General features: G+C 41.1%; 2 protein-coding genes across 3 annotated transcripts; both read left to right on the forward strand.

Moving 5' to 3' along the window:
• The first annotated feature begins 9,257 nt into the window (after nt 1–9,257).
• On the forward strand, nt 9,258–69,288 carry NCKAP1 (NCK associated protein 1). 2 transcript variants are annotated; one of them, XM_054208479.1, is made up of 31 exons: nt 9,258–9,475; nt 22,446–22,556; nt 32,864–32,956; nt 33,163–33,219; nt 34,233–34,375; nt 34,462–34,552; nt 36,690–36,827; nt 37,591–37,639; nt 38,001–38,157; nt 38,771–38,827; nt 39,387–39,483; nt 39,621–39,727; nt 40,818–40,950; nt 42,441–42,522; nt 42,970–43,028; nt 43,776–43,921; nt 44,414–44,546; nt 46,257–46,376; nt 46,660–46,799; nt 48,019–48,150; nt 49,636–49,854; nt 50,196–50,326; nt 50,729–50,826; nt 54,669–54,762; nt 55,458–55,540; nt 56,015–56,095; nt 59,663–59,756; nt 60,721–60,837; nt 64,682–64,791; nt 67,419–67,508; nt 68,133–69,288. In XM_054208479.1, exons 1-31 carry the CDS (start codon nt 9,368–9,370, stop codon nt 68,247–68,249), a joined length of 3,387 nt encoding a protein of 1,128 aa, XP_054064454.1. In that variant the 5' UTR covers nt 9,258–9,367; the 3' UTR covers nt 68,250–69,288. The 2 variants fall into 2 exon arrangements, with proteins under 2 accessions (XP_054064454.1, XP_054064455.1); XM_054208480.1 differs by having other exon boundaries at nt 32,870–32,956.
• An 11,626-nt stretch (nt 69,289–80,914) lies between these two features.
• FRZB (frizzled related protein) lies at nt 80,915–101,439 on the forward strand. The gene is made up of 6 exons (XM_054209752.1): nt 80,915–81,430; nt 90,811–90,858; nt 95,900–95,965; nt 98,339–98,543; nt 98,780–98,843; nt 100,430–101,439. The coding sequence occupies exons 1-6, from the start codon at nt 80,977–80,979 to the stop codon at nt 100,538–100,540; spliced, it is 948 nt and encodes a 315-aa protein (XP_054065727.1). The 5' UTR covers nt 80,915–80,976; the 3' UTR covers nt 100,541–101,439.
• The last annotated feature ends 36,029 nt before the right edge of the window (nt 101,440–137,468 follow it).

The raw sequence follows: 137,468 nt of genomic DNA on the forward strand, positions 1-137,468 counted from the left end.
CAAGGAAGAAAGAATTTGTAGCAAAGCCTCTTCTGGAACTGAATATAGTGAAGAGTGAAAAGTCTGCAGGGATTCTCAGTTTTGTGTACTGAGATCACTACATCACTGAGGTGAGCCATATAGGCTTAAGAAACTGTAAGTTTGCCAATTATTGTAGTGTGGTTTTTTTTCTTCTAGGATGGCAGGAAAAAAGGGTGAAGGCAGGGGCAGATTGTTAAGTATATGGCATTTTAAAAGTGTTGCTGTAGTACTTGGTCTAAATGGGGAAAGTTATGGGAAGCAGGACCACGCTGAAGGCTGCCTACAGGATGTTATCAAAACAAAAAGTTGACAGGGCATTCCTGGGCGTATTGCTGCAGTTGCACGTACTGTGACCCGGCGGTTAGTGAGCCGGGCTTCAGTATCAGGTGTGTGTTTGTTTGTGGATTTCTGGCTCTGCCAGTTTGTAACACATTAGAAGCACTAGGCCCTGCTGTCTAAACAATGTGCAGTTACTCCTATGCGGGAACGGGGTGAGGCCAGAGGTGGTGGGAGTCGTCTTTGAAGTTTTTGTGTGCTTTGGTTCTACATAATCGTGGCGCTCATTTACTGCTGCAAAGGGTTTCCCATTGTAGGGGCTACTATATATCCTAAGCACACATTTATATAGCCTCTCTTCCTATACGCCTTTAACATACAAATCAAAACATCCGTTAAAGCTACGCTTCTAATGTATGCTACATCATTCTTGACCGGCTTTACCTATGTAGTGTTTCTTCAGGTGAGAGCAGAGGATGCATCTTGGTCAAGCATGGAAATAGAGCCAGTTCCTCAAGTCTTTGAGTCTGTAGCCTGGGAGACGTAGTTGGTGACCTGACTCTGACAACGTGCGTATGAAAGCCCAGTCCACGCTGCAGAAGACTGTGAACAGTCAGAGGCCCAGTCGTTGCTCCTAATAGTATTACTAAGTCTGTGGACCTCCTGCAAACACTACTTTCTATCCCTGGACTGAAGGGTAGACAGCTTCTCTTGATTTTCTTTATTTATTCAAGCAGCTTTTAAGCAGTATTTGCACTGGCATATCTCTTCATATTGCTGCAGGGAAACTTCCCCAGAAGCAAAGCCATGCCCATAACCAAAGGCACAGCCCTACAAACGCTTATCAGGGGATTCCTCTCAGCTCTCACCACACTTTGTGAGCGATCCATGCAAATGAGCAGGCTGATTCACTGATCTAAAGATGTATATTTTCATAGTGTGTCACAGATTATACTGAATAATGAGTGCTGAGGAACAGGGTGGAATGCAAAGCTGAAATGTTTGATAGCCATAGGGAGTATCCCTGGGGACCTGTTAGTCTGAGGAAGATCTGGTAAAACTCATATCTGTATTACCTAAGTAGGATCTGAATTCCACTCCCATTTGTGCTCAGGTTTCTCTTCTCCAAGAGTACTTCAACTTGCTTCAGTGCGGTCATCTGTGAGCAAATATATATATATATATACACGCACATATATATATCTATATATAATGTTCTTGTGTTCAGGAACCTTGGTGTAAAAGCAGGTATGTCAGCTCAGTAGTAGAGACACAGGCAAAGTTAACCAGGGAAAGGAACAGTCTATCAAGAGACTACAAAAGCATGACCCGTTTTAACAAAAATGTACATGTACAAAACACCTTCCATTCCAGCTGCACTGCAAAGGAGTGATGGTTAACTATACAGTTAGCACAGGCCATCAGTCACCAAGGCAATTGTTCTCCACCATTTGTGTGTAATTTCATTTTAAAAATACCTTTTCTTCAGAAAAACTGACTTAAAAGAAGTTAACTTTGGAGTAAATCCTGAAAAGAATCTGTAAGGGTCAAGACCTTCAAAAAGAGAAGAAAAAATCTGCGCTTTTCAAGAGAAATTATTTTAACATAGGTGAGCTTCTGTAATGTTTTGAAGTCCTTTGAAACCCCAAACATGGATTTATTTCTCCATTTTAGGGGGCAGGGGTGAGGCAAAAGGTAAAATTACTATTTTTCAATGGCTGACCATTATGACTACTCATTATTTGTTTTTTATCAAAACACTCAAAAGAGCAATTTTCATTTTGCAGTTCAGCTTCTAGCAGCCTACTTCTGCATAAATGCAATTAATCTGTCTCCCAGCCTTCCTGTTTCTCTACGTCATTCAAAGACATAAGAGCTACTTTAGAACAGAAGCCCCCAAAAGTTGCTCCTGCAGCAAAAAAGGTAAAATCAAAGTTTATTTCAGAGTTCTTGTAGCATCTTATGCTTAGCTTTTGCTTACGTGTAGCTTCCACAGGCATAATAAAATATTAACGTTACAGTTTGTACTGGGATGCATAGCAAGTTTTTCTAGCTTCACAGAGTTCAAGAAGGAAACCATTATAGCTACTAGTCAGGATGATAAACTGGATGGAGTAGGAGAATTATTTTGTAGATTAGCTTAGTCAGACATGGAAGTAGGGCCTGTTCTTATTGTTTACCATGAAGAGAAGCCTTCTATAAGTAGGAGTTAAGGTGAAGTGGAACATGCATAAGCATAGCATCTCACTTCCTGGAAAAAAAATAATTGGAGAATACGGTTCCTCTGCATGCCTTTTTCTTGCCTTAGCATATTGCTAATATTGCATTGTGTTTGCATGCTTGTGTGTGGGACGAAGTTCCCTGCAGGCAGGGAAGGAAAATGAAGCTGTCTGTGCCCTATCTCATTTTCCGTCTACAGCTTGATCCAGCCAGCCCAGAGCTTCTTAATAACTTCCATCCTTCTAACAAGGAGAGATCTAATTTTCCTTTCCTTCTCAAAATACATATATATTCAGGCAGGAGCTGGCCTATGTTACTTCTTCAAATTCCTATATACAAAACACAGTTAAGCTAAGTGAGCCTTTTCTACAGAATCCTAAAAGTTTGCGTGGTTCAGAAGGCGATGGATGCATTCATAGAAGAGAAGCAGATCAACAGGTATTAAATGCAAGACAGTGTCTCCGGCTCACAAAGTCCCTGAGCCACAAACTGTTGGAGCCTGGGAGTATATTCTGCAGAAGCAGTGGTCCGTACTTAGTAAGTTCTTGCATTCTTCCTTAATGCTCCATTCTTTGGCCACGGGATAGAGACAGGGTACTGAGCTGGATGGACTTTTGGTCTGACCTAGTTCTCAAGTTTTTGTTTTCTTTCTGATCAATTAAATTTCTTTCTGGTCAATTAAATAATAAAAATGAGTAAGCTCAGTTATAATAGTTATTATAAAGTTTAAAAATTCCATAAAATCGCTTCATATTTTAATTACACAAAATTCCTGACCTCAGCTGCTGTATCTGAACTGCAAAAGAATACAAATTGCAGATGACAAAGTAAAACCTTAATAGTCAATAGTGTTGATGGGCTGAAATCTACCACCATAACTAAGTTTGTAAGGTGATATTGCATGTGTCAGCAAAGAAAGCGATACTGCTGGGATTTATTTTTGCTGTGAGGACTGAGATAGATGCATCTATCAATATTTGGGGGTAGCTGAAAGCCTTTGAAAACCAGGGCTTCAAAAACAAGAAGAAACCTGATAACTTAAAGGAAAGAAGTTTCTAGAAAAAGAGGTGACATCCTGGAATATACGCATACGCACACACATGCACACACACTCTCTAATCATTTTTGGTATACTGCAGAGTCAAAGAATGACACAGATTGACCTAAACTGGTGTCTTAGTGTTTAATATTTTTTCTTTTATTCTTCAATAAGCAGACAGACTGAAAGGTCAGGGTTTTTTTAACTATGTCTTCTCTTTGAGTATTTCAGTAAAGAGAAAGTACAGAATCATTTTGCTTCAACTCAAAAGTTACTCCTAACTTTTATCTTCTTTAATCATTACTTTTAAAGTAGCCAAATGCTTCCATTCTGATGTCTTATTAAAATAATTTATTAATTTATTTTATTATTTTTATATAGAATTCATTTTGACATGTAGACATGTAGACCATAAATGAAGTTCATGATGATGTAATAATGTTTTCTGATTTAGTTTAGAAAAGAAAAAGGGGGGTTTGGGGTTTTTTTGTTTGTTTGTTTTAAAAGCTGGTGGTGTAATCCCTGCCTAGAAACAACTTAAGGTCTACACCCATACCAGTTCAAGACCTTAATTTAGTCTAGTGACTCATTCTGACATCCCTCCAAACCTTTATTTGATAGCCAGCAAGAAAGCTCTTTAATCCATTTGGTTAATGGTTTCTGCAAGAGTTAACTGTAATCCTAACTCTGAAACTACACAATTGGATCTAACCTACCATCTTGATTCCACCTCTGTTCTAAAACTAATCACTGCTTCAGGCTAAAACAAGCCAAATCTTAGCCCACCACTACTTTCTAAGCTCATTCTGTTCAGCCGTGCTGATAGCTCACACGTAATCAGTTTTCTTCCTGCTGTCACCAACTTCCATAGCCACCAGGCTGATGTTTGATTTGCCAGTTAAGCATTACTGGTTAGTCATGGACCTGGGACACACTGAGAAAGTTGATAACAACCTGCTTCTCAACTGATTAAGACTCGTTTGCATAGTGTAGGACTAGAAGTTCTGAAACAGGCTCATCATACTTGTCCTTCCAGTATGAGCAGAAGTCCTCATGCATTCGCAAACTGGGGGGTTTCTGCAGCGCATAAGAGAATATCTGCTATAGTATTCGTCATCTGTTTCAAACTGGCTTTGCACACCTCTTCCATGTCCTCCCTATCCAATGTTCGTATTCTTTTCTTTAAAGTTCAAAGGCGTAGTATCTCTGAGCAACTGCAGTATGTCGTGTACAACCTCGGCTAGAAGGACTTTGAGACATGCACAAAATTGAACAGGGAGCTGGCACACATGTGAGCTTGTGTTAAGGGGAGAATAGGTTAAAATAATGCCCAAATACCTTTAAAGCATGAGAAATTGCAGACATTTTGGCTTCATGAAAGATTAAATAATGAAAAAACCATTAAATAAATGGTATTCATCAAGAAAATTATAGATTAAAGTATAATGAATCTGTCAGCTTGGTTTAGTGGGGATGATAGGTCTTTTGAACCTGTTGCTCTTTCAGATAGGATTAGAAGTCTGTCTGATAAAGGCAACTCTGTGTGTTCAATGCTATTTATTATTTTTATAGGTGATCTAAACAATGGTATAGCCTTTGCATGGTAAAGTTTTCAGCTTGTGTGCCTTTACATGCAAGCTCAATGATGTAATAAATATTTATGTATTATCAACAAATATTATGGCATGACACAAATAATTGGGATTATGATGATGACCATTTAAAAATTCTAGTCAGTGCAAATAACAATTTGGCTTTGTGTTTTGAATTGTTTCTACCTGAAAAGGGAATATTGAAACAAAGCGAGCCTGTAAAAATTGCTTCTTGGGTTCTGTTGGCCTAATGGGCCGAAGTCATGCAGTGGACCATGCTGGTGGAGAGCGCAGCTCCTGAGGGCTGCGTTTCACTGGAGCTCCTGGTCATAGAGTTTTGAATAGTCCCCAAGTCAGAAAATGTTGAACCAAGGAAAAGAAATGCAAATAGGAAAGGAAATATATGTATATAAAAGTAACTTCTACAGAAATGTAGGTTATAAGTGTAGCAAAGACCTAGGTGGCAATGCAGTCTACTCTGCAGTAGTAAGTTGTCCATTACGTGTTTTAAAGTAGCGATGCTAGAAAAGTATACACACCATTTACGTGCTTCACTGAACACCAGTGGGGTTGATATATATGGAGCTACTTGGTGATTATTCTTTTAAAGCTTCTCAAACGACATTTTCATTACTGTCTAAAAGCTCTGTAGTGAATAGCACAATTAAACCCTGAACTGAACAGAAAGTTGACTTTAAAAGGACCAGAGCTGAGCGCAAGCCAAATCCAAAGTACTGTTTGAAACTTGGTCTAAACTCATACTTTTGGAATATAGAAAGCTGTTTAATTGTTAATCATTAATAAAACATCAAGCAAATAGTAGTTGTGTGTTTTAAAAGTAATTGTTAGCCTTATTCTTCCCTTCATTTAACTTTGCCACACCTGTAAGAGCTATGCTATTACTGACAAAGCTTGTATTTCCACTTTATTGTTATGCTTGCTGCTCGACTGGCGAACCCAGACTGTACGATGCAGACATTTTTATAATTTAATATGCAACAAATCTTCCTGCCGAAAGCCTATACATATTCCTGCAGTTTCTACACAAAGTTGCAGCAAAAGCAGTACGACAACATGGGCTTTATCCTGACGCCATTAAAAGCAATGACAAAACTGTTGACTGCTTAAGTATGTGCATTCACATTAACCAAGTTCGATCTCAGTGACGTCTGCTTACTCTTATTGTGTTTTCTGCATTCACACATAGCAAAGGTTTCCAAGTTTTTTTCATGTGGTTTCTATGAAACCTAACTTTTCGGCTATACCGTATCTATCTTCCCTAGATGTGCCCATTTTCTCTTTCTAATAAACAGTGTTTAAAAGCAAGAGGAAAAAAAATGCATGCTTTGTAGTTCCAAGCTTGACACCAGTCCTGACACCCGGATTAGCAAGATGCTGCTAAGTATGTGATCAGCAGCGTCTTGTGTCTGCGTGGGCAGTAACATCTTCTGTCACTGAGTTTTGAACTCGCCTTTCATGTCTTTCTCTGAGTTGAGATACAGTATACCTTTGCTGAAAAAAACCCTCATTTTGCAGAGAGTGGTAAGGGACACTCTGTACTTGAAAACATCTGGTCTACTTTGTCAGGCTCTACTTAAAGAGGAGATTATTTTCTGTTTTAATGTATCTGCTTGCATGTTAGAACAACATTGTTAAAAGTCTGTGACTAACCATGTTGCAGTGATAACTCAGATAATAGTCTATTTAGTGTTAGGTCTGTATGGCTGCACAGTAGTAAAAACCCTTGCATCAGAAATTCTAATTTACTGATATTTAGCTTTCCCTATACCAATATTCAGTACGTTTTCATGAAATGCAGCTAACTCAGCACTGTTTGCCGTAAAAAGAATATTATAGCAACCAGAGGTGCCTCCTTATAATGCTAATAAAACAGGATCTTGCAAACAGCCTCACAAATAGTGTGGGAGTTTAAAAACAGGATGCTGTGCCATTTCTACAAAGGAGAGAGTCGGTCGTTTTTCCCGTCTGGGTCTCACCCTATTACCTGTGCCGCACGGAGAGCGACTGGCGTTGCTTTCACGTTGAAAACTACGTTAGTAGTTACAGAGAGCTTGAAAGTTCTCCAGCAAGCTCTATAAGCGCAAACTTTATTGAAAGCCAATTGACTTTGACTCCATTGTAATCCATAGTTTTTCTACTAATTCCAGAGGAAGAAAGATTGGGATATTAGAGCATAGGTGATTCAGCGTGACACACAAAACACCCCAACGATGTCGATCTCATTCCACTTGCTTGGCTATATATAAATTACAGGTTCTGTGATTGTTAGTGTTTGAAACTTTCAGAACACTCAATATAGCTGAAAAACAGTTGAATATGGAATTAAAAATTGGTTGCTGTGGTTTTAGCTGTAGATGAGAAACAAAACAAAATTGCTCTCAGCAATAGTACAACTACATGGGAAATACCTTTACTGACACTAGAAATATTTGATATTTTTAAAAAATTAGTTAATAGAAGGAATATGCTTTGCGTAAAAATATTACTATAGATATTATCCATTAAATACTTTGAAACTACATAGCATTTTGTGCTTTACAAATTTAAATACCAATTTGAATGTTTCTGATGTTTTCCATAGACTCTAGTAGTGAAAAGTCAGGTCTAACCCGATTAATCATTACAACATTGTTGCTAGGTATTCCCAAGTCTTGGACACAAAGCTGAGGCAGAAAATCATCTGATGAAGGCCAAAGAATGAGTCAATAGCAGACTTAAGGCTGGAACTCTAAGTTCTTGCTTCCCTGTTTCATTCTGAATCATAAATTATCTTCTAACTGCTCAAGTGAAGAAGGAGGTCAGTAACAATTTAATTACATCTAGGCTTTTCACATTCATTTCTATGCTTTCTAAAATCTATTAGTTTAAAACCGCTAAAAGGCTGAGATTGTCTGATTCTGATTTCTAACGCAAAAATGGAAACTGAAAATTAAATGGAAGTATTAATATGCAAAAAAGGCACAGATGGTGGTGCCATTATAAAAAAATGAGATTAGAAGGTTAATTCTTAAGCCTGCCTCCCATAAACTGGTTGCAGGAGCCCTGCATCCCAGCTGGTTGTGCCTGGTTGTGTAGCAGGTTGCAGTAAGGGGTAGCTCTTGTGGAAGCCCCTCGTTGACATTCACAGCACGGAAATATCACTGTTCCTTGAAAATATATGCTTTTAATTCCTGTGGTTTCAAGAGAAAAAAAAAATAGCAGTGATGTGACTCATCTAATTGGCAAAATGGTATTTCTTGGAATTTGCTGTAGAGCAATGGAGCTGTGTGAGTGGAGAGGGTCCCTGGGTTCCTTCTGCTGCCCGGATCCCAATCCAGGTGCTATTCTGTGGTGCTGACAGAAGTCCCCTCAGAAAATTACAGTCACCGTTGATGATAACTGCGTCAATATTCGCTGTGCAGTGCTTCCAGTATCTGAAGGGGGCCTACAAGAAAGATGGAGAGGGACTTTGTACAAGGGCTTGTAGGGATAGGATGAGGGGTAATGGCTCCAAACTGGAAGAGGGGAGATTTAGGTTTGATATCAGTAAGAAATTTTTCACTGTGAGGGTGGTGAGCCCCTGGTCCAGGTTGCCCAGAGAAGCTGTGGCTGCCCCATCCCTGGAGGGGTTCAAGGCCAGGTTGGACGGGGCTTGGAGCAACCTGGGCTGGTGGGAGGTGTCCCTGCCCAGGGCAGGGGGTGGCACTGGGTGGGCTTTAAGATCCTTCCCAACCCAAACCATTCTGTGATTCTATGATTTCAGTTGATTTAGTAAAAACAATTGGGTTTTGTTATAAACCTTGGGGAAAAAATGAATGTTCTTCGTGGTCGTGAGGCACGCCTTGGGATTCCGCCTAACATACAGCCTAGTGGCTCTCATATTAGGAACAACGGCCAAAGAAACCAGCCCGAAGACGACTCACCGCCGTATGTAAGCGCACCTAGCGGTCACGCCCTGGGCTTTTCAGCGAGGCGACCCGCCGGGCCGGGGGGCAAGCGGGGGCCGAGCCGGGGCAACCGGGCCCGCCCGCGCCGCCGCCCGCCCGCAGGGGGCGCGCGAGCGCCGCCCCACGTGACCCGCGCCGCACCGCCGTGGCCACGCCCCGCGGAGGCAGCAGCGAGCGAGGCCGCCGGCGGCGGCGGGGGGAGGCAGCGCCGGGCCGGGCGGCCGCGCCACGGCGGGGCTCTGGGCCGGGGCCGCGGAGCGCAGCGGGGCAGGATGTCGCGGTCGGTGCTGCAGCCGAGCCAGCAGAAGCTGGCGGAGAAGCTCACCATCCTGAACGACCGGGGCGTCGGCATGCTCACCCGGCTCTACAACATCAAGAAGGTGCGGGGGGCCCCGGCGGGGAGGCGGGGGGAGGAACCGCCCCAGCGCGATCCCCGCCGACCCACTGGCCCCCGGCCGGACTGGCGCGCCGCCGCCTTGCTTGCGGCTCACCCGTCCGCGCTGCGGCCTAGCTGCGGGGCCCGAGAGGCAGGGCGGGGAGGCCGCGGGAGCCGCGCCGCCGCCGCGGTCAGGCGCTCTGGCCCGGCCCGCCGCTGCGCCGCCTGTGGGCCCGGCGGCGGGCCGGGGCTTCGCGGGCGGCCGCCGCCTCGTTACCTGGCGGGGGGGAGGAGAGAAGGGAGGCCCTGCGCGGAGCGGCGCCCACAGGCCCGGCACCCGCCGTCGCGGGGCCTAGGCCCGGTGCCGCCTGGAGCCGCTCCCGCCCCGCCGTGCGTGAGTCACGGGAGCCGGGAGTGGGCTGCTGGGCACGGGCCTACCCACGCCGCCTTGCGAAACCCGTCGGTACCGAACAGAAGGGTTTGGGGTAAAATTAGTAAGTTTAATTTTAATAAGTTGGGGGCGCGGCGTTGCTTAGCAGCTCCGGCCTGAGGTGGAGCAGCTGTTTGAAGCTGTGGGAGCTGGGGCTGCTCCCCGCCCGCCCGGAACGCAATAAACCGGTGTTTGCATGGGTGAGGTGGTTCGGCGGCGCAGGAAGCTGCAGGTCTCGGTATTGACGGTAAAGATGGGGTACGCCTCCCTGCGGAGTTGATTCCTCTTCTGGAGGAAATCTTTGTGCTTTCGTCTGTGGAAGAGCCTGATTCATGGCCGTCTAGGTGCCTCGTGTCCTTCCCAGCTTAATCTTCCTGACATGCGATACACCATCTGAATGTGTACAGCGGCTCGGTCCACTTTCAGTATGAATTAGTTAGGATTTTGTTGCTTTGTCTTGAACACAAGTGTTTCTGAGAGGTTTTTATTATTTCAAAGAAAATGTGAGTTATTACATCCAAGCAATGAGCACTGCTTTGCAGATTTAGCGTCCTAAAATTTCTGTGCTGTTCTGTATGCTGGGCTCAGCTGGCTTGCGCTGCAGCAATAGCAGAAGGAGTTTGAGAGTTTTAGGTGCTTCCTTGATCACTCTGACTCTAAACCCAAGTTTAGGGAGTGATCCTGCCTAACGGATCCGAGCTAAAGGATGTGTTTTGTCAAATTGTTTTGCTCTTATGGGGGACTTGTACTTCAGAAGCGGTAAGGGCTACTTGGCTATACCAATTGCAGTGTTGATTTTAATTAAGGTGGTGTTTCCAGGAAAAAAACCAAATGACTGCAGTATTCCAAAGTCAGCGTTGATCCAAAGCAATGTCAGTAGTTGGTGTGCACTTAAGCGTTCCTGCAGGCCTTCACTGACATGAATAAAGCATTCTAACTTATTGCAAATTCTTCTCTTTCCATATATAGAAGTGATGTTCCTTTTGGTTTGCAGTTTTGTTTGTTGGAAAATTGCTTCAACTTAAAAGTGTGATTACATTGTTACAATTATTAACACAAAACAGAAATTCCCTATTTGTGGGGGAAAGCATTAAAATGTTATGCTTTTAGAGAAGTACACCAGGTGAAAAACAGGCTAGGGGAATTTCGTGTGAGCATAGCCATACTTTGTGGGGAGAAGGCAGGAAATGAGTCAGGAAAAATTAAACCTCGTCTTGACAATTGTGAGTGCAGCCTCTGTTTTTGTTACCGGAGTTCTGGTTTGGGGACACTTACTCATGTTAAGCAGTCCACTGCCTACAGACACATTTCCACTGTTACGTTTAGATTGCAGAGTCCTGACTGCTTTTGCCCATATGGTGGTGGTAACTTCTGCCATTGCTCGTCTTAGTGAAGTGAGGCAAGCAGATAGGCTCTCGGTAGGGGAGTATCAGCACAAGAGGTAGCACCAGTTTTTCCTGCAAATGTCATGAACTGAGTCCAAAATTGCGTAGGTCTTGCATACAGAGAGAGGGGAGGCATGTCCAAGTGGCTAGATTGTTGTGTGATGTATAGTTTTGCAAATCTGGAGATGTCCCAGACACAACTCTGGGTATTCATATAGTAATTTGTGATTCAAATAATTGTTTTCTTAAGCTGCAGTGAGTACCGCTTGACAGTGGTAACTAGTGAGCTATGATGATAAGCCCCAGAAATCTCAGGATCGATTATTGTATTTTAGTGTGGATTTTTCTTCAGACCAGCTGCAGCATAGCTGGCTGCTTGCAGCACTTTATTTTTCTTTATTTTGTGCCTTTTTTTTTTTTTTTTTACATTTTCCCTCTCTGAAAACAGTGGGTTCTAAAACTGCTGTTTAAGACTCTTATAGCTTCCTCCATTGAAGACGATACCGAAACTCAAGTTACTAGAGATAACCACACAATATGTGGTATTGCGGTTAAAGGAAATGGTTAAGACTTTTTTTAATAAGAGGAAGTGGGAGGTAAAGTATTTGTAGCTGCCTTACAGATTGCTGTAGATGCTGTCTAGGGAGCAGATTTTAACAGATTAAGAATTTTCCCCGCTGTTAGAAACAAAGCGGGACAATTTTACTTCCCAAGGAATTACAGAAGTTGTTAAAAGCAGTTAGAAACTTGATATTTATACTTCATCTTCCTATCTAAATTTCAATTTTGATGTCATTGTGCTTATAGCTGTTAATTGTTCATCATTTTCTGTCTGCTGACCTTCTGTGCTGCTGTTGTCTTCTGAAGTAGTTCAAAGTTTGTTGTTTTTAAGAGTATCTGAATATATAGGGGTTTGCCTCTGAGAGTGACATGGAAACTACGAAAAGTGGACTTACTAAAGTAATAGTGGATGATGAGATAAAACTTGCATTTGGTCTGTGTGGAGATGGATTTTGTTGCTGCTGGTACTTGAAAGGATGATCCTTTGCCTGCTGCTTTCACTGTCTTTTGTACTGGGACCAGTATTAGTCCTGAGCTAGGAACTCTTCCCATTGCAGTTGCTCTCCTGTTTTGTTCCTTCTGCTTTTTAAGAATTTGTCCTCAATTATCCAAGCTAGCAATTTTATTATTGCTTTTCCTTATAACTCTCTTGTCATTTCTTGCCTGCAACGAAACCTCTGTAAGTCAAAGACAGCAGGGTTTTTTTCATGCCATTCTGGCTCAGGTGAAACTTGAATTTTCTGGTTATCGTTCAGAGCAGACCGAGATTGTTGGTGAGCTTTGTGTGATGCTGCCGGTATTGTCAGTTAAGTGTATTGTTCAAGAGTGATGGTAGAGGAATAATCTTGTTTTCTCTGGGCCTGTCTTTTGTTTGTTTATAAAACCCTTGGATACTGGGGACTATTTGCAGTAAGAGATTTAATCTTAAAATATCTGAGTATCTGATTTAGTCAGAGCAAATCAAGAAAGTGTGATTTTGATGAATGTTGAAGCAGTGCTACTGTAAACAGTTAGGGTTTTGAATTATTTAGAGTATACATTATTCAAATGTGACATGTCTGTTATTTATCATTAATTGCTTTGCTAGCAGTGTTCTGTTGTTCTTCATGGTACAGGTTTTATATTCACATGCAAAATTTTTTCTTAAAATGTCATTACCAAAACTAATTCTTGTGATTTTTACAATTCTGATGATTATGTACTATCTGAAAAATGAGAATCTTAAACCAGTTCTTAGATATGAACTGTATAACCGTACTGAAGTCATAGATAAGGAACAGAATAAATATTTGCAGGTGCTTTAGCTGACTTTATCTTCACTGTTCCAAACCAAAAATGTGGTCCCAGTCCTATTGTGAGCACCACATAGTTTAGTATGAAGCCAGGTTTAAAATCATTTAGCAGGTAATTAATTGCCAGTTAGTTCTTTAAAGATGCAATAGTTGGAATATTGGATTTTTACCTGTATTGAGGACGTTACTTGTTAGCTGTTTTAAAGACTGGCTACTTTTTATTTTCCCTATTTATTTTCTCTTCCGCAGCAGTTAAAGCGCATACTCTTTTCAAAAGAGCAAAAGAAGGCATATACTGTGAGGGAAAGAGGAGGACTGCATCAGGTCTCCTGTGGTAAAACGGTGACAAGTTGGTCAGATCAGCCAAGGCTGAAGAGACCAGCCTTTTACGCTGCTCCTGAGATTGCGGTGAAGAAAAAGATCCCAAAAGCTCCAAAACTGGACTGGAGAGGACCTGACAAAGTCTAAATATTGCAGGGGGACAGTTGTAAAAGCCAGTCAATGAGGTGTTTTATTTTGCTCGGGCACTAGAGCAGTTCTTCAGGAAGAATTAGGAGAGATTTTTGCTGACACTCAGAACACGCAGAAGTTTCCAATCTGCACAGCTCTGAAGTTTGGAAGGGTGTAGGATCAGATCACCCTTTTGACACTGAGCTCTGTGCTGGAGTGTGGAGCTTTGAGCTGAGAGGAAAAACTCACAAATAATACTGTTTTGAATTGAAAGTTTGGTATTGGAAAGAACAGATAATGTCTTCAGGTCATCAGGAAGTGTCTTAGGGTGCGGCAGTGTTGCTTCTAGTGCTCAATAGATGTCAGCAGTTCTTTAAAGGTTAAGTTGCCAGTATATATTGGTCTGTTTGTGATCTTGGAGGAATAGCTCAGAATACTGTCCTGCTGATAAGAGGACAAGGAAACCCCAAACAAACTTACAGTCAGTGCTGGCAATAAACAAAAAATAAATACAAGAATTCCTTTGCTCAGGAAGCAAACAAAGACTGATGATACCGTGTCACACTTTTTTTTTTTTTAATTGAGAAAAGCAGCTAATTTTGTAAAGAAACAATGAGACTTTCTAAAACAGTATGAAAATATACCATGACATCCTCTAAAACATACAGAGAGAAAGCCAGGTGGATTTATCCTTTTGTATCAAGTGTGGATACCCAGAATTATCTTGCATTGTTTCTTTGTTTACAAATACGAATTACCTGCACCCCCAGTTCCTGTTCATTTGCCCTGCCATGGGTTGACACAAAAACTAATCTAGTTTTAGTTGCAAGGGCTTTTTAAGATTGTGGACAGAGAAGATGCAGCTAAAAGGTCTGAAACAGTTGACATTTTAGATTCAGAATAGACAAGACATCCCCATTGCTTTGCTTTCTTTCATTAAGATGTTACTTTGTAAATTACAGTTAGGGAAAGCTTTGTGGCAGTGAAACTTCTCTTCATTTTTTACTTTGCATTTTACCTGCCCCATATTTGATGAGTAGAACCAAGTGCTTGCTTGAACAGGTGCTGCAAACTCAAGAGGGCAATATGAATTTATCAATGTACAGATAGTGGTAAACCAAGTCTATTTCTTTCATGGGCGAGGTGACAGGTCACTCTAGTATGGACAACTTAGTAGATATTTTACACATTAACCTTGGCAAGGCTGCTGACATGACTTCATCTGATTGTTCTCACAAACAATGTGAGGAAGTACAGTCTGGATGAAGTTGTAATGACGAACGCAGCTGGATAACCATGTTAGGGAAGGGAACGAAGATCCCATTGTCAGACCGTGGTTCAGCAGGGTCTCCTTGGGTGTGTTTTACCTCTGGTTCCAGTCACTCTGTGCATTAACAACCTAGATGATGACTGCAGCGTGCCTATTAAATTAGTGGGTGATAGGAAACTGGGAGAAGCTACAGAAATAATGAAGAACCTAATTGGAATTCAGTTTGAGCTTAATGAATTGTAGGTATGGTCTAACAAACTTGGAGGTGGTTGAGCAAGTATGATTGCAAGCTATTTTGTGCTTAGTGAAATTTAAAATACAAAATTAAAAGTAAGGAGATAGCAAGTGTGCAGAAAATAGACAGGAAAGGTTAGGGGCGTCCCAGGGCAAGCATTAGCCAATGAAGTTTTGCTACAAAAAATCAGGGATGACATGAGGTTTTATAAATGTGTGAGCAAGATAGTCTGAAGACAAAGGAAGTAGTTCTTTTGCTCTACATGGCTCGTCTGAAATGTATCTGGTTTGACATGGTTTTCAAGAAAAATGTGGATAAAATGGAGAAAGTCCAGAGCAGAATAATAAGAAAGACCAGTGATGCAGAAAATTTCACCCACTAAGAAAACTGAAGGAGGTTTTTAAAGTAAATTAATAAGTGATATGAGTTTTAAAGTATTTAGGACTGCTGTAGAGAGAGGAGGAATAGTTTGTACAATTCAGTATGGCCACGGAGATCAAGAAGCGATGAATTAAATTGTAGTGAGAAAAGTTCAGTTTACATGTTAGAACTTTCGAATGAAAAATACCATTAAATATTGGAAAAGACTGTGAGAATGTTTTTGAACGTAGCCTGTTGGAGACCTGTAGGTAAAGATTTGGCAGACATCTCCCAGGTGTGATACAGATACAGTTGATCCTGCTTTGGAACAGGAAAGTAGGGTACGCAATTTCTCAAGGTCCTTTCTAGGCTTTTCTTCGGGTTTCACGTGAGTTTACATTTTAATGGGTTGGATCTCTGAGTAGAGATACGCTAGTATTTAAAATAAAGTATATACTTGGGCGTTCAAGACACACCAAATAATGAATAATGATGGGGAAGAAGTCTTGCTTAGCTGTAGGAAACATTGGACTGACTTTTAACACCTTTAATTGTAATTTTGAATTAATATGAAAGTGTGTTATCTTTCAAACTTTTGAACCTTTGTGTGTGAAAAGTGCAATAGCTGTTAAATTTATAATAATTTTGAGCCATATTTTGGATATGTCTGAGGCCTATAGAGACTGACCGAAAATTAGTTAACTGCAGACTTTGTTCTGATTTCCAGATCCTAGTTGGGTCATGGGAACAATACAGTTTTGGCTGAACCTTGTAGCACAGTTTATATATCAAAATACAGGTTTACCTTTTGTACAAGTATCATTTATGTAACTGCAAACATCAGTAAAGTGATTTACTTGGTACAGTGGTACTGGTGTAGGACAGTTAAATTTTAGTCATCACAAGTATTAAACTAGACTCTAATAATTTGTCCATGTGCGACCAACTAATTCTTGCATCTGTTTGCCTAGCTATTGGGAGGGACAAAGCTTCGTTCACAAAGCTCATCTGGGACAAGCCTGTTTATTATTAAACTTAGGCTTCCACAAAACCTAAAGTACAGGAAAGCAAATCATAGAATGGTTTGGATTGGAAGGGACCTTAAAGATCATCCAGTGCCACCCCCTGCCTTGGGCAGGGACACCTCCCACCAGCCCAGGTTGCTCCAAGCCCTGTCCAACCTGGCCTTGAACCCCTCCAGGGATGGGGCAGCCACAGCTTCTCTGGGCAGCCTGGGCCAAGGGCTCGCTGCCCTCACAGCAAAGAATTTCTTCCTCATATCGAATCTAAATCTCCCCTCTTTCAGTATAAAACCATTCCCCCTCATCCTATCGCTACATTTCCTCATAAAGAGTCCCTCCCAGCTTTCTTGTAGGCCCCCTTTAGGTACTGGAAGGCTGCTATAAGGTCTCCCCAGAGCCTTCTCTTCTCCAGGCTGAAGAACCCCAACTCTCTCAGCCTGCCTTCATAGCAGAGGTGCTCCAGCCCTCTGAGCATCTTGGTGGCCCTCCTCTGGACTCACTCCAACAGGTCCACGTCCTTCTGATGTTGGGGGCTCCAGACCTGAATGCAGTACTCCAGGTAGGGTCTCACGAGAATTGCAGTAGGCTTCATCAGAGATGTTAAGGCAAATGGAGTATGAACTCTTTCCTTACGTATTCATCATTCAAAGCCGCTCTCTATTGATTATTCATCTCTCTCTCTCCTTCTCAGTAGCTTTGCTCTTTCAAAGTTAGAGATTTGTCAGTTGGTAATCTCATTATTTTAAACACATACCAGAAACAAAGAATAAATATGTTTTGTCCTACAGAAATACCAAGTTCATGATGAACCTGTCTCTTTTTGAATGCTTTTTTGCCAGGTATTATTTAGTATAATTTATAGGATGCATGGCCGCAAAACAGGCATTGAAACTTATAGCTGCATTTTAGGGTAGCTTTAATGCCAGCACTATTACAAGGGAAGAACAACAGTGTTACTGTGCGTGCCTTTCTTGCCTGCCAAGAGAACGTGCTGTGGTAAACTAAATGGTACGTACAGGCGCTTTTCCCATTTTTTTAATATGAGAGATCTTACTATATTTCCATTTACTATTGAATGTTACTAACTCGGGAGATGGCATGTTTTTTGCTGTCATTGAAACTTAGGGAATTGAGAAATTCAGAGGTTTGTAGTGTAGATTCATTTGTAAATGAAACTTGAAGGTGAGGTGATCTGTTGACTAAGATTATTTCAGTCTGTGTTGTCACAGTCCAGTGGAACTGTGCTCAGCAGTGTTTTATCTCAAGTCTGCAGCAAGTCAAGTAATAAAACCACATTAAATTGCTGCAGAATATGATTTGTTTTATGATCATCTGATGTAAGGGGCTTGGGGGATGAAAATAGGAAATGATTGATTCAAATGGCCCTCTTTCTTTTTTTATTGGGAAACAGCCCCGCTAATCATTTGGAATAGGTGGGGCTTAGCAACAAAAAGAAGTATAAAAAAGGTATTTCTACAGTACAGTAACATATTTAGGCTTTTTTATCATCCTACCCCATGTAACTCAAGTAATACTTCCCAATGTTCTCACTCAAGGACACATGGCAGGTGTATGTAGAAGGCATAAAGTGGAGTTTAAGTGTTCTAAATGCAAGTTTGCACCCTGCATACTGTGCTGTGGCGCTGGCTTTTGACAGTGATTGTACCTGAAAATAAATGTCCCTTTATTCATGTCACATCAGATGGATATATATAGTAATTTTGTTGCTGGAAGGTTTTTTGTTCTCCTCCAACGCCCTCTGTCCTCAAGTAGGAAGGAAAATGTTAGGCTTTGATTTTTCACAGGGATAGCTGTAACTGGGCTGGGGCAAAAGGTCTTTATGCTGTGTATCTTAATGTTGGTGTACTCTGGGCTAAAGGCAGCTGTGCTGGATTTGGTGGTGTTCTTTAAGGGCCGCTTATCGTATGTGTAGACCTTAAGCAGGCTTTTATTGTTGGATATTTTCTTGTTGACCGCTTCTGAATGAGTATAACCTAGAAAGCGAAGGTATGTAGTTTTTTTTATTTTCGAAGTGAAAATAGTATAGAAGAACCTAATAGCATGAAGAATAGAGTCTGAATTTTGTTTAATAATAATAATCTAGTTGTCTAGATTATTAGGGTAGGTAGGAAAACACTGCTTTAATTCAAAACGTATGGCATAGTGAAGCATCTCTAAAGAGTACAAGCAGTCTGATCTGTCTTACCTGAAGTTTGATGGCATGTGCATATGATAGCAGAGATGTATTCTGAATAATGAATCTCTTAGCTATAGAAATCGTGATGCTCTTGTTAGAGTTGGATGCATAGAATCAGATCAGGAGAGTACGTCCACTTATAGCAGGGTACAGTTCTAAAGTGCTGTGGAAAGAAATGTTGTGTAACTTGATAGAAATCCAGTGTCTGAGTCTTTTTTAATTTCTTTTTTTAATTACTTAAATTAGTCTCTATTGGGAGCTTTGCGTCATCTTTTTCAGCATAACTGCTTGACAGCTGTTTAGTAGTGTACAAAGGAATTTAAAGATGACTGCTGGGAGATTCTTTCAGTATAATATTTCGGGGCTGAAGCAGCTGGAATCCCATAGCTTCAGAGCTGTATTCCATGAATGCTGCACTAGTAAGAACACTTTTACTTCATGAATTTCTTTTTAATGCCCCAAAACTGTAGCCATCCTGTTGCTGGTTTTGTTGTGGTGGTTTTTTGGTTTTTTTTTGGTTTTTTTTTTTTTTTTAAATAAGAAATGAAACAAGGTTATTGCAACCCACTTAAGGGGAAAAGTGATATCTGAGGCTGATTGAGAAAGCGCTACAGCGTTTGGCTAATTCTCAAAATTCTATTTGAATGCTGGAGAGCTGTATAGGGCAAAGTGATCTTTGTATGTTGTACCATCATGTTTCTGCCTGTTACAGTACTGACAAGGGATTTTGTATTGACTCATACAACAACTAAAAGCAAAAGCCACCTTTCTTATCTATAGTCTAAGACCGTTGCCCTCAATGTCTTCGTTCTTTCTACTGTGCAAAATTGTGTTTATGTGCCTTATCACACATTCATGCTTGTGCGAAAGTGCTAAAATTGGGGATCGTATTTTCATTCTTGTATACTTTATAGAGTAAACTGTAGTGAGTTTGATCTTCATAGGTGTGTTTGGCCTTTTAGGAGAGGTTTAGCTTACGTAGACAGTTTTACATGTGATGGTGAATGCAGGTAACAGTACGGATGAAAACTGTATTGGTGCAACAACAGTTAGTAATCAAATAATATCAATTCTTAGGAAGGAGCTGAGCTGCTGTGGAATATGGGAGAGGGAAGGAAAAGGCATCAACCCACTCGTTCGATGGTGTCTGTTCTCCTTCTATTCAGTCCACGTAGGTGGGCTTGTACAGCTTTTTAGAAGGTGGAATTTTGAAATGTATGAAGGATATCTTTAACCTTTTGTATCTTGCAGCAATTTTCTTTCTTATCCATGGATCAGTCTTGTGTAGTTTATTAGTAGGAAGAATTAGAGTTGCTTAAAGTGTGATGTTAGCAAACAAACAATGGGAAGGAACAAAGCTCTCTATTGCATATTCAGGTATATCGAGGGGACTGCCAGTTAGACTGAGGATAATATTAATCATCTCTGGGAACTGAGTTCCTGAAGCCATGTGAGCATATGCCTGTTAGTGTTTTCATACATCTGTTTCCATGTGAATGATCTGTATGTGAAGGCCTGTGTAGGACATAATTTTTAGTAAACATTTTGGAGAGCTGATTTATAAGAGGAAAAACATCTGTTGCTAGGAAAAATAAGGAGTATGTGGAAGTAATGTTTCAATTCAGGCTGAAAATTATTAGGAAGTCAATGGTCGCAGTTATGTTGTATATAAGGGCAACCATATTAGATTTTAACAGGCCACAAATATATGTTGTCCATTAAACTGTTTCCTTTAGCTTGTAATCCTTCTTTTAGTAGAGAAAGTTATACAATGTGTGAGAAGGACAGAAAGTTGAAATAATCTGACACAGATTCTGACAAACCCATGGCATCTAGTTAATTAAGACTTCGTGAATTTGAAGCTCAGTGTTTATTTTTTTGATGCCTATTTGCAGTACAATTTTTACTTTTGAAATTGTGTAAAGACTTTAAAGTGTACACAACAGATCTTCTGTGGCATGTGTTGTTTGCTGCTGTGAAAAAATCGAAGCAACTATTTAATATCTAATTGATAATGTGAATGTTGCTGAATTTATTTTCCTTATAAATTCCTCTTGGAGTATTACAGTTGTGACATTTTAATAAAATTTAGTATTTTTGTGGTAAAATTAGCAAATGTAAGAGCTATGGTGTCAGAGTAGCATGTTAGCGTACATCATGATGGTCATGTGCTACTGGTAGGAGTTTTAGAAACTTACAATAATGATTCTTTTGTTTTTTTTCTTGGCTACCGTTTCTTTTTCAGGTATGTAAAACTTCACTGAGTTTCTCTCCTTTTTTCCCCTGTAGTTGCATGTGATATTTGTTAACTCCTTTTTTTTTTTTTCTCTCCCTACCTGAACTTAGTTTGGAAATATTATTAGAAGTTACATGTTTCAGCTTATAAGCAGCACTTTGCACAATAGTAAAATTCTAATAAGTACATGTAAAGTTGTTTGTGAGTATTAGAATAATCACCATCCAGTAGAAAGTATGCTGCCTAGAGTAACAGATTGATCATAATGTTCTCTTGGATGTAGGTAATAGTGTATTAGTTCACTTAAATGTAACATATTTTAGAATTTAAGAGTAATTTGTTTATATGTAATTTTTCTCTCTTTTTGTTACACTGCTTTCCCAGCAAGGACAAGTTTGGAAGGTTTGCAAAGCTTTTCACCTTCCCTTTGCCCGCTTGCCCGCTTTCAGAATCGGTCTCATATTCCATGACTTCTGTCTCTACAGTCCACAACCTGGTCATAGAAATTAATGTGGAAAAGTTTTTAAATGAGCTGTCATTCGAGTTCGCTATGTTGTGTAGAAATGCCTAGCATGTAATTTAGTTCTGCATGAGACACAAAACTCCTTTGCAAATCCCTCTGAGGACTGTAAAACTAAATGAATATTTGAGAGAAAGTACAATTTGAGCACAAACTTTGTCATGTAAGTAATGCTGCTTTTAGTATGTTTCTCCAAACTAAATGGTATAGCATGGCTCGCTAGTCAGAGTAGTTGAGAAGTAGTAGCGTGTCTGACAGCATGCGCTGTAGCTGGCAAAAGTAGGTGCTTTGTCAGTTGTTTGTCCACAGAAGCTGTTCTGGTATGTCTACGTAAGTTATTGAAGAGTCCTAACACTTAGTTGCGACTTCTGTTGAAATCAAAATGTAAGGAAATTTCTTGATTGCTGCTTTTAAAGCACAGCCTATGCTACTGTAGGAGTAAAGAAAATGAGAAAACTTGAGTTCTTAATCTAAGGAAATAGAATACTTCAGGCAAGTACTGGTGGTTTTATTGTAGAATGGAAAACTGTCTTGCAGTTAATAATTTAAAGAAAAATGAAACACAGATCGGTGGTGGGGCTTTTAGTTTTGTTTCACAAAGGATAGTTTAATCATTTAATGTGCCCAGCACTGTCCTCCACAGATGATGACATGATTGAATTTTCTAACAGTTTATTAACTCCAGATGCATACAACACTACCTCAAACAAGGAATAGCATTAAAAGGAAACCATTTTTTTCTCCTTCTTTTAGGATTGAGTTTTTTCCCTCACTGCTGTTCTGCACTAACTGCTTTGATATTTCCATGCATCTTTTTCAGTAGAAGAGCATCTCTGTACTGTTTCCCATTGCATATTTCAGCTGTGACAGTCCCTGCACTTTGCCTTTCATTTTATCACCTGCTCACTAAAAACAAACAAAGAATCTTTCTAGTTTGTCTTCAGATTTGCAACTATCGCTTAGCTTTAGACGGGTGATTGTGTTTTTACTTCATTTTTTATTGTATTTTTTTATAGGCATGCGGTGACCCCAAAGCCAAACCATCCTATCTTATTGACAAAAACCTGGAATCTGCTGTCAAATTCATAGTCAGGAAGTTTCCAGCAGTAGAAACACGCAACAACAATGTAAGTAACCAAATGGTTTTATAAGTATTTTTCTCAGTACCTTTCAGCGCTTGTTGCTCAAATTGGTGAGGTTTTTTGTGTTCTTTTAAAGCATTTGATGGTGACTGTGGCAGTTAAAATATAGTTGTTGATTCAGATCTCTGACAGGATACTTTCAAAAGAACTATTTTCAAAGAAAGAGTATTATACTATAATTCTGGATTGGTTTTGTTAGGGTAGGACACTTTCTAGTTTTCTTCTTGCCTCCTGTCTTCTGTTCCATTTCAAAGAATTGTCAATGGGAAGTAATCCTCGAAAAAATCCTGCTCGATCACAGAAATTCTTGGTGACCAGACTAATTGCAGATGATGGAAGTTGCATAACTTTATTTGTGATAAGACCTGAACAGCAGATCAGTAAAAGCCACCCGACTGCAAAGTGGGAAAACATGATTGTACTTTACAGGTGCCCTTGCTTGTGGGGTCAGTCCCTGGGGCAATAAAGAATGCTTTGGTACATAAGGAGAAACCTCACAAAGTACAAAAATATGGAAATATAGTTGTTTCCTCTTCAGATGTAGTGAGTTCAGTTGCAGTAGGAGATTATTTTTCACCCTTCTGAGTGATCCAGTATTGCTGAATTTGTCTCTGTAGTCTTTTAGAGATAATTAAGATTACTGGATTACAGGTAGGTGTTCTGGGAGGTGATGTACACTTGTTTGTCTTTCACTTTGAAAGTCAAGGGAAAGGTTTTTGTTTTACCTGCTTTATATTTCTTTCCAAAGGTGGAAAGTGGAGGTAGGTGTTGGGTTTGCATGTTCCCTGCATGCAACCACTTGCATGTGTGCTTGAGAGGTTTAGGCTCGCTTTAAACATTCAGGTTTCTGCAGAATGGTAGTGGTAATAGCAGTGGGAATAATTAGTTTCTTTTACAATGCCAGCTAGAATTTCTATGTAATGCTTCCAGTAATACCAATGGGGGGGGGACGGGGGGGAAGAGAGAAAAACTTTCCCTTATGGAGGAAACAAGTTCAATAATAATGTGCTTACTCACTTTAAAACTCGTACACGTTCTGTAGTGTTTAATATTGCTGATCTCTGTATTGCATTTGATAGTAACAGATACCACAAATTCTTCATCAAATCTATATAAAAATAGTAAACCCTTCAAGCCATGTTTGGTAAACACTTCCATATTCTCTGAACTTCAGTGGCAGATCTACTATTAAAAGCAAAAGATTATGTACATGGAATTTGTTTAATGCAGTTGCCTGTATGCTCTCTATATATCTTCCGGTTGTTGACTGTGAATTTGGAGCTTAACTAATGATAGATACCTAAGGATTTGGTACTCTGAAGTTTATGACAAGAGATCAAAGCTAAATTGATATATTGTGACAGTCACAGTTTCTAAAATGGGACACACTCCTTGTGTTCCGTCACTGCCTTGTGTTTATTTACCGTGAGCCAGCCAGGCCTGTGTTTATTAAGCACAGTTATCAAAAGCCTGCCCTCCTTATGTATGAGCACAGTTTAAAGTAGGGGTTTTCAGTTCTAGTAATAGGCAGCTGAGGTTTCCCCGCCTGCAGTCAGAGCTGATGGCAGTTTGCTTGGCTTAGTTGTTTACAGATTTTTCCTGTAGAGTGTTGTATCTCCCCAAAAAAAACCCTTTACCCATAGCAGATACCTAATGAGACAAAAGCAGTGTCATGTGCAGAGAAAGTTCTACTTTGATGTAAGTTAAATTTGTGTTTGTAAACCTTAGCTTCAAAAAGGCATAAGCAACTAGCTCCTGGGCAGGAAGATGTTCTCCTGCTGGCCAACAACCAGCTTGCCATATGTTAGGAGGGCGCACCAGTGAGTTCCTTTAGTAGGGAAATGGGTGATCAGAGATGTAAAAGGGCAAGAAGCTTATTGGAATAAGGACATATCCATTAATGAAATATTATGAAGCATTATTGCAGGGGAAATAGCTGAGAAATCATAAGCTGTGCTTCCTCCTTGCAGTGAAAATTCCAGGAGAGCCTTTCGGGGAGGCGTTTTGGATGTGGTATGCTCAGCTGCAGCGGTTGCCATAGCTTAGCATTGTGCATCTGTGCAGTTAGTAATACCTAGTGACTGCCAGTAGGTGATGGTGCTAAACAAGCTTGCATGCAGTGAGAGGAGCAGTGGTGCCTGCTTTTTGGGTTTTTTGACCTATTCTTTAGCTGGTAGTTTGGTTTTCTCAGGTGCCATTATTCAGAGTGTGTTGTCTGAGGTGAAGAACACATTTTATTGAAGAGTATGAGCAGTGTCTGCTGTAATCGGATAGGTGCCTGATCTTGAAAAGTCTGCATTTTTAGTCTTTTGAAACAAGTGATTCTGTTATGTTTGCTATTGATAGCTTTTACACCTTTATTCACAAAAAATACAGCTCCTGGTTTTGTTCCTCCTTCAGTGTTTGACATGCTGATTCACACTAGAGTGAGGTCTGGCAATCGCTGTTTTTTCAATATTGTAGCAAGAGTGAAAGTTTATGAGCAGTTCAAACAAAAGTGAAATGTCCAATGAATCTTTGAGCTGGCTGAAAAATAAAATGGAGTAGTTAATCTTCCGAAGGATCAATTATAGGTGACTCTGGGCTTCATCAGTTCATCACTCACTCTCTACTGTTGTCCTAGGGCATTCCCTCTGATCTTATACTTGCCCTTTCTCCTCCAATCACCATCATGAGCCATACAACCTTGAAAACGTGCAGTTTGAAGACTGAGCTCTTAAGTCAACTGTTAGTGATATTGACCAGCAGTGTAGTATTGCTTAATAATGTATGAAATACCTGCAAAGGAGGGAGTGTATGTAAACAAAAACTGAAGGATTGACAAAGTGAGAAACAAATGTTTTAGATACTTTTTATTATATAGTTTCTCTCTATCTTCTGTGTTTGGGAAACCTTAGTATTTATATTTATTGTAAATTGACTTAAACTTTGCTTTGAAAATTGGAGAAGCCTTCTAAATCGGAGAAGCCTTCCATCATTCTTGGTCAGACCAGTGATCTGATTGTGCTAGTATTGACTCAGGGTAACATGTATTTTTACTGAATTTCCTTGACTAGCTTCAGAAGAAATTTTCCAAAGTAAGCAGTGCAGAAGCAGACTGACGTTTCTGAAGGTTTTTTTAGACCTCTTCCTCTTATAAGGTGTCCAGGCACGGTTCTCACCACAGAGAAATTGAAAGAGAATGTACTGAACTCCAAAAAAATGTATTAGGACCTAAAATTTGCTCAGTTAATGCTAACGTTTAATGCCATTGTAAAGCCAGAACAAAATATTTCACGATGGGGAACTGGAGATGCAGGGAGAAAAGACAATTTTCTGTGGATTGTGGGTGGTTTGTGAAGAATGTGCTGCCTGGGCAGGTAGAGCTCCGTGTCTTTGTGCGGTGGAGCTGACCGCCTTGCTGCTTTCCTAAACATCACATGTGGGAAGTGGTGAGAAGGTCTGCCTTCTTTCTTGAACGTGTGTTTTTTCTTTTACTCAGACTGTGCCTCAGCAATTTCCTTGTAGAAAAACTTCATGTATTTTTAAATGTCTATTGGAGAAGTTGAGGCTTCGTCACTGCTTAGTGTTAAGTAGACTGGTGAAACACTACTCAGAAGTTTGTAAGTATATGGTTAGTGGGAGAAACGTCCATTTCTTCCACATACCGCTAATCTTAATCTTCTAGTAGCTATCTTCCCAGTATTGCTAATGTCAGTTCCACTGTGTTTTATATTGACTACACATTCAATTTCTTAGGAAACAATGTTTTAGGGGCTTATTTCCCTGATTTAATTGTAATAATTTTCTGCTGTATTATGGCAGCAGGGACTGGAAATAAGATCATATGAGAGTAGAGTACAAGCGGTGCGAGCATTTCCAGCCTTGCCTGGTTAGGATCTGTAGTTCACTTTACATTTTATTTACTTTTTCTTTATGGATGTGCTGGCTTTTTCCTTTTAGGTCCCAGTATGCATGTTTGTTCTGCTTACTGTGTCTTTCACAGTTGCGCTTTATAGTGAGCTGGTTGCAGAGCAAATTGGCTGGATATAGGAGAGGCATTGTGGGCACAGCGTGGCTGGACCTCCTTGGCCAAAGCTTATTAGAAGACACAAATGCATGCTTTTATTAAATGATTTCTTCTATAATAACATTATTGAAATAGGTACTTTATAACCAGTCCTGATTTTTAATATGTGATAGGTGCTTCCAATAATTAGTCTTTTTCAGAGCACTTAACCGAATACAAATAATCATTTGCTTTTGAAGTGGTCCTTTCAGCCCCTCCAAGAGGTACAGTGCCAAAAGGAAAATGGCATTTGTTTGTTTGCTTGTTTCTAATGAAGCTTTTAGTATTGTAATTTGAAATTCTCTTCTGAGGAAGAATTGGGGTCTCAGCTGTGTTGCCTCATGTGCTGGTAATTATTTTTCTCTAAAAAACTTTTGACGAAACAGTAGGGTAATTGACACCTATGGCAGCTGATTTCTTAAGATTAATTTAAGCAAAGTAACTTAAATCCACAAATTCAGTAAATTTAAATATATTTACACAGCTTTCCGGATCTCTTGTCTGGGAGACTTGATTTTTCAGACACCTAATTGCTTAGTTTAGCAATAAAAACCCAACTTCCTATATTCCACCACAAAACTAACTAGATTGCTGGCCATGAGGGCTAAAATCTTTTCCAGGTAAGAGGATGCCGTGCTTTCCTTGCATGGCTGCCTGTTCACCTCTGCTCACTTACTGCTCAGGGGAGTGCAAACGGGTTGGTTTTCCAGAACTCAGTGGGTCAGCAGTTCGTTTACAGGAGATCCCTCTGCACGAGTAAAGCCAGCCGATGAGTAACTAGTCTCTGTTCAGCTTTGTACAAGCAGTGGAGATTTCCTTATGTTTGAGAATAGGATGTACTAAGTTTATTTCAGAAGAAACTGCAAAATATCTGCAACAAATTATCTACGCTTTTACTAAAAAACATTCAGAGTTGAAGTTGCTCTGCTAATGTCGTGCTCTGATACAGCCATACCTACTGTTCTGATTGGGTACGCAGTGGCGTGTCTGACGTCTTCAGTGGTGGCCTGCATAAGACTGACTTTGCAACTTAAAATGACTTATGCTATAACATAATCAGAGTAGTATGTAAAATTTTTCAGCCTAACAGTCATTTGAAAGTGACCGTTTTTTCATAGTGATTCCAAAAGGTGATGTGAAATCTTGAAATCTCTTTAAAATGTTTCACCAAACAGAACTGCCATAATGTAACTTACCTTTTTTCAAAATGGTAAGTGCTAGCAGCAGAGATGTTTATATTTATGGCTTAACCCTTGATTGTGCATGAATTTGAGATGGAGTAGCATCCAAAACCAATTTAATTTTTATCCTTATTTGTACAAGTTATTGTAGTACACTGCTGTAAGTCAAATCAGTCCACAGAAGTCACTTGCCAAGGTAATCCAAACTAGTCACGTTCTCGCTCTTGTTGCTGAACAGTGTATGCAATACCAGCAAAGGAATGAATGTTTGTAATCCTTGCATTCTTCATCCATTAAAACTGAAATCCTCTTTTGATTTGATGATTGACAACTTCAGAGCTTGGCCATTAAAAAACAAAGAAACCAAAAAACCTCATTAATACCTATACAGTATTTTAGTTAAGTAGTGTCACTGAGATGGCATTCCAAAATGAGTTTTCATGCATTTTAAATTAATAGTTCTTTTGTGATTTCATGACATAAATGTAAGTATGCAGGCAGCTAGAGACATATGTCCAAAACAGATGTCAAAATGTACAATATGTCAATATGTACAAAAACTTAATTTTGTAAATAGTTGCCTTGGAGATGTCAAGACCTGTGGCCAAAGCTTGCATGATACAATATGTAATGAGCACAATGTAGGAATTACTGTATGAATTTATGTAAAAGAAAGTGAGAGAATGGGAAACAGTTCCTTACAACTGACAGGTAGATCTGCCATTATTAATAATATGGTCAACCCTGGGGACAGTAATGATTGGGTAGCAATTTTCCTTTTCAAAAGACTTAACTTAGTGCTAGAAACTTGAAAACAAACCAAAAATAGATCTTGCAGTAGAAATGTTAGGTAGTAAACATGTTAAGTATTCTATTACATCTTTTTATATGCAGCGTGTCACTTCAGAGGCTGATTTTTAATTGGAAATAACAAAACCAAGGACACATCCATCATTCTACAGTTAGTTTACAGAATTTAAAACTCATTCTCTTCATTTGATTAGATCCTTCTCTCTTCCCACCATTCTCGTAGACACAGAACTTTGTTCACGAGTTGAATTTTTAAAATCTTCATCTAAAGAGTCTACAGGTGGCAGGCATAGTGAGTATAGTAAGTGACAGTAAGAATGCTGACAGTGATTATTTACCCCTCTCCACAGCATTTTAACAGTCGTAATTTGTAATACTGCATTTTGGGGCTTATATTCCAGCTAGTAAGATGAAGTTGATGGTGTTTTCTCTGGGAACATTGTAATATCTACAGTATCAGTTTGTAGAAAACAAATATAAGTGTTTAGTGATCATATTTGCAGAAAAAATATCACATTGATATAAGGAGGCGAAAATTCCCCTATCTACTGTCTATTTATGGATCAGGAAATAAGACATTTATTCACATACTACTGCCAGCAGTCAAATAAATATGATAAAGTAGTTACAGAACTACAGTTATCTTCTGGTTTTCCACACATAAAACTCTCTGAACAACCTTTACTACTTATCTTGTATTCGTCCTGTGCCTTCATATTACATCTGTATTTATTCACTTTGTTAATATGCCAGCGTCTGTGTCATTACTTTCTTGTCTCTGTTCATATAAGTTTTATGTGAGGCTGTCTTACATCTTCTGATGTGTTTTTCCCTGCTTTTAATGCACTTCTTTTAATGTACTTTCTCTGTGTACATAATCAGTTCTGTAAAAATTTTGGAGGTTTAATGTGAAGAAGGAAAGGCATGAGACAACTTGGTAAAGATCAGTAGATCTCTTGTAGGTAATGTACTTGACAAAGTGTCAGCTTCATTCCCTGGTATTTAAAATCCCGATTTATGAGTAATCAAATATGATTGGAGATGTGGTATTTTGTTAACAGACAAAATAAATTATTTCCCTTTTTTTTGATCCTGTTATGTTAAAATTTCTACAGCTTTTCCTGTGTCTTAAATCTAATTCACCTTCGTCAACAAAAATACTGTTGTCCTTGTTTGTATAATTTGTACTTCAAATTCTTTAAGAATAAACAAAACACTTATATCTAACCCATCAAGAAAGCATGGTTAGCTATAGTGAAAATAATCTTTTGATGCTGGTAATGTTTTAAGAGTTATTTCTTCAGCTTATCCTATTTTAAAACTTTTGTTGAATATTGGAAACAGAAATGTTTGCTGATAAATGGAATTGCAGGCTAAGGAAAAAAGCCTCAAACCAAATACAAAATGATATAGCACCAGCTATTTCTTAACAGCTGTTAGGAAATTAGTAATGGAAAGTTTTGTTGCAGTGGGTGTGGAAGGAGCTACACCCACATTCCTGAGAGATAAAAATGCAAATAAACATCATCCAAGACCCTATATGCTGTAAACTGTGCTTTTAAACATCGCTGATCAGGCAGCGCTGTGTGAACTGGACTGCGTGTGCCGCACTGATGTACCAGTGATTACAGTTGATGCATTGTTTTACTTTGATACTGACATTTTAAATAATAGTTTGTTTACACCCTTAACACTCAGAGTTCGAAGAAAGATCACCTTAACTCTGTACGAAAGTTTTAGCATCCTTTAAGTATAAATATTCCTGGGAATACAGGTAACTAGTTAACAGTGCACGGCAGTGATTCCTTAGTTCTTGGTTGAATGTAATGAATACCTCCCTATATTCTGTTATTTAATATACAACTTCACAGAATTTCTGAAAAAAAGATTACTTATTTTGCAGGCGTAGCTCCCAGCACTGTCTCCCTTTCTGCCTTGTCTCCCCATTTCATGGATTGTGCCCCAAATGTGTCGTGCCCTCCAGAAGTGGGCACTCAGTTGCTATTTGTTACAGCAAACATAGCTGTGGTGTACAGCAACCTATATATGATCTTGATAGTCTCCCTTAGCATTGCACCTCGTTTAGTGTGAGTTAGGATTGCAGTAGGAAGAAGTTGTTAAAGCATATGTGCTGCTATAATATGAGTTTTGGGTTTGCCTTCTTTCTGCATGAGAATTATTCCTATTTCTGAATGATAGCATGTGATCTGTTCCTAAAAAATCATGAAACAGCTCCTCACATTCATCCAATTCATGCTTGTGTTAGTTGCACAGAAACAAACCCTATTTGTTTCTGTTTTAAAACTATATATGTTTGAAAAACAAATCACTTGGAATGAATAGTTTAAGTGACAGGGCCAGGGTAAAGATTAAACCCAAGCTTTTTAGGCAGTGAGTGTTCCTTGTGTAAGAGCTGCTGACTGGCAAAGCAGCCCCCAGAGCACAAAAAGCGCTTTTTCCTCGGGGGAAATCCCGAGTGCAGGTTGGCCCAAAGGTGGCCCGAAGTTTTGCTGGAGCTGTGCACACCCACGGGAGCTTCGGATGCCTCCTTCTCTGAGCACAAAGCAGTTAAAGTTTAAGGTACATGCCGGGAAGGGTAGTAGCAAATTCATACTGAGAATCAAAACACATTTCATAGGACTTACATTTGAAAACAGATTTTGTGCAGCAGCAGCTTAAATGGAGATAACCTATTTCCTAGTGCATGAGATCATCGGGAGAAGTTACACATGTGAAGAAGAATAAACACTTGTACTTGCACCCATGTTTCATTTAAGTCCCAGCTAACGACTACGTGAAAGGAACTTAAATATTATATAGGGCAGGCATTGAAAGTCGGACCTTCAAAGTTAAATCCTATGCTCTCTGGTTTAAGAGTAGCAAGGAGTATTTTATAATGTAGCCATCCCGGCTTGCTCATAACTCTCTATATGCCTGTCTTTCTTGGTTATAATGGAAGTCTTATGACTGAAGGCTTTTAAAAATCATAATCGCCTCTCAGAATACAGAGGAAGGAAGCAAAAATTATCTTACGTATGATGTAGTGGTCCAGGGAGTCTATTTTTTGAATTTAGAGGAATTTCAGTGCTTTACATAAAACTGAGAACACAGAGCACAGCTTTATGAAGCGAGGGAGATGAAGCAGCGTATTCAGTTTTAACTTGTCATATGGAAATAACCAATTGGAAACAATTTATTAATTCACTCTCATAATTGATTGCTTTTGCTGAGAGGAAAATCATATTTAACGCGATCAGTCTTTAATTTAAAATCTTGCAGCTTTTTGGAGGGCACTTTTTCATATTGAGTGTTATGACTGCTTTAACTCATTTCAATTCGTATTTCAGGGAAGAGACTTAATTAGTAGATGGATATTGCAAGTTAAATAATTGGATTCTTCCAGTGCTGTGAGACTGTAATACATAGATAAACAGAATGGCTGTTCAGTAAAACCTGTGGGGTTTTTTGTGTTTTTAATTGTAATTGTTTAAGTGATCTGTCTGGTTCCTCTACAAAATGTTGAAAAACATGAAAATTAAATGATATTTCATTGTCTGTTTAAAAAAAAAAAAAATAAAATCCATGTGAACTATTTTATGCCTTTGTATTCACATTTGCCTCTTCCATTTTATCCACCAGTGTCTAATGCTAGTGTTTTGCTTCTTTTTTGTTTCTTTATTTTGTTGCTTTTGTTTGAATGTATTATTGTGTTTATATGGAACTGGTCAAAGAACCGTTACTGTATTTTATGTTTGTATCTACATTTTATTTTGCATGCTTAACGTGGCTTTGCCTGGATATTCTTTTTGGTAAGTTCAGAATTTAAAAGCATAATGTTTTTCTGTAGTAGACTTTGTAACCTGCCACCTTCTTTTCTCCCACCTCAAGAAACGTCATTGTTTTTTTGTCATACTGATTTGTGCTCCCGTACTGTTCTGCTTTTGCTAATTATACATATAACACTGTTTTCCTAACGACCCATTTTCATCCCTAGCTGAGCTAAACAATATGACTTTGGTACTAATGTGTACTAATTCGACTTTTGTCTTCAAAGTATAGTCAACAGCTGTTAAAATGATCTGTTCTGAGACCTCTGTGTGTGTTTGAGACACACAGAACCTCAGTCTTAGAAAACCATGTTAAGGCTTCTTTGCGTAGCCTGGTGGTTACTCTGCGCTTCAGAGGTAGTATTTTTCAAGCAGTGTTCTCCAGATCTTCTAAGAACAGTGTGCATGTTTATGTTTCTCTTTTAGCAACAGCTTGCTCAGCTCCAGAAAGAAAAATCAGAGATTCTGAAGAACCTGGCATTATACTACTTCACTTTTGTCGATGTTATGGAATTTAAGGTAAGGTATTGCAAATATGTCAGTTGTGCTGTGACGTCAGGTTTCTGTCTTTATTTATGAAGTAACACTATATAATGAAATAGATGAACTTGTAGCCCTGTTCTTTAAAAAAAATAATAAATAAATTAGTCTCCATCACTAAGCAGAGTAAAGTGATTTACTTAGATATTTTTAAACTACACTTACTTCTTTTTTTTTTCCCCAAGGACCATGTTTGTGAGCTGCTGAACACTATTGATGTTTGCCAGGTCTTCTTTGATATCGTAAGTTTCTGGGTTTAAACTTTCAAATACTGCTTAAAAACGTTTCTAGTTGGAGTCCTTTGTAGACAATTAGAAGGACTTGTTTATGTTAGCCCAAGAAACATGACATCTCTAGTTATAAACACAAGAGAAAAATATTTTAATCTTCAGATCTTTAACTTTTATAAATAGCTTGAAATCAGAAGATAGACAATTTTGAACAGGCTACTTATGGACAGTAGTAACAGTGTTGTCTGTTACCAGACATACAAATCATTCTGTAATTTTTGCTGTATTGTATCTGCAAGTTCATTCTTAGAGGTTTACTGTCATCTACATGCTTAAGCCATGTAGGCTTACAAAACAGGAATATTACTGCTGTCCACCTAAGAGATATGTGAGGAGTTCAATTCTGGTGTTGACTAAAGCAAGTGCAAAAGCAGCTAAAAGGGTTCCATTTAAAAAACAAAACCCAACAAACCAAAACCACCAAATACCAAAAAAAAAGGCCAACAAAACCTCAAACACATTTTCTTTTTTGTTTCAGCTTTTTTTTAACGTGCATAATGTCACCTTGCTAAATGTAGTCATTACTCTAAATTTTGGCTGACTTAGTTTCACACAAAGAGGAGCAGGTATATATCCTGTGGAATGATCTCACCAGGCCAGTGGGATATGTGATAGTTTCTTACATTAGAGTCTTATTAAAATACAATTCACAGCCAAGGCACTTGCTGACTGCTTAGTAATATCCAAGAAAAGTTTTCCTATCTGACAGCTAACCTGTGACGCTTGAGCCTGGAAAGATTTATTTGCATGCTTACTTTCATGAACGCACAGTTCTGGGGATTTGAGTGAATCAACTATGATTCAAAGTCTGTATGCAGACAGAACAAAAACTTTGGTCAAGACAGTCCATTTTATCTAAAAAAAAAAAAAAAAGAAAGGCTGAAAATTGGTGGAAAGGTAAGAAAAAAGTTTTGTACTTGTTTCTGAAAGTTTTAGAATGATAATTTACTGTTTTTTATCTCTAGACTGTAAACTTTGATTTAACAAAGAACTACCTAGATTTGATTATAACCTACACAACTCTAATGATTTTGCTGTCTCGAATTGAAGAAAGGAAGGCTATCATTGGATTGTATAACTATGCCCATGAAATGACGCATGGAGCAAGGTAAAAAGTCTGTTGTGTAGGAAATGTGTTTAATAATAATAATAATAATGACTGCATCTGAGCGAATTGTTTGTTGTTGCTTTTAGTGACAGAGAATATCCACGCCTTGGCCAGATGATTGTGGATTATGAAAATCCTTTAAAGAAAATGATGGAGGAATTTGTACCTCACAGTAAAGTATGTAACTACTTTTCACAGGAACATAGTAACCTTAGTTGAGAGGAGCAGAGATAAAAAAGTAAATATGCAAGAGTTTGTTTTGTCAAAAGCCATTAGGTGTAATTTTTACAGGAGATTTTACTTATAATGCATGTCTGGGGCTGGTGATTGATACCATATTAAATAAGAGAACCTATTAGAAATACAGGAATGCTAAGACCCATTGGTAAGGTTCCATTTTATTCACTAAGGATTAGAAAATGATTAAAAGTCAGTTGTGGCTCATCTGAGAATAGCTACATCTGTGTTGTATTTTCGTTTGTAGTTTGAAATTAAGGAGATTCCTAATGTTTATATGAAACCGGTTTTTTGCTGGTTTACCATCCTAGATGAATGTGTGTTTTTCTGTTTGGTAACCTGGGAGATTTTGCTTTGGATTGTCCTTAAACTGGGGGTGCTGAAGATTGCTGCCTCTAATAATATCTCCTATACTCCAAAGCTGACATTGCGTACCCTGCTCGGTTGACTTTGCTAAGTTAAAGGAACCCAGTCCCTTTAGCCTTTTCTGTATAAATGTTTTTAAGATTTTATTCTTACACAGCTGGTTGTGCTGCAGTTCTGATTTTTCTAGGCTGTATTTTTGTATGCAAATACCTTGGAAAAGTGTCAGAAGCCTCACCCAAGTCAATGTATATCCTGTTTATCACTTCCCATTTGTCCACTAGGCTTGCTCCTTGTCAAAGGAAACTAGATTTGTTTGGTCAGTACTGACTGACTGTCCTTTATAAAGGTGTTATTTTCTTCATGCTTGCAAATTGATTGCTTAACAACTTATTTTGGAGTCTTTGGCAGGAGTTTAAGTTAAATACTAAGTTATTGCCTGAAGTTTTTAAGGTTTTGGGGTTGGTTTTTGCCCTGTTTCGAAGTCTAGGTACTAGTTGTGTTTTCCTTTTCTAATTCTCTTGAGATTTTACTTAATTTCCTTAAACTTTTTAAGATAGTGACTAGAAGTTCAGAGTGTTTTTAAGCTACTTCTCGAAGTGCTCTGAAGTGAAATAGTTTTGAATGCATCTCTTTTGTCTGTTTTGTCTTATTTTTGATATACTTTCTTCTGCACAATTCCCATCTTGTTAAGACTTAATTAGCTGAGAATCTCATTTGCAATTAATCTTTTCTTGTACACATTTCAGCAAAGATGCTTCATGTTTCAGTATTATTTTTGTTTATGTTCTCGTATTTAATAACGCACCAGTCCTTTCCCTTGAAATGTCTTGTAAAGCCATTTTTCATTCTGATTTTGGTCTTCAGCTTACTCTGGTAGAGGTATAGATTGGGATCAGGGATCCCTTCAGGCACCACGCTATAGAAACAGATACTTACGTTACACTCTTACGGAACTGCACACTCCTTCCATTATCTCACTGCTTTGCAGTAAACCTGGCAGTTGTTTAGTCCTTTAAATTAGCTTCAGCAGATGACTTTTTTTTTTTTTTGTCTGAGTGACCTCTTTGCTGGCATAGTGCTTAGCCCTGGCTCCCTGCGGACTCATACAAACACCAGTATTGATGCAAAAGACTGGGAAAAGGTGTGGAACAGCACTTACTCAGATAAGCTTAATCTGCTATTAAGATGCTCCTGTAGACAGTATCTGTTCAAAATAATTATAATTTGCTAGTGGAGATAGAAGGACATACTAAATGAAGTGGCAGAGAAGGTAATAACGTAGCAAATGGGATGCTTGAATAAATAAGGAACAACTGTCAGTTGTACATTTGTTGTCCCCTGTTGATTTTTTTTTTTCATGTCCTCTAATTCTGAACTCCCAGTTTTAGAAGTCTAATTAAAAAAATAATTAAAAAAATAAAAACCTCATGCTTCTCTTCATCCCTCTCAGCCTGGAATAGTCTTTGTGTGTGAAATTAACTAGATGCAGTGGATTTTAACCTCAAGTTTAATTTCATAACTAGCTCAGTAAAATGTTTTGATTATTGGTAGTAATACTGCTGAGAAAACAGGGCTACTGACAAAATAGTACTTGTGCTTGGAGTATGACAGTGTCAATACACAGTTCACAACGTGAAGTAAAGAACTTGGATATTTATTCAAGACTCAGCCTTGAGGACATCTTCAAACTAATCATTGCTCTCCTTTTCAGTCCCTTTCAGATGCTCTGATTTCACTCCAGATGGTCTATCCTCGAAGAAATCTCTCAGCTGACCAGTGGAGAAATGCACAACTACTGAGCCTCATCAGTGCCCCCAGTACAATGCTGAATCCTGCACAGTCGGACACAGTATGGCCCTTTAATTTGCATTATATTAAAACTCTATCATTGAATGATTCTGTGATTACATGGTAAAGTTAAGCAAGGTTTTAATTAAAGTAATATAGGAATGTTTTGTTTTCTATTTGATTACCTTTATGTGGCTTTTGATCAGAGAAGTAGATAGGTTAGTTGGGAGAGCTGAATACTTCAGTACGCGGGAAAAGTTTTCTCACGTTAATTAAAACTTCTGTTAGTTAGCTCATGCCTTCTTTTTCGGTATTTGCTAATCAAAAGATGAAAAGAAGCAATGTTAACTTCTGCAGTGTAAAAGGAAGGAATCCTGTGTACTGTCTCAGATGTTTTGGGTCAACAGACTGGAAATAGAACTGATACTTCCTTTAAAATGTTTACTATTTGCATTTGCTCTTAGTTGTAATATGAATGGTCATCTTTGTGAAAAAAATCGTGTTAACACCTGTCAGGCTGTGATTGGCATACATCAAAAGCCTTTAGTTCTTTAATATTCTTAAATACAATGTTTGAAGATAAACATTTGCCAAAACTTGTTCACAGTTTTGTTCAAGGTATTGGATGGTATGGAAGCTCATTTAATGTTCAAACCCTTGGTTTCTAGAGGGATGAAACATGGCCCTGTTAGTAATCGGAATCAGTCTTCCATGATTCATCAGCATTTAAGGCTTTATTCATCCTTTTTTCTAAAAAATGCTTCTTGTGAAATGCATTGTCTTTTATATAATTAGTTGGCTACAAATTGCTGTTTTTTCAACAGATGCCATGTGAATACCTCTCTCTGGATGCAATGGAAAAATGGATCATTTGTGAGTAAAAGATTCTGAAACAGCTTGTGGTTGTATAACTTGATTAATCTTGGTTGTATGCATCCATCAGCATACGATGGAATGGATTTTGTCATCAGTTTATTCCAGACTTTGACTAACAGTGAGGGTTTTAGTAATTCCGATGAAAATAGCTGAGTAGTATCAGCATGAAGTAATTCATGTTACAAAAATATTACAAAAATATCGCCACTAGAATGGGGTGGGCTACTTTTTTATATATAAAACTGTATGCACTAAAAGTTTATCAGTGAACTATTTGAACTATGCATAATAATCTCACTGTTCTCTCACTGTCTTTGTGCATCTGGTTTGTGACATAAATCAATGTGAACTTGTGAAGTTGGATTTATTTTGTGCCATGGAATCCTAAATAGTGACGCTACAGCTTTGAACCTGTGGAAACTTGCACTTCAAAGCAGCTCTTGCTTGGCTCTTTTTCGAGATGAAGTATTCCATATTCACAAAGCTGCAGAAGACTTGTTTGTAAACATAAGAGGGTAAGTTTTTGTTCTCTTTTTCTCCTTTCAGAACCTCTGTTTAAAAAAGTATCGTTTCTTGAGGAAGTGTTTGAAAATGCTCCTTCCATTTCATATAAGTTCTATTTGAAGATAGTCAGTACACAGACATTTTTGCCTAGTATCTCGACTGTTTCTTTAATGCATAACTTCCAGGAGCCTGATTTCATAACAGTCGTGCCTTTTTTTATCTCGGTTCTGAACAACTCCGGTGAATCAGTCTCTAAAATGGCAAAAGTTAAAATTAATGATCTCGCCCACAAATCTTAATCTAGGGAAGAGAAATGATGTCATGAATGCAGAGTTTGCTTGAAAAGTTGCAACTGTCTGCCATTGTTTCTGCAATATATCATATGAAAACTGCAGTAACAAAGTTGAGGTCTTTACCAGCTAATACCAGGACCACTTCAATGAAGAGAATTTTCAGTTTGGGTATCCAGTTTTAGCATTTAGCTCTGAGCAGGGAAATACGTCTTGTGGGAGCTTTTTGCCGTGTCCTACTTGCTATGGTATTGTGGCTCCTCACAAGTCACAGCTCTTTCTAAATTGTACTACCAATACTTATTAACGTATTGGATTATTTTTTTACTTGCAGCTACAACAAGCGTATTAATGACATCAGAGAGTGCAAAGAAGCTGCTGTTTCACATGCGTAAGTGTCTTACAAAGTTTTCTTGACAGATTTTAGTGTTATTTTTCTTAGTGAAGTTATAAAGAATGTATAAACAGGATTTCTTGAATGCTGACTGAATTGCGCATTTTCAATCAGTACATGATCTCATTTGTTCTTTTAAATCTGGATTTACTTAATGGTATGCCATTATCCATTTAAATTCCCAAGTTTTAGATTATTTTTCAAATTTTCAGGACAGAAGCATTTAGTTTATATATTCTCCAGTTTTTGTCTAATTAGTTAACTATGTCTGTGTGTGAACTGTGAATGCAAACTGAATCGAGATGTTTTAGTGGAGTCAAATGCAAATCACAGACCAGGGGCAGAGAACTTGTTTTTTAGATTTAATCATGCTTCAGGAATATACAGCATTGGTGATGGGGATGCCAATTTTGATTGAACCACATCCTTTGAAATTCTGAACTTTTGAAGTTGATATGATATGAGCTGCCTATGCTTGGGCTTAAGCGTTTGGAAAAATCAAGTGTTTTGTGGTTAGCAGAGTGGATGATGTTTCAGTTTAATTCTTTCGATGCAGCGGTTCAATGCACAGAGAGAGGCGCAAGTTCTTACGTTCTGCACTCAAAGAACTGGCTACTGTCCTGTCTGATCAGCCAGGTCTGCTGGGTCCCAAGGTAATTACGGTTCTTATGTTTTGCATTTATGCAGTCTCTCTTTTTGTTTCTCAGTGATAATAGGACATTTTGTTTCTTTTGTGGGGGGAAACACTTTATTCTGAGAGAAAACCTACTCAACAACTTCTCTTTTTCAGGCACTTTTTGTATTTATGGCACTATCCTTTGCTCGTGATGAAATTATTTGGCTTCTTCGTCATGCAGATAATATGCCAAAGAAGAGTGCAGATGACTTCATAGATAAGTATGTTAACAATTTTTAGTGTGATACCTTAAATATTCATGAGAATTTCACAGATGAAGGCAAGGGAATCTTGGAAAAGGATGGCTATATGGAAGAGTTGAGACTGTTCAGAAAATCTTTACCTGGGAATCCCAGAAACTGAAGCACATCATTGGAAGTTGCTTTTCTCTAGAAAATGTGTTTATAAAATAAAAATAGTTTATAAAAGTTTTATACTTTTTTTTCCTTTAAGGAAGCAAAACAAACAAACAAAAATCTTTATTGTGTGTCTTTAGTGTTAATGATTTGCATTGAACAAATCAGTGGTGGGGGGAAAGAAACTGTCAAAAAGCTTGATCTGTTGATTTGTAGAATGTCTCCTGTATTGTAGCAACACCGTCTTTCAAATCAGATGAGATTTATTTATATGATACAGCATTAGTATAATCATAAACAGAAGGTAAAATGAGAAATGGGTTTAAGAGACTTGTGAGTAAGCGGAAGGGCACTAGTTTTCTTTGAGTTGTTCTCAAGATTATTGAACACAAGATTGAACTGAAAAGCTGTGGGCTCAGTGCAGGAGTTTAAACGAGAAGTGACAATCACGAGGCTAGAGCAGAAAAACCTTGGGTTTTCTTCACTGCACTAGGTACTAGGGATGGTGGTCCCACAGCCACTCTGAAACAAGTATTTAACCATCCTCATGGTTTTAAAAACCAAACAGCCAAGCTAAAACAAACCCAACAGAAAAGCAGTTATTACAATTGTATTCTTCAGATTTAACCACTTTTTGAGATTTTATTTTTTTTCCAAATAGAGTGTTATAGAAGGGCTTCTTCAAGAAAATAAGTGGAGAGCTATACAAACCTTTGAGGATTACCATGAAGGCATCCTGCTAATTTATCTCCTGATGAGTGGATTTTACCTTGCAGAGAAAATTACCTATGTAAACTCTTTTTACAATGTGAACAAATATTTTAATACAGAAATTAGTTTTAAAGGCAAGGTGTTAGGAGGAAATCCCCTTGAGAAGCATTCCACTGGTAGAAATTGTCTGTATTATTTTTGGATGTTTTCTTACTTGTAAGCTTTTCCTTGTCTTCTTGCCTAGGCACATAGCCGAGTTGATATTCTACATGGAGGAGCTCAGAGCACATGTGCGAAAATACGGTCCCGTGATGCAGAGATACTATGTACAGTATCTCTCTGGCTTTGATGCAGTGGTCTTAAATGAGCTTGTTCAGGTATGTCAAAACTCTGGTTTTGGGTTCTCAAATGCAAACTTTAAAAAGGGCGTTTTGTCCGAAGTGTCTTTATGAAATGCAACCTGGTTTGAATGTTGCGGAATAAGGCAAATTAGCTTAACTTGCTGTTTAATTCTGGGAGGTAGAGTTGTGCTTTTGGTTGTTATGTGAATGCTTAAATCAGCAGTGTTATGTTTAGAGACAATGAAACAAGTACTGCCACTGAAGGAGCGTTGTAGAAACTTTTTCTTACTTGGCCTGACAAAGAAATGATAGGCTTTCTGAACGGTTTATTTCCTAGTGACCACTAGATGGAGCGCAAATTTTGTGACTAGGTCAGCTGCTCAAACTTGACAAGTTTGTCCTGTAAGCTTTTTTGTTGTGTTCAAATATTAATTTCACACTTCAAGCATTACATCAATTACCAGAAGGTGGAACTTATGTACTCTACTGCTTATTTGAACGAACTATTTAAACAGTTTAAATACCAGTTTGTATCACTGTTTAAATTATTAAATGTAACTGGATTCTTGGGTTTATTTCGAGACCAAAACAATTGCATTTGGGACTCTTTTGCTTATATCTCTATATACTTGTTAACAAGTGGGTCTTTTTTTTTTTTTTTTAGAGTGACAGAATTAAATTTTTTTTACATTTGTCATCGATTCCTGGGAAATCATTTCCTTGATTTGATGAATGCCTTTTAAATGCTGTACAAGTGGCACAAGTGTTGTGTGTTTAGATAGGATAATACGTAGAATCAAACTGAAATGAAGGGACAAAAATTGGCTTGAATTTTAGTTGTGATTAATTTATAACAGGTACCAAGTATGAGACTTTGACAAATGATTGAGTGATAATTTGGATTTTTCAGCCTTTGTATTAAAATGTCAGTCATAGCTGGAATTATGAGAAACGTCTCTATTGTATTATTTAAGGGAAATATGATCTTATCAATTGCTAAAACCGCTTTTTCATGAACTGTTGCATTTTATAAAATTTGCAAACTTGATACCCCATCTTTCAGGTGGTATCAATCATTGGAGTCAATGTTGGTAAAAACCTGTTGAGAGAGGGTTTTATGGGAAGCTGATGTGGGCTCCGTTATATCCTGCCGTGGACAGTTTTTCTTCGCAGACAGATCAGGTGTCTCTAGAGTTTGGAAAAATGTTTGGGGTCTGATGTATAACAGGAAAATGTTTGGTGTCCGTTTTGTAAATGACTACAGCTTGAAAATGAGTGGGCACGTTTACTGGCAGATTTTTCTGTTTAAAGCAGATGTTGGTTTGGAATCAAGCTTTTCTAGGTATCTGTCAGCAACCAATGAATTAAAAAGTGAAAGCTGTTAAATAGCACTACTTGACATATTCCATCGATTAAGTTACCTTATGTAAATTTTTGTATATTTCAGAGTATAGCTGATAAATTGGGCATGGGCATTGTTTCATAAATCATGTTTGAAATAATAATAGCAATAACGTTTATTTCAGAATCTTTCAGTGTGCCCAGAGGATGAATCAATCATCATGTCCTCTTTTGTAAACACAATGACTTCACTAAGCGTGAAACAAGGTACGTTTAAACCAGCTTGGGAAAATTGTAGCAGAACGGAGGATTCCTCTGGAAAGCTTCATCACCTTTTCTTTCATGCAATCGGTAGAAGCACATAACTTGCATAAACTGAATTTGTTCACTTGTTTCTTTTTCATTACGGTATGTGCTGCTTCTTGTGCGTCCCTTTTCCAGGGCAGCTTTATACAGATAGAGCTTTTGAAGAATGCTATTGGGAAGTAACCCTCCCTTGTAATTTAAAAGCACGTTACACATGTTTTCATCTAGATACTTTCATTCCTATTAGTGTGGCTGTGCTGGATTGAAATTCTGAGGTAAAAGCATGAGGTTCAGTACTCAAGTAATTTTTGAGTACTTGGTGGGGTTTTTTGGCGGTCTGATATAGTATATCTGAATTTGTAGTTGTTTTCCTAAAGGGTTTATATTCTGTATTTTTCCCTGCTGCAGTTGAAGATGGAGAGGTGTTTGACTTCAGAGGAATGAGATTAGATTGGTTTAGATTGCAGGTAAGAATTTGTAAATATGCATGACGCTTTACTGACTTAAACCCAAAATGTTTAATAAATTACTGCTTTTCTGTATTACTCTGACACTGTAAGTGGATGACAGGCTATCTAGGGATGACCTGCTCTCTCAAAATCAAACAAATACTGAAGGAGATAATTTGCTACGTTTTGGTGTAACTTTGTCTGCATTGCGTACTTTTTGCAAATCATTCCTTGGGGCGTTTATAACAGTTTGGAAATAGAATATGTTGAGGATGAGCAGTTTGGCAGCTGTGCACTGCGTGGGGTGGGATTCAGCCTGCCCAGACAAGGGAAAGTAGGGAAAATGTTCGGTGAGATCACATCTGTGCATTGCAGTAACAGTATCTGCAACTGACTTAATAAAGGGGGGAGTACTGTTTAGACTGTAAATCAATTGTCTCCATGTTAGAGAGACATGTTATTTTTATATTTTCAAAATATGCACTCTTGTTCTTGCTTCCCAGAACTGGATTGTTAAAGAGGAGGCTCACAAGTGAATGTTTGTGTTTTTTCAGTACCTTTGTTCTACAGTTTGTCTGCGAATTAGTGTCGTATAAAGGCAGTTTGCTTTTCTTAAACTGTAATGGAAAGATAAAATAGTCTGTCCATGATCTTTAAGTATACAGGTGTCCTACGCATAGCATAATCAGTATTTGGGCAATGGCAATGGAATTTGAAAAAAAGCGGCTGTAGATATAACATAAACTTTTTCTTGTGTCTTTCCAGGCCTACACCAGTGTTTCTAAAGCTTCGCTTAGTCTTGCAGACCATAGGGAACTAGGAAAAATGATGAACACGATCATTTTCCACACAAAAATGGTAGATTCTTTGGTGGAGATGTTGGTTGAAACCTCGGATCTTTCTATATTTTGGTATGTTACTAACCTGACTGTAGAAATTTTTTATTATTTATTGTTTGTTTTGTCCATGCAAGTGTAATTTCTAAATAGCAAGCTTTGTAGGAAGATAGACCAATGGGAGAATCAATTAGAATTTCTGGTTTCCATCTGAATTAGTTTGATAAAGGTATTTCTGAAGATCTGTCACAGAGATTATTCAAGTTGTCGTGTAATTGGGGTCATTTGCAGATTTTTCCTTAATATATTCTTGCAAAAGATCCAAGTTTTCGCAGTGCCTATGTGGCAAACATCAGAATAAAAATATGGTAATAATAATAATGGAGAGGTCCAAATAAAACGCATAAGAAGTGAATGCAGAAAACAAACTTTGAAAGCATAATGCAATTTTTGGTGTAAGCTACAACTGCAAATCTGACACTAATAGCATATTTGATTGGTGTGAAGTAGACTTTATTTGCAGCAAAGTTATGCGTGTATTCCACTTAAATGTCTATTTCTGATCAGTTTTTATAGTCGTGCTTTTGAGAAGATGTTTCAGCAGTGTTTGGAGCTTCCCTCTCAATCAAGATACTCAATTGCATTCCCACTGCTTTGTACTCACTTTATGAGCTGCACCCATGAACTATGCCCAGAAGAGGTAATTTTTAAATATATTGTTGTAGTTATTTTCATCTCCCGTTTAAAGTAGAGGGGACTAGAGCTGAACACTGCAAGCAGGTGTTTGTTATGGCCGCCTTGTGTGATTCTTTGTCCATAGATCTCAGAATCCTTTTCTGAAGTGAGTGTTATCTTTGCTTTAGAGAGAGATTAAACCGAGGTACAAAGGTTAGATGACTCTCTTCTGGGATCATTCAGGCTTAGACGCTGATAAATCCAGTATGACTATTAAAATTTACAAGCAACAGTTTTTCTTCCAAATGGATTATAAACTTGTAGTTAGAAAAAGGAAACAGGAAGTTGGGAATTCTGTAAGGCTTGTTATAAATAGTGTTGCTTTAGTAAGATTAAAAAAGAAAAATCCTAAGAGATATACAGTATAATGCAAGCATTCATTTTGGTCAGAACTGGGTAATGCAAGCCCTCTTTGGTTAGAATTAGAAATTAAAAAATGCAGAATGTTGCTTAAAGAAATGGATGCTTTGTTAAAGGAAGTAGTTTGATTCTGAGGAAATTCTTTCTGGTTTTGTTGTAATGAAATAGATCCTCCTTCAGTACATTTCCTGTATGTCCATTGACTTTGGAATTACTCCAGGGGTTAACTTAGCCAATTTTCTGTAGTGCTTATGAAAGTGTGTTTCATTCTTAAGAGTGTTCATCTGAAACAATTAGCTGAATGAGATCTATTGAAATATGCATGATGTGGGGCTTTCTTATTTGAACATTAAATCCTCTTCTGCTAATCTTCATCTCAGTATATGTCTATATCATTATTTTTCCTGTGTACTTTGCTTTAAACAGCTGCAAACTCTATTTATACTAGACAACCACTAAAAAGTTTCCAGGAAAGCTTCCCTTCAGGACAAGAGATGTCTTTCAGAACAATTATAGTAACAGTAAGGAATCGATAGCCAAAGTCCACTGTACACTAGTTAGTGTGAATTCAGCTGCAGCAAGCACATTTTGCCACAGCCAGCAGAACTCTGAATTCAATATCTGAATTGTATGACTTGGTAACTATTACCATTTTGGAAAAATAATCTTTGCTGTACTGCGTACAATGTGTGGTAGTGTGGCTGTTAGAAAGTAAACACTAGTGGTGAAAGAAGGATTTCATTGAGACAGAAGGCTGCGTTTGTGCAGATCCAGTGACAAAGGAACTGAATCCAGAAATTAATGCAGTAGAGCTTCGCTATTGACTTTTTCAGTGGTGTGAATGACACTGTGCTTTCTCTTTGCATGTGCTTTCAGTTGCGTGCTCTTCTTTCTCTTAAACTTAGTACTGATACAAATTAATGAAGAGGAGACTCACAGAACTCTTGAGTACTGGACACTTTAAAGTAGATTCATCCCAAAATTAAACAGGAAAACCTACTTTTTCTTAAAAATTAATTTTGCCTCCTTTTACAGAAAAGATTTTGCAAAATACAGTAAGCAAAATATTTTTAATGATAATTTGCAGTTTTGACTTTGAACATTTCATGGTTCAAGTTACTTAAAAAAATTCTGCAGCTGGGACTATTAAGGACTTTAATTGATGAATGATGAATAGTAAATGAATTTATTATTTCTTGTACCCCAGTTCAATGATTTAGTGAACCTTTAACTGCAGTAGAGTGTGTGTTGTCTAAATGTTGTAGGACTAACAGGAAACTGAAAAAATATGTCCTTTTTTTTTCCTCTTTAACAGCGACATCATATTGGAGATCGTAGTCTTTCCTTGTGTAACATGTTCTTGGATGAAATGGCTAAGCAAGCTCGAAATCTTATCACAGACATTTGCACAGAACAGTGTACACTGAGTGATCAGGTGAGTGTGGCTGTGTGTGGTTTAATTCTCCTCTGAGATTTTCTAGGTTGTTGAACTTTCTGAATTTGTATGGTTATATTTCCTCTTCACGTTTTTTCCCTGTTTTGGGGAAGTTTTCTGTTTATAAAATGGAAGATGGTTTGGGGAAAACTTTTTATACTAGTAGTCAGGAAAGAATGTGTTGTGTGATGAAGTCTCCACCTGGACCATAAGCTTAGTTTGTATCTCATGGCTGCTAAGAAGTTGGATTTTAACTTGGGGGGCTATTTTTTTCATCTACTAGTTGCTGCCAAAGCATTGTGCCAAAACCATCAGTCAAGCAGTGAACAAAAAGTCAAAAAAACAGACTGGAAAGAAAGGAGAACCTGAAAGGGAGAAACCAGGAGTAGAAAGCATGAGGAAAAACAGATTGGTTGTGACAAAGTAAGACTCTTCTGTTCCTTTCACCTAGAATCCCAAGTCAAAACGTGTGTGTTTTACATATTGAATGCTTCTTGCTTAATTTATCTAAGTTTAATTGACTGTAAATACGACGACTTTGTAGCTTTGTGAGCATATGATGCTTCTGTAGCTTTGTATAGAGCCTGAAATCTCTTTCACAGAGCAATAGGAATGTATATCTCTATCTTGTTCTATATCTCTATCTCTATCTCTCTCAACTTATCCCCTTGGCTGTTCCCTTTCCTGAATGGAAAGGATCCCCGTGTTGTAGTTGGGCTTCCTGTGTAGTCATCTGAAGTGTGGCAGTCCAAGGAGTGGATGACATCTTTGATTCTGCCTTGCTTAATGTTTTTAACTAGGTAAAGTACAGGCTGGGCTGGAAGTGCTTGCTGCCAAAAGGCTGTTTGCTGCCCTCAGCTGCTGGGGTGAAGCGAAGCTCCAGGGCTGGTACCAGCTGGGGAAAGTTTCCTTCTTAGTGGCTATAGAGGAGTTGAAAGGGCCAGCAAATAAACAACAAAAATATCTGAAAGAGATAACAAGACAGATTAGTAAATGCAGTTTGGGCTTTAAGAGGTGATAGGGGAGGGAAAGGTAGAAGGTAATTGTTAGGAAAGATCACAGGACGAGATGGTAGTGACAAAAGCATGAGGAGGAAGGAAGCTAAGAAAAGGAAACAATAAGTGTTTAATGTGGCTGAGAGTGGTTGAACACACAGACTGCTGAAAGGGAAGTGGTTTTGCTATAGTTGCAACAACTGAACATCAGAGAACTCTAAAGATTAGATAAGTTGAGGTAAAAGAACATCCTTGTAGCTCAAGATTCCCTCCCCCAATATTTTTAGGTTTTTAGTAGTTTGCTGGTAGCAAACATTACTTATGTTACTTAGTTCAGTTAGGAAAGAACCACCCTAACAGACTGTTCTTTTTTTTGGGGGGGAAGTATATGTATGTATAAAAATATGTATATCTTTCACATCACTGTGTGTGATGCAGATCAGTAGGCAGTTGTAGGATGTGTTCTTACCCTAAAATACCATTTTAAAAATAAGCTAGAAAAGTGTCTCAAAGCAGAAAAAGATAACGAAGGGAAGAGAGAGAGCTGTACCCGCTCTTGAGGCGTCTTCCATCCAGCGTGTGCTTTCCCTGATAATACATACTCATGTTAAGTCTTTTTCTTAATTTCTTGTTGACTGTTCTTAAAGCCTGGACAAACTGCACACTGCACTTTCTGAACTCTGCTTCTCAATCAATTACGTACCGAACATGGTGGTTTGGGAACACACGTTTACCCCAAGAGAATATTTAACGTCTCACCTGGAAATCCGCTTTACCAAGTAAGAAATACTGTAAATATAGATGTAATCACATACAAGATAAGTCTTTGTTGATTTGGCACTGGAAGTATTGTATACTTAGTACAGAAAACTAGGTTTTTAAAAGGATGGATTCTGGAACTTGTAAGTCAAATTATGAATGAAATGACAGTTAAGTTATAAAGTTATATAAGCCTAAAAAGAATACTACAACAAGTATTTGTTTACTAAGAAGACTTCATTTGCTTTAAGGGACCCCCTGATACAGTTTGCTTGAGGGCCTGGTTTCAGTGAGATACTGAATGAAGTCCGTGTCCATTTATGTTAAAAGGGAATATACAGTCCTTTGTGCATTTCTGATCTAGGTTGAAAGCTAGCCTGACGTACAGGACGTCTGTTGTTAGAAGCCTGGTTTTATTTACAGTGAGAATTTGGACAAATCAAAGTATGTCCTGCAATTTCTTCACTTTTCGATTAAAGATACGAATCATTGTGTCAGCTACAGGGAGATTTGTTTTTCATTAATAAGATTCCTATTTATTTACTTAATATTAACAATACCCAAATTTTTAAAACTGTATACAATTATAACTGAAGCTTACCTACCAAGTGATGTAAAAGTATTTCCTTTTATCTACTTACAAGATAAATGCTGAGAGGCATTAGCTGTTGAAAGCAGAGCTTATGATAAATTCCTTGAGAAGTTATTTAAAACAGTGGAAATGTAATTTTTTTAAAAAATATGCTCCAGGAGAGCTATCTGTATTGCAAAAGAAATGAGATCTCAAGATAGCTTTGAGATTTATTTTTTTTAATACTGCGTGAGCTGAGGCAGAAAGAGGAGAGATTAAATGGTCTATGGTCTGTGTCTTGCAGAATGTATGCACTCAAATACAGTCGGCATACTTAATATCACAAGATAATCAGACATGCCTTTAAATACTTGTGCAAAGCAACACAAGATAGAAGTTTTGTTTTGCATATTTTCAGTTAATACTTAATCATAGCTATATGTTTATTTTTTTTTTCAGATACTTCAAACTAAAACTATGACAGCAACTTTGGTCAAAGAATTCTTGCCTTAGTTAATATGCTTTGAATACTTCAATACATCATTGCTCTTGCATTTCCCAGAAGTTTTGCATTTTTAAAGACTTTAACATTGAGTTATTTACCAAAGTAGCTGTAATATAAGTTTTCCACATTGTGGATTGCCCTTATGTATGGGGGAGAAAAAAGCTTTATTTTAAAAATGCTCAGTGAGTATCAGTCTTCTGAAATTTTTGCTGGAACCATGAATACAGTTGTCTTTTGACATCTAGAACTATTTTTAAAAGTCCTGGTGTAGTATATTAACTGATTAGAGTTTGATCTGGAGAAGTATTCAGATAAAATTCAGATAAAAACTTTTTAGTATAAAATAATTTTTATAGGTGCATTTTTGTCTCAGTTTAATTTTACTAACAAATGCAATATATTTGTTTCAAACCTTTTTGTTTCTAAAAGGTCAATTGTTGGAATGACTATGTATAATCAAGCAACACAAGAGATTGCAAAGCCTTCAGAGCTGTTAACCAGTGTAAGAGCCTATATGACAGTCCTCCAGTCAATAGAAAATTATGTACAGATCGACATTACACGAGTATTTAACAATGTTCTGCTTCAGCAAACCCAGCATTTAGATAGTCATGGTGAGCCAACCATTACGAGTCTGTACACAAATTGGTAAGTAATTATATGAACACTTGTTACAAGTTTTCTTATTTTTTATTCAATTAAAAATGTGGGATTGGAGAAATGGAGTGTTTGGAAATTTTGTTAAGTTTCTGACTTCACGAGTTTACTTTCCCCAATACCCGTTAAAAGCACTTCAAAGTTTGCCTGTTGTGTAATTCTTTTTTTATAGGGGGGAGATGTAGAGTAAGATACATGTATCAGTTGAACTATGAAAGTGAAACTTTAGTCTATAGGCTGTGCTGTCCCTTGTCACACAGGTGTACGTCATCTGTATAGAGTAGCTACAAACATGTGTCTCTTCACCTGAAACTTTTTCCCTTTCTGATAAGGTATTTGGAAACTTTGCTACGGCAAGTCAGCAATGGTCACATAGCCTATTTTCCAGCCATGAAGGCGTTTGTGAATTTGCCTACAGAAAATGAATTGACATTTAATGCTGAGGAATACTCTGACATATCAGGTAAACTTTGATGTTTCTACTGAGTATGTTTGTGAGGGATAGTTATTGTACGCTTGAGACACTGCAGTAACAACAGCTCTTAGAGTCTTCTGTTATAGGCAGCATTTGTTAACTTTCAGTAGTATTTTAAGTACTTTTATTTGTGCTGCCTCTATGCCTCGAGAGAGCTTGCTTTTCCTATTTTTGGTCAAAGTAGGGTCGGTGCATTTGAGCTACAGAGATAGGAGTATGATGTGTTGGTGACTGCTGCTTCAGTTTTATTACAGCGCAAGTTCTCATACCTAAAATTCTATTTTGTGGTAAAATATTTTGCAATTAAAACGCTATTGTTAGATGCATGATGGGCATCAAGTAACTTGAAGAAGGACTGTTTGAAGTAGAACAGTTTGTTTTATTTCTCAGAAATGAGAGCCCTCTCTGAACTTCTGGGACCATATGGCATGAAGTTCCTAAGCGAAAGTCTGATGTGGCACATTTCTTCACAGGTTGCTGAGCTTAAGGTAACCTTGGGAAACTGGTGGGTGGGAAGGCGACTTGTTTTCTGTTTAAGCTTACTTTAGGATATTTAACTATACTTCTGCATGACATCTTTTTGGAAGGACTGCATCAAACAAACTGATAAAGCTGTGAATTTTACTCTTGTTTTATAGTACGTTTGCACATGTAGTACGTGTGCATCCCACATTCTTCAACAGCTGAATGGGCAGGACTTTATGGAGGCTCTCTTATTTCTGTGTAGATGCCCTAAGCTAGTAGTCAGCTCTCTTTTTATCATCAATGGGAAGATAAATGTTTTTCAAGAACTCTGGGTGCTTGTGAAGCGCTGATCAAAGTTTGTTGACTCTCAAAACTTAGTGTGAAAATCTCAAGTGTATCTTAGTCATCTACAAGGACTTACTTTCTTTACCATGTGTGTTGGCATCTATTGTTCATTTTACATGGATCAGAGACTTCAGGTCTTTTCTTTGTTTTCCTCATTTTTAGACACACCTTTCCCTCTAGCTGAACAATATCCATTTTATTATAACTGTCTGTATTCTCATAAATAAACCTGATACCTACAGCAACACAAACAATAAAGTTGCTGCCATGAAAAAAACCTGAAAATATGGGCATGTCAGGGAAGCTAGTTGCATGTATATTTGAAACAACGAACAATGACAGGGTAACCACTTGGTGCCTATGTAATTAACTCTTTCTGGAAAGAGGGTTTAATAAACTTAATAACATGTACTACTCTACCAGGATAGTCATAGTATTAAAATGCCACTAATTGTCATATATTTGCTTTTCATATGACTTACTCTTTTACTGTCATTTCCAAAGTTAATTCCAAGTTGTTACTATATCTCGTCTTCAACTTTTTTTAACCACGAATTACAATAAGAATTTTTTTTAATTATTCATGCGTGCTGTGTTTTTAAAAATGCAGATGAATACTTAAGAGATCTAAGGAACTTTCTTTTTCTTTTCTTCAAGAACAATTTATTATTGTTAGCATACCAGGCCCTTAAAAGTGTGTGTTTTTCATACATCCCATATTACGATTTCAGAGACCTTGTTCTCCCTGTAAACATTGCGTGTTTCGGTGCTGCTGAGTTGCTAGGATGTGTGGTGCCCTAAAAGATGTGAAGCCTTTTATTCAATGTCAGAGCTTGAGGAGAGGGGCTGCTCATGCTTGCCCAGCTGCTGCGAGAGCGTGCAGCAGCCCTGACCTGAGCCAGACTGGGGAGTTGATTCCTTACGCCCATTCCAACTTTACAGTTCTAGAATGAGACTTTTCCAGGTGAGAATGCTATGATTTTAAGGTTACGTCTGTCACGTTTCAAGTAAAACACAAAGCCGTTAGGCAGATGTTTGTTGGTTACTGCTGTCTTTGTCCACTTATTGTGGTTGTATTTCCTCAAAATCAACACAATTCATACTGTAGCTCTGTGTATTTTTTTAAAAAGCAACTTTAAATTGTCTCTGAGGTTTGTTGTTTTGTGATACCGCTAAGGTTAAGCAGACCATAATGTAGTTCCACATGCGCATGACCACATATTTGGAGGAAAAAAATAAAGCAATAAAATGTTCATCTCTTTGGCTGAGGTGCAGTTGGCTTAGCAAGAGAGCACTGAGAAACATCTGTGTTTGGGGGAAGGAAGCAACATGAGGATAGAATGGGGAATTTATTAAGAGTAGGGTTCAACGTGCTTGCTTTGCTTCCCGCAGTGGGACCAGGTGTTGGTTTTATATTTGAAGTTTAAGACTGGGGCGAGGAGGGGAAGTTTGCCTCATTTAAGTAACTACTTGAACTGCATTCCAGCCTGTTCCTTTTAAATCTTAAACTAATACGCTGGTTATTTTTTGTAAAGCTGAAGGCTTGACTCGATAACAGTGTGCGTGGGCTATTGCCTTCAATCTTGCATTCTGGAGAGCTTTGAGGGTTTTCAATTAAAATGTCGCACATCTGCCAAGTTCTGATACATCGGTTGGTTTAAAATTGCCCATCTTGATTTCCGTACAAACCGCTCTTGCTTTGGCTTTCAGCGTAGAAGTACATCTTGTGTTTCTATGTGTGAGCACACATTCTTGGAGGTGGTTAGTTTCCTGCATCTTGTATTACCTTATTTCTTTCCTTGCTTCTCACTGAAGATAAGAAGAATGAAAGTGGGAAGACTGGGTGGATTATGGATAGACTCGAGCTTGTGCAAATAGCATGGCCATGAGACAATGTCATGGCAATCTGAGAGGGCAAAGCTGTTGCACAGATCTGCTTTGCACAGGCTGCTTGACTGGGAGGTGGAAGTAAACACAGACCACCATTTATTTCATAGCAGCATTATAGTTTAAGTTGTGCTAGATTTTTCTCCTCCTGTGGTTTTTTTTACTTTGAAACTTAATCTCCATTCTTGCCAGTTGCTATGTTTTGCCTTATTTTCAGTGTGTGTCGAAGCAAAGTAAAATACAACCATTAAAGCAGTTAACAGAACTAGCAAAGGTCAAATGTTCTGAGATCCTTAGCAGTAGGTCCCTGCAGGTATGTCTCCTCTTAGATTTTTATATGATATATCTGAAATTATGGTCCAGGCTTATAATGGCCTACATCTGATGCATAGTAGTTCTTCCTGCTTCCCCTCTCATTGCTCCTTTTGTTTATGCTGCCTAGTAATTAAGGTAGATTGGAATGCATCTACTTGAAAAATAAAAGTATTGCTAGTCACTTTGGAAGACCACCCCCAATCAAGAATATCTTGTTTTCTTACTTCGTCTTTCAGTTCTTTTCTACCTTGATATTATTTAGTATACAAAGCACTAAATTAGGTCTCCTTCGCAAAAAGGGAAATACTTTCTTCAGTTAATGTTCATAAGCACACAAGATATCTAAGTTTTCTCAGCCACTGGTTGCCCTCTACCTGAAGAGAGATAATCATATTTTCCATTTCTGAAATAGGATACTTTGTATTCGAATGGCAAAAATATGTTTTTGTAAGAATAAAGTACCTATATCTTGCTTGAAGAGAGTTTAAAAATACTACTTTGCACAACATAAGTTCCTCAGCTAGCAAGAAACCCTTTTTGGATCTGACATTTTATAGATGCGATTATACAATCTCTGTAATTTAAATTTAAATCTGATACATATTTGGAGAGTGATTGTAGGAAAGTTATTACATTTACCCTAATGCTAAAAGTTGCATGTATGACAGTTGTTACAAATTGGAAACAGACACACATTTTCTTTTCTTTTGGTCAAACTGACATGAAAAATATTGAACTTGAGTTTTACTGCTTCAGGCTAAGGTGTTGAGGCTTAAATTAATGTCTTTGTTTTTATTTTAATTGTAATAGAAGAAAATTTAAAGTAAACTGCACCACGGTTTAACAGTCTGACTCTTAAACTCTTCATTCCATTCTTCAATTTTACCAACATTACATTTCTAATCCTTACAGCGTAACTAGTCAAAGGAGCAACCCAAAGGAATGTATTATTTTGAATATGCATTTTAATTGGTGTCTGTATACTTTTCTTACAAAAAGCTAAATTAGCATGAGGAGCTATTGTTTGGCTTTGCTGAGTTTCATTCCCCTGTTTTAAGAAGTTGTGTACGCTACTGAATATAAAAATCCATGTTCCAATGGGTATCTAATCCTCTGCTTTTTGATTCAGAGCTTGTTTTTGGGTAGAGTAGCGCCTGACGATAATACTGATATTGTAGTCTCACTAAAACCACAATGGGTACATCTGTATTCCATGAGTTTAGTTGCCTCTCTGCCAGACTGAAATATCCTAAACCATGTATTTATCCTGTTAACATACTGAAAACTATAGCTGACCTGAATCCTTGCTTCTTTTTAGAAACTTGTGGTGGAGAATGTTGAAGTTCTAACACAAATGAGGACCAGCTTCGACAAGCCTGACCAGATGGCAGCACTCTTCAAAAGATTATCATGTGGGTAACTAGCAAGGTCCTACTAAAGATACAGTAGTGTTTTTTGTCTTTGTCTTTATAAAGAAAATGGGAAAAACTAATTTATCCATATTAAATATATATAGAAGCAGCAAAATCTATGTGAGCTCATATAAACAGATGCATCTTTTCAAAATTTTCTAGTCGTCTTGTGTACAGACAAAATGAGACTTCAGTGTTAACGGGGGCACCAGCACTACAGTAGTGATGAGCTTTGAGCATTTTTTCTCTTTAGGGATGATAACGTGTAGCTATAACTACCAGGTGTGTACCCATAGAATAGAAAAGGTTTTTTGACACACATTTCTGATTTGATTCCGTCACAGTGTAAATTGCACTCTTTGGAAGTATTTTTACATCTAATTATTTTTAACGAAAATAACTATTATAAAGAGACATTTTTGGCCTCAGGAAAACACAGAACTAATGTTCACATCCAATACTGTGTGTAACAGGGTTCATTCCATGAAGTGGTTAACAGGATACATCTACTGAAAATCTCATTGTCAACTCAGCTATAAAAACTTGCTTAAGCACTGTTTATTTTGGGTCTTTTAAGGAATGCCATTGTTTCAGTACCTTGTGTTTTTTGGTATTTTGTTAAATATTTTCTTTCTCTTTTTTGAAGAAATGAGCTTGTAAATATCAACTTGTTCACTATTGTTCTTTCTCTCCAGCTGTTGACAGTGTTTTGAAGAGAATGACGATTATTGGTGTTATCTTGTCTTTTCGGTCTTTGGCACAAGAAGCACTTAGAGATGTAAGAAATAACTCAATATCTTCTGAATAATTTTCATTGTATTTAATTTAATGGAATGATAAAATATTTGAAGCTTCACTATTTAGAAATGCTACCTCTTAAAAGATTGGCGTGTGGGTAAAACGGCAATAGTCAGTCAAACTCAACTCTGAATTCCCAGCTGAGCAAGGGGAGTCTACTTTTTGAGTGCGGTTCAGTGAAATAATTACATTAAAACATAAGTTTTAGTTTGAGCATGCTTCTCAAGCTCTTCTGTTTAGTACATTGTAAAAGCTTTCTTTTCACTTTACTTGCAAACTGCTCAATTTTGAGTTTATTGGGCTTTAATGTCTCAAATCTGCAAACAAATTCCTATGCAGAAAATAAAAAAACTCATTTTAAAAAAGTTAAGTCTAGTAAAATAATGGTAGTGTCTAATTGACCCTTAACATGGGAAGTATGTTTTCTCATTATTGGTGTGTTTGTGTCTCTTAGGTCTTATCCTACCACATTCCTTTCCTTGTAAGTTCCATTGAGGACTTTAAAGATCACATTCCAAGAGAGACTGACATGAAGGTAATGTTTGGCCCCAAGGGTGATGGAGTCATTTTGGGACCTCATTGAAAATATGTAAGGGGCAAGACTTTCATGCTTAGTGTGAAAAACCCAGAAACAAAGAACACCCCCTTTTTTCTAAAGAGCTAAGTAGTTGTGCATCCGCAGACTCCTGATGTTCTGGGGAAAAAAAAACCCAACCAACTGATGGGATAAGCACAAGAGTCTGTCTGCCTGTGATCACATTTGAGAACTTTCATGGAAAGAATTAAGAACAAAACTTAGCAAGTGTTAAAACATGACTAAGCGATAAAGGGAGGAATACTGAGCTGCTTTGTGGTGTGAGCAGCATAACTGGTAAAAGTAAATGTTTCAAGGACTCTGTGTACGTGATTGGAACTCTATGCATGTAATAGCTACAAGTGTGATTTTCACCTTAAATAGAAAATTCTTGTAAACCCACCATCTGAAATGCTTGAAAAAAAAGTTAGCAGCTTAAATATGGTGGCTTGCTTCTGAATGGTAGTATGTTTCCATCAAGAAACCGTTGTTGGTACATCACGTGCCTTCTGGACAGGTATGCACAATAACCGCGGCCTAGCTGGTTTTTTAATCTCTTATTGCAGCTTGGGGCCTATGAAGGTTTGCAAGCTTCTTAATGGTATTGTGGCAATTTGATTTGCAGAGAACAGGTAGTGGGATATGCATTGTGCAACTCTTGATTCACTTTTACAGAAACAATAAGTCTGCTCTTGAGTAAAGTATGGGTTTTGAGGGCTGGAATATGTTGTTATTGCTGAACTTGAAGGTTATGTTTTGCTGTTTACTCTTGAGGAAAGAAACTTAAGTTCTGTTGTGTATGAAGATTCACTAAATAAATAAAAAAACACCTTCTCCTTTTTAAAAGTACATTACAAGAACAGTTCAGAGTCCATTATGGTGGGCCTCCTGATTTCAGAAGACACAATTTAGCAGTCTGTCTGAAAATGAGTCAGAGGTTGCATGAAGAATATGATATGTTACTGACATTTCACACATATGCCATGTCACTCCAAAATATAGTCACATGCTTTTTGAAACTTGCAATGCTCATAAACCAGCCACGAGTTTCCGATGTCACAGAAAACACCGAAATGCATACCAGAATAGAGGGATTCTGTGGAAGTGCTATGGAAAATTAACCTCAAGGTTACTGGCTCGTGATAAAAATTATATCCAAATGATGCAAGTTACTTTCACACTTCTCAAGAAAAGCCTTTCTAAAATTCTCACCTATAATTACATAGAAAATCACTGATCACCAAAGCATTGTGTTCCACTATTGAACTTGAGGAATCAGCATGCAGAAGAGATGAGAAGGGAAGTTCACTGCTTGCTTTGCTTCACCTTTTCAGAAAGCATCTTACACCCTCTGGTATCAAAGGGGTGCTGAAAAGTATGGTGGGATAAAGGCTGCAACAGTAGTCATTGAAGATAGTATTTTACCATTGATATTTTTAAGCTGATGAACACAGATCATTTTAAACATCTCAGTGGATCTCTAAAGATGTCACTGAACTCATTTGTGTCAGCAGATACAAGAAAGCATAGTACTTGCTGCTTCTTTTCTGGAAGTCACTGGAGTAATTTGCAGTCACTGGAATAACTGGATGGCAAAAAAGACCTACTCACTGCTAAATAAAACCATGCTGAGGACTGTTCTCTTGCTTGTGCCATGTAGCACCACCAAGTTACCTCTGCTTCAGATAATACTTGCCTGTTGGCCTTCTCTGGGCCTGCTGTAGTTCCCCTGTAATATTTAAATATACCTATTTTGTGTGTGTGTTTTTCTAGTTCAAAGTATCTAAAATAAATTTAAGTACCATGGTACAGTCCACCATGCTGGTGTTTGCATGGTACCAACCATAGACACCAGCGTCCTGTGGTGTGGCGTGATGCCATGTAGGCTTGTTTGAGAGTACATCGCTTGCCTGCATAAAGTTGGAGGACTGTGCATGGAGGAGACAAACCTGTGTAGGCTTGTCCATAGTGCCTGCTGGGGGCTCTGACATATGTTACCCTGTAACTCTGCCAGAACTTTGTCTTGGAAACAGCTTGTTGGAAGGGCCAGAACTGTGCTATAAGCCTGCTAATAATTAAGTCCTGTGGACAATCAGCAGCTCATTGTCTGAGATTTCTCCTGGTTTTGTTACATACAGCAGTGCAATTGTAGGCAACAAAGGCTTTTTGGGGGACAGTAAAGTAGACTTTTTTTTCTGAAATGAAGGCACATCAACAGGCAGATCTTCACAGGGCTTTGTACAATGGATTAGGACAACTGCCCAATTGGGCATATTTTAGGAAATAATAACATAGTAATTTCCTATGTACTGAATTTACCAAGCAAAGCACAAACAGCTTTAAAGCTGTTGATGAAATGAATACTTGTTATGAAATGTTTTTATTTTAGTATCCCTGAATCTTATGATTTGGGGCAACTGGCAAAATGGGGATTTGTTCTTCTTTTATTTGGTTATTTTTTATATTAAATCGTTGGGTTGTCTCTACAGGCTTTTAGAAACAGGCTTGCATTTGTTCCACCATTGCTCCTTAACCAGTTTGTTGTGAACCGGCTCTCATCTGGATGCTCTGGAATTCTTTTAATGCAGGACTGTACTCAACGTACATCCTGCTGACAGCATGGCACTGTGCAAACAGCATTGTGTGCTTTTCATGTCAGAACTTGCCCTTAGGTAGCCAGGCTGGAGCACATGAATAAGGATAGTCTGCCCAGCTTCCCCCTATGTGGAGCTGACCAGCTATAGATGAGAATTTACAGGCAAAGTGTAAAACTTCACAAATATTCATGGCAGTAAGACACATTGCTAGCGTTTCCCATAGTCCTTTGTATTTGGTATAAACCTGCTTTTGCAGAGATTCATCTGAACTACAGGTTCAGATAGTTTGTCCAAAATGTAAATTGGGGAAAGAGAGAACTGTGGTGAACACTTGTTAATGGCAATGAAAGATACAGCCTGGAAAATGGAATACATTTCAAGACGCTCTTAGTTCCTCCAAGTGTTAGGGCCGCTGAGAGTCTAATTCTTGGCACTTGGGATCACTAGACACTGAATGTGTATCAAATTTGAATGCTGTAATATTTCTGCCTTACTCTAACACTTCACCAAACTGTGACTTTTGGCTTTTGTCTAAAAATGCTATATTTGCAGATGTTAGCTGATACTTCAGATCTAGTAGAGAAAATCTGCTAGTATCTTTTGAACAGCGAAGAAAAATGTAGAAACAGCTAATTGGAAGTCAGGATGTTTGCTTTGGAGGTAATGTGGAAAAGTATACAAGCTTCGTTTGGCTTGACAAAAAGAAATAATTTAGCACACAAAGTACTGACCCAGCTGTTCAGTGTCGGTTAGAAAGAAACAAAAATCTAGAGTCTCTTTATCTTGTTTTAGCCAAGTCTCTGAAATTCCTTAGTGCCTCAAACCCTAATATGAACATTTTAAACGTGACAGCAAAACCGTGCTTCATCATGTTTACACAAAAAGCAGTCGATGTTGTCTTTTTTTTAATTATCTTTCTTCTGGTCCTCAGGTGGCAATGAATGTATATGAACTGTCATCAGCCGCTGGATTGCCATGTGAGATTGATCCTGCCTTGGTTGTAGCTCTGTCTTCCCAAAAATCAGGTAAGAAGTTACAGCTTTGTAAGTGTAAAAAAACTAAAACAAAACACCAAAAAACAGGAGGAGCAAATAATGCACCAGGCATGGAAGTGTTTAAAATACTAGGAGGAGACTTTTGTATCTTGGGCCCTTTGTATTCCTTCGATGAACTCCGTAAGTGGCATAAGTGAATTATTTGTGCCTGCTGCCTACTGATGCGTTAGCTTGAGAATCTTTTCAACCATACGTGAATTAGCTTGTTTATCTACAAAAGAATGAGTAGACATTGAAGGAGTTTAATAGCTAGTGGTGAAAACTGCTGTAATTTAAAGACAATGACAATAGGACTCTTATTGTGAACAACTACGGACGTGATCAGTTCGGCTGTACAGATCTGTTACAGATCTGTGCCATTAGGAACCGAAATGCCAGCTGAATGCACCTCATGAATTTCAGAACATTGTGTTACTGGTATGTTATACAAGTGTTACCATGGAGCTTACAAGGAGAAACATGGTAAAATAAACATGTTAATGTTCTAACATGTATAGTGCTTCCTCTTACTTGCTTTAAAGCACCACTACTTTTGTTTACTCCGGCAGGTTTGAAGGCATGAAAGCACTTTTAAGGGCTTTTAGAGAGTCTTCAGCTTTTTTCCCTATCTTCCTTACTGAGCACTCTGTTGCCTTTTTTTCCTTTACTGTTCTGCTCAGCATATTAAAGTCTTAGTTACTAACTGATTAGAAGTGATAGGGTGGAAGCGGTTTGCCCTCACTTTTGTAGATAACTGGACATTTTGAAGCTCCACCCTGTCTTTTGGCAAGACTGACGTAATATTCCTCCTTCCACAGTATAGACATTGAGTTCGTTGTTGATGGGTTTAAGTTTCAGTTTGGTCAAACATGTTACGTTCTAAACTACCTGCAGTTGAAAGGAAATACTTTGAGGTGACTTCTTTAATTAAAAAGAACTTTGGTTTTGTTTTTAGAAAACATCAGTCCAGAAGAAGAGTATAAAATTGCTTGCCTTCTCATGGTCTTCGTGGCAGTCTCCTTGCCAACTTTGGCTAGTAATGTGATGTCTCAGTATAGCCCCGCCATTGAAGGTAATGTAGAGTCAGCTAAGTACTTGCTGTGAATGCTTTCTTCATAATAGTTCTGTAGTTTCTTGAATATTTTTGCTTCAGATACTTACTACGTTTTGTAGTAAACAAAATTTGAAAATCAGTGTAGCCCTAATCCAGGAAAGTTCTTCTGGAAGTTACTTTAAAAAGCATTTACTTAACTCTTGTTTGAGATGACTTTCTGTGAAAAATGAGTCTTCTGCTTGAGATTTTAAGAACAGTTCGGATACTGTAGGGGGCAATCTCGTCCTAATATATAGAATTGCTGGAGTATACGTTCTGTGTTACTTAGTGTGAGACTTTTATATAATAGTGTAGATGTTTTAGTAATCTTTACATTGGCTATGGGCCACTCGTACAACGTGTCTTTTCTATATTTAATATGCTGTTCATATTACTAAGCATAAAATTTTTGAAAACAGAATCTGGAAGGTGTAAGCTGTGAACAGAATTATATCCTATGCAGTAGTTCAACTTTTCTTATTTAAAAAAAAGTAAAATCGTTGCCTCAAGGAAATTCTTTGCATGTAATCCACAAAAAAAAGTTCTCTTTCAGACAAAATTAAATTAAAAAAAAGACTGACAAAACTGTTCCAACACATACAAAAGTCACCTTTCAGCTGTTCAAGCTATTTCCTTTGTGATGTGTAGCATGGCTCACATAAAAGACCATGTTTATTCTGCATCCATTTACTGGGTACAGCATGTTTTTTCTATTTTTTTTTTTTCAATAGTTGCATTTTTAATCTGGTCAAAGCTTAACTCACAAAGAATTGTCTAAACTGACTTCTGAAAACTTAAAGTACTAGGAAAAGATCAAAAATCCTGAAAGTCTTATGTATCAATTAGTGTAGTATGCAGATCACATTTTTTGAGAGACTCGAGATTATTGTTTTAAATTGGGTTAATTAACGTTTTCTTCAGTTTTGAGAGATTAGGGATTTGTTAACTCTAGTTTCATTTTAATCAGATAGCGTAGCCTTTTACCAGTTGTGGAAAAAGTTGTATAAATCTCTGATGCAATGATTAGAACTTGAACATTGATTTGAAAAGTTGTGAATTTTAAAATTAACAGCTTTTTTCTGATGGGTAGGGAGAACAATCTGTAACCCACAGAGTTGCTTCATGTTGTCTCTACTCTCATAGTATTTCTGTGGCTTTTTGTGAGCTTTTTCAAAGTTACGATGGCTGAATGAAAATATTGAAATAGAGGCAAGAGCAGGGCATATCACATGTGATTGGGTGAGGGGCACAGGTAGAAACTTGCTTGTTAAAGGACAGTCAGGTTCGTTCTCTTAACTTGGTCCAAATGAATTTACTTATATGTGTTAAGACCATGTCTCTTAAATATTGTTTATTGTTTCGTAAAAGAAACCCTCAGGAAGCACTTTCTGCTACCAGCTTCTCCATCTTACCTACTGTAGCGTCTCAAAACTTTACTGCTTGCTGGGGGACAGTACTAAAAGTTTTTAACAGTGATTGTACTTTCACGTTCACCCCTTTGCAAATTTATTTCAAAGTATGTGAGTCAGGCAAGCTGGAGGTGCTCCAGCAGGTTAGAGCTCAGGCAGGTTTGCCCTCCTCAAACTCCCTTCTCTTCCAAGGACCCTGTTTGTCCTCAGAGTCTCAGCAGGCTGAAACAGATAATTCTGTCTTCTGCCTGTTTTATATCAGGTAGCTTAAACATTCCAGCTTCTGTGATTTCATTTACCTTCAGTAACTCGTAACGTGAAGTCAGACAAAGCCTGTTTCAAAGTGGATTCTTAAAGTAAGTGCACTTAATAAGACCTCATAAAACTGTGGCTGGAGAGGAGTTCCATCTAGAACTCAAATGAGCCCGTATTAGGAGTTGCTACTGATTTTACGAGATGTGGCCCCTGTATTATGTAATTCTTTACTGAGTGGGCTCTTTTTTTATTGAGAGGAAAACAGCCTGGCAAAAGGAATCTATAAAATACGTTCACTCTACAGAAATAACTGAACAAACAGAATAGACCTTGTCAGTTCTGCAGTCCTTGCATAATACTACTTTTTCTCCTGTTCTGCCCTTATTGTAGAACATCTGGCTTGAGATGCTTAATATAGATGCTATTTCCAGAATGAGAACTTAATAAAGGCTGCTTTTTATGAAGCACATTCCCTGGACAAATCCTGAATTTATCCGTCAACAAGTCACAAATTTGAAGGAGTTTCAGCTTTCTAATCTGGCAAGACATAACCTCCCAAATACAGACAGTTCTTGGACAGCTTTAGCAATGTCTGTGTTCTCTCTGCCGACTTCAGGATCAAGCCTGTTTCTTCCACTAGCTCCAGATAAAGGCTCAGACTCTAGCAGGACTTTACTTTTGTTCTCAGTAAGAAATCTGAACTGCTAGTCAATTGTCAGGCTAGAGGACTAATTTGTCATTTAGAGGCTAGAATAGAACACTCGACTGCAAGAGACATAGCCTTTTCTAAATACTTGAAACCTGTCGCAGGTCAGAAGACAACAATTCATCAGCTGAATTCCCTTGCTGATGCTTTTTCTACAGTCTCCGAGACATAAAAATGAAGTAACTTCAAAGAATCAAGCCACTACAAAAACAAATATAAACTTAAATCAGCAGAATTAAGCAGAACAGATGTTCTTGACTGATGTTCAAGGAAAGTGGTGATCTGTTCTTTTTTTTTTTTTGGACTAGCATATTCATGCAGCAATATTTAATTAAAAAATAGGAGATGGAGCAGGGGTATCAGCAGGCCTGCTGGTGGAGATCCATAGGGATCTTTGCTGGGACCTACCAGTCAACATATTCATAGACCACCCAGAAGGAGGGTGAAGAGTGAGGTGAGAAAATTTTTGTATTATGTGAAGTTATTGAGGATATTAGAGGAGTAAAGAGCTTCAGATGGATATTACGACACTGAGTAAATTGTGCAATAAAATGAGAGATAAAATCCATTTTAAGTAAGAACAGTGATATGCATGGGGGGAAAAAATAAATTTTTCTCATGTGGAGTGATGGGTTCTAGCTGACCTTGCTATTTAGGCATGATCTTGGAGTTACAATAAGTGACCGAATGAAAAAAATGAGCTCAGTGCTCAGCAATGGTCAAAACGAATTGGAAAGAATCAGTAGTGTTTGCATGCTTGTATGCTTTGTAACTCCTTGAAAGACCCCCTGCCTTTTGTACGTTAGCACTTTCCCAAGATATTTGCCCAGGTGTCTATTAATTTTGTTTTAAAGTGGTAGATTTTACTTAATTTGCCTAGAAGAGACATCAGGCTGAGGAGCAGTTCTTCTGCTGTCTTTGAAAATTGGTGTCATTTAGTCACATTCCAGGCCTTTGAAGCCTGGGTGAATTTTAGGCAAGATGTATACAGCAGGTAGCAATTCGACAGTTTTGTTCTTGAGTTCCTGTAGATCTCTTGGGTGAAAGCTGTCTGGGCATGACAGCTTGTCCATTTACATAGAGGGGAGAAAAATAGCCAATTAGCTTGAAAAAAATCCTGCTTATACATGTCTTTTTAGCCTAGTCAAGTAGTAACGCTCTCCAGTTTTGTAGAAGCCAAATAAACTTTCAATATATTATTTTTCCTTATTTCTAATAGCCACAGGGATCTTTGTCATGTTGTTGTGACCATTACAGCATTCAGAAGGGATCTGTTCTTCTGGTGCTTTTCCTGATACCAAGTTCAAAGTACAAGTACTTTGCTCCCGTTTGTAAGATGTTAAACATTGATCTTTCATCGTGACAAGTCTGTTTACTCTTTGGTGATATTTTCCAAAGAATACTGTCATTTTCAAACGTGATGCTGAGGTAATTTGTGTGTGGTTTTGTCTAGGGCATTGCAACAACATCCATTGCTTGGCAAAAGCTATCAACCAGATTGCTGCAGCTTTGTTTACGATCCACAAGGGAAGCATTGAAGACCGTCTTAAAGAATTTTTGGCCGTATGTACAACTTCATTTCTAGAGATAGATCCTCTAAAAAGAGAGGAACTCTGACCTTCTAATGCCTCTCAGTCTGTTTTTATACATAGTCTGCTTCCACATTAAATTACCAATGTCTTTGTCATTGCAAGTGTTACCTTTACAGCGGCAATCGGACATGAGTAATCTTAATCACAAGGGCATACTATATAGATTTAGATTAATATGGATTAATATTGATTAACCAACATCTCTTCTAATAGCAATATTGCTTCATAGTGCTTGTTACGTTACTTATTTTCCTGTAGGTACAGACTCCAGAGAAACTAAAGTTATTGTAGAATACAGTGTTGATTAGGAGAAAATCAGATGTAAGTTACTTTTTGAAGTCTAGCAACAGGTTAAAATTTGTATCATAAGAAAAATATCGATTGACTTGAGGAAGTATGTTCAAATTCAGGTGGAAAATGTAATACTAATTTGGGATACATTGCAGTTGATTTCATATAAATCTGGTTTTGTTGCACGAGAGAAGCATATTGTTAATACAAGTCTATATGTAGATTAAATTTAGTAATAGTCCTTTAGCAATAGTCAGCTGTGTGTGATGTTGGAAAGTAACAGTAGCAAATCAGTACAAGTGTTATAATTTGTTTTACTGTAACTTTTAGTATTTTAGCACATAACCATCTCTTACGTTGTGTGGCACATGACTGGAAAAAAAAAAAGTGCAATGCATATAAAATCCAGATTCTGTCTAGCAGACTTTTTTCCCATGATGAATAAACTCTTTAGTTTGTTTTACTTTTTTAAAGAAGGTAACTCCAGAGTGCCTTTTGAGTCCTACCTTTTGACATATCTACCCTTCTTGAACAGTAACTGTCTGATAGTGGTACGCTACAGGGATATTTGGGGAGACACATTTTTATGCTTTGGAGTAGGCTGAAGATCAAAGCTTCTGAAATCCTTAGGAAAAAAAAATAAATCAAAAGCCCTTAGGTGGTGGTGATGCATTTTAAATACACTTTGGTGTGCTGCCCAAGTAGAGATAGAATTTTTAAAGTGGCTCTTAATTAGCCGATACTTGAAGGGAAACTAAAGGCTAAAACGGCAGCTTCACTTTAATTTTTAAAAATTACTACTGATTTTGAGTGATTCTTGATTCTTGCTGTTTAGCCTTGAAATATGAAAAAAATATCTCGCCTCCCCTTGTTTTAGGTGCCTAACACACTTACAGGGGTGGGATAATGGTAACTTTCTGTAACTAGAAGAAACTTTTTTTTTTTTTCCTTAAAAGGATCTTTTATTTCTGGAACTTCATTGCATTTTGTAAAACAGAAAAAAAAAAAACCTCTGGCCGTTGACCTTGTCTACTGCAACTGCTGGCTCTAAAAGATGAAAGAAAAATGGTTGTGTCAAGCTGCATACGTTAGACAAGTGAAGGAAACCAGTATAGTTTAATGTGATAAAAACACTTTTGGTATGAGGTTTGCATTTTTTCAGTGTTTACGAACTGGTTTCAGACCACTGCTTTATTGCACAGACCATGACTTGATGGTTCAGATATTTTGGTAATCTCTCTTTTCTAACACCTTTTATATATCACTTACCCTTAGATGAAAGAAAAACATTTATCTTAAGACGAAAATGTAGTGCTGGGGATGATCTGCTTTCCTGTCAAAGTTCATTAAATACAGAAAGAACTTGGTAGGATACTTAATACTGATGAGTATATGCTAGGATTATTTTTGAAGTATGCACATTCACTTTATATTACAAATTGATTAATGAGAGAATTTGTTCAAGAAGAAGCTTCATTTAGATTTTAAAGTTAACATTCTAGGTTTAAATCCATTTCTGGTAAATGTGTGGCTTTGGCACATGGCCATTGCTTGGTGTGAGAGCATAAATGATGATCGTACATATGAAAGTTGAAAAGAGGTTTTTTCAAATTTCTGAAAGACATGAAAGATGGGTTATCAATGCATCTGCAAACTGAGTATTTCGCTGTATTCTGTCATCCTGAGCTTGTAAATACCTAAGTAGGCGTTACAAATTTCTAGGATCTCTTTTAAAACTAGTGTTGTAAGGTTGCTCATGCGCTGATAAAGTATTATTCATTTACATTTAGGATGGAATTCTTCAAGTAAAAATACAGTTTAGGAAGTAAAACTTAGTTTGTCCTTCTATCGCAAAACGGGTATAACTTCAAACAATAAAACTCCAATCACTTTAAGTCTTACCAAAATGCAGTAAGTTTATATGTGTTTTACACAGGAGAGAAAGGACGGAGAAAGTGACATCTTGATCCCACGGAAGTTCTGTCATTAATTTCAGTAAACTTTATAATGGTCAACCAGTGATAACAACTGAAAGTTCTATGCAAGAAATTAGTTCACTTTTTGTATTAAAATAGCACATATTGCTTATTGAACACTGCTAGAAATAAACAAATGGCTCACTGAAACTAAAGCCCAGTGATGGTTCGTGTGTTCAGGACTATTTACTGTTCTTTGTAGTCACTAGTACACTGCAGTGCCTGGCTAAGATACCAATTTCTTCAGAAAGGTTTTGTGCATGAATAGCAAAATAGAAGTTGATTGATGCATTGTTTTATTTATTGCTTTGAAATACTTGTTTTTATGTAGCTTGCATCGTCCAGTCTACTGAAGATTGGCCAGGAGACAGACAAAACTACTACAAGGAACAGAGAATCTGTTTACCTGCTACTAGACATGGTAAGCTTTTGTCTATTTTATGTGTTACTAATTTAAGGAATAGGCTCCACATTGTGTCATTCAGCAAGGGTATTTTGGGTGTCGCTTTGTGTGTTGTAGGTCATCAACCAGTGGAAATTATTTTTTTTAATGTCATTCTCCCTGGCATTCTAATTGTTGGAAGTTAATTTTTTTTTTCATTCCCCCCCCCCCCCCCCCATTTTTACGATCATCCTTTGTTGTCTAGGACATTGTATCACATCGTTCAGATCATTTTAATCAATCATATAGTATATGCAATATTAAAATGAAATTTCACCTTAAAGAAGGACTGTTCAGAGTGTGTGTGGGGGGAAAATCCTCTCTGCTCAGAGGTGTTCCTTTCAGTATTCTTTATGTTTTGGAAGTGGCAGGAGTGCTATATGACAATATATAAGGGAAGAAGCTAAATGACTGGCTTTGAGAAGTGATGAGTTTATAGCAATGTGTCTTTCACCAACGTTTAAACTTTATTATTTCATTTTGCCGTGAGATATGTGAGTGGTGCTGTGGTGGTGCAGACCAGCAGTATCTCCATGAAATAAACTAGCAGCAGCAGGCAGTAGAAGGCGTTCTGCAAAACCGTGTGTTTCTGGTATTTTTCAGATTGTTCAGGAGTCTCCATTCCTGACGATGGATCTCTTGGAGTCTTGTTTCCCTTACGTCTTGCTGAGAAATGCATACCATGCTGTCTACAAACAAAGTGTCACATCCTCTGCCTAAGTATCTACTTACTGGAGATAAGACATAGCACGCATCTATGTGGCCTCAGTTTTATCTGTAAACTGTGGAGCTATTTTATTTTATGGCCTGATGAACAGTTTTGTGGATTATAAATTTTTTCCATAAAGTTGTACTTCTGATCAGTGGTTTCTTAATATGGTTGTACTACAATATAAGCTTGGTTTATTTTAGGTTGCACATTCATGGAAAATCTTTTTTCTCATTTCTTCCTTTTTTTTATTTTAGAGCATCAGTTATGTTTAAAAAAATACTACTTCTGCTATATGTTTTTTGATATTGATCATGCAAAACAAAAATTGCTTGTTTATTTCCCAAAAGAAAAATGTATTTAGTGATTATTTTAGATAGTGTAGCTTTCATCTGTGTGTAAATTATTTCATATAGGGAGAGTTATAATCTTGTACCTATTGTTCTTATTGAAAACAAATATTGGATGTGCATTTCTGTGAAGTAATTACAGCATTTCTAGTTTTATTTTGAAACACTCACCGATCTATGTACTATGACACTATCTAACATTAAAAACCTATAGGACTGCTTATCCTTCAGACAGCGATCCTCTCCCGATAAACAACAGCAAGTGGTGTTGTTTGTATAAAGCATAGTGGAAATTTTTTTTAAACTAACTTCTGTGGTGCCCTGTTGGCATTAACACTACCATTGTACCCTGCTGTATAATAAACATTCTTACACATTTATCACATGTTGATAAAATGTTAGCCCTTAACCACTTTTTATATGTTTTAAATTTTTGAAATTCAAGTGTACCTTCCATAACATACAATAAACACTAGACTGTATTATCTGTAGGTGAATTATTTTTAATATAAATGTTATCCTAGTATTTTAAGCTTAAACTGTGCTGTTGTGCATTGATTTACATCTCACAGTTCATTAAATATCAATCCTTAGAGCTTTTCTGTGAAGACTTCTTTTAATCCTTCACCTTTTAGCTTCTGCAGTAGTGAATCTTGTAAAAAGTTGGAAGAAGGAATTAAAAACAATGTAAAAAGTGTCAGTTTAGTGCCATTATCCTTTAAATCTCAATTTTACATAATAAAGTGAGAAAAGCATTTATATAGTACGTAGTGATGCCAGTTGTACCCATCGAAATAAACGTATTGTTAAAGTATAAAACTTGAAATAATCATAAAACAGGAGAGTGTTGCTAAAACCGTAACATCAGACATTACTGAGACAGATGTATAATAGGCCCTTTTTTATCAATCGTGCAAATTGGCATGCAGGATAGCATTGGCTCATTTAGCCTGAAAGCGGACCAGATGGTTGTGCTCTTTAATCCACAGCATATAAAAGCGATGTGTTTCTCAACAGGCTCCGGACATTGTATAGAGCCCCTGTTCTTGATGCAACTTACGTGTGTGCTGGTAACTTTTTCTATTATGAAAGAGCTGTTGTGTGCTCAGTTACAATAGCTTCCTCTGTCCAGAGGAAAAAAAGACTGGAATAAAATTGTCCTAAGGAAGTAAGATAGTACTTCTGTATTTTTCCTAATTATGCATTTTATGTTATAACCATGGGACTGTTTTTAAATAGATAATTTAGTGCCATAACAAATAAGTTTGTTCACAAAGAAGTTAGGTCGAATGCGAGACTTCAGAGTTCTGTTCTGTCATATTTATAATCTAATATGTTCAAATGTCTTGATTTTAATTAAGGTTTTGATTGTAATGTAGCCTTTTGTGTAAAAATTATGCCATTTTCAAGACTGACTCTTGAAAAACTCAAGTTTAAGAAATAACCTACTTTGTGTCTTTAATCTTTCTAAGTACAAAGCAATTGTATTTCGTTGTTTACCTTGCATCCCTGTCAGCTCTCTGCTGTCTGAGGTGTTACTGAACTAGGCCTAGAAAATAGGTAGTTTCTGACAAACAGATAAGGAGTGCAGTACCTCTGCAAGAAGGTACTTCTGACGCAGTCGGATCAGATTTAGTTGTGAGCCTTTTAGACTCGGTAGTTTCTGTGGAGCCCTTGACGTCGCTGCGCTGTCTGGCACACGAATGCCTGAGGTGAGGCCTTTTTAACTTAGCCTTTTGCAGGAACTCGGAGCGAGCTCAGAACCAAACCAAAGAACAGAGAAACTGGGGAAGAATTATGTGGACTCATCCGTGTATTGATTGGAGTTTTGAGTGGTTTTGGAGGGTTGTGGGGTGGGAGTGGGAGGGTGTCCTTGCTTTGTTCTTGCTTGCTGTATTTCTATTATTTCTGGTTTCAGCTGAGCTACCCCAAAGCTATTTAGGGTTCAGCCTGCTTGTGGAAGGAGGATGTTGCAGGAGCACATCAAGCACGGTCCTCAAGGCAACCTGTGTCCATACACCACACAAACTGTGATAAGCCTGTCGAAAAGTCTGGGGAACAGGGTAGAGAAGACATTCTTTCTCTGGAGCCGGCAATGCCATGTCCACAACTTAGTAAGTTCAACTGCTGAGATTGTACATTGACTCATCTCAGGTGGCCTTTTCTGCATTTCCAGGAGTGTTTGTAATTCCTGGCGCATGAAGCACAGGCGGCTGAGCTGGTCCCAGTGGAGCCAGTTTGGATCAAATGTCTCATTTGTGGGGGAGGGCTCTGCCTCATGCGAGAAAGCGCATGGAAGAATGTCCTATTGCAGCCCAGAACACTACTTTTATAACTTAAAAAGATGTGTCCATCAGGACAAAAGATACCATTGAAAACAAGGGCTACTGTTAAATGGTTTTTGCTGTAGAAATTTATTTTCTAGATAGGAAAAAGAATTGGTAACCAAACTTGGCACTTGGAGTATACTAGTTTTTATGCGCTGGAGAACGGCATTCTCCCCAGAAAATGTTGAAATGCGGCCGCTGATTTGAGGAAAGATATGAGCCTTCTCCAGCAGGTCATCGTGGGCTTGTATGACTTCAGAGCTTGTTTATTCCAGATTCAGGAATTCTCGACCATACGTAGATGTGCCTTGCCTTTAAACTGTATTTTTACCACAAGTTTCCCTGGCCCTGGGATTCAGCTTTGTGATTCACACTAAAAAATGAAATCTGGGTTACTTACCGAGATCACTTATTATAAATTCTGTAAGTTCGAGTATGTCCAAACTAATGCTGTAACATTTTTTTTGGTGAATCGCTCCGTCAGGCTGAACCAAACTCACAGCCAGGTTTATCTGTGTAGCCAATGATCCTATTGAATCAATAAAAGTGGTTTTTAGACATAGGCTTCAAATTGTGTTTATGTTCAAATTTAAGCATCTTTTAACTCCGTAATACGTTTTGGAGACTACAGAAGTGTTATAGTTGTATTCACTACTGAACTTGGCCGACAAGTTAAGGACTGAATGAATACAGGGAAACTGTGTTCATTTCAATCCTCGTGCAAAGGATGCAAAAGGAAAGTAATTTAAATGACAGCTACACACATTTGATTGGGTCTCATGGATGAGGACCACTGTTTTCAGTGTTGTCAAATAACTAGTTTTCAAAAATACTAAAGTTCTGCTTATTTTTTTCTTTAAGTACAATTTTTTAATCACTTCTATGATAAAGGTAAATCTTCCCCTGAAATGACAAAAGTTTTTTACTTGAATTGACCATTCCTTGTATGTTTTTGCTATTTGTCATGTTATAAAGTCTGTAAATATTTGTACTAACACGTAACAAAATCAAAATGGCCCCCTGATCTGTGTCCAAAACCATATCTAATTTGCTGTTAGTCATGCTGTTCCTAGTACTTCTAGGTCAAATCGACCTGCTCACTGGATATAGCGTCAGTGTCTTACGCAGTTCAGGAATAGAAAATGTTGGTATTAAAACCGGAATAAAAAGCATATGTTGAGCTTAGTGTAAGCAAGGGGGTTTGAACAGTTTCTTGTGTAGGCTTCCCTCCTATCGTCTTGTTCACGAGATCATGAAGGTAAATAATAAAAAAATCATACTGACACCTGTGTGAGTACAGACGCGAGCTGCAAAGCTATTGCAGCCCAATGTTTGAAATGCTGATGCTCGTCAATCCAATTCGTTGTCCGCTAACAACATAATCTTGTATCTTGTCAGCACTCGCTTCAGGCTGCGACTGTAAGATGGGGAAGGCATTATCTGAGGTTGTCTTCAAACTCTTCTGCCCTTGTCGTTAGCCTTAACAGCAAGGACACAATAGCAACAACAATGAAACCATTCCCTGCGTGGGCACACAAGGGAAAGGGAAGTAAGACTAAGAATGCACTGTAAATTAATCTTATGCTAATAATGGTGACGGAAAAGAGGAGTGAAAAGAAAAAGGAGGTAAGAGGGGAGTTGAAAGTGGTGGTCACAGAGTGCTCAGAGAAGTGGGAAGAGACGTGGCTTGGTGACTCTGAGTCCCTTTGGTAGCTCTGAAATCTTATTTGACACTTCATGAATTAAATCTAGATTGTATCTCACAGACTTCAGAACTGCAGTTAAAAACTTCAGCTGAGGTCTCATCTGTTTTCCGCTCTGTACATGAAGCAGACTTGTCCAGCTTTAGGGGCATTTGTCAATAAAGGATGCTTGAAAATGTAAAACTTTGGGGGATCTTGGTATGAGCGTGTGTTTACCCAGACGGAGAGTCAGCAGAACTGGATGGGAACATCTCTCGTGCCTATTGCAGTGAAACATTAAAGATGGTCTGTGCTGTTTGGATTTAGTTCCGCTGATGTCTTCAAAGTGGGAGATGTCAGGATTGGTATTTAGTGTTACAGTGAGATCAGGTAAGTGAAAGCTCATCTCAGCAGTTTATTATTTTGGACAACAAAGCACTTCAAAGGGCTGAAAAGCAGCTGAGAAAATGGGCTCAGCCTGTAGCTAGCTTTAGAGGTAATTTTATTAGAGAAATAATTGCACTGTTATTTTCATAACCATTTTTGTTTGAATGCCAAGGAAGTACGTGAACTTTTATCTAGTAAAAGCTCAGAGGGAAACCATAGCAGCAAGCAATAACGCATTTGAATTTTATCATATAATACTAATTGTTTGCTGGCTAATCCCTGGTGGCACAGGTGCCGGCTGAAAGTGGGCACAATCATTTGCTAAGGGGTGTGTGGAACCAGAGTTCATTTGGGTTTAAATATGTCTCTTCAGCCGGTGGAAATGGGCACCGTCCCGTGGATTTTATTGGCCAAGCTGACGCTTGGCATCGTTGCAATAGGTGTCGGGTGTCTTTCAAGAAGGATCCTGGAGTATTTCAAACCAACATCATCTTGGAGCTTCTCAAAACCCCAGTTACTGGCAGAAGATCCAAGCAGCAAGTAAGAGCGGTTGTGTATCAGTGTTGTAACCTTGCAGGGGGGTGATGGGGACGGAGAACAGCGTGCGAGGATATGGCCTCTGGTGTAACGCTGAGGTGCCTGGAGCTCACCTTCCAGGTCTGGCTGCTGTCAAGCACTCGGTGACCCACGTGCGAAGGGGGAGAGTGAAATTAAAGCCAGCAATGACCACTGAGGACCGTTTTAAAACCACCGTATACCCCGCTTGGACCAAGCGGGACAGGGCTGAGAGCGTGGGGTAGTTTGCAAGAAGCTTTGGAGCCGAGATACAGAGCGGGTGAAGCCCTGGCTGCCTTCTCCCCGGGGAAAGCTACCAATGAAAAAATCTTGGGATACTGGAAAATGTGTTTTTTCTAAACTTGCATTCTAATGATTCCAGCATGGTGATTGACAGCCCTGCCAACAGAGGATGGCCTCGTTGGTATTTAATTAGTCCTTAGTGAGCAGTTAAAATACGCAAGCTTTTCTAAGTCACAAAATGTTGAGTGAGTTTATTCCTGTCCAGTTAAAACTGGCAAATATTTGTGTGCATGCTTGTGAGCTATACTGCTAAAAAAGGACTTGTGTTTCTAATTTTAGTAAGCAAGCCTGTGGCTTTGGGGAGAGGAAAAAAAGTAGCATTGTTACATGAACGGTCTATAAATGTGTTTAAAAAAAAAAAAAAAAAAAACCCAAACCAAAACTCATCAAAAACCCTAGCGTGAGAGGGTTTTTGCTCCCAAAACAAGCTCCCAAAGCTTGTTGGGAGGTTTGTTTTATAGGTCTTGTGAAAGAAATACTAGGCGAGGGACTGCGAAATGGCCACACTTAAAACCTATAAATATTTTCTGGAAAAGTGCCATTAGCTTTTTCCCTTGGTATTGAGCTGTGGAAGTTTGTTGAGTAGATAAGTAAAGCAGCTTTAAAACATTGTTGGTAACTAAACTGTCACCCCATTGTTTAACTTTTTTTTTTTTATTAGTTAAGAAAGCATTGTTGATGTCATCAGGGAACTGGAGAACAATAAACATGTTAATAATTTCGTGGGCACGATTTTTTTATTCTGCTGCAACTAAAGTGTGTGTGGGATTGAGAACTACGACCCAAAAGTCCCAAAGTTCCCAAAATATCCCCCAGATCACTTTTTTGAGGTGGGGATGGGCTTTAGCGTGACCTGGTGCATGCTTCGAAGCAACTGTAAATCACTGGACACACGGAACTCTTGGACTGCTGCAAAGGGCTAAAAGGGCAAGGAAAGGGCTCTGTAGAAAAATAAGATTTTTCAAAGAGACCGGGCGCTTACTTTAGGCCGGGCTGTGGATTATGTTACTGCGTAATGGCTTCACACTTAAATGGCACGGTGGTATTTGACCACCAGCTCTTCCTTAATTTTGTCAATCTTTCTATACCTATTTTCTACTCTTTATTTTACTATCTCTCACAGAAGTGAAAATGAAGTGGCAAAACGTGAATGCCCTTGCAAAGTCACAGCAGCGGCTGCAGCCTTGGCAGCTCTGCCCAAATTTGCGGCTTTTCAGTAAATCAGAAATGGGACAAGACGCTGAGTTGTGAAGTTAGAAATAAGCCATGGAGGAGCTGCTCGTCTGGAAGCGGAGTCGGCTGCGTGTGATTAGGGCTGCAAGGGGTGCCGTCACGGGGGGCACGTCAGGCAACCGGAGATCTTAACCTGGAAGAGTTAAAAACTTCTCTCTTAAAATGAAATTGTTTTTACAGGGTTGGATTTCATAGCTCTTGGTTTTCCAGAGCATCTGCTGTTTGTGTGGCTCGCAGGTATGTTAGTAGAAGGCAAAGTTTCTTTTCCTCAGGTTCCCATACAGAGCCCTTTGTGAACCCACCAGTAATTGCTAAAAACATGAGTAAAATACACACCAACCGTGTTGGCTTCTATTTATAGGTAATACTTGATCCTCAGGCATGTCAAACCCCATCAGCTCCCACTGACATCGGTGGGGAGTCTGAGTTTCAGCACCTGGCGATATTCGGCTGTTACTGTAAAACTTGGCTGTTTGTGCAGGGGCTTATTTTTAAGGGCAGGGGTGTGATTTGGTACTTAATGCTGCCGGGCACTGCTAATAAATCTGGGTAAGCGGGAGCAGAGGCAGACTCAGGCCGTGCAACCGGAGAGGCTGTAAATCTGAAATAGTCGAGTTATGCTTTAACAAAATTAAATTCTGAGTGGTTACGGCCTTTAAGCTTGACATCTCAAATTATTTCTGCAGGGGCCAGACTAGAAATGCTGCGTAATGTATATGGTGTTATAGGGCTTTGCAGGGGTGGGGTTTTTTTGCCTTAAATGCTCCATCTGGAGGTGATTATAACTCAGGGTTCAGTGGATTTTGTTGTGTCTCTAGCAGGGCCCACACTGGGAGGGAAGGATGTATTTTTTCCTTATCTGCATGGTCATCGTAATAGCATATAGTGATTTGCTGCATTAGAATAATGAACTGAATGCATATTTAAATTGAACATCTATACAAAATACTGCCGCGGAGGCTATCTGGCATTCATAAATTCTTAAGCAATTGTTTAAAAAAAATAAAATTGTATGCTGGGAAGCGAAGCGGCTGAGCCATCCTCCCCAGCGTCCCCTCCAGTGCAGCAGCAGGTTCCCGCCACCGGAGCAAGAATTGCCTTCAGGACACTAATTACATTTCAATCAGTTCGGCGAAGTGAGTGAAGATCGTTGTACTTCATCTTTGCACATTAGAGAGAATTGCTGAGGAACAGGGGAATTAAATGAAGACGGAGCTGCTTTGCATCGAAATGCAGGCGAATGCTTTCCCAGTCTTAAGTCCCCGAGCCCGGGTGCTTTGGGGGTCTGATCAGCTCAGCTCCGTTATTGCCGTTTTCTTCATATTTTCCACAAGTTAAATTGATTCTGCAAATATTTAGACAAACCTGGTAGTCTTCCAGCACTCACAACAGGGTTATTGCAAGGGGGGCCTTTGAGGAACTGGGGACAAAGCTTCTGTTCTCAATGCCTCTGAAAAACAGGCTCTTCTCACATTTCTTTATTGTAAGTACCTGGCTGACGCTTTTGCCTTATTTTCCTATACTTTTGGGGATAAACTCACATGACTGTGAAAACATCCAAGTATCTTCCCGTAAATTTTTCAATGGAAACAGAGGGCTGTGTGTATGGTGATCCATCAGAAAAAGTGCTTCTGATTTTCGGTGTTCTGAAATGTGACAACATTGTTCTGAATGTCATCGCAGACTTTAGGCAATTTACTTGCGAGAATTTCAGTAAACATGACATTTAGATGATTTTAAAGATTTGGAACTGGCTGTGCTTTTCTGCAGGAACGCTGATGCAAGTTACAACATCCCGGTGGAAAATCAGCATTGCAGGTAGCAAACTTCAGAGTCGAGAAGCCGTTAAGCCCTGACACGGCCACAAAAAACCTGGGAAAATCCCAAGCAGCAAACAAATTGACCCTGCAAAATGAGACTTCTATGGGAGACGTATATGAGGGTGTGTCTGTGCCAACAGAGTGAAAGCCTACAACAGGCACTATGAAACAGAATTGCTGTTGGCATCGTTTGTCTTTGGAATGCCCGGTAGTTGGCCGCCTTGGTGTTTAAAGTGACATATTTTCCTAGCCATTCTATTAGTTTTACCAGTAACGTAGGATGCGGAGCACTGGGCAAATAGGTTTTTTTGTATTGTGGTGGGACTTCAAGGAGACAAGTAATAGGAACAAATATTAATATGAAAAATTTGATTCTAGGAGGCACGCAGACCCCGAGGGCACAGGACAGTTAATAATGAGCTGGCTAATAAAAACAGCCCCAAAAATCACAAGTCTGAGGGAGACTGCATCAAAAGAACCTTTTCTTCTTCCTTGCTGCTTCCAAGTCATCCATGTAGAGGCTTGAAAGTTTATTAAAAGAAGTTAATAGTCCCTTGTGTTTTGTCTACCTGAGGGAGCTGAAACAAGACCCTGGCTGGAACAGGAAATGTACAATAAATCCCATTTTTATGACTCTGTAAGTCAATGATTATGGTTTTAGCAACAGCCATGTAAGAAGTATTTTAGGGTTTTGGTTTTGTTTGGTTTTGGTTTGAGGTTTTCTGAGTTTTTTTAAGGCAGCGTATATAAGCAAATTAAATTGCATGTAATTCTGAGATCGCTATAGAAGGGTTCAGGAAAGCAAAAACCTGTTCTGAAGAAGTATTTTTATCTCTGCTAGTTTTCTTCTTAGGCACAGCCAGACTAGATATGGTCATGCTTGCACTGCTTTTCAGTTGGAATGGGCAGCAGGAGACCGTAAAACATCGTCCCTGGTTTATGAACAGCAGCCCGTCGCGCACGTGGGCAACCGGAACCAGCAAGGTGATGGGAAGCCCACCAAGCATGGGACGAGCTTGTGTCTTCTCTGAACGCTGTCGCTAGTTGGTGGCTGGCAGGATCTGGCAGAACACACAAAGGGAAAAGGTGACTTATAACAATGTCACCTAGAGCTTACAGCTGAACGCAAGCTGTTCCCTACGGTGCCAGGGGGGTTTATGGTATCTAAAATATAAACGTGCCATGCAATGTCAGGCTACCCCTTCATCGTCAGGGTAGCTGTTAGTTAGACCACGAAAAACGACACGCTTGTTCTGCATTTTTTCCTGATCTTTGCTCTAATTTTCCCTTTCTGAATTTCACCTCTTCCTTGTTTGTTTCAGACACGAACTCATTTCTCAACCGGTCATAACAGACTATGGAGTCATATGCATCCACAGTATCTACTTAATACCATTGCTCTTAAAAATGTAAATACGGATTTGTTGATCTGCTGAACTCTGCCCCAAGCCAGAGTAGATGCCACCTGGTTTGAGGAGGGCTCTCATCCTCCCTGTGCCCCCTCTGGCCTATAAACACCCCCTGCCTTATAGAGGTAAGCTGCTGGGATGTATATATGGGGATGTTTCACGTACCTAAAGGGAGACTATAGCGCTTGAGGACAGAACAGATGCTCACACATGCACTCAGGAGTGCCTTGGCTAACACCTGTTTGTCTTAGCCAAACCCCTATGCATTTCTCGCTGTTGAAAAGAAGGCCTCAAGCTTCGATTTTAGTTTTAATAAGGTAATATTTCTATTTAGTAATGTAGTTCTTCTAGCTTAAACTTAAAATACATACATTTCTATGTTTTAAGTCATGAAGTTTTGCTAATGTACTGCATAGAACTAAAAAAAAGTTCTAACAGCTGAGCTGGGCGTCAGAGCATCTCAGAAAGCCAGATCTTGCTGCTTAAGCCCATTGCTGTTTGTCTAACTCCCATGAGAGAAAAACAAGCAGAAGGGGGGGGAAAACACATTATGTTGCGGGGGGGAACCGACAAAGGAATAAATTAATGCCAGCCGTCTGCAAGCAGTTTCTTACTCAGTTTCCTTCTGGGGAAGGGGGCAAAAACAAAGCCTTCAGTCCCTTTTCATGTTCTCTGCAGCCCTCCTCCTGCTGACACGTTTCTGTACCCCAACAAAGTCACCGGGCTGTCCCCGGAGCTGTGTTATCTGGCCTGAAATCCATCCTCGCAGCACCGCAAGGCCACCGAGTTGGTTTTGTTTTGTTGGGTTTTGTTTGGTTGTTTGTTTTTGGTTTTGTTTTTTTTTTTTTTAATAGAGTTATAAATGAGTAACTGAGGTCATTTTGGCCCTGGGCGGCATTTTTGCATTGTTGTGGGCTCCTGTGATTCTTGAGGGGGGTAATAACAATAATAAACTTTTTCTGTAATTTTATGTATGAGCTACTCCGGGGGCAAATCCTTGCCCTAGGCCCCAGCCCCACGGAGGACTTGTTTATTCTAGGAAATGACTTTGTGTGATACTATGGGCTGTAGTATTACTCCTCAAATTTCTAGGTCTGGAGCAGCTACTCAAAGCCCCCCACAAAACTCGTCGGCAGGCAGCGCTGACCCCAGCCTGCTGCCCGGGCGTGCTTTTATTAAGAAATTCCTGCTCACCATACACAACACTGAGCTGATGTAACGATACTACAGTAATTTGACTAAGCCCTTTTGGAGTCGCGCAAGGCTAAGGAATCTGATTATTGTCACCACCTACCCCTGAAGGTTTAACGTTGCCCTTGTTGCTACATGCTGTGGAAAGAGACTTTGTTTTCTTCCTAAATCTTAAGAACATGGCAGGAGAGAAGGGGATGAAATTCCCAACGGCGGTGCGGTGGCACCCAAAGTAAAAGTGACTTTTCTGACAGACCTTTTTGACTGTATCTGAGCTTTGGGTGAAAAATCCATCACCTAGAAAACGTGCGCCCTCAGGGCCGCCTGGGGCAAGCACCGACAGCCCAGGGAGCGGTGAAGAAATCTCTTCCCCTCTCCCAGCACAGTTCCCCCTCTGCAAAATGGCGGGGGGGGGGGAGACAGTGTGGTCTTGACCTTTCTTATATGGTATTTTGAGACTGGTGGCAAATTCTAAACACTGCAGCACACACTTTGCTCAGCCGACGTATGAACTCCGCGTTCCTCGCTTTAAGTATGTACACGTATTTTAGTTTCAATTAGCAATTCCAGTGTTTTGTGGCAACCGCGTGTGAAGACAGAGGGCAGGTTGTTACTTGGCTCTTTTCCTCCAGCCATTTTATTTTCCCTCCAGCATAACCTCTCCAGTTGCCGGGCAAAGCACTGCGACCACACTTGTATAGCATGAAAACCACAGCTCTCCTCTTCGCTGTTGCTTTTCCTCCTTTACCAGCCTCCGCACCCGTTTAAAAAGGCGTCGAGAGTGGCTGTAGCGTTTCTTTGTAACAGAAAACAGCTCACTAGACACTGAGGTTTAGATATTTGGTAAAAAATAACAATGCTCGGGGTCAGTAACCAGATTGCCTTTGCCAAGTTTCAGCCAGAGGTGAATTTTTGCCACCAGCTATAAACTGATTTATACTGGAAACACCAAGAGCTAATTAACAGCCCTGTTGGGCCAGCAGCCAGGGGCGGGCCCGCAAGCAGGCGCTTCCCAAGTACCGTGCCGATGGATCTCCGGGTGCTTCACGTGAAACCAATGCATTTGTGTCCATGTCCGCAAAATGCGACGTTTATTAATTTCTTCCCGAAGAAAACGTCCGCCTCGCCGTGAGGGCGGAAAGAGTTTCTTTCTGGGTTGTTTTTTTTTTTTTTTTTAACATAAAGAAAAAGAAGAAACATTCCCCTTCCCTCCCCGGGCTGCACCCCGCCGGGGCTCTCCTTTGTTCGGGGGCGGAGCGGGGCGCCCCCGGCCCCGCGGGGGAGAAGGGGGGGGGGAGGCGGGTCCGCCGCAGCCACCCGTCCCTCCCCGTCCCGTCCCGTCCCGTCGCGGGGGCGGAGGGGCCGGTCGGCGGGCGGAGCCCCCGCGGCAGCACCGCGGCCGCCGCCGCCGCCGGAGGAGCCGCCCCCCGCGCCGAGGTCTGGCCGCTCGGCCCCTGGGCAGCGCCGTCGGGGCGGGCGGCATGTGGCGGGGGCTGCCGGTGCTGGCCCTGGCCGGGCTGCTGGTGCTGGGGCGGGCGCCGGCGGGGCGGGCGGCGGCCTGCGAGCCGGTGCGCATCCCGCTGTGCAAGCCGCTGCCCTGGAACATGACCAAGATGCCGAACCACCTGCACCACAGCACGCAGGCCAACGCCGTGCTGGCCATGGAGCAGTTCGAGGGGCTGCTGGGCACCAACTGCAGCCCCGACCTCCTCTTCTTCCTCTGCGCCATGTACGCGCCCATCTGCACCATCGACTTCCAGCACGAGCCCATCAAGCCCTGCAAGTCCGTCTGCGAGCGCGCGCGGGCCGGCTGCGAGCCCGTCCTCATCCGCTACCGCCACGCCTGGCCCGACAGCCTGGCCTGCGACGAGCTGCCGCTCTACGACCGCGGCGTCTGCATCTCCCCCGAGGCCATCGTCACCGCCGAGGGCGCCGGTGAGTCCGCGGGGACGGGGACCGGGACCGGGAGCGGGACCCTCCGCTCCGCTGCGCTGCGCTCCCCGCCGCCCGCCAGGACAATGGGCGCCGGCCCCGCGGAGCCCTCTCTTTCCCCCGCTCTTTCGGACTTTTCTCCGAGTCTCTTTTCTTTCCCTCCGCTTTTTTTTCTTCCTCTTTCTTCTCTTTTTATTCCGCCTTGACCAGCCACGTCACTGCTGGGAGAAGTTTTGCCGTTGGGAAGAGAGGGCGTGTGACAAATGACAGCCCCGCCGTCCCGCTGGGGAGCGCCTCAAAGTGTGGAAGCGACAACTCTCGTTTCACGCAAACGGGAAACGTTTCCCTACCCCGCTTTGCTTTTTCACGGGCAGCCGGTTGCGAAGGCAGAGCTACCCAGGAGACAGGAGCTCCTGCTTGTCCCCAGGCTGCCCCAGCCCCTCCGTGCTCACCCCAGCCGCCTGCTCTCCCCAGAGCGGGCTGCTCCCCTCCTGCCAAGGCCATCACCCACCCCGGGCAGAGGCAGAGGATTTTGGGCCAAGAGCCATCCCCAGAGGTGCCCTGGGCAGCTCCAGTGCGGCTCTGGTGGTACCTGCCCTGTTGGAGCCTCATGGCTCTCTCACCATGTCCCATTTCACCGGCTGTACTCGCTGTGGTCCCACAGGACGGCTGGCGCTGGGTGTCCGACTGCCGTCCGAGGGGAACGGGGAGGCATGAACATCTCCGGGTGGTTGGGTGAAGACTTCTGACCACTCAGGCCACCACGGTGCTGCAAACCTGCTGTTGCTCAGGGATGTGCTCTGTTAGGGGTGTGCTCCGGTCACAGCTACCTTTTGGGTCAGAGGAGGTAGCAGGGCACAGCTCAACGCGGTGAGCTGAGCGCCATAGAAATACTAAATTGAAGGAGTTATCGAATAGGAAATCAAAGTGAGCCAGTGGGTGGGTGTCACGAGTGAGCTTCAACCTTTATGAAATGACCCCAGTTTCTGCATTACTCAAAGAAAGCTGCTGGTGAAACCAAGCAACATTTCCCTGCTGCAGAGTCTCAGCGTCCGTGGGTCTGTGAGACCTCTCCATCGCAGGAGTGGGCGAGCAGAGCTGGGGGGGGGAGCAGACAAGAGGGGTGGGCGGCTGAGGCAGAGCAGCACCCACGTGCCCTGTGGGCTCCTTGTGCTGCCCGCCAGCTCCTACAGTGCCCACAGCTGTAACGCCAGGTTTGGCATCTCCTGATGGGCATCTGCCATCTCTCCATCCTCCCCCAGCAGTGACCTGTGAAAGAAAGGCGGGTGAGTTTTTTTCATGCTATGCTCAGCACAGCGTTTGACTGCGCTTCTGTCCCATTACCAAATGCTTTATGTATCCCACTGCCAGCAATGCCAAACACTGTAACTCCTGTTTTCCTCTCCTAACGAAATCTCGTGCTTCGGTTTCCTGACTGTGCTCCCCAGGTCAGCCTTCCAGGTAAGCTGCTCTCACCACTCCTCCCATTTATTTGTAGGCCAGCCTAACCCCGCTCTTTCTCTCACTCCACGGAATTACCCTCTTCACCTCTTGAAGTCTCAACTCAGTGACCATACCCTGATATCTCCAGTGGTTACTACTGTTTCTCTCTAACGCTTGTAATTGTTCCTTTCCACCCTTCCTCCCCCCTGCAGTTGTCCCCAGCCCATGAACCCAACCATCTCTTTTTGCCCGCAGGTCCCTCGCTGTGGTGGTGGCGGCTCTCTGGGGGCCGCAGACCTGCTGGGATGGTTTGGGGAGCTGCGGTTTTGAACACCAAGCGCCTTTCTCCGCAGTGTTGAGGTGCTTTCAAAACCGCCTTAAAAATGGCTCCAAACTGAGTGAGACTTGGCAGGTCTGCAGCGATCTGAAAGCAATCGCATTCAAATCTGGAGGGAGGAAGTTTGGCTAAAATTGCCCCCGAGTTACCTATTTCTGAGGACCTCAGTAGTACAATAACCTCTTTGAGGGATTCCAGGGCTGGATCCATGAAAACTCTCTTTCAGCGAATGAGAACCTGATGACATTCTCATTTCTGGGCTGAAAATTTTGAACTGATGCATTATGCACCAGACTGAAAGAATCCTTCTTGAGGGAATAAAACTGCTCCTTTAGAAAGCAGAGTGGATTCCTGTTCTAGGAAGAGGTAAGGTGAACACTTCCAAATTCAATTCTTCAAATAAAGGATTGCAGCCAAGTAGAAGACACGAATAACCAAGTGCCTAATGGGGAGCGTGCAGAACACTTGCTCTCATTTTATCTCCTGAGCACTCCCGCCCCTTGTGCTGTCTGTAAACGGCATCTAATAGAGCAGGCAGAAATATAAACCCATTTTCTCTTGTGTTTTTGTTGCAGAAGAGGGTGGGTTTTTTATTCCTCAGAAGTGAAATCTTGATTTTTTCCTTCCTTTTTTGCCTCCTGCAAAGTAACAGGATTCTACAGTTTCCTTTCCTCTCGAGGTCTCTGCATCATTACTCGTGTGTGGGGTTAGTGCATTTGTCTAGTCCCTTCCGTAAGGCAGCAGCCTGAAGGATGACACGGTCAGATGTTTGTCCTTATTAGCCCAGGAACAGGGTTCGGAAAGCCCGATTTCCATTCCTTTTCCAGTATTAGACCATACATCTTTCTCATGAGCACATGGTTCAGCTGGGCACAAGGGCTCTTCTGACCCTCAGGACACACTTTCTGTGGGTTGAGGCACCTGCAAGAGGCTGCAGCGGGTTAATATCGTGCCGGATCAGTTATCCTGTAGACGCTCACGAAAATTCCCTGTCACCATTAAAGTAATGGGTCTTGACTCTCATTTCAGTGATGACAAGTTGAAGATCGTTTGAAGTTCACTCGGTTATTTTTTTTTTTTTTTGGCTGACGTTGCACCACAAGATGAGAAATTCCTCTCCAATCAGTTGTGTTCCCTGTGCCTAAGTAGACTGTGGCTGTTGCAAAACGTGGAGATACCGTGGTCAGTAAAATCTGTGCCAAATCCCAGTAGGAAGTTCACTTTTGGTTATTGAGGCACAGGTTATGAGTCCTCCACAAACATCTTCTAGAACCTCTTTCCACGTGCAGCCCAGGTGGTAAGGACGATCTAGAGGCTTCCTCTTTGCAGGAATGAAGGAGGTGTTTGTGTCATTCTCATGATGTTCTTCAGGGCTGATTACAAGTTGAAGGGATGAAATCGCTGCTGCTGTGTCTGTGATGGAGAAGGCTGATAAGAACAGTAGAACTGCCTTTAGGGCTCTGCGGACCCTATGGGCTTGTGCTGGTCTCCAAAACCTGAGTGTGTACCTGCTGTATACCACACTGCTGGTTTGGAGGTCTCAGGTCCCCCAAGGTACAGGGACAACCTTCAGATAAGCGTCCTGTAGGAAACTTGTCTGTCTTGGTTTTTCATTATCTTTGGGAAACACCTGGGTTCCTTTACACCCATGCAGCAGAAGGATGCTCTGGGCATGGTGTGGGTGTTCTGGAGGCAGGTGTGATGCTGAATATTTTGGCTTTTTGTGAAGGATCTGACAAATCACAGTCCGGGCTGTAAGGTGAAAAAGCCTTCTGGCAATACGTAACATCCCGGATGGGAGATCAGTACCTGGTGATGTCTTCTGTGTCGTATGGCTTTTATCGTGCGTCCCAGTCCTGTGCTCTTTCGGGCTGAAGGTGGTTCTGCTCACAGACATTGGTACAAGCTGTCTTGCATATGCAGGAGGTCCCATTCACGTGCTCCGTACGTTTCCTTCTCTGTGTGCATATGCCGACTTTTCCTCACGTCTGTCAGGTTATCTGCTTCCTTCGTTCAGCGTCTTGTCAGATCTCCTTTAGTCTGTGAAGCAGCAAAAAGTGCAGATAGACAAAAAGCGTCTTGAATCTGAACTATCGATAGCGGGACCTGTCTTTAATTTTAAACACAATATATGACCAGCCTGACCACAGTCATTGCTGGTGTTGGGATTCTGACTCGGAAAAGTACTGAAGCGCCTGTGCTTGGCTGCTACTGTCTGGCAGATTGTTTATGTCTCAAGCGACGTGTTTATTCCTGTTTTGAAGAGGGAACTGGCAGTAAAAGGCGAGCGCTGCGATGGGTACCATGTGTATCAGAGGACAGATCTGTCGGTTGGATTTCTGTCTCATCATATCTTATTTAAATAGAAAAATAACTTGAAGGCATGTTGGGTTAATGAGACGTTGGAGAAAAGGGAAGTGTCATCACAGGGTATCAACCACGTGTAGTTAATGCCTGAACCGTTATGGGTGATTATCATAAGATGGCTGAGGAGAACTCTGAATCTCTTAAAAAAAATTATCACCTCTTAAACATGAAAGAAAATTAGAGATTATTCAAGTGATGGAGATGTGTTTTCTGAAATCGTCTGTGAACCCCTCATTTCTCTGTGTAGGCCAAGTCCTCTGTACCTGCCTGTCTGCCCAGGTGAGCTCAGAGTAGTCCCGTATGGGAATTTGGCATTGTATGCTTAAGAGAAAAGTGAGAGAGCCATTTCCCATGCTTGTTTTTTGTATGTTATTAACTTAATTTTCAAAACAGTGGTTTCCAAACTCCAGATCACCTTTGCTCTGTCTCAGACCTTGCACAGCTCTAGGTATGGTCGCCGAAATGTGCAGCGGCGTTAGGAGTGTCCCAGACTCTGCCACGGATGAGCAGTCGTGCCCCGGTTGTCATTTTAAATTGCTCAAAACTCAGAAGCAGCCTCAAATCTCAGTTAACAGAACAAAATCATTACAAACTTCAAGCCTTAAAGAAGAAAGGAAAAGTAAACAGGAGTATTTAAATCTTATTAATGAAGATACTGTTGATGGTGTTATACTCTCACTTCAGTTTGTCTGTCTTTGTAGGCTGGGTCCCCTAGAATGGCTTTTACGGTCTAAGTATCAAGTCGAGACCTAGGCTGTAAAATGTCATCGAAACCCAGCAGGATTCATCACGTGGAATAATTCATTATGTGGAGCAGCCGTGCTCCATGTTGCAGGCTGCTCTGCGGCCTGGACTTCACGCGATCTGTATCAAATTTTAACGAGGTTCCATTTTCCTATTACTTGGCTTCACTGTGTGTGTTTTTGCAATCAGATTAGCAAAGGTCCTCTCTGCGTTAAGACCTGAGGTAGATTACAAAGTCTGAATTCCTGCATATTTGGAGGATTTTTAATCAATGGGGCTCACAGATGTCTCTGTCTGCAGAGAGTGCCCAAGCAGCAACCGCTCGCTGTGGTTTTGTTCTTTGGAGCTGGGCGTCTGGAATGGCTTCCGTAATAGCTGGGCCATATTCTTTAATTGCAGTGACAATCAGGATCGTGTTACTTTTGGCTGTTTCTCTGCCTTTTTTTTTTTCCTTTTAAATTTAAACTGTGCTATAAGATGTTTGCTCAAAACTAAGTATTACCAAATTGTTTCCTTTTCCCAAACCTCTCATCCAAATCTGTGATCCAGGCGTTGTTATTTTGTACACTTACTAGGCAAGTGGCATCTATTCTGCTCTCCTTGTTAGTGGTTTGGGTTTTTTACATAGTATCTCTCTGAAAAGCGCTTAATTAAAATGGCTTATTGGAAAAATCAGTTTGGATTTTTTTCCCCTGCTCTTAAACAAAATTTAGTAGGAAGCCTTTGGATTGGAGCTCTGGATAATGTTTCCTCTTTGGCAATCCTGCTAATCATCACTGACGGATACTTCTTTCAAAAAGATTGTTTTGCATAGAGAAAACTTGGCAGAGAGGTCGCCTCAGAAGAGAAGTGGAACAATAGGAAGTCAGTTGTTTATTTTTAAAAACAGCAAACGGCTGCTTTTTTTGTTGTTTTTTTTTTTCTATCTGCATTATGGCTGGGGGTCTCAGCAGTGTGCGTCTCCTGATGGAGAGAGGTCTCTGCCCAGTAGACTGCTGGAGTCAGGGGATGGGATTTCGTGGTTCCTCGCGCCCACCTACGATCTTGTGAGTGGCTGGTGGCAGGGCTGGCCCAGACCCTTTTTCCTGTTGCTTCCCCGGTGGATGAGAAGGGACCAGGAGGTATGAGCTTGACCTGGGGCAGCCTCAGGGAGATGTGAAGCCATTCCCGAGATGTGTTGTACAGTGATGGAGGTCTCTGGTCCCCTCCACAAGCCCGCGCTACTCTCCATCAGTAGGAAGTCCTCATCCCTAAAGAAGCATGAGTGCACGGGGAAAGATAAGCATCAATGCAAGGTCAGTACTTGCTGGCCCAAGCCCTCACAAGTAGGGAAATGAGTCACAAAGTGATATATCAGTACCTGTTCACTCCTCCTCTGCTCATTGACAGACACTGCCCTGACCACAGTTGCTGAGCACAGCGCGCCGGGCGCCGCAGCCTTCACCCAGTGCAGAAACGGGAGCCGTTTCCACTGATGGCTGCTCTGCGCACTCCGAATTGCTCGTGTGGCACAGCCGGCTGCTTCGCCAGATAGCCACAACCACTGGTTTGGGGTACAAGGACAAGTGACCTGGCGAATGAATGCAGAGTTGGGAAACGGGTTGAGGTTATGCTGTGTTGTAATTTGGTAAAAAAAAAAATAAGTTGTGTACTTAGGAGTGGAAGGGAGCATCTGGTGGAAAGCAGTTTAGTTCCGTGTTTGTTTGCAGGGCCCAGTTTATATTGGGCATATTGAGTGTTGACCACACATTGAGTGTTTGCATTGGTGTGAATTTGAAGGACAGTTCCTCAGCCCACAGACAACACGCATCCTACCCCCGAGTGTGGTCAGGGAAGGCTGTGAACCCCATACTGGGCTCTGGATTATGTTTAGTTGTAATTCCAGAGTGAATTGGACGCGGTTTGCTCAAACAGCATGAAACTGCTTGGATCAGCCCTTGGTTTAGGAAGGGAGAGTCCACTTCAGGGCTTCTTTTTCTTTCCATGGACTCTCCGTGGACGTGAAGATGGTAAGCATTTAACCTGATACTTCCCTTGCCTCCTGTGCTAATGAAAATTTTTTCTGCCCCTATAACAGTTTCGTTGGTGTAGGGAATGTGCTTTGGAGGTGTGAATGAACCGTCCCTTCATTCATAACTGAAGTACCTGTTTTGCTAGGAGTTGTAGCTTGCTGCGCCACCTGAAGCACTAGAAAGAGTTGCCTTGGCCATGTGCAAAGCCAGCCAGCACGGAAGGCAACCTGAGAAGGTGGCCAAGGCAACGAAGGAGGCGGGCAGTGAACCTGGAGAGCTTTCTCTGCAGCGGTCTTGAACGCCCAGAGAGTGGTGAAACATCTCAGTCCAGTCTTTGGCACACAGAGAAGTAGAGCCACCTCGGAGAAGTAGAGCCACCTCTCCCTGGTTGGTGGCTGGGAGGTTTTGCAGACTTCGGTCTGCAAGGGGAGCAGATGGGGGGAGTACCAGACTATGGACCCAAGGGCTCTCTGTGCTGTGACCACGTCAGAAGGAGCTGCAGGTTTAAAGCCAAGCCCTGGCTAAATGAACAAGACAACAGTGGTTTGGCCCAGGAGAGGAGGAATGAGAAGAAATGTGGTCATCCTCTTACTTAACCATTTTCAAGAGGAAGACCATTTTAATTCCTCTCTTATCTTTCGTATCCTGTGTGTAATCCATGTAAGCACTTGATACAATGTAAAGTGGATTTAAATTTGATTAAGAATTTTTTTATTTTTTTATTTTTACCATATGCTATTGGTAGAGGTCATGATCTCCAATTGCCAGCTGATAACAATGCCTTTTTGAAAATTTGAGAATAGCTCAGGTGAATAATCAAAGTTAAACACGTAAGTAAGAACTGGCGTGCGTAATCTGACTTGTTACAAGGCAGCGTGGAGAAGCCTTACAGCTGCCGTGGAAGTGCATGATAACTGAAGACCAACCAGAAGTGAAGAAAAAACCCGTGAAAATGTTGGGTTTGTGCTATATACTAAGATACTGCGGTAGTTTGAAGCTTTCTTTGGAAGAAAATTAGCGTGATTTTTACTAGCAATATTGGATGTAGAAGGGCGTCTATTCAATCCGTCTGTGCTATTTTCTATACCCTTTGCTCTTTACATTGGTAGGAATCCTTACTCCTGAAGTCTCAATTTTGTGAAGTTTGTTATTATGTTGGTAAGGGAATTAGCTGTTTTTCAGATTTACTCTTGCCCTGACTGTCATTTAGCCACAATCCCCTTTTATGTAAAGGAAGTTTCAAATTGCTATGAGAAGTATAAATATGCATTAAGGTGGAGATATATTTTTTTTTTTTTAAAGGAGGATGGCCAAATTAGAAGATTAACTAAGTAATGTTAGATCTCTTGTAAACAAGTATTTTAAATACATAGTTGTGGAACTTGTGATTAAATAATTAAAAAAATTAAAATTTAGTCCACACATCTAAACCGTTCATCTATACGGAGTATCATCAATGTCCTGGGCTGTGTTACAGCCAGATCCTTACAGCTTCAGCTGCGAGAGAGGAGCTTTTGTGACGTGGTCTTGTATACATTTGTCCTATATTGTAAAAGCAGTGGTGGTGTGTCCATGATAATGTGAGAATGTAAGAGAGGTGATGTTTGTATAATACCAGCTTCCGGAGTTGAAAAAGCTGTGTAAACTTTGGGGCATGCAAACTTAAAGAAGGGCCTTTTATTTGAAACCTCATTTATTTTTCCATTTTATGTGTCATTGTAATAAAGTATACTGCCTCTCTCCCAAATCTTGTTTCTCTTGCATTTATTTTTTTCTGAGCTTGTACAGTGTTATATGAATTAACATACTCGTTTTTCATGATTTAGTATATGTATAAATCCATCAAATTGTGTGATTTAATAAACAGGTTTGAAATGACATGTTTTACTAATGTGGGACACATTCCACTCACGAATGTGTCTAAAAGCAGTTCTTTGGGCATAGTGCCTTTTTCCCTTCTGTTCCTTATCTGTCCTTCAAACTAATCAGTATGTTTTTAAACTGAGGGGAAGGGGAAGGTCTGAAACATTTGTTTTGGCATTTGCTTCAATGATATGATTGTGGTTGGTTGGTTTGATTTCCTCAGTGACCAAAAAAACAAACCAAAAGTAATTTCTCCTTCATCATCTAATTAAATGCAAACAGTACATGTACTTTTTGTAGGTGCTCGTAAATTCGTGCCATAAATTTCCATCCTCGTCCTAAACCTGCCAGTGTGTGCACCGGTAGAAATGGGATATTTAATCTGCTTTGGCATTTAACATGACGTGCTGGATTCAGGTCAAGTTCAGTTAAGAAACTGTGTCAACTTTTAACAGGTTGGCCTGTAGGACATTACGATCTGTTAGTTGATTAAGTTATTAAGTTTTAGTATACTAAATAATAGAGAAAGAGACTAAGCATTGTAATGTTGGTGTATTGAAATAATCTAATATTAAAAATACTAACATTTCTTTACATATTTTACGAATCTGTGACAGATTTCCCTATGGATTCTAATAATGGCAACTGTAGAGGCGCCAGCATTGGTGAGTACGCTTTTATAAAACTGTGTAATAAGCTATAGTCTTTCAAATCCTTTTAATACTTAATAAAGTAAGAGGGGTACTCAGTGATGCATAAATACTCTGTCTTGTCTGGGAATCCTGTAGGTGTCCCGTGAGCAGGTGGGATTTGGGGCTGGTCAGCCTGTTGACCTCTCAGGGTACAACTCAGTTGACCCTTTAGCGTGTCTTTTTAGCACTCATCTCTTTTGCTTTCGTCAGGGCAAAATTTCTATCAGATCCAGAGGGCTGTGCTGATTTCATTAAAAGTTTTGTCTCAAACAGTGAGAATGATCGTTAAGTGGATTTTCGCTGTGCAAAACCAGTGAAGATAATGGTTCATTCTGATTTTAAAGTTTGCACATTGGACTCGGCACTCTTTGTAGATAATGGCAAAGCTCCTGTTAACCTGAGGAGATTGAGGCTGTGACCTTCCGAGCTTGGTTTTATTCCAGCAGGTCCCCTGTTGCTTTTTATTTTTGCTTTGTTTTTGCTGGAGCTGAGTAAACCCCCTTGAGTGTTACCGCAAGTCATAGGCAATGCAAAGAAGCAAAGCCCAGGTTGGGAGCTAATGGATGACAGAAATGTCAATTTGTTGCTCAAGCAAGCCAATGACTACAGGTTTCCTTGAATTCTATTGTGATTCCTTCAGAAGTTTTCCTCTTAGGGGGTTGTCAAGAAGGTGACACTCGGAAACCTAGCGTTGGCCATCATGTCTCTCCTTCTCCAGAGGTGGTGATGAGCTGTAGTGTGCACTGATGCTCAGTTTATTAACGTAAACACCTAAGTATGGTTGTGGAACATAAAATTAGATACCTACATAAAACTGGATAGCTTCAGCATTCATCTCTGTGACTAAATTGTAAAAAGGTATTAATAATGCCCAGCTTATAATACAGTTTTAAAATGCAATCAGTAGGTCCCAACGTGAAGGCAGCTATGTAGGTGCAAAATGTTATTTAAATCGCAGTGTACGTTCTTTAGAAAGCCAGCTACAATTAGAAAAACCCAATAAAAGTAAGCCCCTCAATAAGCTTCACTTTAATTGCCGAGAGTATGGTACCATGTTCTGAAAGACCTTCTAAAGATTTTTATTACTAATGTTAGTATCTTCTTAGTTTTAAGCCATTTTCAATTGTGTGGCATTGAGAAAGTGTGGATTTCGTGCTCTACAGTGACTGTACAGAGCATACAAGCTTCACTTTGAGTATGGAAGTAAAGCTGGATAACTTCAACGTCACCTTATATCAAAAATATCAAACATATCTTTAGCACAGCCTGTCCTTAGGGACGTTGACAGCATGTAATACCAGTAAGTGACCCTGCAGTGGAAGAGAAAAGAGTAAGATTCAATTATACTGTTGCTGTCATGATGCTTTTCAGCTAGTAAAAGCCAAACCAGAGATAAAAAAAAAATACAAAAAATGGGGTGAAGATGCACAGAAAAATTGCTGATGAAAAGGAAGGGTAATATTTTTATCATTGCGTTTTGCTGTACGAACACAATTTCTGGTTCAATGCGCTACACCTGTTTCAACTGACAAACACAGTTTAGCCACCTAAAAAGCTATGTTCAGTAAAGTAAATTTGTAATGTTGCCATTGTAAATAGGTTTTGGGGTGTTTTTTTTGGTTTTGTTTGGGTTTTTTTTTTCAAGTAGCAACCTGATGTGTTTTAAAAAATCCGGGATTAGGCACTGTGGTTTCTAGAGCATATTGCACGTGGATGTGTACAGCTGGAGTGAGCAGCACTCATGGGTCGCCCCTCTTCAAGGCACCTTTTATCCTTGGCAGTGCACACTGAGTCTGCTTAGGGGGGACGTTTTTTACCTCTCTTGGCAGTAAACTGCGTTGTCTGCTTCATCAGGTGCTTTCAGGTCACTTAGAAAATTTTCCAGAGGTTTTTTTTATCCCTAATTTATCAGGGAAGCATTTTCCAGGTTTGAGTGCTTGTACCGATCAATAGTCAGTCAGGTATTAGGTTGTGCACGCACGTGTATTTGAGATGGCACATTTCTTGATAGCAGTCCATGGGGAAAACGCTTTTCCCATGTAGTCCATTGAATTCAGCATTTGCGGGGGCAAGTTTTCAAAGGTATAGATTTTGGGATTTTGTTAGTCCTATATTAACTAGTATTAAAAAAAAATATTTAATGGCAAAGTTAGCTGAAATCTCAGTCGAAACTGGCGCGAGCCTCTACTGCCTGTCTGCGTGCTTGGGATATAACATTGTTGTGGTCCCAGAGCTCTTCTGGTAATTCTGGCAGCTTCAGAGGAGACCGTCACGTAAGATGAGACTCTCCCTCAGCGTCAAGAGATGCAGTACGTTTTTGTGGCCACCTTTTGTGGGTGTTCCCACTCCAACTTTGCAAGAAACATGCATCAATCAAGTGTGTGTTCTCTAACACTCACGTTGTGCTTCCTTTGAAAGTCACTGTAAGAGAAACTGGGAGAAATTAATCAATTTTAGCTCTGCGACTGACTTTCTAGCTAGCCTTGGCAAGTGACTGTGTTAGTTTCTGCATCTCTAAAGAGCAGTTAGAAATAATACAGCATTTTGTAAAGTTCCTTGAAATGTAAATTTGAAAAGCACTGGATGACTAGGAGGTATCCATCATTAAGAACATGGACAGGTCTATAATTTGTTTCAAGAACAAGACTAGTAAAACATATTCCTCAAATTAATAAAATAAAAATCCAATATCATCTTAAAATTGAGGGAAATGTGAGGCTATGTGTTCTTGTCCTGTAATTCAGATTATTTTTGCTATTTGTGCCACAGGCACAGTACCGTAGAACAGGAGAACGTTAAAGGGTAAAGCTTGTTGGACATGAACACTGAGATGCCTGCGTGAGTGTGGGTCATAGGAGCACATCTTTCATGGCCTGTATTGAGGCAGATTATAAAATGGGCCATAATTTGACCTAAAGTATGCAAGAGCTCCCACAGGCAGAAGGGAAGCCAAAAATCACTTCCCTTCTCTGCCTTTATTATTTTAGCACAGTCTTGTACAAAAGCCGAAGTCTGTAGGACTCTATATATAGATTCCTGAGGATGTGTTTGAAATTGAAGGAAACAATATCCTCTTCTTTTGAAATGTTCTCCTCTTTCCTGTACTTTTTTTTCACTACAAAAAAATCTTTCAATAGAAAATAAATAATGATTTGAGAAGTCCATAACCATATGATGCCATCTCTTTTTTTTTTTTGATATGAAGAAATCTTACATAGCAAATAAAAGTTCTTTTTCAGACTCTTCACATTGGATTTAACCAAATCACTAGCTGTATGCATTGTTATTTTAGAACTGTGGTCTATCGAATCGGGCTGCATTAAGTCAACTTCCACTTTAATGCCAAGTCAAATGTCAAAATACATGACCACGTGTACCTATTACTGGGACCTGCTGGTTGCAGTGGGTGCCGTGGTGGGCTTGGAGGGGGAGATACCAGTCAGCTGGGCTTGGCCATGCAACTCCACCAAACTCCACTTGCACACTCGCTTGAAGTCAGTCAATATTTGCATTTGAACAATCAGCCATGAAATATTGGTGGTGAATGCATGAGTCTGGGGCTTCAGCGCCAACACTCCCTGGGCACTAATAACTGTGTTTTTACCCCGTTACTGTTCCCAGCTCTCTGGAAGCTGCACCACTGGAAGTGCTGCTCTGATGGTGCTTATTTGTATTGTCTTTTGAATTATTACCATAAGGGCTAATAATTTCCTTATTTTAATTAAACCTGAGGTTCTGGGTCATAATTTTATACAGAAGACCCAGACAGCAGTGTGGCTCTGTGGCCTACATTTGTTATTATGTGTGTACCAATTCCACCTGTGTGGCACGGGCTTAAATTATACTCGGGTCTGGTGAGCCATGGCATAGATTTATCAGAAGGGCGGTGGCAGCTTTTCCAGGCAGCTCTGCTAACCGTATTTTTGAGATGTCTTTTTTGTTTTGTTTTGTTGCAGAATCGGTAAGATCAAATGCAAACGTGCCAGTGGCTAATATTCTCCAAGTAGTGCTCTAAAATCTCCCATCTAGGTCAGTCCTGTGTAGAGCGTGAAGCCGTTGGGTTGACGCACCAACCAAGTCTCCTAAAGGCCAGTCTCCAGCCAAAAGCCGTTTGCTCAAGGCTGGCTTTATTAATTGAGGGAGAGGCCAGAGCAGGATCAAAGGTGACACTAAACGCTTGCAGTTATCAAGTGAAGCCCTTCAGCCTCTTAATCTTCAACTTAAATTTAAACTCATCTTAAACTTGGTCTCTCTTAAACCTCCTGTCAGACGCCACTGAAGAAACATGGTTGAAGTTTGATTTTTGTCAGGACCATCCCAGCAGAGTTCAGAGCTGGGAGCCACGTGCTGCTTCATCCCACCACCCTCCGACGAGCTTCGTCTGTTGACTGTAGCTCTTAAATGTCTTTGAGTATTAGCCACAAAAATCGCCTTCCTTATGGCAAGCGCACGCTGGCCAGAATATACAAATGTGTTAAACTGAGCTGAGACGTGTAGTCTCCAATCAGATGTGAAACCGTGCCCTGTCATAGTATTTTCTTTCTGTGTCTGTATAACAGTCTATGATTAAAGGTGCAGAAAGGAGGAGTGAGTGTAGTACAAGAGAGAATGGCATTGTGAGGATATGGAATTGCAGCACTTGTGAGCACAGAAGAGACTAAAATCAAAGCTTGAATTGGCTTAAAATGGAAAATTTTGTCACTTCAGACTCCAAGTCCTTTTATCTTTGTTGTTGTGAGGTTGTTTGTTTGTTTGCTGTGCTTTTGTTTTGATTTGTTTTTTTAATTTCAGCATGTCAAGTTCACACATAGAAACCTTTGAGATCTCACAGACAGTTCCACAACAGCTTCCATCAGAGCCGACCAGGAATGCCCCGTGGTTTTAATATTTAACGTGCCTGTAATAAACAAGTCAATTCAGTGAAATTTTCGTTAGGTGTGAGCTTGGGGTTTCAGGAGGATTGTCACTGAACGTGTGCTCTTTTCTTTCTAAATGAAATTTTCTGGTTTTGTAGAGCGCTGCAAATGCAAGCCTATAAAAGCTACCCAGAAGACCTATCTACGCAACAATTATAACTACGGTAAGGACAGCTGTGTGGATGGCTGCTAGTATTTCTAAAGGCTACAGTAAGGGGAAGGTTTTCATTAAAAAAACCTATGGGCCCAATTACTGATGGTTAATCCATTAGTACTTGTTACAGAAGGAAGATGTGGCCTGAAACATTTCCAAATTCAAACCCGGGAGTGCTTGTAGAGGGATGGAGTATGTTAGTACAAGACCGTCTGCGTTGACGCTGAGTGTTATTTCGGTGTCGGCACGGGCATCTGGGGTTCGTGCACTTCTTTGGTGTGACAAGTGATGTGACAAAAAATGACGTCGTGGGCTGCTATGCCTGAGCTGCTTTGATTTCCCGCTCTGAGATGCTCCGCTTTTGCAGGAAATGATGTTTTTACTAACTTTCATGCCTACAAACTCACCATGGGTTCTAACAGGCATACTACATTCTTTCCTTCTCACATATTGAAGCCAGCAACGAGTCTCTTGCCAGCTGTGTTCTGCTGTCAGTAACACCTGTAAAAGTACACGGTGTCCATATATTGTCTTCTCTTGACCAGATTGTCCTGGTCTTCAGGCATATCACAGGTCCAGGCTGCTACTTTTCTTCATGCTGGTTTTTTTTTTAAAGCAAATTAAGCTGATGAAGCCAGTGAATATGTATCACAGGAGTCGAAGAGCTGGGCCTATCCTTTTTCCCATTAATCAAGTGAATAGCCTTAGGCTCACTGAACCTAAAGACTTCATTTAAATGGTAGTAATGGCATAATATTTATTAATAATTATGCATTTATACAACTATTGTCAGATAAATTTCTTTTAACAATAAATCCTATTAAAAGCTCAAAAATTATAATTTTATTCAGCCAAACATTGTTGCGTTTTTTAGGTGGCTGGTCAGTTTTATGTAGTTTTGGTGGACTTGTTTGGGAAACCTTATCAACACTTATAAATACTTAAAGGGTGGGTGTCAGGAGGATGGGGCCAGGCTCTTTTCAGTGGTGCCCGGGGACAGGACAAGAGGCAATGGGCACAAACTTGAACATAGGAAGTTCCACCTAAACATGAGGAGGAACTTCTTTACCCTGAGGGTGGCAGAGCACTGGAACAGGCTGCCCAGAGAGGTGGTGGAGTCTCCAACTCTGGAGACATTCAAAACCCACCTGGACGTGTTCCTGTGTAACCTGCTCTAGGTGACCCTGCTCTGGCAGGGGGGTTGGACTAGATGATCTCCAGAGGTCCCTTCCAACCCTATGATTCTATGATCTTTCCAGAGCGACTGTTCTGTAGTGGGTACCACATCTGTGTGTGGTAGAGAGTCACTGAGTGTGCTACCACCTATCTTTTCAAGCTTTTGAAATTAAAGAGGTTTCAAAATGCATTTGAATGAACGCCAAACTAAAGGAAGATTTTGTTTTGAAATCTTAAAGAGATTTTAAGGAAGTGGATCACGTGGCATAAATTGTGTATGTTAAATGCACAAGTTATTAATTGTTAGCAGCTATATTTAATGTGGCTGCAAAACATGGTGGCTGGTTGTCTTTATGGGCAATGCATGTGAAGGGAGGAGATGGGTAAGTCCCTGGTTTTCTCTCTTCCATACTACCTTTTTTACATAGGCTAGAAGAAATTGGGAATCCGGGAAGGGGACTCTTGTTTGCAAGCTGTGAAAGAGGTGGCATTCTCTAGAGCGTGACCTCTGGATTGGCTTTCCGTTTGCATGTGGTATCAGTTCACTGGTCACCATGAGAGAAACGAAAAGTGTTGCCTTTGAAAGGCTACTCTTCCTCCCATGCAACTTAGAGGGTGAGGGAGGACACAATTAGACGGGTCATCGGGTCAAGATCAGGAGTGTTTGGAGTTCATAAAGAGCAGAGCAGATTGGTGCTGGGTCACTGGAGAGAGAATAAAAAAGGTAAGGGCCTGTCAGGCAGAAGAAGTAGTGATACAAGAAGTTTTAATGCATATTCGCATTTCGTGAAAGGTCGAGAGTGACAAATTAAGTTCGGTCATCTGTACCGCAAGTAGTCAAAGAGGGAGCAGTTACAGCTTGAGCTGTAGAGAGCACACAAGGAATGAATCAAATATATAAAGTGGAAAGGGTGAAGAAGAAGGGATGTTAAAAATTAAGCCCAACTTAAACAGGATGCAAATCAAATTGGTACAGAACTCCTGCTTGTGACCATACTGTTTGGAGATACACTGGGCTACCTGGACCCTCTTGGTGGAGGATGAAGTAATGAAGTGAAGATATGGGGGCAGGGACATTGCTGGAGTTCAGCTGAGCTTTTGATAATGGGCCATGCAACAGACGAATCCCAGAGGTCACCAAGAACGGCTCGGGAGTGACCTGCATTGTCTGCTGCTGCTAACTACACTCTTTCTGATGCTTTCCCAGTCATTCGGGCTAAAGTGAAGGAGGTGAAGACTAAATGTCATGATGTCACTGCGGTAGTGGAAGTAAAGGAGATCCTAAAGTCTTCCCTGGTGAACATCCCAAAGGACACTGTAAACCTTCACACAAACTCTGGCTGCCTGTGCCCACCACTTAGCGCCAATGAAGAGTACATCATTATGGGCTACGAAGATGAGGAGCGCTCCAGGTAGCTCTTTCTGCATTGTCCTTGGGGCATATTTGTTGTTATTTGTTCCCCTGCCTGTAAAGCTGAACTCCAGAGCCACCAGCTGTGGGAAACTTGGGTGATTCTCTGCACATCTCCTTAATGGTTTTTGGGGGGGACAAGGCTCTGTGCAGGCAGAGATCTTAGTCTTTCATGTGTTGGGTTGTGTAGCTTGTGCATGCCTGTTGGTGGAGTAACTGGGTGTCTCTGTTGTGAAGGTTACTCTTGGTGGAAGGCTCCATAGCCGAGAAATGGAAGGATCGTCTTGGTAAAAAAGTAAAGGTAAGAAAACATCTCACCAAAAGTCAAGTGTTGCAGATAGCATGAAACATCTACCTAATACACATGCTGACCCCTGTTAATTAATATCAAGTATCAAAAATTAACTTTGTCTGTTATTTGCTATATTACTTATAAATGCATGCTGAATGAGCTAAAGGGATATGTTGAGCTACCCCAAAGTACACCAGTGTAGCAGCAATCAAAACCTCCGTCTTAAAAAACAAACAGTAGGAGTGTTTTAACTCCGTAGGCAAACTGCACTCTGCAACACACGCCTGCTTAATTTGGATGTGATACTAATTAAAAAAAAAAAAAGAGGGCTTTACAAATGTTTTCCAGAATAAGTCAGAACTATACTTTTCAGATTTAATAGTCTTCGAATACAGTTCTCTTACCAAATTGTGTGGATTAGCAGCTATTTTAAATTGACCTTCCTGGCTTAGATGAGGGAGGTGCATGATAATGAAGTCATGTCACAGCAAATTGGAAGCAATGAGCTCAAATGCGAGCAACATATGAAAATATATTCTAATGTTTTCTAATTTAAATGTGTTCTAATACCTTCCAAGTTGTGGAAGGATTGCGTTGTTATGTTTTGATGCACTGCAAAGCATCAGTTATTTCAATGCTGTTAAGAGTGTCATTTTACACAGAATGTTCTTACTTTGACTCAGTTTCTCAGTGCTAGATTTAACATGATCGTTGTGCCTGTGCAAACCAGTCTCCTCTTCCATTTGACACTTTCTTCAACAGCCTTAATGGCGACTGGCAGGAAAATACTCTGCTGATTACAAATGCAAGTTTTTCTGTGCACTTTTGTCACATCCACAGAGATTACACGAGTGAAAAGATACGGGGATCTTACTCCAAGTTAATGTTTGATTTGTCAGAGCCTTATGAAATCCAGTGCCGCAGAGCAAATACCATGATACTGCTGTGTGCTGAGTTCTTCTTAGTTCCAGTTCTTGGGTGACAGTATCATTTGTTGGGTTTTTTTTGGGAACTGATTTATTTTCTGACGCATTGCCCCGTGGCCCATGACCCGCTGCCTCTGCCCTCACGTCCTGTGGCTGCTGAGGAACGTGCCACGCCACCATGCGCTTCTCAGCGCAGTTGCCTTTTCCAAGACCACCATCAGTTGTACCGTCTATATTTATTACGTCTTTTTGTACTGTGGTTGCTATTACCTGGAAAAGTAAAAATAAGTAAATAACAATAACCAATATTAATAAAAATCACTTGACTGTTTTTTCATCCTGCTTCCTCCAGAGATCGCACAGATAGCTTCGTTTACGTGCTATTATTTAGAAGGTGAGATGCTTTTCTGCTGAAGCCAGTTTTGCCTTGTATCAGCCCTTTCATTCACAGAGGCTACAAGAAAGCGAGCAAATGGTTTTTCTCCTTAAAGTGACTTTTACTGATAACCTCACATTCCACCATTTGAGCCCAACACGGTGTAATGTGGTAGGAAACAGCGATGGCTTTTATATTTTGCTGCTGTTTGTAAACAGATGCAGTTGTTTTACAAATGACTTGCATCTTCTCTTGTAATCTCTTTTGTAATGTCTTTGCCTTTTGATATGCAGCGCTGGGATCAGAAACTCCGCCACATTGGGAAGGCGAAGGGAGAGCCCGGACACAGCGACTCGTCTCCGAAGCCCGGCAAACCCAGCAGTGCCCGACAAGCACGTAGTTAGATGTGGGACGCCCTACGTTGACATGCAGTGGACTATCTACCAAGACTTCATTGTTGAAGCAGCAAAGGAGAAATTGCACTATTGCACGTTATATTCTATTGTTTACTACAAAATAATGTTTTAGCTTATATTAGTTTTTATTCTCCCTCTTGTTTTCTGCCTTTTTTTTTTGGATGTGTGCAAGCTCTGGAAATATATATATTTTTTTCTGTTACTAAGAACTGTAGAAAACTGCCCTTATGAGATGGGGAGAGAGAAGGACATGCTGAATTTACCATTTTATCTCCTGAATTTTCTTAGGGAGAAAATCCCGATGCGAGCAGGAATGAGATCTGGCAAAGACCATCGCTTAAAGTCGTGACTCGCACCGGTTTCCCCCTTTCACTTTTCTTGGTCACTGTTTGCTGAAACTCGTTGTGTCGGGGGGAGGTTGTTGATCTATTTTTAAGTGGGTACATTTTTATTCTGAGATATATAAAGAAATGATGTTAAGAGAGCTGTTTTAATCAGTACACCTTTGTTAAGTTTTCTTCCTCATAAACAAACCACTTGCGTAAGCCAAAGTCTAACTTAAAATATTTCCTGCGACAAACACAGTGCGCTTGTACACAGGAGACCTGGGTTTTCCAGCTCTCTGGACCTTGCAGGAAAGGTTGTCTAGCTCTGTTACCGCAGGGTGTAATGTATAATATATTTCTTCTCTATAATGGCAGTTTTTTCCCCTTTTCTTCCTTTTCTCTGCTGAGTTGTAGGAGTAGACTGACTTACCAGGCCTGCTTCTCAGTACAGGTCTGCACTTTATCCTTTTGATTTTGTGGTGTTATTCTTTAATCTGTGCCTCATAAACAACTGTTCAATGCTCAGTAAAATATGTCCAATAAAAGAATTGTAGTTGTCAACACAGACCTTATCTGACTTTTGAATCAACGTCGTATTTTTTATATTACTGTTCAAAATATAAAAAGAAATAAAAGTTCATTTTTGTGCTTTTATAGAATTCTTTGCAGATAGTGCCAACGTATTTGAAATTATCTTCTGTCTTCCTATTCTCTCACGCTCAAAATAAATTAAAATGGGGTAAATAAAAGGACAGTCCTCTTTGCTGTAGTCTATAGGGGAACCCGCTCTACCTAAGATGCAAACGGCTGTTGTGTTCTCAGCTGTCAGCATTGTCTTAAGTGTGCATTAGGGCTGCCTTGGGTTAAGAAAACACCGGTGCAGCTGTTAATACGATGTTAATATGATGATAATAAGTAAACACAGAAGTATTTGGGAATATTTGTAACAATGCTCTTTTAAGATTTCGGTTAATAACCAGAGGGAGATCTTGGAGCAGGTTTTCCATTGGGCTGGATACCAAGCAGGTTGAAACATAGAACTGTTTCCTGCAACACTCTGAATCTTTTTTTTTTTTCCTTTTTTTTTTACATGAAAAATAAAGGGGGAGTCTAGGGGCAAGGCTGGCTCTGAAGGCTAGCAGTGGAATATTATGGCTCCAGCTAGTTCAGTGTTTGCTCGGGGGACCGCACAGGCAGGCTTAGAAGCCGCGGAAAGACTTTCAAAGAGGAAGCTGAATTAGAAAAGTAAGAATCATTTAAACAACAACAAATGGTGCTTCCGTTCTCTACTCTGCTGCCTGGTTCCTGTGTTTTCCAGCCACGCCACCAGCAAGGGGTCTCTGCCTGTGGTGGTCACAGTAGGCATGGCAAGGTGAACATCATCGCCGGAGCAGCAAGTCCTATGAAGCCCATTGTCAATCATAATTAATTATTGGACTTTGGACTTTTAATTTATTTAAAGAACTCAGCGAATAGGAGGCAGTTAATGTGAGAAGGAAAATCTGCTGCACAAAAAGCCAAGAAAACCAAACTTCTGAGTAACTTGTTTACTGCTGCCTCCTGTCCCTATTCTCAGAGCTTTCTGAAGAAAGAAAAGAAATTTGTTGTTTTACATCTTGCTTAATTAGGTCTCAGTTCGAGACCCACCTAACCTCTCATGTAATTTAGAATTAAGAGTCCATGGTGTGAAAAATCCTTTTTTTGGGTCTTTCTTCTCCAAGTTGTGTTGAACTTTGCTTTGTGCTTCCCCCTCGCTGTCACCCCAGTTCTGCCCTCAAAGCAGGTCAGCGTCTGCTAACAGGTAGTATTTTACTCAGTTAAATTGTTTGTAATGGTCCTCCTTCCAATCCAGATGATAGTCTTCCTTCATCTTTTAATCCCCCTAGCTAGGGTCAAAGGAAAAGTAATGCTCTCTGGGGACAAATAAAGGGAAAGAAGCAGATATGTCCCATTAATTGATGAGAACCAGTTTCTGATCATATTCAAGTCCATAATGTTTTATTTGTGAGGCTGAAACTCTTGCCCATTCTCCGTGTGATCAACAAGCTGATGACCAAAACATGAGGCAGCTGGTTTTGGTGTCGTTAACTGCTGCTGTTGAGCATTTTTCCAGTGAGGAGAGGAGGCTGTGGTGGTTCCTCTGCAGGAGTGCAAAGGTGGCAGCGGTAGGTTTGCTCCCCTCTGTGCCATGTCAGCCGGGGGAATCCTCCCTTTCTACATGTGCTGCAACTACGTGAGGGTCATTGTCAATCTATTACAATCTTTGTAGCTATGGAAAGAGTGCTCTATAATGATTTACTCGTATTTACTAGTTTCACTTGCAAAGACTTTCTTTTTTTGGAACTGGTTTGTTTGGAGGCAGCACTAAAATCCTATAAAAGGAGCAGAAACAAAACCACGTGTGGCAGCCAGCTTATTAATGGTGTACAACGTGGTTATTTTACTGGCTGATGCACATACCTACGCGTGCACGTGTGACCAAGTGTCATGGGATGTATAGAAGGATTGATTAAAACCATGCTTTTCCCACATCTGGGTTGCATTAGTCCAGAGAGAAAATATGCAGTTTAAAATCTCTGTGGATAATTAGCATGTCATGTTGCTTATCAGAAGGCAGCCTTTCCTACTGCAGATGAGAAAGCAGGAGGAATAAACACCAAAGTTGCTTATTCGCAAGCAATGTCTAGTTTCTAGCAGGGGGTTGACTCATGGTTTTAATAAATCTGCTCTGGATATGTTAGCAATGGCATGAAAATAACAGAGCTTAATTTCAGCTTGGGTATTATTATTTCCATGTACAACTCCTTCCGTCAAAGCCAACAATAAGCAGAGCCTATATGGTGAGAACAACGTTCACATCAACGCCGATGGGAGTAGCACAGCTCAGCCGAGCAGGGCTGCAGGGAGAGCCAGCGCTGGTAGCAGTAGGCAGGCGGAGGGCCTCCTGCTTTCAGAAAGCCTTTGTTCAGAGAAAAATGCAACATCAGTGCAGTGTGGTGGGGCAAGAGGAAGGGGAAGATGTCAGTGTTTTTCAAGGGAGGATACCAGACTACAGAATAGGACTCAACCGGAAAAATTTATTTTTTTTCTTTTTGTAAGATTCTAGTGTATCAAGCCTGAGAAAAGCACCAGTCGAGTGTAATATCGATGGTGGGATGAACTATGTCTACTCTGAGTTACACCCTGGGCAAATCCAGTGTCTGCTGGGAAGAGGTAAGCTGCCAGGGTCCCCAGTTTTGGGGGGCCACCAGTGCCATTTTCTGGTTCCCCTGCACATTGCTGCTATTCTGTAAGATGCCAAAAATCCATACCTTTGAGAGTTTGAATATTATACATCAGGCAGGTAAATCTGTGAGATAGTAAGAATAAATGAACATTATGCGCTGGAGAAGTAATACAGCTGGGGATGCTTAAATCCAGCTGTGCGGGAGAGATTTACTGGCTACTATTGTTTCCCTTCCCTGACGCAAAATAGCCCGAGCCCCGTACCAGCTGGTGATGCCTGCTCACGGCGCGGTCCCGACAGCCTGCGGAGCACCTGGAGCCAGGACCCCTGCCTCGCCTTCCCACTCCCTGACCATGCTGCTGTGTAACTTAGAAAGAAAAAAGTCCTTTGCTTCATCTATAGGACAGTACAATAGCTCTCTGTCCTGCGGGAGAGGGCTTAATAAGCCCTTCTGCCACCCTCGGAGGGGAGATTTTTATTCCCTCTGTAACATGGTACAGGTTATTTGATTATTATTCGCTTTGCACAGTGGTGTTGGGGCGTGGGTAGGTGCAGACTCTGATGACTGCCGTCTTGCAATCGTCGTGAGACATGGCTGGAGTTTTCTTTGTACTGCTGTGCTCTGCAAGCCTTCAGCAGTAAAATGAATGAACAGAGGAAGGAGAACGAAACGTAACCATCCCTGCAATGCAGTTGCCCTCTCCTGATGATAAACAGCTAAGCCCTATGTATAAGATGCATTCCTGGATGGTCACTGCACCGCGCCATTAACAAGGACACCAAAAAGCAACGTGTCCAGAAAGCTGTCTGTAGCTGCGTCACTGACCCGGCACCGCAAGCACCGACATCGGCAGCAAAACTGCTTGGGCTTGACCCTCTCTGTCAAAATGTTCTTGTTCTCTGCATTTGGGGAAAGAAAAAAAGCTTTGTTCCCTGTAGAATTCTTGGGAGAGATGTATTTGCCCACCCCTCTGACCTGTCACCCCGGGGACTGCAACCCCCCTCCGCTGAGCACTGGGTTAATTAGCGCCTGGTTCTTCCCACGCTTCCCAACCCACTGCTCCGAACCTGGAGCTGCCTTGCACAAGGCTTCCCAGACGTGCAGAAAAAACCTTGATTTTTTTCATCTCATGCTGGAGAAGTGTGTGTAGATGCAGAATTGTCTAAGCCACGGCAGGAGCGGTGCCTGTTTTGATGGGCAGCCTCTGTACGGTTATGAAACGGGGCAGACGAGGATGTCGGAAATCCTGAGGCTGAATTACTCCCTTAGTAATTGCCTACAAATGAGCCCACATTATGCAGTGACACCCAGGGGAAAGACCCCGCGTCGGCGCTGGCTGAGCCCACTGTTGTGATCCTCGGTTGGCCACAGAAAACTGTGTAACCGCTTCGTTCATAGAGCAGCTCTAAATGCCTGCACGAGGCCAAATAAGCCTTGTCACACAAGAGAGATTATTAGTTTAGAAGTAATCCCACGCTGGCAGATACGGTGCTTTGGGCCAGCCAATTCAACTGCTGCAGGGCTTGAAAGCTTTAATGAATGATGATGAAGGGAGACGGGGTGAGTGACGGAAAAGGGGTGTCAGGATGAAGGCAGCAGAAAGTACTTGCGGCTCTGCTCTTGTGCACCTTTCCCAAGTGATGCACCACATTGTCCCTTCCCAGGGCAAGGTGGACGCCTGGACAGCAGATACCACATGCCTGCATGTGGCATAAACGCACAGCCCTCCACATCGTACGTGTGAAATGCAGTAAAAACTATAAAGACTTTAGAACATCCCATCTCAAGGTGGGACCCTGCAGCTAGAGGGTATTTCTGGTGGGTTTGGTTTAGCTTTCCGGCTGTACAAGGAAGGTGATAATTTCTCATGGAAGACTAAGATGGTCAATTCCTGTGAGTACTTGTGGCAGCAAGAACGCCACCGAAATGCCATGCAGCGGGTTGCTCTTCAGCCAGGAGGTGCCGAGTAGTTAAAAAATTCAGGATCCCACAAATGAAAGAGCGTGTTAGTGTATAACTAAAGGCGGCATCGTACTGTCACAGGTCAATAGTGAGGCTGAATGCACATGTCATCAATAGCTCTAATATTAGGACTTCCTAAACATTAAATACTTAACGTAGCAAATACAGCCTTTCTGTAACAAAGAATTGTGTGCAGTTATCTATGATTTGAAATGGGAGACCTGAAGAAAGTTTGATCACAGGAGCCGATATGGTCCATTGGGAAGATTGAACCTCTTTGTCCTCCATATGGACCTGTTTCTGTCCCAGGTGGTGTGTCTTCTTATGGCCCTCTCTTTGCATCGCTGAGATAGGGAAATCTACAGCACCATTTTTTTTTGTCCCAGGCTGAGTATCCCTAAGTGGTTGTTGGTCACATCCACAATCCCAGCTTGTTCCGGCTTTCCTTCTGGGAGGTTGTTTGTCTGAGCGACTGCTCCTCCCCACAGCAGGGGATAACGAGGCTTCTCCATCCCATGCTCCAGTCTCCGTCGCCCCAGGGACTTCACAGAGAGGCTCCTAGTCCCTCCGCTCCCCCTTGCCAGTGTTGTTTCCCTGCTCCCCCCGGGCCTCACGGAGCCTTTACCCCAGGGCCTGTGCTCCGACATCCCATCTGACGTTTCCTGAGGGCTTCCTTTCTGATAGGGGCTTCCTTTCTGATAGGGGCTTCCCTCCTGTTCGCTGCTGGATGCTGGTCTCGCTTTTCCCCTTGCCGCTCTCCCTTTCTGCTTTCTTGCGGCTCTCTGCCCCGCTCTCCCCTGCCTGTTTCCTGGCTGCTTATCTCCCTTTCTTCCGCTCATTGTCCCCCGTTCCTGCAGCTGGGGCCAAGCCTCCCGCCACCGCTGCTGGGTACCAGGGACGTGTGCTTCCTCCCATCGCCTCGTGTCCCTTTTTAGGGTGGTCTGTGGGTACCTGTTACAGGGAAATTTGCCCAGTCTTTGGAGGATTTAAACTGACTTTCCCAAGAACTCTTGGTACATTGTTGACCCTGCGGCAGCCCTCACAATTTAATGTTAAATTTCTCCCCCCCACCCCAGATTGCCAAGAAATGGAAGTGCTGGAGCTGCTGGGAGAGGACTGGCTTCTCCTCGCCTGTGTGGGTGGACGCAGCACTCTTCCCCGGCTTTGCCCCTGGAAATGACTGTCTGAAACCAGAGCAAAACAAAACAACCCCAGCCCCCAAACAGCTGATATTAAATATTTCAGGATGTGCAACTACTCAGTTGCTAAATATTTCAGCTCAGGGCTTACAGCTTGGCAACGGAGAGCTGGGTGTTATTCGGAGAAGTATTAGGCAGCCTTAGATACCGCACTGCGAGAAGCCCTTTGGCTGATATCTAAGTGCTGAGTAACCCATTGCCCAGCGTGGCCAGTTTCTTCTCAAGTACAAAACACAGCACAGGGTGTTCTTAACTACTTAAGGGGAAAAAAAAAAAAAAAGAAGGATGTTAGCGTTTGCCAGTTGAATTTCAGTCCGTGGTTTTAGCACATTCATCCTTGTTTAAAGTCACCGTGCGTCTGCAGCTGGCAGGAGGGCTGGCTCCGGACAGGGCTGGGGGGCTCTTCAGGCTACAAGTTCTGCTGCAAAGAGGTTCCCGTCCGTCCAGCGTGTGGCTGCTGTGACAACCGTTTGGTATCAGCTGGAGCCCAAAATATTCTCATGGCCTCCAGGTATTTCTGGGAGTGGTCCAGAAAGCCAAGAAACGCAGTTTTACCTTAAGTGGCCCTGAAGATCAGTCAGGCTTTTGGTCCTTCCCCTACTTAAAATCACATAGTAAATGGAAAGCAAATGCTGACACCCACATTCCTGCCATCATTATCCTGAAAATAGGTTAACTCAAAGGTCTTTAATCCTTGAATTTTCATGCTGAATCCCTGGTAACCCTCTCTTATCCATTGTAAAGTCTCTGTTAATTCCCAGAAGACTGCTTGACTCCCTTCAGCTAAAATTCTTTTTTGCTTTTGATGTCCTTCCCCATGATTTGCATCTCCATCTTTCTGAGAATTTATATGTCTCTGGAGCTTGATTTACATTTGTAACTAAGGCTTTGTGAGGGCTCCCGGGGAATATGCGTGATGAACCCAGTGGTGAATGGGTTCCACTGGGCTGTGCCAGCCCACGTGCTCGGAGGTAGGGGCTTTCTCGCCATTCCCTGTCCCTCGGGGACCAGCCAGATGTTTGGCTGCAGGAGAGCTCATTTGTCTTCCTCGAGCACTGCTTGTCAGAGAGGGGGAAGCTTCTCCAGTGCTCTGTGAATGGGATGAATAGGAATAATGGGAAGTCTCTGAGCATCAGTTACACAAGACTGATGGGGACCCTATGGGCTTTCAGCCATTTAATTTACAAGAAATAAAGGCTGGACTTTGTTGCTCGTCCCAAGCACTGCTTGGGCATGTCTGTAAATCACCCTCTACTATAGCGGAAAGCCTTCCCCTGCTGCTGTATAATAGTTTACAAGTGATGCTAAGTCCTGTGGTAATCTGTATAATCAGCAATTTTCAAAAATCAAGTTTGATATCCACCCTAAAGTCTGTCTGAAGGTTTTTTTCCTGCTCCTGCTGACTGACCAGAATATATCTGAAATTCAATGTGTTTTTTAAAGGTTGCAGTCTCAGCAAGGAAGGAGTTAAGCTTTTCTGCCTGGGAGCAAGGAAATTCTTAGTTTTAGTGCAGACATTTTTGCAGGGTTAGAGGGTTGGATCAATCATGGGGAATTAATTCATACCCTCCTCGCGCTAGAAGAAGGATACACATCATTGCGAACAAATTTGCCAAAGACGGTTTCCAAAAGAGCCAGGAGACATGTTTTTGCATTCAGCTGGATTTCAGAGTATTTTGCTCCTGGAAGGTTGAGAGGAAAAGGTAAATGTCAGGGTATTTCTTTCTTTGCCAGCTTGTTCATGGAAAACCTATTTAACAAACAGTTTTCCCCTTCGCGGCGCTCAGTCCCTGCTCCCTCCCGACCAAAGCTCTCGTTCTGCCCCTCAGGGCTTGCTTAATGCATCGGCCACCAAAGAGTGTCTGGTGACCTTGCAGGCTCTGAAACACAGTTTCCCACCTCCTTTTTTGCCGTCCCTACCTTCCACCAGCACTTCATATCTCTCCCCTTTGTTCCACGTGCTCCGCTACATTTTTTGGCAATGCATCTTCCGTATTGCACCTCTTGCCCTCTCCTGGTTATTCCCCGGCCACGCAGGAGCCCCCCTCTGCCCCGCGCAGCTGTGAGCCACAGCTGGCGCTCGGCTCCTGCGCCTCTGCTCTGCCCGGGTGGCAGCTGCGTCGTGGCCGTTGGCAGCCCCAGGAGTAACACACCCGCCGGCACAGCGGGTCCCTGGCGCATCTGCTAGCCAGGGTGAAGGAGGACATGGTGGGGAGGGGAGGGAAGACCGGCAAGAGCTAGTCAAGCTGGGCACTAGGAATATAAACCCATTTGTGCTGCGTGACATCCTCTTTCCAAGGCTGTTCAGCCCAGTAAATGCTGTGCTGAATGGAGAGGGGAGCAAATGTGGCAGGGAGGCAGGAGCGGGCACGTCCGCAAGGGAGGAAAATCAGCTGGCGCTCGGAGGAAAGGCCTGGCAGCGTCCTCTCACTTCTACAAGATTAGAAGGGCGTAATGCCCTCGCCTTTAACTCAGCTAAGAGTTTTGTGTGTGTTGCCGTTAAGAAGATGGAAAAATATTTCCTTTCACTTTTCTGATAAGGAAAAAAAGGTCATCCCATGACGCACATTTTGCACAGGCATCAAAGGAATTATGTCATTGCACAGCAGATCGATAAGTCATTGCTGCTATGTCCGTAACCATCTGAAATTAGTTTATTAAATATATTTTTACCTCCTAGGTGATTCTAAATATCTCTTTCTCTTATGATGTCTAAGACATGCAGGATATGACTATAAAAGATAATCAGTTCTTCTAGTATCTGTATCCACAGATATCTCAAAATATTGCATTGTCACTCATGGAAAAGAATCTACTTATTTTTCTGTAGGAAGCGAAACACGCGTCATTGTCAAGGGTGTACTTTTTCCAGGTACCATGGCATCTGATTCAGCAAAATGCAGGGGGTCCTCTTGGCTCTGCGGGCATGCTTGCGGCAGGCTTTCCACGCCGACATATCCTGATGAATCTGATGCACGTTTTACGTCTGATTCCTGTCTGACTGTTTCTTTCCTGCTTGCATTCTGCTTTTAAAAGTAGTCACCCTGGTATCTATTAAAATGATAGATCTCCCTTGATGGCATTTTATGAAACCCTTTTGGATGTCTATTACACTTTTAAAAAGCATTTTGCTAAACCATTTGAGAGCAGGAAACAGTCCAAGGAAGTTGCTGATCCTACACTAAGACTTACCCTGTGTTCAGCGCTCTTGGAAGAGAGGCCTGATTTCCATCTGATGTCAGTGTTTGATGACTTCCACATGCCCTGTATTTTAAACAACTTAATCTGATCGTATTCTAAGAGTGTTTGTTTGGACTGTGACTGATCCCGAAACTGTTTTGTATCAGGAGTTATTTGATATGCTTTGCTGGTATGTGGAAGATGGGTGTGCGACACTTCCACCTATAAACTAAACTGATGCATATTTGTTTCATGCTGTTGTAAATTACATGGTTTGGGTTAATCTCCCCTTAACTTCCATACTTTTGATGATAGACTTTAGCTTTTTGCAAAGAAATTTTATGTAAAGCTTTGAAAGACCACCTTTTGCAGTCAGTTAAGGAATATACTCTGAATCACTTGGTAAAAGAAATATGTCTGATTGCCCTACCTACATTAGCCACAGAGCTTTGAGAGTCAAGCATATTTTTCAGATGAAGAGTCCGTTAATTTTGGAATATGTGCTTTTTTAGGCAGAATCACCTAGGCTGAGTTTTGCACTACGCAGGCAACCTGAAGATAAATGACAGCCAGCTCCAGGTGGGATAAAAACTCGGGGTTGGAGCAGAATAAAGTACAGATCTGTTACATCGGTGTCTCGGTGTGTCTTGCCCCTTTCCAGGAAGGCAAACAGAAAGTCAAGGCAACAACACCGGCACTGCAGCCAAACCGCCCTGCCTCAGACTTCGCTTAGTACCTGTAAGGACTGTTGCCAGAAGGTCTAACATCCTCAATAAAGCATGCAGGAATTTCCTTCATATCTCTGCGACATCGAGCTCTGCCCCGGTCACGGGCAGAGAGGCTGGCAGGGGTCCAAGGAGCACCAGTGCTTCCACGGGAAAGCGGCAGGAGCGAGAGCGCGGCCGCTGCTGGGAGGAGAGGGAAATAATCTCCCTATTTCCAGGTTATTTTACTATGAACCATTTGTCTTTCTACAACCTTCAGGGGCCAAATCAGTATAGAGAATTTAACCAACCTCTTGCTCATCTTGCAGTGGACCCCAGACAACATCCCATAGTACCAGGCGTAGTTAGAGAGACACCTCCATCCTTGAAGACTTTACAGTCTAATACCAACCTACTTTGGAATTCAGTTGTAGTAGTTCTAGTTTTATAGGAAACTGATGGAGCAACCCCAACAAGTGCGTGCTAACCGATCTTGTTTAAATAAGTAAGCTAGTTTAGACTGTTTTAAATAGCAGATCCCAAAGAATTCTAGTTGAGTTCTTGACTGGTGCATCCAGCTGATGTTGAGGTGGGGCTTTTCACGCGCGATGAACTCTCCTATGGACAGAGCTGGATCTAAAGAGGGACATGGTGTTTAGTGGGACCCCACAATACTTCTTAAAAATATCTGAAGTATCTTTTTCTCAGAGTTAACTCTCTAATGGGAAGACAGGGTCCCAAGCCTCAAATGGTGTTGCTCGGTGATTTTTATAAATCAGTAGTGCAGTCAAGATATACAAACCACAGGAATGGCATAAAAATGGCTGTAAGTGTACATTAAGCTGGACATAAGTAAAATTAATTTGGAAATGGAGTTTCTGTCTAACTAGGCTTCACCTCTTAACCTTGCTCTCTGGATATGTTATTCTGCCACTCTGAACTCTCCCGCCCGTGGTTACTTCTTTAAAACGGTGCCGGTGTGTGTGAAGAGGCGGTGCTGCTCCCACAAGCAAACACCCAAACAGAAATTCACAGGAGTACCCAGCATCTGGTAAGCATCCTCACCTCCAGCTGCCTCAGAGGTGCGACCAGAGCTTGTACATCCTGCTCCACCCAGGTCCTTTTCTTTCCCACTATTTCATTTTTAAGGAATACAGTAAATGATAAAAATGACTTCTCTTTCTGTCTTCTATTTTTTGTTTAGTTAGTCCTGTCTGTGTGGCACCCCCGCTCCTTACTGCTAAGCCGTTTCTATCCAGCAGGCTTCTGTGCATGGCCAAAGCAAAGCAGACACCTAAAACTGCCCTGTATCCCACAGAAATGTGGTTGGAGGCTACCTGCTGTTTCTCCCAAGGAAGCCAGAGAAGCAGCTAGGAAAAACCCGTCATAACCCTGCAGGCAGCAAAATCCGGGGAAAACCAAGGTTGTGAACCACCAAAAGACACATCCTGGGAGAAACCACGGGGTTATTCCAGTAACAATGGCCGGCGCCAGGAGTGGAAAATTGCGCGCTAGAGAGTTAAACTGTCTCCTTGCCTTCTGCTGTGTGAACAGGTGGCTCATCTCAGGCATCTCATCTCCGACTGCTTGCTTGACCAAGGCAGGAAGCTAGCAGGGGTTACCATTGCTGCGCCAGGTATTAAAATATATATATATAAAGTCAATACATATGTCTCTGCGGTATTGCTTACCTGGGTAAGTGAAAAAGGTTATTACATTCCCACACGATGTGTTACAGACTGGCAAAGCTGCTTTGGGTCGTACGTTACCCGCAAGTACAACGGTTCATTTCATAGCAAAAAAGGTTGGATAAATTAAAACTCTAAAAAAATCTTTTCTTGATACAAGTGTCGCTGATTTTCTTTGGCCTCCTTTGAGTTTTCTGGGGGCTAAGCAGAATGAAAGCAAATATAAAATTGGAGTAACAGGGATCAGGCTCTAAGCTATATACGTGCAGATTTTTACATACATTTATGTATACATAAAGTTTGCAGTGTTTGCAAGTGAAGAGTTTCTTTTTTCAGTGGAAAAGTTAATAAATATTAGCTCAATGCCAGTTTAAATAAAGATGGGAGACGTAAGGCAATTCAAAGATGATATTTAGAAGTGTAAAGCAGATGAACTCTGATGAAGACTATGTCACATGCAGTAGATACACTACATCAAAAATGGGATTCTTTTTTCTTTTCCAATCGATTTCTCTTGCAATGATGTCGTATGACAAGACGTAGCTGTCATAAAAAGCGACTCGCCTCAAAAGGAGGCAGTGCTGATTCAATAGTCAGTAATAGCTCTTTACTGGGCATCCAAAGTGAAAAAACAGAAGCTGAAGCTAATAGTATTAGATATTAATGCCAGCTCATCAGCAATGGAACTGCCTGCGTTTGAGGAAGCCGTATGGTAACAAACCTCCCTATAAAAAGAAGAATTTTTGTTTTAATTCTGTTTTTACAATATTTACAATCATTGTTAGTGAAAATTTGGACCAAACGGAAGCGTGCCGAAGCAGTAAACATTTCACAGGCTACGATGAGCTATTGCCAGGGAAGATTGTCTCCAAATGAAGTATAATTGGATAATGAGAGAGCATTATATTGAAATACCAGTAAATTGGATACTTTTTCTGGGTGAAGGTTAGCTTTCTGGTTGGCAAACTTAACCAATGTTCTCCCAGACAGACTGGCAGCCTGGAAATAGGTATTTCAGACAGTGGCTTCCCCGGTGTCTGTTTACGAACCTCAGCGTTCGGTGCTATTTATTAATTAAGAGTTTGCTTTACAAAGAAAAGCTTGCTTTTTTAAGCTGAAATGTATTAAAAATACGACGACTCCAGTTTGCTAAAATATTTATGTTAATTTTTGATGATTATTTGGATTTTAGGAGGCATTGTGCTGTTAACTTGTGACTCCTCGCAGCTGTCCATAAAACACAGAACAGCTAATTAGCTCTGAAGAGTTTCATTTATCCATGCCATGCGTGGGGTTTTGTAACTTCAGTGTAGGCAGCAGCATTCTCTGCTCCGTCCACAAAAGCCGGAGCAGTAAGGAGGCGGGAGGTTTTCCTGCGCACTGATATATTTGGTCACAGAAGGATGTGTCCTCAGAGGTGGCAGCCGCAGTCAGCTCTGCCTCAAAGGAAGAGGTTAGGTTGTAATCTCTTGAGCCTGCTATAAATTCTCAGTTAAATAGCGAATTGTTTTGAATGGTGAGGATTATCCAGTGTGGGAGGTGCTTTCCATACCTCTGCGATGATAACAGAGCCATTGGAATGCTCTTTTGCAATATTTCCAGGCTGTCTTAACAATACTAGCAATTTTTTTTTTTTTTTTAAGTTGATGTTTTTTCTGTGGGTTTATATGGCCAGTAATGTGCATGTCACCATTTTAAAAGCCTGTAAAACAGAGAAGTAAGGAAAGCTCCTGCTCTGGATTTACATTCTGGACCTCCAAGCCTGTGTCCCACAACGTCTTCCCGCTCGCAGCATTCCCCAGGGAAGGGACGAGCGCCGGTGCCCTTACTGGGGATATTTGCCCGCGCGGCACCGTATAGTGATAAGCAGCAGAAGTCGAGCCTTCTCACCAGTAACCTGCAAACTCTTCCCACCGACTCCTGTGCCATAAAAATTCTCACAAACGTAGATATCAAAAATTGGAATCTGCCTAAAATGTAGGCTTCCTTTAGGTTACCTCCTTTTTCACAGTGAGAGACAAAGAATATGCCTGTCAATAATTCTTAAAAAAAAGAGAGAAAGAGAAAGAGAGTGTGTGAAATCAACTTTAAGCTGTAATTACACCCTAAGTATCACAGCTAATTAAAGCTGTGCCCAAAATGAAGCTAGGGCTGCAGCTGTGGGGAGCAGTGTGACATTAAATGCCACCAGCTGTGGCCCATTACTGGCCCTCCCAGTAGTCGGGGAAAGAAAAGGAGTAATTAGAGGAGTTTGGTAAAATGTAGCCGGTATGGCACGGCTGGGTTTTACCTTCTGCAGTAATATATGAGGTATCATCTTACCTTGGAATGGAATATACTGATTAGTTTCCATTTGTTTACTTTTCGGGGGTGTGTTTGGACTGTGTGCTTTAATAACTTTAATCAGTGGTAAACGTTTGTAGGAATGAGAATCCTCTGCTAGAGGAATTGTAAACATTTTCTCCAGCTTGCAAATGTTGTTCCTGCAAGTTACCCAGACAGAAATGCCAGTTCTAGCCTTGTAAAAAGGCAGCGGGTTTGGCTATGTAACATCTTGATTTTTATTTTTTTTTAATTTTATTTCTGTATTTCTCACCCTCTGCAGTGAGAGCTATATTCAGTGTTAAAGAGTCTGTGTATGAGCGCTGCGGCCAGGCAACCTTAACAGGGTGAATTGGAGTTTTTGCTCTAATTTCCTGATGACCCTTATTTTTGTGACTGTGGCTATGAAGTTCTGAATATGCTGAATTTGCACTTGGAAAGTGGTACTTGTACCTTTTCAGGCCAAATCTCTGCTTGGGTGGGGGTCTGCAGGTTGGTAATGCAAGCAGAAGCTCCGGATGGAGCAGGAGATATTTCCTAGGACATGCAGATCATCCCGATTACCCTCAGAGAACTGAAGTGCAGTTTCCTTCTGGCTCTTTAAAAAAACAAAAACAAAAAGCTTCTCTATCTGCACTTCTCCAAGTGCAAACACTGATTTTTTTCAGTGAACCCACGCAAAAACTGTAAGGTATACACTTAGTAGCTTTCAAACCTGGCTCTGCATTGACTCCTACCAACAAAATCCCACTGCACTCCTTGTTTTAAGTTTACCCTGATCGCTGGGGTGTTTTAGCTGTTGTTGGGACAGTGGAGCTTTGTTTACAGCTGGTTTTTGAGTGGGGAAACTTAAGGATAACGTAAAGATTTTTGGCACGAATGTGTTGATGGTAGAGAAGTATGCCGGAGGTTTTCATGGAAGAGGTTGCTGACAGCAGAATGTTTCTGTGGAGACTTTCATGTAGGAATGTATTTGTTGTGTAGTCTTATTGTAAGAGGAACGATGAGTTTCAAGGTACAGGATGGAAAGAAGGATGCAAATTCAGTGTGGACTGAGGAAAACTGGATGATTCGTAAGGTGCAGCACGGAGGGCAGCGCTGAGGTTGGCTGCGCAGTGAAACTGGTGGGGAAAATTAACGCAAAGCGGGCTGAGGAGGACTGTGCCTGACTGATGTGTTTCCCAGCATCTCAGACAGTTGTAAGCTTGAAACTCAAGAAATTGAAGACAATGTGAAATAATTGTAGAAAAAGCCGGTCTTGAGCCGGAGCTTCTATTAAACAATAGCAAACTCTTTTCTCTCTCCAGAGAAAATTTGGGTAAAAGTGGATCAACGGGGATAGATAGAATTGAAATGGGTTAACTACTGTGAGGATTTATTACGGGAAATGGTGGGCACCGACCTCTCTGACATGGCTGGTGTTGCACCACCACAATTGCTACCAGCACTGTGCTACAGAGGATGCAGTTTGAGGCTCTTTAAGGCTCTCATTACTCAGGTGGGTTTCAGATCAGGGTCTGAAGGAAATAAATAAATGCTAGGAGCTCTTATTATAATCATACTTGATTTATAATTGCGTTCTATTTAATTTTGAAGTGGTCCATTCTAATCACACGATAAACGCAGTGACAGCACTGTGGTAAAAATATATCCATTTGTTGGAAAAAGTAAGGTTGTAAAAATTAACTTCAGATAACAACTGTCTGTGGTAAAATTAGAAAACTTTCCTCTTAGTTCACAAGTATGTTTGTAAAGGAGAAAAAGAAGGTGAAATTCAGAGCAGAGTGGGAAATGGTAACGTGAGGTTTTCTCATCCATTTTCTCTGTTTCACGGGAGAGTATTGGCGCCTAGCACTGAGAACTTGATTTTTATCTGTTTCATACAAAGCATCAGTTATAACATTCATCATTTAGTGAAAATGAGGGGACAACACAAGGTCTCCAGTTTTATCCAGTGGCACCTTCTTCACTTTTCTCAAGATGCCAAATGTCTCTGTTACAGGGACTATTCAGATCATGAGTTACAAGGTGAATAATTTTCATATCAGCCAAGTAAAAGACATTTCTGTTAATATACATTCTTTCTCTGTCTTCTTGATTACTGTTGCCACTTGTTGATATTCTTGATGTTCTTGGAATAGCAGGATTGAGTTTTACAGGATGTTTTTCCCAGTATGGTGTTTTTTTTTTTTTTTTTCATGCCATGCCCCATTTGTGTTTTGTCCTGTTTTTTAAATAATTGAAATTGGCGCCATAACAGGATTATTTTGACTCTTAGATGCACAGAAGGAATGTAGGTTTCTCCTTAACCTGCTCAGAAACATTTATGAATTCTGCCTACTCAATATTTGTCAGCAGGATACATAATAGAAATGCAACTTTTGAAACAAATTGAGTAATGTATTAATTAAGAATGCATATAAACTATTCATTCTGTATGGTAATTTATTCAGAGGAGAAATAAGCGCATAAAATGTAAGTCCTTTCCAAAGGCTTATGGGACGCTGTTTATCTTGCTTCTTTTAATTGTATTTTGAAAGATGTAACTTGTGTCTCCCTGACTCAAGGTGGTTTTAAAAATAGGTCTATCTTTGTGGCTGTAACACGTCAGGTTGATGAGAGAGCACTTGTTAAGAAAACAAATCTACTTTTAAGCACACAGATTAAAAAATATGCTAACTATGCATTCCCAAATGACCTCGTTAAAACTTCTGCCCTTTAGATATGAGGGGAGGACTGTGGGTTACGCTACAAATTAAAGGCTCTTTTTCCCTGAACTTTCAAGGAGAATAACTAGCTTTGTGTTTCCTTTCATGCATCTGAATGGCTGCCTGTTCCTGCATGTGTGATTCCTTCTCTGGAGATGTCAGAGACATATTATTTGACGAACTCAACGGGAGCAAGGCTAGATCATCTCACTTCAGTCATCCAGCCGGTAATGTCGTGTTGGGCCCACAGACCTCTGGTGTGTGACTTGCACTGCTCGGAAGAGGTAGGGAAGGGAAAAGAAAGACCCAAGCTGAACACCCTCCACGCTGTTGTCCCTGCTGGCGCTCCGCTAGAAGCAGCACTCTGGGGAGGCTTTCCCTCTCTTTGCTGTCTGTCATGGGAGGAAAAAAGTCATAATAAGGGTTTGTTGAACATGGTAAGGAGGAATTTTTGTTGTCCTTGAAGAAATTTGTTGGCTAACAGAAGTGTTTCCTATCAAGGTCTAGCATTGTCACGTTACTGATGGAGACGGAGCAAACCACAAAATGTCCCTCCTGAAGTGAATTACGAGTCCAGTAGCGCAGATCAGTTTCAGAGCAACGCTATGAAAATGTAGTTAGGTGCCTTTTTCAATGCGAACTTTGTTTTTTAATATTTTTTTTGTTGTTACATCTGTGTTGGGAATGAGTTAGGGTTTTTTTAATTTTACTTCCTTGGTTTCACCACAAGAGCAGGAGTTGACTGGAAGCCAAGGATTTTTGAGCAGCCCCATAAATTGGATAATTCCAAACCCAAAAAGCTTCTTATTCTTAATTCCCTTCATTCTTTCAAAAATAATGGAGACATGTTCCCATTGTCAGCTTGTGAACAGTGAAGAAAAACCACTCTTGAGTACCCAAATAAGTTGACGTTAGAAATTTGGAGACACCTTGCCGCACAAAGCATCTTTTTTTTCTTCCAAAGCGTTCTAGCAGGTAGGCTTAGGAAGCTATGTGAAATGGCAGTCCTGACCTCTTTTATGATTAATTATCCTCTTACTTAGCTTAGTAAGAGTGTTTTGGTAACAGCGTGCAAGCAGAGATGCAGGAACTAGCCTTGCAGAGACATGAGAAGATCTAGGATGATTCTGGCTTGCTTACCTGCAGGAGGTGGGGTACATAAGGGACTAAGTGCCAGCACTTAGTTCATCTTCTAAGGGAGCGGAGCCTGCAAGAAACTAAGTGGCATCCCGTACTTTGGGTTTTTCTCACTCTCAGGCACTTAATAGCTCCATTAGCTGCTGCCATCTTACCACAGCTGAGCAGATGCAGAATTACAGTAGAAACCTAACTGGGAAACAAACTTTTGGTTGAACAGGACAATAGGGATTTTGTGAATTACATTCTGGAAGGTGAGGCTGCTTGCTTGTTGTGTAACGCTTCCATCAGAAGTGGTACAGTTCTGTAAATGTGGCTGCAACAGTTGCTTTGAAGCTGCTGGTGGTCTGTAGCCTGCGGATCACTGGTGGGACAGACTACAACAGCTCTGCCGCCTCTCTCAGAGCAACCCTGTTAGGACCCCTTAATCTTCAGGCATTGGACACCATAGGAAGGCTCTTCTCGGGGTGGCATGTTCAGTCACGCTGGTGCGTATTTCCAGCATTCAAAAATATTCTGCCTACTGCACCACGTCGTGCAGGGTCCAATAACCTTGTGTGGAGCTTCACCTCTTCAAAACCTGACCTAGCAGGCGATGGGTTAAGAATTTACCAGCTGTTTACAATGAGTTAAGCCTTTGTGAAACTTTCTCTTATGGTTTTTGGGAATGCCTACCAATGTCAGAAATTAATAGAAATGTAGAATAACTGAGGTTTGGAGGAATCACTGGAAGTCATCTAAGTCCGGTTAGATCAGGCTGCTTGGGAGCTCGTCCACTGGAGTTTTGCACATCTCTAAGGATGGAAATTCCGCTATCTGCTCCAGTGTTTGACTGCCCTCGTGGTGAAAATAGTTTTCCTTACATCTATTGTATATGTTACTATCTGTGCTCTTCTAAGGCCTGCCAAAGCTCCCATCTTAATGGTCTCATCCTAATGCTGCAGTTTAACTGGATCTGTAACAAACAGCGAATGTAAAATATATTTGTGAATATCTTTGTGTAACAAGTGAAGTTGAAAGAAATACTTTCTTCCGGGGTCACATAGAAAAAGTTTTTCTTGTGTTTCTGATGTTACTTGCAAACGCCGAAGCCCGCCATCACCCCTGAAAAAACCAAAGCAAACACAAAACTAGGTTGATCTTGTAAAGCAAGGGGACAACGGGGTCCATCGCTATGATTCGATGTAAGCGATTACCTTTTATGCACTAGAGAGCTGTAAAAACAGCATGTGTGTTCCTCCTCCTGCTTTATCCTAAAATACAGCCTGAGATAAGGGTGTGATGGCTCAAGGGCAAGAGCAGTAAATGGAGCTTTATTGTATGTTTCCCTTAGCACTGAGGAATGACACACGGCAGGAGTTTGATGCTGCGCAGTTGCTGAAGATATACAACTCTCCTTATTTATCCAGGCAAGAAAGTGGCATTTTTTGATATGACCATTGTTTGGAATTCCAGCTATTTAAGTAGAGATAGAAGATACAAAGGGCTCATTAATACTTTAAGATAACTTAAATTGCGACACAGTCGTGCAGGGAAATAACAGGAACTGAAGAGGAAGGAGGGGGAAGAAAACAGTACTTGCAGTCTTAGACTTCCCTCCAGCATTTCCCAGATGAATTCTCTATCAGGCTGCTGCAACCCCTTCACCCTTGAAACAGAACACGGATACATGAAAAAAAAACAACACCAAAACTATATACGCCGAGCACAGGCTATTCGGAAGCTTGCCTGAAATATTTACTTCTAAAAATCTGGTGTTAATGTTACAAATTTCCTTTACCTGTTTGCCTGTAGCTACATCTGCAATTTAAGGTGATGGATATAAATGAAGAGACATAGGTATTAATACGTTATGATATCTAATTAATTAGTCTGTAGTAGCTTTAAATGTGGCTATTCCCTGCACCTCCACAAAGCCGATTCTCTCTGAAGCACTCTGTCTGCACAGGTGTGCCAATGCTCCAGACTTCCTTATTTATGGTTCTCCTAAATGTGGGAAAACAGACCTTCAGTTCCTGCCTACTATTAAAGTCAGAGCACTACAGCTCTACAGTTATTTCGTCCCCTTCCGAGATGCCCCCTCTCCCTTTGTAGTGGGCTGCGGATGCCTTTCCCTGATGTTGTTCTCACAACCCAGGAAATGTCCCTGCTTTCCTCTGCAAGCTCATGCTTTCCTGTTGCCCAAAAAGATGATGTAGGGAAACTTCCAGCCCCGCTCTAGTTTATCTATAGCCAACAGATGCTGTGTCTGTGGGTATAAATGGTAATTTTCTTGTTTGTTCTAGTGCAAGATTTGTTTCCTTAACTTGAAATAGCAGATACTTGCTCTGTTTTCATTGAAATACTGAAAAATTCAGTTGTTGGGGTTTGGGTTTTGTTTTCTTTCTCGGGTTTTTTTTGGTAAAGTTCTTACTAGTCTTGTAAAATTTTTGAAAACTTTCATTTACTCTTCCCCCTTCCCTCTTTGTTCTAATACTCAAACACTAGTTGTCTTTTAGTCCTTGATATTAGCGAATTTTTTTATTTTGTGTGTGTGTGAACTATATTTTCCCCAGCCTTTCAAGTCAACAGAACTGGCTACGTTACCCAAAATGAGAGTAGCAGGCTGCCTGTTGACATGTTGCAGGGTTTATGAGGGAACTTGTAGGGAAAGGACAGATATATGCAGTAATAGGATATATATAACTGGGACCTGTAATCTGCCGGATTGAATGCAGAAACCTAAAAAGGCTATAAGGAGCCCATGAAGTTTGGGATGTCTGCATGATTCATGGTGAGCTGTGCAGACTCATGAAGTGACAATGAGACACTGTGTGCTTTTATCTTGGTTTCTTTGTTCCTTTCTTGTAAGAAAAACAACGACAAAACTCACTTGCTTTTTCCCATGGAGGTGCGGACAGGGAGCGAGAAAGGGACTGATCGCCAGGGACACAACGTTGGCATTAGCTCAGCGTGGAGTTCGTGGGTGTCAGCCTGCAGAAAGAGTGCAGAGCTTGAAGGGTGGGGGACGGGGCAAAAGGGGACTGAAATGACCAGGGAACATGGGAGGTGGCAGGGTCTGTCACCATGGGATGTTCAGAGCCTGACTGTAAATGACCCCCGCACATCTCTGGCTTAGCAGATAGACACAATTCTCGCTGCTAAAACGTGTCCATCTCTCAACCAACTACTATGTGAAAGATTTTCTGACTCCTCTGTAGCAGAGCTGTGTAACTGCCCCACTTCATCTGCGCAAAGGCAGTTGGAGGCCATGTTAGGTGCGTTAGTCCCCACAGGAGGGAAGAAATAGCTGAAGGGTTGACCTGAACAGAGTTGCTTTCCTTCATCAAGTGCTCTGTGATCTCTGTTCCTTGGGGACTGGAAGCTGGCTGTCAGTGACAGTGGCCCTGCAGACGAGGAGTCTCAAACTCCGGGCCAGCCTCTGCCTTTTTCCTGCTCTCTTGCTATCAAAGTTGGAAGGACCGGTTCAAGGTGTCATCATGTATCAACGGCACCGAGGACTCCAAAATGGAAGTGTACCTCTTCTTGATGTGACTTTCTAGGTTTAATTCCTGCACTGTGAAGGATGGCAGGAACTGGAACTGAGGGAGCTCGCAGGCTCACAGCTGTGCATCACCCCCACGCGAGCATCAGCCCAGGGGGGTGGGATGCTCCATCTCCTGCAGTATTTCACCACTTACCAGGCAAGACTTACGTAATTGCACAACAGGGAATCACCAGTCAACTTCCCTCCTTCCATCCCTTTCACATGTCTGGACTGCTGTCGCCAGCTAGGGTTCTCGCAGCCACCTCATGATCAACTGCTGCCATCACTACTGTTAAATAACTTGATTTCTTTTTTTTTTTTTTTTCATGCCTTTAAATGTGACTTTTGAAAAAAAACAACCAACTTTTCAGAACTCCTTAACACTTCTCAAAGCCTCCTCAGAAGTAAAAAAGTAAGCTTTGGGAAGTGTTTTTTCCTCCCCAGTACAGTTAGCATTTCTGCCCACTTTAGTCTCCCCCCCCAGCTTACTGAGTTAGGAAATATCAAACTCCTTTTAGAAGACAGGACAACAGATTTTATTTGACCTGTGAACTTAAATGAGGGAATGAGCTTCCCTGGGTGCTTCTTTAATTTTCTAATTACTACTTAGCCCATACAAACCTCACAGCTAGAGCACAAATATTTTGAGGGTTAAGAGTTGATAGCGGAGAGTAACTGCCTCTGCCTGGAAGAAGTGTGTTATTAAATACGATTCAGATATTGCAGATTTAATAATGCAGTTAATGTCATAAAGATGATCCCCACTTCAGTTCTGCAAGAAAAACTCTATACGAGCTGCTCTCTCACTTCACTGTTGGATGCTGTGAGGACGTGGGGATGGAGGTTTAGAGAGAGGAGGAGGAGAAGTTTGCAGAGCTCAGCTGGCAGATGGGGCTCCACCAGCTGTCACCACACGATGCTCATCCCAAGCGAAAGCTCAGAGGGAAGCTCTGGATGTCAGCCAGAATAATGTGCATATGAGTCCAGTGAGAAGAGGGACAGGGTGACGCTGGCAGTTTCTCTGGCTGGAGCACAACCCTGTCCTCCCAAGGCAGTTGCAGTGCTGGCGTACGTGGAAGAGCCATGGCGTGGAGAGGACTGGCATCTCTTTGACATATGTAAGGGCTGCACCTGTGCTGATGCGTCAAGCAGTGCGATGGGAGAACCTCTGCAGGGAGAGGCAGCGGGTGCTGAGGGCCTGACCTCATGCTGTGCATGTTTTCTGGGCTCTGGACTACCTCTGGTCTGCTCCTGCAGCCAAAGCTCGCCTTGGTGACAGGAGCAGACCAGCCAGTTCAGCTCCATCCCAGAGCAGTCTGGCCTGGGTGCCTCAAGGCTGCTCTGCAATGTGAGTCGAAGTGCGGGAGTTGGGCACAACATGAGGCTTTGCTCCAAAAGTGGGAGCAAGGGAGGTGGTGGCTCTTCGCATTGCTGCGATGTCTCCTCTGGGTTTTTTTAGCTTTAGGTGCTGAGCTTCCACTCTCTTCAAGCTGTCTCTGTGTGCTGCCATTTTTCTAAATCACCAGTGGAGAAAAGATGTTTGCGTTGGTTTAACCCATGCATGCGGAGGATGAAGCAAACCTCTTGTGCTCACTGTATGAAAGACTACAGTTTACAAAATCTTGTGGCTTAGTTCTTAATGTTCTTCTCTCAACCCTGGTGGTCCCTTGTTTCCCCTTGCTCCTTAGCAGGCATTTTCACCACTTGGGCATTACCGCAACACACTTTCTAGAGGAGTCCCAAATGTGAAGTTGGTCCAGCGGGTCAAAGGCTAGTTTCAGGCAATCACTGATCTTACTAACACTAACATGGAAAAAACCCAGGTAAATTCACATTCCTGATCACATTTGCTCTTTAAGTATCCAAGCGTAGGTGTGGGAGAGATGCAGAGAACATTGTTATGAGTCAGTAGGAACATTTTTCATACAGATTAAGAGGGAAGATGATGACACTTGTTGAAAGAAAATGGTGAGCTTTTTGTTACTATTGCTCTATACATTTCACATTATCATGGGTCTCTGCAAGTCTCCAGTTTGCTCACTGATGTGAGGTGCTTTGGGTGCCCTTTTCACTCTATGCCCTTCACTCTAATTATTGTTCCTCCCCCTTCTCCCTGTGGTTTGAGGATGTCTTCTCTTCCAGCACTTGGGGAGACTTGAAACTGTGTTGGAGTTTTTTGCGGAGACTTCAGTCACAGAGAATATTCCCTTTTCTGTCTTGCGGCATCTCAACAAATTGTCTTCCTGATTTTTATTTCTAATATATTGTTTATGCACGTGTAAGAAATAATTAAAATATTGACACTGCTCAGGTGCACTTCGGGTGTAAGGAAACGTAATATTAATTATTTAATGTAGTTATTTCAAAACCAAATTCATGTTCCTGTAGCGCCATCTATCACCAAGCCTTTGTAGCTGCACGTGACAACGGTGCATTTTATTTTTAGAGAAGTAACGTAACTCTGGGCAGCATTTAAAAAATTACTTCTTATGGGGAAGGAAAAAAAAAAAGGTTTCGTAGCTCTTGTTTTGCAGGGTGTTTGGTAATACAGCATCCATCTGCATACGCCGCAAGTCAGTGAGTTCGGTGAAGCTTATCTGCGCCTGTTCGTGGAGACCGGACTCTCTGTGGGCTAAGAGGGCGCAGCAGAGACATGGGAGACTTATTTTTGGCTTGGTCAGGGAGTGGGACCTCTCCACCTTTCCTTACCAGTCCAAGGTCAGAGGTGGATGGAGATGAGAAACACGTACTGAGATGTGCTCCTGACTTCAGTATAGCGCCACTGACACCTGTACCCACAGAATAAAAAAAAAAAATACACTTTGGTGTGTGTGCGGCAGAGAGTTTCCTGCTCCTCGCACCTTTTTGACTTATGTGTTCAGTCCCAGCCTCAACTTTGTTATTATTTTTCAAAATTGTTATCCCAGCTGACTGCTGGGGTCTGTCTGATGTTTCCAGGGGAGGTGGCCTCGTGTACGAGCGCAGTTCACAGCGCAGTGCTTGCCTGCTGGGGATGTGCCTCCTGAGTTTGTGGTGGCTCAGACTAACTCCTGATGACTTTCCAGAGGAAATTTCCAAGCAGCTACCTGGGATGTTTGTACTCTGCCAGGTGTTCATCATTGCACACTTAGTAAATGATTGGCATGGAGAAGTCATGGGTGACAGATTATCTCCCTGGTGTTAATAATTTGGTGAATAAGACTACCAGTGCCAAATATTTATATCGCATGATGCTACTGCTGGAACATTTTGAGCAAATCCTCTGCAACATAAAAATTTATGAATGTTTTTTCCAAAGTCTTCAAATAACGTTTGCCTACTTCATCATTATCTGCCAGAAACCATGTGAAATTGCAGTTGGATTGGCTTGAACTTAAAACCGAATCAAAAATGGTGATTTTATTTTTTTTTTTTGTTTTCCACAGACTTAAAGAGGCAAAGAATTAGATGCATCTAAGCAAAATGAAACAGTGGGCTGAAACTCCCATTCACAATTGGAAAGATGAAAGGTGGGTTGCAGAAGCTGCTCAAGGGTATCGAGAGCACAACTTCAATGACGCATGTGTCCTTGCAGCTGGGTGAGACCCTAACACCACCGAGGGCTTCTCCTGCCCTTCTCCTGCCCTGAAAGCCCGGGCACGGGACAGCAGAACAGCTCTGCCGCAGGGCAGGACACGGGGCTTGACTCGGAGCACAGCGGGAAGAGCTGCACGCCACACATTTTTCTCCCTATGGAGACTTTCATGCTGTAAGCTTTGCCTGTGATGAAGTTGGTAAGTCTGGCCTTAAGAACTTAATTTTGACTATTTGAGTAATTGTGGAAGGCCAGGAGAGGAAAGGAGCATCAATACTTGCTTAATAGCTATTTGCTTATCAAGAACTGTGCATGTTTGTGTATGCAGGCACATGGGCTGGGAAGCAGGGAGGTTTCAGAGTATTCCCCGCTGTTACCTGGTGGTGGTTGTATTGCTTAACTCATTTCCGTGCAGCAAAAGAAAGCCAGAACAGGATGGAGAAGCAGCAGGGTTTTTCAGTCGTATTGCAGCACCCCCACTGGCAGGTCTGGACGCACTGAATGAAAATAGCCTCTTGCATCGTCTTTAGAGCTAATTCCCTCTGCTAGAGTGTTGTGGAAGTGCGAGAGGACGTGCGAGCCGCCTGACGCAGCTCCTCCACGGAGCCAGCCCCAGAGGTGGGGAACCTGCCTCAGAGGGATCTCTCCGTAACGGCATCGCTCTGCTGCACAAAGCCAAGCTGTTTCTTTCCTCCTGTTTCTTCTCACCCTTGCTCCCACTTCAGTGGAGAACCAGCCCCCCGTGGTTTGGAGACGGGCAGCCAGGGCAGAGCTTTGCCTTGCAGGGCACAGAGGTATCCGAATTGCGGGGAACTGCCCTCTCCGGCAGAGGCAAAGCCTGTCCCAGGTGCAGGCAGGAGAGTCACGTTGTGAGAAAAGGCAGCACAGCTTTTAAAACCCATATGTATGAGGCAGGTGCTAAATACGCCACACATCCCCCAGACGAGCAATGCTTTTAAACACCTGCTGACCTTATTCAGGTTAAAGACATGCTCGCCGCTGTGCATGGCACAGTAGAAATGCACTTCCTTGCATAAATATAGTTAAGTCTGCCCTTGAGTGCTTCTCTCAGCGAGTCCTTTGTATATCATTGGAAGGCCCACAGATAGCATGATGTCATTGGCAAAAAGGAACCAGAACCAAAAAATGGCTTATAAACCAATAATAACGACAGTTATTCTCGGTAGTGAATAAATAATGTGGGCTTTCGTACCACAGGCTCCCTTTTCTCCTGTCCATCTGACTGCAACATTAAATGCAACAAGGAATATTCAGCTTTTAGCTTTGCTGGTGAGGGATGCTCCTGAGGGATGGCCGGAGGGTCTTGCGGCGGTTTGGGCACTGGCTGCGCTCCTGCCCATCGGCAGAGGCCAGCACCTTTGTGCCACTGCTCACCGGTTTCAGGGTCCCTTCCCAGAGCGGTGGAGGCGGCTGTGATTTCTTTCTCTCTGGAAAAGGGCTTTTGAACATGTGCAAACAGAATTATTATCCAGGCAACCATAGTTCAAGAGAGTAAAATAAATCCCCATGTCACCAAAAAGTGTACTGTTCTGGGTTTCATGAAGACTTCTTCCCCCCACCCACCTGCCCGCCCCTCCAAAAAAGTGGATGCTATACAGTTTAAATTATGTATGGCCTTATTACAGAATAATCAGTGCTAAGTACATATGCATACACAGAGCACAATAAATTATTTATCTTCCCTTAATATTTCATGAATAAGAGGCATGACACATATTGATTTCATTTAGACCCGAATTGAAGAAAGCATTTAAACATATTTCTATTTTTAAATCCATGAATCATCACAATGGGACTGTTCAGATGTTTTCAGCTAGATATATACTTAACAACCTTGCTGAATTTTAGCCATAATGATAATCAGATTAATATTTTGAACCTGTGCCCACAGAAGCCAATGGGAGCTATTTCATCAATTTTACTAGGCTCTTGGAGCAGGATCCATTTTTTAATATATGTGTATAATATATGTCTGTGCATATATATATATATATTTTAATGAAGGAAAATTCAAGGTAGAGCTCCACTGTGAAATCAGAGTCTGTCTGAGCCTGGAGTCACCTTGTATCATGATGGATTTCAGCAGCAATCTGAGAAATGAAAGCAAGCTATCTCCAAATGCCACCAGCAGCTGATTAGTCATTCCTCTCTTGCCCAGGACACGCCACACTGAAGGCTGGACTCTCCCCCTGCCCTCATGAGTGAGGCAGCATCCCTTGGGTAACAGGAACTCATTTTTACCTAATGAGATTATAAGGAATTTTTCCATCCTGCAAGCTATGGGGAAAATAAGTTTTTACAGGACAAAACGTTCAAAAGCACTTCTGTGACACTTAAATCTTGCTGGCCGCCCAAGAGACTCGGGGCTCTGGCCGAGCAGAGGGGATGGGTGGGCGTGGACCAGCTGCTAAGATTAGGACTTCAGCTGCTTCCCTGTGCAGGTGCCCAAGATGCTGGTGGATGAGCTCAAGCACCACAACAGTTTACATTTTGGGCATTTCTCTTATCCTGAACCTGCAGGTTCCAACTTCATGTGTTGTCTTCTCTAAGACAACTGTTGAGATACATTTATGTCTTTAATGGAGAGGTCAGAAAGGATCAATAAGTCTCGTCAGGAAAGCATCTGCATTAAGTAGGTCATTTCATTTGGGCCTGATCGTAACACTAAGGAAGCTGTGTTTTTTGGAATGAATCTGGCATGCAAACATTACCACACACCTTTTTGGTGTTGTTTTTTGCAGAAAAAAATCAGGTCACAACACCTGTGACTCTGCTTTGAGTCTTGCATTTCTTTCCTAAGACATATCCCAGATTTAATCTGGAGAACGTGGCTGCAGTAATATCACCTAGAGGAAAACGTAAAAGAAAGGCCAGGCCGCAGAAGGCTGCCGCTCCGCACGGAGCCCTCGGAGCAGCCAAATGCATAACCTAAAAGCCAGGTGAACTGACTTCCGCTAAATAACCTTTTTCTTTCTTGCCCTTTTCCCCCTTTCTCTCCAGGTCATAGGCAAAGCTGATGGTTTTACCTTCAATATTTGCAACCTACAGTATGCCTGTGTTTTTGCCTTCAGCTTTTGCTGGGCAAGCAATAATAATGGTTAATGTTTCCCTCTGAAAGCATTCTATGTGAACTGGCTCTTACAAAAGCAATTTAAATAGCCTGTGTTTCATTGCTTTATTGTTATTACCATTATTTATTAATAGAAAGCTGTATTGGGCTTTGTTTATTTTTAAAGCCCAGTGTTCGTAGTTGAGTCTGTGTGTTTGCTCACACGTTAACATGGATGCAAATATTGAGCCATTCTGGGTAAAACATCACCTCTAACGGATCTTGATATTGCTGTGCTTTGCTTCCACAAGGTGTTTTTGCACTGAACTGAGAAAATCATTCCAGACCTTATCTACATTGCTGAAGTTTAGGAGTTGATTGTTTGTTCTGTCTGCTGTAAGAACCAAGTTATATCGGGGTGGTTTGTTTTGTGAAGTAATTTTCAAATCGTGGCCATCAAATTCTGAACGTCTGATGGGTCCTGAGCCCTCTGCCTCGAAAACTCTGCCTTTGCATTGCTCGGCTATAACTTCTGAGATCCAAAAATAATCGATCTGCTGAGACTAAATGTTTTTTAGTTGGATGGGTCATATTAATGTGATTTAAATGATGATATGGCAATGTTAAACCTATTTCCTCTTCTGTATTCTTTTGATTTCCTCAGAAAACCCGGAGAGTGCTATTGATCGCCTCATTTGGAAAGGGAAGAAAGCTAAAGTTAATTATTTTTCACTTACCTGGAAGGGTTTAGAATTTGGGGAGTTCACTGAGTAGCAAACATTCAGTAGGCCCCCATATCAAGCCACAACTTTCTTTAATTCACTTCTGTAGATTATTATTTTTTGGTTTAGACTTTAAGGATTTATTTCATATGTTGCTAGCCGTTAAACATCCCGCAGGAAAAAAATCTCAGAAGACATCTATTTGTAGATACGGTCCCTTTTACAGGGGGCAAAATACAAAGGCCTGTAAGCAAGCCAGTATTTAATTGTATGATCTAATGGCATCAAAATTTAGTTATAGCTCCCTTTAATAAAATAAATTTGGAGTCTTACATGGTAATTCTAAAGTTAGATGACACCACACCTTACAGCTTTCAGTCACTTTGTAAGATGAGTCAAGAGCCTTGCACATTTACTGCAGAAATGCCCTTTTATTTCTGCTCTGAGGTTATTAGTTGAAGAGGCTTTTTGAGAAATGGCAAAACTTGATACGTTGTTTAAATCACAATTATTTTTTTATGGTCTCTCTTCTAACAAAAGCGTTGCCGGGACTGTTTCAGACCAGCAGGCAGACAGTGTAATGGGAAGTCCTGGATGCTGAGGGAAGGCGTACGCGGAGCAGAGCGAGCCCACAGAGGTCCTGCTCGTGGTGCCCCCTGCGCAGCTGCTGCCCAGAGGCGCTGGGGGTGAGATACCTGACCCCAGCCCCACAGCAGCTGCCAATGGGCCGATCCCCCATGCGTTTGTCTATACCTTCTGTGAACCCATGTAGGTTTTTCACCTTCATGGAGTCCTCTGTCAGCGAGTTCTGCAAATCAGCTGCATCTGTCCCCATAAAGATGTCTCCTGCTAGGCAGAGAACAGCCTGAGGGTAATGTCCCTGGTGGAGCCTGTGTAAATCCTGACCGAAAGCAGGGACAGCTGCTCAGCCATTGATGATAATGTCAGTTCTTAAATTTGGGCTTAAGACTTGAGCTTTAGGCACCTATAATGGGAAGCTTTTGTGATTTCCATAGCAAGAATTAACTATGAATTTCATGGTTGAGAAGGTGTGAGGGAAAAAAATTAATTCTAGTGAGTGATAAAATATGTGATCTTATGGCATCAGGTTGGAAACCTCTCTGGCTCTGCATCTGTTACCAAGTTTCCGTGCAACCTTGATGTGACCACCCATGTCCATCTGAAAAGGAGATAAAAATGTTACTATTGACCTAGAAATGACAAAGCTCCCAGCAGGTGGGTGAGGGCTGCCTGGCACACTTTGATGTCTTTGTCCTCCCAGCAGCTTTGGAGGACAAGGCCGTGGCTTGGTGACCCTCGCTGCCAGCCTGGCACCTTAACTACTGAGCTGCTGTGTCTCTCCGGCCAGCCCTTTCCGAGAGCACAAGTGTGATGTGAGGCTTAATTTATAAATGCCAGTAAATGTTTTAAGGAAAGCAGAGTGAAGGTGATATTAGAAGAGAAGCGCATTAGCCTGTTGGGCAGCAGCAGCTGGAATATCTCAGTGCTGCAGTTATATTTGATGGTGCAGGTACTTTGCTTCAGGAATGCTGCCAAATGGCATTTTATTCCTACCTCGGAGCCCTGTGCAGATGAAAAAAGTTAATTTCCATGCTCTTTTGACCCAAAAGTGCCTGCAGGTCTTTATACAGCTTGACCAGGCTGTGACCAAGGCCTGGCTAGGAGCAAAAAGCACCATTGGGGCTGAAGTTTGTGCTCAGTCAGGGCTTTACCACGTGGCTCTGACAAGAGTGAAGGTAGAAATGGTGCTTCACCAGTCCACTACCCCGGGACTAAATGACAGAACTGCAGTCTGAGCCCCAGCCCACGGCCCCAGGAAGGGGCAGCTTTCTCTTAAATGTTTGTTTATGTTGACAGAGAGTTGTTTCTTTTAACTCTTCCTCATAATTCCTTTTTAGCCTTCATGTCAGGTGTGGCAGTTCTAGGACCGGCTGCGGTTGGATCAGGATTTTCTCCTATTTTGATTGTTAGGAAAACTTTCCCATCTGTATTTCTTTAACCTTGCTGATGCCCTTCCGCTTTTCCCAGCAAATGGAAGGCCATGAATTCCCAGCCCTGCAGACCATTTTTTTAGGTTTGTTTCTCAGTCACAGCAAATGTAGACCTGCTCCCCTAACCTCACCTGCTGATTCTGATTTCTTTTGGGGTTTCTTTTGGGCAGTGGAGGTTTTCCCAGGATGGTTAACACGCCCAGCTTCAAAGTATTGCCTTCCTCCTGAATTGCTTCCGCATACACCACCTGCCACAGGACAGTCCTGCCACATCCTCATCCATGCGCAGGGAGGGGTTTTTTTCGCCCTGTGTCACCAGCCCTCCCCTCTGCATCACCCACAGTGTTTGCGGGCGGCCTCGCCTCTTCATTGCCTTGTGTCCCATCTCTTTTCAGTCTGGATTTCTTTAGCCAAGTATGCGCTAAGAGACGTGGTCAACACTAAGGATAAGCTGGCGCCAGTGGTGCGGACCTGGTTGAGAGGGCAGGTTTCCTGCAGGACGACTTGCCCTTGCCACATCGTTCGGGCTGCCCAGCTGAGGTTACTGTTGCTTAGCTACAAGACTTTATAATAAGAGCCTGAGGCATAGCAGAGCGGGCACTGAAGTGTTTCAAATACGACAGGAGCCAAAGGAGGCTCATCAATGTATGTGCAAGGATATTACAGGTCCCGAATGCTGAGGTTTTAGCTTACGTGGCTCTGGTTGTCACCAGCTTGGCTTTTGCTGGAGCTGGGTTGTTTGCAGCCTGTGGCCAGAGACACTGATTTTAAGGAATGTGTGTGTTTGGGGGGGGAAATATTGAATAAAGGCCCTTGAAAAAGGGAAATGAGGTCAGAGAGGAGCTCCTTGGGGATTTCTGTGAGGAAAAAAACTCTGGTTGCCAGAGTTAAGCCCTGGTTACTGGAGTCAGGTTATACGATGCATTATCAATGTGAATTGTAGAACTCACCATATGCCCTGTGTAAGTATTGGTCTGTGTCTGTAACAGCAATGCCTTTCAGCTTGTCCCTGCCACTTTGCATAGGTGACTTGTTTTATATCTCTACAAACTGTGACTGCAGTTTTGCAGTGTCATGAAAATGAATGCTATCGATTGCCCAGGACACGTCTTTGGTTCCCAGAGCAGCTACATGGGAGAGACAACAGTGCTGCGCTTCCAGCAACATTAATTAATAGTCTGGAGGTGAGTACTCAGCTCAACAGCTGAATTTAATAGCAGTTCATGCAAACGCAGGAGAAGGTTTCTCTAAACCTCCAGCAGAATGTGGCAGGACTCATGCTTCATCTCTGTGGTGATGGTGGATGGGGTTTGTGTGGAAAGGTAGTCTGGGGAAAGATTTTCTTGAGTTTCAGCTGCCTTTGATGTGAGTTGTCAACAGGAAATAAAGAGAAGACCCAGCAGCTTGATGGTGCTTGATGGTCCCCAGCGTGAGGCCACAGGGAGAGGCTGGAATCCTTCCTGCTCAAGGAGCTTCCTTGGAGTAACTGGCTGCATAACTGAAAGCAACTGAGTCCCAACCTGCATCTCTGGCATGATGCCAAACCAAGGGGATCTACAGGAAGGGCAAGGATTGCAGTTTTTGCTTTCTGTTTATCTATCTTCTGCATCTCCAAAGATTTCTCCTGGTGCCTATGTTACAGATGTGAGCCTGGGAAGACACCACAGTTGACCACAGAATGGGTCAACTCCATTTTCTATGGTTTATGGCAGAGAAAAATCATGAATGAAACCTGATTGGTTAAGAAGAGAGCAGCACGCTATAAAATATCGTGCACTGGATTTCTGGCTCGTCTATAGTGACACAGGCCTACTGAGAAAATGTACACTGAGGATGACCTCACATTGCCGTTATTTCTTGCTGTTAACAGCTGTTTAACTTAAGCATCTATGTAAGCAGCGAGGAACAGTCCTCCCCTGTGAAAGTTTTAGTGCTTTTTGACCCCCCCCAACTCAAAAACAAGAGAAGCTCTTCATGAAACACATGGTGATGTGACAAATCTTTGTAGAGTTCTCTCTACAACAACAGGGCAAACCCCAAAAATTTGTAATCAAGTGGGACAGCCTTGTGTTGTTGCCTTACAAAGTACTGCATTAATGTATAGAAATTCAGCTCATGGAGAATTGTGCCATATATACGTGTAATTTACAGGGTTGTTCTAACACCACAAAAAAGCCAAAGTTTGAAAATACCCTGGATCACTGCCCAGGTTTTTACTTGATTTCCTGTGTATTCACTTGCCTGTCACTTCTAAACCTGTTTTGCCTCTCACTTAGAAGTGGAATTGTGCTGGGGTAAAGGTTTTACCTGTATCCTAGCTAAATATAAGTTTTATGATGCATATTCATTGCTTGGTTCCAGGGTATCGCTCAAAGCTAGTTACTCCTGCATGCTTGTGTTATGCTGTCTATTGATTGCTCCTTTTTGCCTTTTATCCTTCTTGTTGTTGTCCTTTTTCCTGGCTCTTGCAGAAAGTGATGCCAGGCCATTAGGAAACTGAATTATTAAACCTTCATATTGATTTTTCTTGACCATATAGCTGACGTTATCGTGTAAGGACCCTTGCCTTGAGCTATGTGGAGGGGGTTTTGATAAGTGCTTGACAGGTCTCCTTGCTCCTTTGCTTCATTACTGTCCCTCTCTTTACTACCCCATCATTTCCAAGAGGAGGAGATTCTGAAAACCATTATGTGCAGTCATTTTGTTTCACTGTCAAGCTCCCTTGCTAGCAGCCACACAAATGACGGGATTTTTCTTTCTTTTTGCTCCGGAGGTACACAAACAGATCAGCCCATTTGCTAACAGCCTCAGCGCTGACACCACGGTATCCATGGCAACGCACCAGCCTGCGCAAGCATCCGCAGACGCTTCGAAAATCAGAAATACCGAGTGATGACAAGGAGTCACTTCAGACAATGGATGTTTATAGGTGTCGCAACCACCTGAAATACTTCTGTCTCCACCCATCAGCTCCTTGATTATAACATGCTCTACATTTCTCTTGCAGGTCCTTTGTGAGAATACAAGATTCAAGGCAGAATTAATCCCTGTTTTGATTTTTTTTTTTCTTTTTTTCTCCACAAATCACTGGCTGAGGTACCTTATGGGAATGAGCACCCCAAGCTCCGCTGCTGACTTTCCTCTTCGAACTGGGTTGGCGTACAGGTTCTTCAAATGATAAAATCCAAAGTTGTAATTGAAAAGGAAGTCGCCTACGTCAACCCAGCTAACAGATGTAACTGTGTGACTGCTAGGCTGAGTGGTGATTTGCCCCATCACGTCGCATGAACTACTGCTTTCCTATAGTGACAATAGATTTAATAAGATCCAATCAAACATTTTGGGGGAATGTTTCTGCTTAACTCCATCCACCTGCTGGCATGGCAGAGACTATGCTATTGTGTTTACAGCTGCTAGTCTTCACCGATCCCGCAGGTTCTTCAGCTCTGTTTTCAGGAGATAACATTCAGGCTCTCGGGCTGCATTTCTAAAGCTGGTTGCAGCAAATGTGTCGGTTCATTAAACCAGGTGCCTACATGCTAAAACATCCATAATTCAGATTGGGTAACTGCACGTGGACTACTGATTTGTGCAGCTAGATAACTGTGGGGAAGTACATGGGCATGAGCTAGCATGAATTCACAGTTGGCATGTACGTGCTACCCCTCAGAACCTCAGCCCTCATCTTTCTGCGCAAAGCAGACCTTTGGTCACGTGCTGATGACGACCCTGGAGGAGAAGCAGTTTTATAACATAGCAGAACCAACAGCTGGTGTTCAGGCATTCAGGACCACCACCTTCAGGCTGGGGAAGTATTTGTGCCACACTAAGACGTGATGGGCGTGCTCATCGATCAGGCTGAGGCCATTCTCAAACCCAGACTGGACCACTGCGCTTGTTGTTTGCACAAAAGCTGAGTGTGAGGCTGAGTTTGAAGCTTGGTCATGGGAAAGAGCCCAAGTACCTTGACGCTTAACTTCAAGCCATGGTTTTGGTGAGAAAATAGCCCCTCATTCTGTCTGCAGTGCCTCCCCTCTCCTAAGAAGTCGTTTATTCACAGAAAGGCGAAAAGAAATACAAAGACCAAACCCAAGATGAACTATGTTGCCCCATATTGTGGTGTTAACTTGATTAGGCTAATCTGTTTTCAGCTGATAATTTAAGCTTTAGGCTTGGAAAATGCAGTAACATTTACATGTTTGAACATAACAAGAGAAGCATATTAAAAAGCCTTATCAAAATTCCACATTAATAAAACAAGCTATCAGCACATCAGAGAACTGAAGAGCTTCCATGTACAAGCATGCAAGCGTAGTAATAGATTCCTTCTAAGGTCTTTAATCCTGTGTAGCTACTGTTGGAAAAATTCAGACTTTCCCCTAGAACAGGAAATTAAATCTCAAAAATAGCATATCCCTCATGTTCTGACCAGTTTGACAATTTAGTAACTTGTATGTCATATTTATTTTGAAAAGCAACTTTTCATACAGTTTTGCTACAGATGCAACATGTAAAGTGATTTCATTAATTAACCCTTAATGTGTGTTCTGTTCATCTTCTGTTTGATCTCGTAGGTAGGCAGTGGATTGTAATTTTTTTTTTTATTTCATTATAAGACCTAGTAAGACTGAACGGTGCAGTAGTCTTATCCCCACAGCTTTCAGGACAGATAAAAAAAGGCAGTGCTTGTACTAGTGAGAAGCTAGAGATGGCAAAACAACCAACCTGAGCTCAAACTTGCATTTATTACTTCCTGTCAATCATAATTCCCTGTTATAGCTAGAAAATGTTAAAAGCAACAAATCTTATTTTCCTAGAGAGTTTGGGGGTTTTTTTTCTTCTTGTGGAGATGGAAACTTAATAGCTGAACTGTTCCTCTGTACCCTGGAAAATGGGTTAAAGCAGTGAAAATTGGTTTTGGTTAAGAACGTTCTACAGCTGAATCCTGCAGGGATCAGTACTCCCCTCGCTTCCTTTCAAATATATTTGCAAAACCTGCTGTGAGATGTCTCTAACATGACAAGTCTGACATCCAGCTTTTTCCTCTTCAGCAAAGGAACCAGCCCCATAACCAAGATGTCACAAAGCCTCAAGATCTGCGAGGAAAAAGCAGCTGGGTTAGGTAAATGACAGGGGAAGGAGGAAGCTCTGCTCATTGCCACATATTCTGTGAGGGACCTCTACCATCCATTTGTCACGTTGGCATGTTATCTGGGGACCCTTTGCTTTCAATCACAGCAGTGAGAAATGGAGACATCCACTGGAGTGCGTTCTCTTCAGCAATTCTTGTCTCTTGGCGTTCCCAAGAGCAGGTGGCACCAGTATTTTGTACCCTCTCTTCGCTTTCAAATTATTCTACTTCTCATGAAGAGACTGACTTTTGACATCAAAAGCATTTAGTAAATTAAAGTGTAGCTCCCCGACGCTAATTCTTCTATCATAATTCATGTGGGTATCTATGGTCCCTTGTACAAAAAGACCAAAGATAACTACAAAGGCAGCATTGCCCTGGTACAAGTCCTTCCACTGTAGCTAGATCTCACCTTTGCTTAAAGCTTT

This window comes from Rissa tridactyla, chromosome 7, assembly GCF_028500815.1.
Source record: "Rissa tridactyla isolate bRisTri1 chromosome 7, bRisTri1.patW.cur.20221130, whole genome shotgun sequence".
Lineage (NCBI taxonomy): Eukaryota > Metazoa > Chordata > Aves > Charadriiformes > Laridae > Rissa > Rissa tridactyla.

Bases quoted from the DNA above. Each gene is read 5' to 3' on its own strand.
- NCKAP1 (XM_054208479.1), top strand. From the start codon at position 9,368: ATGTCGCGGTCGGTGCTGCAGCCGAGCCAGCAGAAGCTGGCGGAGAAG. The intron at 37,640-38,000 runs GTGAGTAAAAGA...GAACTTGTGAAG, and splicing joins AATGGAAAAATGGATCATTT to TTGGATTTATTTTGTGCCAT. The intron at 54,763-55,457 runs GTGGGTAACTAG...CTTTCTCTCCAG, and splicing joins ACTCTTCAAAAGATTATCAT to CTGTTGACAGTGTTTTGAAG.
- FRZB (XM_054209752.1), top strand. From the start codon at position 80,977: ATGTGGCGGGGGCTGCCGGTGCTGGCCCTGGCCGGGCTGCTGGTGCTG. The intron at 81,431-90,810 runs GTGAGTCCGCGG...AATCTGTGACAG, and splicing joins CGTCACCGCCGAGGGCGCCG to ATTTCCCTATGGATTCTAAT. The intron at 98,844-100,429 runs GTAAGAAAACAT...TTTGATATGCAG, and splicing joins GTCTTGGTAAAAAAGTAAAG to CGCTGGGATCAGAAACTCCG.